At 42.3% G+C, this 125,603-nt stretch overlaps 2 protein-coding genes and 3 long non-coding RNA genes across 16 annotated transcripts; 3 read left to right on the top strand and 2 right to left on the bottom strand.

Annotated features, from left to right (window-relative positions):
• The first annotated feature begins 3,158 nt into the window (after positions 1-3,158).
• Positions 3,159-83,735, top strand: YAP1 (Yes1 associated transcriptional regulator). 8 transcript variants are annotated; one of them, XM_081002185.1, is made up of 9 exons: positions 3,164-3,999; positions 10,981-11,225; positions 43,705-43,820; positions 48,121-48,234; positions 61,033-61,226; positions 63,426-63,473; positions 75,810-75,940; positions 79,085-79,197; positions 80,161-83,735. In XM_081002185.1, exons 1-9 carry the CDS (start codon positions 3,670-3,672, stop codon positions 80,397-80,399), a joined length of 1,530 nt encoding a protein of 509 aa, XP_080858311.1. In that variant the 5' UTR covers positions 3,164-3,669; the 3' UTR covers positions 80,400-83,735. The 8 variants fall into 8 exon arrangements, with proteins under 8 accessions (XP_080858317.1, XP_080858315.1, XP_080858318.1 ...); XM_081002186.1 differs by having other exon boundaries at positions 3,172-3,999; positions 61,033-61,214; XM_081002189.1 differs by lacking the exon at positions 48,121-48,234 and having other exon boundaries at positions 3,160-3,999.
• Positions 13,192-16,686, top strand: LOC308476589. The gene is made up of 2 exons (XR_013985985.1): positions 13,192-14,797; positions 14,885-16,686. It is a non-coding gene; the product is annotated as an uncharacterized lncRNA (long non-coding RNA).
• Positions 42,847-48,905, bottom strand: LOC308475428. Its single transcript, XR_013985182.1, has 2 exons — positions 48,644-48,905; positions 42,847-43,817 (listed from the first exon to the last, which is right to left on the bottom strand). It is a non-coding gene; the product is annotated as an uncharacterized lncRNA (long non-coding RNA).
• Positions 83,736-104,610: 20,875 nt separating the features above from the next.
• Positions 104,611-109,917, bottom strand: LOC308475409. Of its 2 annotated transcripts, none has more exons than XR_013985158.1 (2): positions 109,784-109,917; positions 104,611-107,101 (listed from the first exon to the last, which is right to left on the bottom strand). It is a non-coding gene; the product is annotated as an uncharacterized lncRNA (long non-coding RNA). The 2 variants fall into 2 exon arrangements; XR_013985159.1 differs by lacking the exon at positions 109,784-109,917 and adding an exon at positions 109,277-109,775.
• A 74-nt stretch (positions 109,918-109,991) lies between these two features.
• BIRC2 (baculoviral IAP repeat containing 2) lies at positions 109,992-122,923 on the top strand. Of its 4 annotated transcripts, none has more exons than XM_081002122.1 (9): positions 109,992-110,260; positions 113,876-115,960; positions 116,083-116,182; positions 116,784-116,862; positions 117,707-117,752; positions 119,302-119,355; positions 120,808-121,059; positions 121,283-121,324; positions 122,158-122,923. In XM_081002122.1, the coding sequence occupies exons 2-9, from the start codon at positions 114,985-114,987 to the stop codon at positions 122,349-122,351; spliced, it is 1,743 nt and encodes a 580-aa protein (XP_080858248.1). In that variant the 5' UTR covers positions 109,992-110,260; positions 113,876-114,984; the 3' UTR covers positions 122,352-122,923. The 4 variants fall into 4 exon arrangements, with proteins under 4 accessions (XP_080858248.1, XP_080858245.1, XP_080858246.1 ...); XM_081002119.1 differs by having other exon boundaries at positions 109,994-110,260; positions 119,113-119,355; XM_081002120.1 differs by having other exon boundaries at positions 109,994-110,260; positions 115,005-115,960; positions 119,113-119,355.
• The last annotated feature ends 2,680 nt before the right edge of the window (positions 122,924-125,603 follow it).

Here is a 125,603-nt window from a genome sequence, read left to right on the forward strand (position 1 = left end):
GTGGAACTCCTTCCTTTGGAGCAGGCTTCCTCAAACCTGGCCCTCCAGATGTTTTGAGACTACAATTCCCATCATCCTTGACCACTGGTCCTACTAGCTAGGGATCATGGGAGTTGTAGGCCAAAAACATGTGGAGGGCCGAGTCTGAGGAAGCCTGCTTTGGAGACACAGAAGGCAACTCAGCCTCATCAGGGATGTAGCTAACTCAAGACATTTCTGTTTACCCCAGGCATATGGTGGGTTTGGTTAGCCCGCTCTGGATCAAAAGGCTGTGTTGTGCTTAGAGATGGGAAGGCCTGGGGAAAAAAACCTGGGGAAATTGGGGGGGGGGGACACCAGGTTTTTTCTGTTTTTCCCCCAAAGCCGGTTTTTTTAAATATTTTTTTTTAAACCCAGTTTGATATAGTTTGAATATTCCACACACTTTCGCCCCCATCCCCCCGCCCCGGGAAAAATGGCTTTGGGGGAAATGGGAAAAAAACTCCCCCCCCCATTTTTCCAGTCCCCCCCAGGCCTTCCCATCTCTAGTTGTGCTGTAGTACTGTGCCTATTTACTGAACTTTTGTGGGGGGCTTTTAACCACCATATTACTTTGATTGTATTGCTTTAAATTGCTTTTTGGCTGCTGTGTAAACTGCTTTGTGAGCATGTATGGTGTTAAAAGTGGCCTATAAATATTGGAAATAAAACCCTTATGCCCTTTAATCATTATAAATAATAACAATAATAATAACAATAGCAGTACGTAGCTTTTGTATAGCACTTTCAAGTGCTCAAAGTACTTCACAAGCATTTTCTAGTTGCAATCCTTACAACTCTGTAAGGTAGGTAACTTCACCAAAGAGAGTAGGATGAGATAGTTCAAGCTTAATTTTCTTAAAACTATTTAGTATTGCTTCTCTGTATGAAAATACCCCTCCCTTTAAGGACATTGAAGGCAGGACTGCCTGTAGTAACTCACAATGTTTATATGCTGAAGTAAGCGCCACTGATTTCAATGGTACTTATTTGATTACAACTTTATTTTGGTGCTTTAGTTTGTGACCTACTTCTCAGGCAGTTTCTCCTCCCACCCACACTTCTTAAAGAAACTTTTCACCATTTGCTTGTAAACAATGGGAATTTCCTTTGGGAAGATTTCTTGCACGGCTTTGCTGACACTATTGACATGGCTGGCATATTGATGGCCAAGAAAGAGTTCAGATGTGTTTCATAACCCCATTTTATAATTAATTGCAAATATGTTTTATTTGCAAGATATAATTGTCCAGGAGTGGGGTAAGTGGCTTGATGTCACCCAACTAGGAGGGACTCCCATCATCATCATCATCATCATCATTTTATTTGTATGCCGTCTTTCCATATTAAAACAATGCTCAAGGCGGCTTACAACATGACAAGATTTACATAATTACCAACATAACAAAAGTCATAAGCAATAAATAAAACACATCAAAAAGTACACAACCAAATGGAAAACAATTTCCACATAAATCATAAAATCTAAAACTAAGAATGCAGCATTAATTTCAATCGCAATTTAAAAACGGCATAGATAAAAAATCTTCTGATTGTAGCAGGCCTCTCTGATCAATAGCTCATCACTGTCCAGTTGCAATGTATTTGCATGTGATGACATGGCGGATTCCCCAAGTCTTCGGATGTGATCAGTTTAATATAGCTTGCAGATTATACAGCTTCTACAGCCTGTTGCTGCTTTGACTACCGAAAGCCTATGTTGTTGTCTAAAATGCTTCTCAAGTAGCCAGTCATTTTATGGATGCATTGTTTATTATTTATAAATAAAAAAGTCTCCAGCTGTATCCCCACCATCTCCGGCTGGGGCTGGAAATGCCCTATTTGAAACCCCAGAGAGTTACTGCCAATAGACAGTATTCTGAGCTAGAGGGTCTGAAGTATACCGCAGCTTCATATTCTAAATTTTGGACTACAGGCAGTAAATTAGACAAGAATGCAGCAGAGGTTCTCACACTCCTGCCCCCTGCAGACTACTTGAAAACTACAGGCGCATCAGTGGACCATTTAAAAAAATCACTTTGTATAAATCAAAGCTGATTCATAACGTCATATTTTTAATTGCCATCTTTGTAATGCGATGGATTTGTGTTTTGTGAGCAAATGCCTGTGAAGTCAAGTGTAGCCCAAGTATCTGTTAGCTTGAAGTACCACTTTTACTCAGAGTAGAAGTTAACAGACCCAACTTAAGTCACGCTCATTAATTTCAGGGGGTCTACTCTGAAAGAAAAGAAAAAAACTTAGTGGGATACTACTTTACCTTTTCTAACTTTTTTTTTTTTATAAAAAATCGGACTTCACCAGAACCCTATTTTTAACCAAACACAAACGCACAAGGGCCTAGGGCTCTTTCTTCGCCTCTGGTCATCTGCCTTTGGTCCGAAGGGCTTCAATCTTTGCTATCAGAAAAAGAAACAAACCAAAGCGAAAACAGATCCACCTGAAGTTTGGGAACGTCGCGGGAGACAAGAAGCTTGCAGTGCTGTCTGCGTGTGGGCTGAAACCTTTCCTTGCACTTGTTCCTCCCCTCCCCACGTCCCCACCACCAGTTCCCGTGTCAAGGAGGGTGTGTGTGTGTGTGTGTGCTTGTGACTCTGGTTCTGGTGGGGGCTAAAGGAAGAAGAGCTCTGGCCTTTTTCTGCAGCCCATTTTGGGGGACGGGGAGGCGTTGCAGCAGCTTGCACCGCTGTCAAAGGAAGAAGGGGCGCCCTGATTTCTCCCTCCCCCCCCCAAGTGTGGGGTTTGGAGCCTGTGCTGTGATTAGGGTCTCGTTTCCTTCCCTCATCCCCCCCTACCACCCGTTCTGGTGCGGGAGAGGGAGGGGGAAACCCAACCACCCCCAACTTCCCCTCCTCCCCGTCTCCGCGGGAGGGATGGAAAACCTCTTTCTTTTAAAGCGAAGTCCTGTAAAAACCCGCGGTTGCCGGACAACATTCGCGACGGGAAACAGCCGCGCGGGCGGGCGCGTGAAACCGAGAAAACTCACCGACCACGCCGGGGGTGCTGCGTGTTTGTGTGTGGTGGGGGGGGGCGGGGTGGGGGGAGACGTAGAATAAAAAGTAGAGTGAGGGCGGGGAAAAAGAGAAAAAACTGGAAGGGGCGGGGAGAGAAAGAATGTCCTCTCTCTAAAATCCAGCGCGGTCGGGCGCGAGAAGTCCAGCAGCGGGAGAAGGAGGAGGAGGATCCGCCCCCCCCACCCTCGCCGGCTGGGCTGCGTTAAAGTCCCGCCGGATTCGGCGCGGGCGGGCTCTCGCTGGGCGGAGCTGGCTCGGGCGGGCGCGTCTCAGAACTTTTGTTTGGCGGTGTTTGTGCGCGAGTTCGGCGGCGGCGGCGGCGCGCGGGACGAGATTCCTCCGAAATATATATAGAGATATATATAAAAGTCCTCCTTCTCCTTCTCCTCGCCGTGTTGGTTTGAGGGGCTGCGTCGCGCTGCTGCGTGTGGAGGAGGCGCAACTCGCAGGAACTTTTTAAAGGAGGAGGAGGAGGCGGCGGCGGCGGCGGGCGGGCAGCCAGAACCGGCGGCGGGGGATGCGGGACGGAGAGCGCGGAGCTGCGGCCGCTTGAGAGAGAGACCGAGCGAGCGAGCGAGAGAGGAGTCGGTGGGGACGGGAGCCCGCCGCCGCCGCCGCCATGGACGCCGCCGGGCAGCCCCCGCAGTCGGCCTCTCAGCAACCGGGGCAGCAGCAGCAGCCTCCTCCGCCCCCCAATTCTTCGGGGCAGCCCCCTCCTCAGGCGCCGCCGCCTCAGCAGCCCGGCGGCGGCGCCGCCGTCTCCGGCCCACCCCCGGCCGGCCACCAGATCGTGCACGTCCGCGGCGACTCGGAGACGGACCTGGAGGCTCTCTTCAACGCCGTCATGAACCCCAAGGGCGCCAACGTCCCCCACACGCTGCCCATGAGGCTCCGGAAGCTGCCCGACTCTTTCTTCAAGCCGCCCGAGCCCAAGGCCCACTCCCGCCAGGTGAGCTGGTTTTGGGAGGGAGAGAGAGAAACTTCCCTGTTGGGTGTGGGTGGATTTTTTGGGGGGTAATTATGGTATTATTAAAACTTGTTTTTATTTTTTAATAGTTTGGTTTGTTTGTGCCCCGCCTTTCCCTCCTCCCCCCCCCCCAAGGACTCAAGGCGGCTTACAAAAATCTGTCTTAAAAACAGCGGCGGGGAATGGGTGGGAATCATTTAAAAGCGAGCAAACATGGGTAGGATCAAAAGCTGTAATAGCTATATTTATTTGTAGAGAAAGGGCTGTCTTCTGCTCACACACCACTTCTTGAAACACCCCACCCCCCCAATCTCAATTTCCATAAACTTTTGTCGGCTGCCTTTGAATGGGCTGCATGGAAAAGGCTGTATTTTAAGAATAAAGTGGTTAAGAACAATAGTAGCAACATACTCTCTTTCTCCCTCCCCCGTTTCTTTCTCACCATGAACTCCAGATAGGGAATAGTTTTTTTGTTGCAGTGTAACACTGTTAGGGGTCTACTCAGAAGTAAATCTCACTTCGTTTCAATGGGTCAAGCTACCTGAAGGGAAGGGTAGAGCAGCCTTGCCTATGACCTGAGTTCTGTGTTTCATTGGGGTGTACGAAATCATGAATCAAAGTTAATGATATACTGTGTTTCAGAGTTCAGTGCAGATTGTCTTGCACCATACTGGTAGGAGTATGATTAAAAAATAAATAAATCATTGTCTCTCGCCGTCTTCATCATCTTCATCATCATCATCTAACATTTGCAAGTGATGTTTCGTTGGGTAAGATGGATGAAAAAAGGCAGGTCTTTGCCCCAAGGAGCTTGCAGTCTAAATGCTGACAGAGGATGACACAACAGGGTAAATAAAGGGAGGAAAGGAAAACCAGAGTTAAGGATGCCAGGAGAAGAATCATGGGCAGATGCAGTTACATACTGCTTTTCAGGTAAAAACAAGTGTAGCCTTGCCTCCTGATGACAGCCTTTACACACACTTTTCTTGTATTTCTTGTGGGGGGGGAGGGGTTATTCAGAATTGAACACTTGCCTGATGTTTACCTGGATTTTTGCCATGTGTACACATTAGGAAGCTGCCATATATTGCTAAATAGATGGGTGCAGGTATGTATTGATTTATTAGATTTGTATCTTGCTTTTTAAAAAAGAAACTCACTAGGCAACGTACAAGGTACATGGGTCCACCCAACAGATATAGAGCAAAAATAATAAATGAAAGTAGCAAGTAGACAAAAGTACATTAAACACAGTAAGTGGTCTTACAACTACAGTCATCGTCCCCAGTAAAACCTTAAAACTACAGTACAGCCACAGTAAACTAGCACCACATATTTCACAATCTCATTACCATAAAGCCACAGCAAACAAATAGGTTTTCAGGGCCTGCTTAAGAAGGTTTGAAGAGATGGAGCTTCTGTAGCAAAATGAACACTTGTATTCTTCCCATGTGCAACTGTATATACAGGTGTTTGCTTTTCCTACTTGAGTGTACAAAAATGCTGTGGGTGAGGCAGCCCTGAGCCTTGAGGAAAAGGGTTTCCAGGTCAGAGGGTGTGACTTCCAGGCAGCTTGATCCTGTGTATCTGACACTTAAAGACGTAAATACCCGCCTATGACTACTTTGCTTGTTGGGAAGTTGCGTACACGCACCCAGAGTGTGTATGTGTATTCTTTCAGAACAATAATAAAACTCAATTACTGATTTTTATTTTTATTTACATGAAAAGCACTTCATAGTTTTCTGTTTCCTTGCAGTTGTCTGAGGTATTCAACACCCGTTCCTAGTTTTTCAGGAAAGGGGAGAAGAATTTATCTCATAATTATTCTAGAAGCCTGTGGCTTCTTGTAGGGATTTACAGTGGTACCTCAAGTTACAAACACTTCAGATTACAGACTCCGCTAACCCAGAAGTAGTACCTCGGGTTAAGAACTTTGCTTCAGGATGAGAACAGAAATCACGCAGTGGCAGCGGGAGGCCCCATTAGCTAAAGTGGTACCTCAGGTTAAGAACGGTTTCAGGTTAAGAACGGACCTCCGGAACAAATTAAGTTCGTAACCAGAGGCACCACTGTATTACTTTGTTACACTCCAAGGAACTTAAGATGGCATACATGGTTTTTTACCCAACCACAATATTTTCCTTGCATCAACCTTGTGAAGTAGTTAGGCCGAAAGAGAGTGATTACAGTTTGCACATAATTGCGAAGGCACGGTTTGTTCAGCCAAATGTGAGTCCTCTTACAGATGAGCAAACAAACCATTGCTTGTCCTCCAAAGCTTGGTTTGTATTTGAGCTATTAAATTTATATCCTGCTCTTGCTCCCAAAGGAGCCCAGGAGGGCTTGTTTTCCAGCTACTGTTTCCACATGCCAGTGTAGCATCATGAGTGTCTGGTGTGGGCTGGCCAAACAAACCATGGTTGTTGGGTTCAGACATGGGTTAAAACAAGCCATGGTTGCTAAGCCAACCACAGCTTTGTTCGTTGGTAGAAATCCAATGATGGTTAACCTGCTGAACTTGCACATTCAAAGAACCCGAGTTTGTTTAAACCATGAAGTAATATTAGGCAAGGACCAAGCCAGTAACTTGACCAAGTTTGGGCAGTGAGAGTGTCATTTCCAAGTGGGGGTTTGAACCTGATTTCCCCAGTTTTAGTTTGACACTTTTATGAGGGGAGGAGGAAAGATAGGGTAGAGTCTTGCTTTCTCCCCTGCACTGCTACTTTCTTTTTGGGATCCTAAACTTCAGTCCCCTTCTTGGGCTTCTGCCGCACAAAATGCAATTTTCATCTTCTTCCTCTTGAATGTGTGCTTGGCCTTGGTGCTTATATAGGTGGATATTGTTCCCTTGCTTTTGGTTCTTGTTATAAAGTGATCACTTTTTTCATTTTCCTTTCCTCCACAGTTCTTCTGAGCTTGTGGTGGTGGAGTGCAGTTGTTAATGATCCTAAATTTTCAAGTAGACAGTGTCGGATTTAGGAAAATGATGTGTAGTGGTTTGGCAGTGCTTAAACTTCCTTCTCTCCGTCCCTTGCTTTAGGAGATGGAAGATAATTTCCTTTCTAGAAGAGCTCGGAAACCTATTTTTACCCTCTGAAGTACTTTTGGTGGTGGCCCCCTTCTCTCCACAGCACTTCCCAGCATATAATTATTCTCTTTATCCCACCTCCATTCCTCTTCCAGAGTTCTTCATTATGAGGAAATTTTCACTTTTGCCTATTATAGACCTGCTTCACACCCCTCCATTTTGTCTTTGCTTGTGAAGAAGTGTTGACCTACCTTCCGATTTTATACTCTCATAAATCCCTGGATGGAGCTGTTCAGGCCAGCTTCCCTCTTCTTTACCTCTAATCTGTTTTTTTTGTTTGCTTGTTTTCCTGGCCACTTGTTTGTGAATGGGGGAGGTGGGAGTGATGGCAGCAGTTCTCTCCTATCCCTTCCTTTGAGCTACCTTTAATCCTTATCCCAATAGGGAGGAACTATGCCATCCTTTAAGATAGGGGTGGGCAACCTAAGGCCCGTGGGCCGGATTTGGCCCAATCGCCTTCTCAATCCGGCCCACAGACGGTCTGGGAATCAGCGTGTTTTTACATGAGTAGAATGTGTCCTTTTATTTAAAATGCATCTCTGGGTTATTTCTGGGGCATAGGAATTTGTTCATCCCCCCCCCCAAAAAAAATATAGTCCAGCCCACCACATGGTCTGAGGGACGGTGGACTGGCCCACAGCTGAAAAAGTTGCTGACCCCTGCTCTAAGGCCTTCTAAGATGCTTGCGGCAACTCCGTTTTTTCCCTATTACTTAACTTAAGGGAATTTGTAGGGGAGGGGGCTTTAACTCCCCTGTCTTGCCCACTTGCATATTGCATTCCCTGCACTTTGTCTTTTTAATTATTTATATTTACTGTTACATTTATAGCACACGTTTTCTCCATGGAATTCAAGGTTGTGCAGATGGTTCTTTCCTCCTCATTTTCCCCCTTTCCCCTGTGAAGTAAGTTGGGTTAAGAGACGAGTAACTGGCCAAAGGTTACCCCGTGAACTTCATGGCTAAGGGAGGATTTGAACCCTGGTCTTCCGGGTCCTGATGGACTCCCCTAATCACCACACCACACTTATCCCCCATTCCCTCTTCCCAGGATTGTGGAAAGTCTGTCATTTCTCTCTGAGCTAGGAGGAGGAGTTGGAGCTATGGAAGCCTTGAATTTTGCGCTTTTTAGATAAGGCACCCCCCCCCCCATATCATTCCAAGGCCTGTTTTCGCCACACCAATATTTTTAGCTATCGCCTAAGCAGAGTTCTTGCCTTTGCTGCAAGAAGAAGGCTTAAAGCCTCTGAAATGATATTGGAACTTAATCACACAGAAAAGCAAATGGACATTGATCTCGTAATTGCTATTGACCGGTGTACTGAGAGGGGGAGTTGTGTGAGTGTCCAAAAACTTCTAAATGTAGAGCTGTGCCAGTTTTGTGCCTTAAGAGCATTAGATTGCAGCATATTCCTATGACATTAGCATGAACCTTCCTAATGTCAGGGCTTGGAGGTATTGCCATTGTACTGTTGACACTTTGATGTCTGTAATGTGGAGTGTTTGCTGTCTTGAAGCTTGAATCCAGGTGTTGAGGCCATAGTCTTGCAGACCATAAACACTTCCAGAGAAAAGTTTTCTGAAAAGATGTTGGGTTCTGAATAAGTTTAGCCTATGGATAATTATTTAAATATTAGAACAGACAAGATGGAAGTTAATAAGTTGGCAACTTACAGTAATGGGTTCTCTGTGTGGTTGTTTTTTTTTTGAGGGGGAGGGGAGTTGGAATTGGTTCTTTTTCTTAAAGATTTTTTATATGAGAAGTATATTTTGAGTCTTCATCATAAGCTATTGTCATCTATTCAGCCAGCAGAAGTGACTATTTTGCAACTGCTTCTGATATTTCTGTGACCAATTATGTCAGCTTTTCCATTATTAAACCTCTCTTAAAAAGGGGCTTGGCTTTGTGTGTGGCTTAAAAAAAAAAGTCTGCTTGAACCTTGGCATACAGCTCTTACCCAAACATTAATTCACTTGACAGATATTAAATGGAAAAAAGCCTAGACTTGAAGTTGTAGAGTTGCAAGTAGAGATGATTGCTTTGCTGCCTTTGAACTTTAACGTAGTACAGGCTTATCACATACTTTCCATGTAGGTCCAATATCTCAAACTCCCCTGACAATTGCAGAAGAAAAGTTATTAGCTATGTACCGAAACCATCTTTAACTTCAAGTACGAGAGTGGTTTTTATCATGGTTTACTTATTTGCAAACTGGCATTAATCTGCGTTTGAGCTGCCTCCCATATGGAGATAGCTGTATAGTGTAATCCATGTGTGCTGCTTGAATACAAAAGGCTAAAATACTTGCCTAAACAGTTTCACATTGAACTGCGTACTTAATTCCATGCCTTGGGCCTTAAAGCTCTCCAGACATACATCTATATGCACCATAAAATGCATAAAAGCTATCTGTGTGTCTAGGTGTCTGTGGTTGTCAAAAGCTTCATGTCTGTGTGTTCAGATCTTGGTGGACAGTAATTCAGCATATTAACACAAACTGAGAATTACTTAGGCTGATGGTAAAGGACTTGGCAGTTGCTGGGTGTGGATTACAGTCTAAGGCTGGGCTGGGACCTAGGTTAATAAACTCTCGTGAGTTGTGCAAATTCAGGCTTCATAGCCTTCCTAAGGTGCAGAAGAGATTAGGGGATCTGCAACATCAGCCTCTGTGATTCAGTAGGAAAGCCTGGCCCAAACTAATCATCCATATTTTCTACCTGTTGTACTCCAGTCTCCAGTTTCCCAAGCTGCAGCCAATGTCCTAAATAATAGAATCAGAATTGTAGAGTTGAAAGGGACCGCAAGTGTCACCTTGTCCAGCCTGCCTGCAATGCAATGCAAAGTTCCTTGAGAACACGCAATGACCACTGAACACCATTCTGGGCAATATCCAGCTTAGTCATGCTCAGTGTCAACCGATTGGAATCGATAGTTAATGAAGTGTGTTGATTTCGGTGGGTACGACTTCATTGGCTCGCCCTCTGTTGTTGTTTTTTTGTGTGTGTATCTTGGCAGTTTAAGAGACACCACTCTGTTCAACTTACAGTAGAATCCCATCACATCACAGAAGGGATGTGAGGATTGTATCTCCAGCTGTATTCTAAAATGGCAGCATTGAGAAGTTCTGCCTCGGAGATACAGTAATAGGAGAAAAGTTAGCCTGGAGAAAAAGAGTGATTTGCCCTGCCCTGCTTTAAATCATGCTTTCTCTCTCCCCCCCCCCCCCCAATCTTTTGTCATCTGGAACACATTTTAGCAAAACCAGACATGTATTACTGTTTGCAATGTGGACCTCATTTGTCCCATTTTGTAAGACCATTTAAACAGCTTTCACAGCTGTCTCTGAAGCCCTTGATAAAGATGTGGGACAGCAATGGGGGCGGGGGGGGGGGCAGAGGACAGAACATTGATATTAGAAAGAGATGAGGGATATCTGTAAATTCTAAAAGATGTACATGTAAACAAAACCATTCAGTAGAAACGTTCTTATAAAGCAGGGATGAGAAGCCTGTGACTCTTCAGCTGATGGACTTTTGGGGGCTGATGGGAGTTATAGTACTCCAGTTGTTGCTGGACACCAAGTTCCTCACCTGGTTATAAAGCTTTCTCCTCCACAAAAGATAGTGGTCCAATTCCAATACTGCATCTGCAGTCATGGACTTAAAAAAAAACCTGTGTATGAAATAATAAAATTTCGTTTTTGTCTTATGCCCATTTCGACATTAGCTTTGGTTATTACTCTACGTGTTGGAAGTCACATTGCCCTGTGCGTTCACCTGTCCTTGGGGCAGATTAACTGTTTCTAGATGAAACAGTTGACAATAATGGGTACCTGGCTACATCACAGACTTAAGGAATTGTTTAATTCTGCAGGCCAGTACAGATGCAGGGACAGCAGGAGCTCTGACACCTCAGCATGTCCGTGCCCACTCCTCTCCAGCATCGTTGCAGTTGGGAACCGTTTCTCCAGGGGGACTTACCCCTTCCGGCATAGTTCCTGGAGCGGCACCTTCTTCTCAACATCTCCGCCAGTCATCCTTTGAAATCCCTGATGATGTGCCCCTACCACCGGGTTGGGAGATGGCAAAGACACCTTCTGGCCAGAGATATTTTTTGAAGTAAGTACAATTACCGGGAAAGGGGAGGTGGCGGCAGCGGCAAATCTTTGTGCTTAAGAAACAACAACTGGTAGAATTAATACCTTGTGCTTCATCTGAAGGCCATATCCTTGTTTGACAGTGTGGGGTCATGCTGAAAATTGTATTGTCAGTTTTAAAATAATTGTGTACTTTTAACTTTATGCAATTAAGCAATTTGCATATCACTAATAAACACATAGTATTGCAAGACTTTTGATAGTATATGGGAATGGTTGCAACTCTGTTATACGTGTTTCACAATGGAAAGGTTCCAGAGTCTCTGTTAGAAAGGACCTTGGGGTTGCAGAGGTGAGAGATCTTGAAGAGTCACTGCAAGTCAATAGAGACAGTAACAGTGGGCTGATAAGGTAGTTTCATACTTTCATATAGAACTAGGAACAGCAAAAGTGTGAGTTGGGGGTCAGGGTCATCCCCTCGTTAAAACTCAGTATTTTTGCCACCACGACTTCTCTGGAATAATGAAGAGCACTTCTTTTTTTTTTTTTTGAAAGCTATGATTTTGTAGATATGTTTAACTAATTTATGGGCCATAGGTCTGCCCATCCCTACTTTTTAAGTTCATATGCTCACTTGATTGTAGGCTGACTCTGCATACTTTCTATACCTCTAGAATGTAGGACAGGATGGGACCTCATGGATGCCTGGTTCTGAAAGTTCCATTAAAGCAGGTCTTGTCATGCACAACTAATCCGTCCTGATCAGACCCTATCATTTGACATTACTGCTCCCATAAACATATTTATTTATATAGAAATTTCTATCCCACCCATCTAATGCAGTTCATTCTTTTCACGATAAACCATGGTTTATTGTGATAGCCATACCACTTTTAAAATGTCATGGTGGTTAAGAAAGTGAACTGTGAAGCAAAGGAACCGGGCTAAAAATCTTTCCTTAGCCTGTACTTGTCTGGTGACCTTCAGCAAGCCTTGGCTCATAATAGGGAAATGAAACTGACTTGCTTTGCAGGGTTCTTGTGAGGCTTGCTGAGATAATGAATGTGAAGCTGTTGTGCAGTAAGCAATATAAAAACACCAGGTAGTTATTGGGGAAAATGACAGTGTTCAAGGGAGTAAAGAGTAAGTCAGTGCATGGATCTAGTGCGCGTTAATAACAGCCCTGTGTTTTAAGACCGTGTGGGCATTTTACAGCATCATCTCATCAGATTTTCCATTGCCTTTCCTTAAGAAAAATTAAGGATTGTAGTCGTTAATTCTTCCTGTTGGCCTCCTTAGACATCTGCCGTAAGGAAGAAAGGTGGCATGTAGATTTTGAAGTATTTAAAATAAGATCGCATTGTTGGATCCATGGGGCAAGGCTGTAGCAGAAAAAGTTCCAGCTTGAATCTTTGGAATCTCCAGTTAGGTCTGAGAGACAGTATTGCATAAAAACCCCGAGTAGCTGCTGCAGATTAGGGAAGATCATACTGAGTTAGATGGAGCAATGGTCTGATTTGGCTGGCTGGCTTGATCTATCTATCTATCATCTATCTATCTATCTATCTATCATCTATCCTATCATCTATCAATCTATATCACTACCTATAGCAAATTGTCTAAGGGTGGGGTACACAAAAACATACTAAGTATAAGGTACCCTCTCAATTCATATTATTTTAGCAGTAATTATTTTCAACTCAAGTGTATTTTGGGAGCAATCCTATACACAAGATGATTGTGTACAGCAACAGATGGGTAGCCGTGTTGGTCTGCCATAGTCGAAATAAAAAAATTCCTTCCTGTAGCACCTTAAAGACCAACTAAGTTAGTTCTTGGTATAAGCTTTCGTGTGCAAGCACACTTCTTCAGATACACTGAAAACTTTTCAGTGTATCTGAAGAAGTGTGCTTGCACACGAAAGCTTATACCAAGAACTAACTTAGTTGGTCTTTAAGGTGCTACAGGAAGGAATTTTTTTATGTGTACAGCAAGGCAGTGAAAAGTACCAAATTCAATTCAGGAGTGGGGCTTCTGCTAAGCCTGGCAGAAGGTAAACAAGCCTTTAAAACGGTGTTTCAGTTACACCCCACTTTTTTGTGGGTTGCCAGGTCACGTGACCAAACTGAATGTGCTTAGGATTTGCTCTGAGTTTCCCCTCTCTGGTCCTGCCCCAACCATGGCCCCTTTCCAGGTCTTACCATGCTGCCCGCATGTGGGGAGACAAACCAATGTATCCCCCAGCTGAACTGAGGTTGGGGAAGTTACAGTGGTGTAGCCTGGCTGCCTCCCAGTTCAGCCAGAAATCCACTGGATCCTAACCCCAAGCATCTAGCAGATCTTCCTATGGATTTTCTTCCTTAGGGTTGCAGTCTATGGGTTCTTTTCAGCCAAGTCCTATTCAGAGCAGACCCTTTTAAATTAACCAAACTAAGTTAGTCATATCTAACTTCAGTCAGTTTACCCTGAGTAGAAGTAGTGTTGATTTCCACCCCGTTTATCTAATTCAGTTCAAGAATATAGGACTTGGAAACCGCATAGTAGACAGTTCAGTAAAAGTCCTTTTTTAAAAATGAGCTGCCTCTAAAAAGAGGAGAAAAACGAACTTAAGCCTTTGTGTAACTGGTTTTCCAACCTATGCAGATTTAGGTGAAAGCGGAGGAACAGTTTGATCATGGCCATTTTTTTTGACAGTTTTATTATTGCTACAGAAAAGTCTTCCTGCTCCTATGAGTGATCTCCTCCCTCTCTCACTGGTCTTTTCTTGGTATCTGTTTCAAAGGGTCAGGTTTCCATAAGGACAATAAAGAGCCTGAGACTGGAAAGTACACACAAGTCTGGCAAACTCATCTGCATGAGCAAGATCATTTGTTCTCAAGCAGACATCCAAAGTAAATGATTGAAAGAGCTGCTAGCTGTGAAGGATGTGTCTTGAAGGGGGGAAAGAGTAGAAACAAACCAGGTTGTTAGGAAGAAAAATAAAGACTGTGCTTTTTTTTGAACCTCTCCCTGCTGGGTCACATGCTGATCTGGGGAGATTTTAAACAGCTTAATAAATTGTTTTTCTTTCTGCTTTTCCTTGGGTGCTGCTGTGGTTTGGGAGAATCTGAGGACAGTTCTGAAAGTTCTGCTTAGGCCCGAAGAACAACAACATGGACACTCCTATATAGATTTTGTGTGTTGTGGAGATGTACCAGACCCACTGTTCTGTGTAAAACGATTTCTTACTACTTTGTAACCTAGGTTACCTAAGTTTAAAGAATAACTTGTTTTGAAAGTTCTGTTTTTAGCAGAAATAAATGCATGAAGTCATCTTAAAGCTGTAGTATTTTTTTTTAAACCACAGCTGATAGAAATGCAACTGATAATATTCTCATTGTCTGCAACACAGAATATATATATATAGAGAGAGAGAGGGAGAATGTGCGCATGTGAGCACTTTAAAATTAATATTCGCTCACATTAAATTACAGCAAGTCTTTTTAATCTTGACAATCAGCCTCTCAATCACGTGAGTTAGAGGCTTTGCCTTTCTTTCTCCTCGTTCCTTCATACTTCCACCTCTTCCAAATTCTGACCATGATATTGTCGCTGGTGCCAAATCAATTAGGATTGGTAGTGGAAGTCTGCACAAATTGGTGTTTAGCACAGGGTAGTCCTTAATGTTAGAGAAAGTGACAGAGCTGTGTGTACAGTTTTTGCAGTTCTGTTCAGAAGCAGCACTATGGTACCTACATGTTTGGCTCTCCCACGCCGGGTTGTATGCCCTCTTTACTGGAGAAAATGGCTCCTCTGACAAAGCAAGCAGACAAATAATACGTTATATGGAGGCTCTTTTTATTTTCTGATACTCCACTTGAAACCTCATTGTGGGCGCTCTTCACTGACACTTGGCTTCCTGTTCTGACTTCAGGATTCACATTTGACCAAGAGCAGTTTAATATTGCATTACTGCTGGAAGATCCAGCAATAGTTCATTGCTGCTCCCTGTGGACTGCTTGAAAAAAGCGTGCACAGTTCAGGAAGAAGTGTGTAGCTTTCCTACTGGAAAGAAGTGGTTGGGTAGAGGTGTGCTTTGAAAAAGCAGTATTGCCTAATGTTAAGTCAGTGCGGGATAGAAAAAATACTGTTTAGAAAAAGTACTGTTTCTTCTCAAGATTGGGAACACCTGCAGTGCATGGCTCTAGCCTTGGTTTTTGGTGAATGTTAATCGGTACAGGTTCAGCATTAGTAGCTTTTTAAAAAGACCGTCAGAATTAATGAGACCTGATTGCTGGCTGGACAGACGAAAGTTAAAATGGAAAATGGAAAGCAACTGTTTAGAACTAATCTCCAGTTTTTGGTACAATTTGGCCTAGCTGCTACTGCACCATATTAATCTACCTAACAGCCTGTTTCATTTGTTCTGGCAGAACAGAAATCAATGCAGTTTGTGTGTTTGTAAATGCTGTTAAGTTATAAGTAAATGAACAGTTAGCATGGAGTATTGATTGTCTGCCAATGCAGTGTCATAACTGGTGATGATCATCTGTACTAGAGACAGGTAACACATGGTATCCAGTTTTTAATTGCTGATAGATGGTGGTTTTGGTCCTAGGGCATGATTTTGAAGATGTACAAGACTTGCTGAAGATAAGCAAGTCTGAGACTGGTTATTAGCTGGATAAGGGTATCCTGTCTTTGGTTCCATCTTGGAAGAAAAATGGGCCATAGATATTGTCACTTTGCATCTGAAATGAAATCCAGAAATAGTGGTGTAATTAACTATTTGTTTGCTTGTTTGTTTGCTCATGACAAACAGTGATGGCACATGAACGAACAGGCAGGTGACAGTACTTAATCATGTACAAAGTTAATTCTCTTGTTAGAAATAGCACCACAGTTATCTTTCTAGCTGAAGCATCTTACGGTAAATCACACAAGTAACTTTTTGTTAAGAGATGGCATGCAAATGTTCTATACAGAAATATTTCCAGACAAGTTGCGAGAAAATGTTTGCAATCGCAGTAATGTTTAAAATGTGTTTAATGAAAGCAGACCTACTGATCCCAAAATATGGGTTAAAACATGTTTAATATAAACAAACCTATTAATAATGTGAAAAGTCTTAAAATTTTAATGCCTGGCTCCCAATTAAACATGCTGTAACTTGCGGTTGTTCAGAGTAGACCCATTGTGGACTTTACTAATGTAGTCATTGATTTCAATGGGTCCAACCTGTGTCTGATGTGTTACTTATGTGTAAAACAACATGTTATTGTCTTACTACTGAAAAAAGAATATTGTATCAGGTTCAGTGGGATTCTTTAAACTTTTTCAAAATACTTCTTATGTGACAATCTCTGTTAATACTACTATATTCAGCCAGCTATCATGATGTTGATAGTGCTTTAAATGACTCTTGGAAATTGTTGTCAAAAGAATCAGAACCTTACAGCGTGAATTGTAAGATCTGGGGGAATAAAACTCTTTGAATTAATGAACACTGATTTAAAGCAATTATTTGATTTGAGACCACTAGATTCTCAGGGCTAATAACATCTCAATATGCATAGGATGCTACACATTCAATATAGTTTTCTTTTTTTATAAGAGCTTAGCACTACCGATTGGAAAGTTCCTTTTTGTACACTCCCATTGGAATGCCATGTTTGGCTTATTTATTTTAATGGGGAGTGTGCAGGAGAGCTTTGCAGTAGATTGCGCCTCAAATTTAGACTAACCTGATAGATAACACTGGTCAACAACAAATTTGTTGTCTGCGTTTTTTCAGCTGATTTAGGACGAATCTGATGCGCTGAATCCAAAAATCACATTGGTTTGGCTCAATCAGGTCAAGTTTTTGAGGTATGACCACATGTCATTTTTTAACGTTTTTGTTCACATGTACGCTTGTGTGGAGCATTTTAGAAGAAGTTGGTGGGGGTAAAATGCCATGTCGAATAATTGTTTTGATTGGAAATGATTATTTTAATGACAAGAAGTATTCAGGTCTGATGGTTCTGGGTGATTATGTCGAAAAGGGATCAGTTTGAAGTCATAAAACCTCGAAATCTTCCTTAAATCGGTGCAGCAAAGCATAAAGTTGGGGGATCAAAACTAAGTTAATGGGGCAGCTGCCCCATGAAGTGTGAAGCTTGGGCGCCACACATGGTGTGCAAGGCATGCACCGAGACTCTACGTGGGTGGACCAATGGCAAGAGGAGTCTGAACTTTGGAATTCCCATGGTTTGGAGGGAGCCGACAAACCATGTCACTGACTGTTACTTCTGCGCTGTTGATGTGACTGGGATCAACAGAAAGAACCGGAGCAGCCTCAAGTATACTGATCTTCAATCAGCACGTCGTCCTGTAGCTCATTGTGATGAAATTCCAGTGCCTATCTTCGGAGAACTTCCTGACGTTAGTGACGAAGATGCCTCCAGTGTTGAAGGACATGAAGAAGTGGTTCTTGAAGATGATGCTCCACATCCATTTTCCCAAAAGGAGCTGAATGATCTAGTTCGCGACCTCAGCTTGTCAAAGGACTCTGCTGAACTGTTGGCATCCAGATTGAAGGAAAAAAACCTCCTCTCTGACAGTGCTCGCATCAGCTTCTTCCGCAACAGGCATCAAGAGTACCTCCGTTTTTTCTCGGAAGAGAAGCACTTGGTGTACTGTGCAGATATTGCACAGCTTCTGCTCAAGCTTGGAGTGCCACAGTACGAACCCAAAGATTGGAGACTGTTCATTGACAGCAGCAAGCGATCACTGAAATGTGTTCTGCTATACAACGGCAACCAGTTTGCCTCTATACCCCTGGCTCACTCGAGTACACTGAAGGAGAACTATGAAGCAGTGAAGTATGTGCTGGAGAAAATTGGTTATGATCAGCATAAGTGGTTTATTTGTGTTGACCTGAAGATGGTGAACTTTTTGTTGGGACAACAGACTGGCTTCACCAAGTACCCATGTTTTCTGTGCATGTGGGATAGTAGGGACCGTGCTCAGCATTACATGAAGAAGGACTGGCCTGTGCAGGAGGAATTGGTGCCTTGCAAAGAAAGGAACGTCATCAACGACCCTCTGGTGGACAGAGACAGAATACTCTTCCCACCGCTGCACATCAAGCTCAGCTTAATCAAGCAGTTCACCAAGGCTCTGGACAAGGATGGTTACTGCTTCACTTACTTGTGCCAGGCTTTTCCAGGATTGACCATGGAGAAGTTGAAAGCTGGCATCTTTGACGGTCCTCAGATCCGTCAGCTCATCAGAGATCCAGAGTTTGGAAACTCAATGAACGAAGTGGAACTGGAAGCGTGGAAGGCATTTGTTCTGGTAGTGAAGAACTTTCTTGGCAACAATAAGGCCAGAAACTACGCAGAACTTGTCAACAACATGCTGACTGCTTTCAGAAACCTGGGCTGCAACATGAGCGTCAAGATGCACTACCTATTTTCACATATGGACCAGTTTCCTGAGAACCTGGGTTCAATGAGTGACGAGCAGGGGGAGAGATTCCATCAGGACATGAAAGAGATGGAGACCAGGTATCAGGGTCGCTGGGACGCAGTCATGATGGCTGACTACTGTTGGACTCTGAAGAGAGACCTCCCTGCCGCTGAGCATTCCAGGAGTTCCAAGAAACGGAAGTTGAAGCCCTGAAGTTTGAAAAATGGTGAAGCAACATGCAATTTACGTGTACTTACCTTTATCAATGCCCACCATTCAGTTTACAGTAAACCTGACCTGATGGAGAGAAACGGATGCCATTTCCTGATTCAGCACTTCAAAAATACCCTAAATCAGTTTTAGAAATCTAGACAACATTCAAAAAGTAAAAAATTGTTGCCCAGTGTAATAGGTTTATCTCACTTAGTTAGATAATTAGGATAATTAAAAAATGTTTCCATAGAAGAATGCTTTAGTTGAGATGACTCTCAGGGTCCCTTCCGACTCTACAATTCTATTCTGTGATTCTATTTTTTTGTTCAGTTAATTCTTAACTTGTATAACTCAAAACATCCATCAACTCAGTATCATTCGTTATGAATTCTAAATATGAATTCCTTAATGTCATTCAGTTAATCCCACATTAGTCGAATACATTTATTAAATGATGAGAGAGAGAGAGTGAATCTTGCCATGACACTACTGAAGAGAAACAAAATACCTCCTGGCCATCGTTTTCAAATAGTGCCTGGATGCTTTGCTCTCAGCAGAGTAGCTGCGCAGTATCTTTCCCCCTGTGGGTAGAAAAGTAGTTCAGAGGGATAAATTGCATTGTGTGAAAATGCCTAAAGAGTTTAGGGTAGCCCCTCTTTCAGCTGTTTCTCTGCTCAAATTTCCATGCTCCCCAAGGCATCTTTTGGTTTATTGTTTGCTATTTTTGCCTCCAGCATGCAGATGTGGCTTTTGTATTAGAGTTCTGCAAAGTTAAGGTAGGGCCAGAGAGCTGCTAGAAGAGAGTCAGATGTGTTTGTGTGCCTTGACTGCACCAGGAAACAGTGCAAAATGGAAGGCTGCATATTTTAGCCATTGTGTTGGCTGGCCCTAGTGGGGGAGTGCCACGTAGCAAACTTCTCCACTTCCCTTAAGGGCCAGACTTTTGGGGGGGTATATCACCTGTCTGTGAAATTTCACCAGCTTCACCTTTACTTTTTTTGACATATTTGTTGATGAGCAAATGCTGCAAGGTGTTAGTGTTTATTTCTGAGAGCTACTACTGGGTGTTGCAGTTACAACAGGAAGCTTCCTGTTCCTCCACGGTACCGCCTCACGTATTGTATCTTTTTCATCTTTCCAGTATGCTGATGTAGGTCAGTGTGTACACCCCATGGATGCCGAAGTTTTGAAAGTTTTAATTCAGACAGGATGGAGTTGTGGTCGAACAGGAAGAGCAAGGCGCTTGGCTGCTTTCTGTTGACTCCACAAACCCTTGCCTGCCTGAGGCAGCTCTTAGGCTTAAGGAGCCTTGGACAGTTTTGGCTTAGACTTTGTAGCGAACCTTCTTGAGAACTGCTTTTGTGGTCGCGACTACAGTTGAATTAAAAGCGAGAACGGCTAACCAAGGCTCACTATTTGGTAGTTAAGAGTGCAACCCATGAAATGTTGTCCTGCTGAGCTCACATTCGTTTTGGTGGGGTTTGTACCTCTAGTGTCTGGGTGTTGGCAGAAGAGTGTTTGGAATGGGCCCGTGTACCATGCAAATGGCAAGCAGAACAGACATCTGTGTTGCTTTTGAAATGCTTCCTGTTGGCCAGCTGTAAGTTGACATTGCAGTGAACTATGAAGTGGGGGTTTGGCTTCATCTTTTAAGACAAAAAAGCAAGCTCTAATTAGCAGCAGATGATGATTTGCAGACCCATATCTTGAAGAGGTTGTTTTTTCCCCAGGTGTGCTTTTGCTGGTGTCTTCTAAGTAGAAGCAAGTTGGATGGTTTGACGTCATAGACTCCTGCATCTAATCCCTGTACAGACTCTTGCAACACTCATTAATCATGCCGCATGCTGAGGAAACTGTTACTGATCACCCCAGCTGTCTTCTGTAGTTAACTTTCTCTGCAGGAAACTGCTCTTCCAAGGAGTTTGTCAACAACTTCCTATTTTCTCTTTCAGCTGTTGTATAGCTTCCTGAATGAACTGGCCACAAGTTTTCAATTTGTATCTGTGGGTGCTGTTGGGGATGTTGACACAACCCGAGTGTTAAAACTTAACCCGGATGAGGTTGCTAGGTGTGTTATGCCTTCAGTGTATGAACTGGGCAAGCCAAAGGCAAAATGTGTGATAATTGCCCCTTTAAGAAAACAGAATGGCTTGTTTCACAAGAACTTCATAAAATCAAAACGCAAAAATTGTAAGTTTGTATCTGAAAAGGACAGAAGACTGTCACTAGGGGCAGTTTATGCTGTGTACACAAATTGGAAATTTGTATTAGCGTAACTCGGGTAATGGTATCCTCCTATGAAAAGGATTAGGTGGTTCGAAGGTCCATGGAGAACAACTGTCAGGTTGAATAAACATTTCTGGACTAGAGGAACAAATGGGAAGATGCCTTGGACCAATGAGACATTGTTGATTCTCTTACCTGAGCAAACTAATGATTTATTCATTTTTCAGACTTTACTATTTCACACAGTTCTGCTTCTGCTAATTCAGTAGGGAGTCAGGTACTACACTGACCATGCATTTTCATTTAATTCTTAAATTTATATCCTGCCCTTCCTTCCAAAGCAACCAATGTTGTCCACTAGTTATTGCCCACGTGCCTTACTTCAACAACCATACAAGTAAAAAATTTAAATTGCGCTGACCATACTGTAGAATCATGATAAGTACAAATATACAGACTTGACTGTATTAAAAGTGACCAGAGGGAAACTTTATTTGGCAACTCGGTTTAAAAACTGAGCTCACTTGAGTTGGTATGGTGTTCATAGATCAATCTGGTCCTGAATGTTCTTTTTCTGGTGCAAATCCCATTCTTTCTGAAGGCATGTGTGCCAACTTCTGAAGATATAGACAGATGAATTGCACTTTTAGCATTGCTCCTGTTTTTGTTATGGGTGTATTGACCACATAGATTCATGTAGTTCTCAAAATGGACAGACTTTCTCATATATTCAGTACTAATGTGTTGCTAATTGGTCTTGTGCCAACTGTTGCCATTTCATCGTGTGTGTGTGTGTGTGTGTGTGTGTGTGTGTTATGGGCAATTATTGGGCAGCTTGCACATCTACCCTGCTTTTTGCCTTTCCTTTTATTTCTTGGACACTTGGTTGAAATTCTCTAGTGTGACTTCTCTGTTGTACCTTACTTGTACATAGTACTGGATTGTGTGAAAACAGAAGATGAATACTGGTATAGACTGTATGCAAAGTGCATTGAGCTCTGACTGTGCCACCAAACCTAGTGTCTTGGTGAGATTGGTAAATTCTCATGTGGCTTCTAAACATCACCTCTCTGTGGGGAACATAAATCATGTCATATTGCTCATATGATCACACTCCTATTCACATATGCACTTGTGCAGTGCTTTTATTTATTTTTTGCTGGTACCCACCATGAAGTTGTTTGAGTAAGTGCCACACTTTTTAACAACGAAAAAGAGGTGCCAGTACTACATACCCTTGAGTACCCTCTGAAAAGAAAGCACTGCATCTGTGTTTGCCACCTTTCTTCCAAGGTGCTCAGGCAGGCAAATAAGGAGCTGTGTTTCAGTTGCGTAATGTTTCTGTGAGGTTGGCTGGTCTGAGACAATAATTTGTCAAAGGCCTGGATAGGATATTATTTGGGAATTCCTATGTTCACTGCCTTGAGATTCCTGGAGTGAGATACAAAATTGGAGATCAAGGGGTCCCAGTTGCCACAGAGTTGGTATACTACTTGGAAATCCTTGGAAATCCAGAGTAATATTTGTGGCATAGTCCTGCTACCAAGGATCTATTTGACACAATGAGACTTTGGTAGGTTCAGTTCTGATGGCAAGAATACAGTCGTACCTTGGTTTTTGAACAGCTTAGTTCTCGGACGTTTTGGCTTCCAAATGCCGCAAACCCAGATGTGACTGGTCCAGTTTGTGAACTATTTTTGTAAGCCGAAAGTCCAATGGGCCTTCTGCGGCTTCCAATTGGCTGCAGGAGCTTCCTGCAGCCAACCAGAAGCTGTGCTTTGGTTTCCAAACATTTTAGAAGTCGAACAGACTTCCGGAACAGATTCCATTCCACTTCCAAGGTACGACTGTATAGCAGTTGCCAAATAATCGCAAACATTTTTAAATCAGCAGACACTAGGCAAATGTTTGTGTTGTAAAGTTCTTGTTGGATACAAATAGAGCAAAAGATATCTGTAATCCGAAAACTTAAATTTTGCTGAGAGAAATCGGTGTTGAAATGCTGGTGTGGAAAATGCAGCTTTGCAAAATAACTGTCCTGTCTAGGGAGCTTGGGGGAGTGTCTGGCTATTTGCCTTAGTCTTCTTGAGGCAAAGCTATGAGAGAAAGGGAGCGCTGGCAGCTTGGTGGGTGGGCATTGAAGGCAAGAGTGACATGCTAAATACCGCACTGCAGCTTAAAAAACAAAACACTGATAACATCCTTGGAGTGAGTGCTCTGCTACGTGCAGAGCTGCTGGAAAAAGAAGATTGGAAAGGAGGGATTTTAAGCAGATATACTTATGAGCATATAGGTCACATGGTGAAACACAAAAGCATAATATGTCATAGTTCAAAGTTGGGCAGTCCTAGGAAACAAGTGTTGATTTTTCTGTCAATGGCAGCGTGTGGTGGTGTACTTCTGTTCATTTAAAATAAACCCTACCTTCCTGTTTGATAACAGGCCTCCAAGGTGGCTGATAAGTGAAAATAAATACATGCTAAAGAGTTGTTTCATTAAGGTAGTGGTGACGATGATTTTAGTTATTTATTTAGGAGTATTTATACCCCACCTACTAATTAAAAGTTCTCAAGGCAGTTTGCATTGTATTTAAAACACAAGCAAACTGATATAAAACAAACTGATAAAATAGTCACCGCAGCAGGCCAAAGATGTACCATATTTTTCCGTGTACAGTGGTACCTCGGGTTACAGACACTTCAGGTTACAGACTCCACTAACCCAGAAATAGTACTTCGGGTTAAGAACTTTGCTTCAGGATGAGAACAGAAATCGTGCTCCGGCAGCGTGGCGGCAGTGATTAGCTAAAGTGGTGCTTCAGGTTAAGAACAGATTCAGGTTAAGAATGGACCTCCAGAACGAATTAAGTACTTAACCCGAGGTACCACTGTATAAGACAGTGCTTTTTTTGCTTTAAAAAAATGTCAAAAGTTGGGGGTTGTCTTATACATGGATGGTGAATGCACAGGGTTTGGGCTCTAGCTCTGGTGCGAGCAGTCCAGGCTTTGGTTCAGGTTCTGGCACTGGTGGTCTGGGTTCGGGGTTGGGCTTTGGTGCGGGTGGCCCAGGTTCGGGCTCTGGCTCTGGCCCCACTTCTTAATTTAGGGTTAAAAAAAATAGGGGTTGTCTTATACATTGGGGTGTCTTGTACAGTCATACCTCGGGTTAAATATGCTTCAGGTTGAGCGTTTTCGGGTTACACTCTGTGGCGACCCGGAAGTAACGGAATGCGTTACATTGGGGTTTCGCCGCTCGCGCATGCGCAGACGCTCAAAATGACGTCATGCGCAGAAGCAGCGAAATGCGACACGCGCAGTCGCGTGTTACATTCTACTTAGGATGCGAACAGGGCTCCGGAACGGATCCCGTTCGCATCCAGAGGTACCACTGTACATGGAAAAATGCTTGCTGGAGCTGATGGTTGTAGTTCAGCAGCATTTGTAGGGCCATAGTTTCCTTACATTTGCTCTAAGGCCAGACTAAAAGCAATTGCTGCAAATGTGTTTACTTAAACCCAGGCCTGCCCCAAAACAAAAGGAGTTAATGTTTGATGGGATGCTAAAACCACTACCATTAGGTTTCCCCCCTCAAACCAGCTGATATTCAATTGGAGAGATTTAAATTGTAGGTGCAGGAGGGGGGCTCACCCCCCCTTCCCTGCAGATTTCCCTTTTGCTATAAAATTGATATCCCACCCCAGTCTGTCGCTGACTCGTGTACTTTGGCCCTAAGGTTGGTTTCGTTGTACAGGAAAATCAAAACTTCCAACTGTGAAACAGGATGTTGTTCCTTTAAAGAACGGAAATTGTTTGTTCATGTCTCTGGCTGCCCAAATACTATAGCAGAGGGCTTTCTAGCAACTTTATACGGCTGCCATGGAAGCACCTTTATTTGCTCAGGTCTTGACCTCCCCAAGAGGCAAACAAGAGTTGGTTATAAATCATGGCACTTGCTCCTCTAACCCTTCACCCTGCTGTCTCATTATTTTCTTCTCCAACCCCTCCCCCAACGTAGCTAGAGAGCAAGAGTAGTTAAACCGGTTAGTTTTCATCTGGTTTATGGTTTTATGAGCAATGTGATGTCTCACGGTACATCTTAAATTACCAAAGGAAAATATTTAAATAAATGTCCTTTTGAAATTCATGCTATGCAAACTTATTTTGCAAGTTCTTGAACTTGCACTGTGCTTCGCTGTGTGAAGCTGGAAACAAAACAGTATGCTCCAATATGTTGGGAGTAATCCCCATTGAATGAAGTGAGTCTTGCCTCTAAGTAAACATACGTAGAATTGTGCAGAAGGGAAGGGACTCCAGGGACCACAAATTTTGACTTGACTATGAAGACCGGGCAAAATTTGGGGGTCCCTGGTGTAAGGAACTGTCATTTGCAGAACTAAATAGAACCTTTATATAAATTTGGAACATTATGTCTTTGTAAAGTTGAGACAAGCCTTCTTGGTTCCTTGTATAGCAGCAAATCAAGGTCACTTACTTGAAGACTTAATTTTCCAAAAGCAAAGGATCTGAATTTGGCAAAATATTTTTCAACTAGATGGAAAATAGAGGTTTCAGCTGTTTGGTGAAACCCCAAAGAGGTGAGTTCTCAGGAGTGCCACAACCAATTTATTTAAAAGCCCAGTGCATTTTGAATAAGTTCCCTTGTCAAGGGCATCTTAGAAAGAGATGGATATAGCACAGAAATGGAGCTAATTTATTGTCTCGTTGGTCCTTTAATTTATTGAAGCTGACATGCCTGCTGTTTTATATAGTGATAATGATAATTTCGCCCTCTATTTTCACACAGGAAACCTTAATACAGTAAGCTCACAACTTACACATATTTAGCTTTACACAATTGGCAAAACTTGTTTAGCAACATTGAAAAGGGGGCTAGCATCGGGGGGGTGAGGCGGGAAGACTTTGGCAATGCCAACTGCCATTGCACCCAGTGTGTTCTGATTATACATTGATTTTGGCTTTAGAGAGGGCCCCCAGAATTTACCCCCACGTAAATTGAGGACTTGCTATACCCTAAATAGAAATTGACTGCTTCAGCGATACTGACCAATGCTTAACAGTACAAGTCTTGTTTAAAACATTTCCTGCCCTGCATTGATTTCACAATTGGCAACCATTTAATGTAATTGCAAGTGGCTGAATAAATGAAGACTCATTTAAAACATTTTGTTAAAGGAAACGTCTTTCATCTTTCAGGAATAACAGGAATTTGTTTTCTGAAGAACAGGAATTCATGCAGGTGTGCGCACAGAACCAGATTTTCCAAAGAGAGGCAGGGCTCCCTTGGTGTGTTTTGGCAGAGCTGGGTTTTCCTACCTGACAGCCACATATGACTCCTCTTCCTGCTCTTCTCCAAACAACCATTGAAATGCAAGCAGCCAAAAGGGAGGAGCTGTTATGCTTCTGTTCCTTCATCGCTTCTTCCTTTCTTGAGGAACAGAGACCTCCAAGTGCAATGCCTCTGTCCTAGTCATGGTATAGAACTAGGCACTGCTATAGTCTAGGGCTCTCCCTTGGCCTACTTATGAGCCCATCCATTTATCTGAAATAAGCACCTAAAACATTTATGCTTTGGCTGTACTGAAAAATATAGTTCAGGCATGTCCAGGACTTGGTTTGCCCCAAGGCAAGACAGCATTTCATTCACCTGTGCTGTAAAAGTTCTTTTAAATGTAATTGCACTGTCCAGTTTTCAGTACTTCGGAAGGAGTAAATGTACTGTATTAAATTACTAACCTGTATCTTTAGTGTTTTCAGGGCAGTTCATTATATAAATACAATAATAACGCTCAGCCATAAAATTCAGTAACAATAGATACACAGAAGCCTTTCAAATTGAGGGAAACCGCTTACCAAATAATTAGAATGCTGTTTTTCAAAGGTTGTCCCAGTGGATATGGTGAGAATTTTGGATCTTGGAGACAAATACTGGAATTTATGTCTTTGTATTGCCTTGGGAATGACCTAGTCAGAAGCTAGCTTTTATTGGAAAGCTACTTTGAGATGGGCAAAAGCATTGACAAATCAAGTCCTCATCTCATTGCTACGTCTCAGTCCATCCTTCCCCACTATAAACTGGATGAGAACGTCAATAAAAGGCTAACTGGATCCAAATCTGAACTTCTGTGGTCCAACCCTCTAACCACCATACAGTATTGGGTTTCATTTTAAGCTGTCTGGCACCTCCTACAAAACCAAATTGTTCACTGAACTTTGCAGTTCAATACATTTAAGAGACCTTAGGAAAGTTGCTGGCTCTTCAGATTGGTATTCATACCACTTGCCTTTGGCAAATAAACTTGAATTTAATTGTGGTCTTTCGGAAAAGCATAGCCATTAAAATTCTTAAGAGGATTGGACAAGCTAATAGTATGACAACGGCAAGGTTATTAAGTTGAGATATAACTAAAGTTGATAAAATCTTGAGATCTTCTATTGGATAAAGTTGTGCATGTTTGGTGGGGAAGAAGGCATGCAGACCATTAATATTGCATCAGCTGCAAACTTGTTTGGTATAGTTTGAATATGAGTGTCGGGTAAGAGGAGACAGTGGGAAAGAACGCACAAAAATTCAATCTGATAAGGTAAAGGTAGATTACTACATTTGAAAATAAAAGCATTTGTAAATCACAGAAAACACTGCTGATAACCCCATGCCCATCCCTGGACGTAAGATGCCTGCCAGAATAAACATTGCCTCTAGAAAACATTCCCGCTTGAGCTTTGGCAAACACCTGGGAGGAAGAGCATTGGAGAACAGCCAATACAACTCTTGTGCCACCGCCATTCATGACTTTCTTGGTGTGACTAGCACTGTTGAACACACAGCAGGCCATGAGGATTGTTGAGGAAGGGTGATCTTATCCAGTGGCACTCTTCTTATTAGGTCAAAGCTCCACCTACTTCAGCATCCTGCTTTGTACAGTGGTCAACCAGGTGCCTCTGGGAGCCACAAGCAACAGCTCCACCCTTTTTGCCTGGAAACTTTGATTTGATGATATACACCCTTTGAAATGGAGGCTCCATAGTCATGACCAATAGACTTATTCTTGAACTTATCTAATCTCCCTTTCATGACATCTAAATATATGGCCATCATCACATCCTGTAGCATAGGATTCCAAAACCTATACATTGTGTGAAGGTCACAAACAGGAATCTTGCAGGGATTGGTACCCAAGCTACTGAAGGCTACACACTGAAAATAAAATGATGAAAATGGCAAATAGTACCCCCCCTCAAACTATCAAATATAAAAAAGCTTGACAGTGCTACTCTGGGATGTCGTTGACCCTATGCAAGTTGCAAGGTCTTTATAGTACTCTGTTTGAACATCATTTACCTTAATAGATTTGATACCTGAGGTGGAAAATCCAAATTGCAGCATCTTGATATTCCCCATTAACTTTAGCAGAACCGTCTCTTGATTTATGTTCTCATACAGATTCTGTTCATTTTGGAGGAGTGCTTTCTGCTGGATTTTGCTTCTTGGGGTCAGGTCTATCTTACGACACTCAAACTCTGCTGCCTGAGGTGCGTCAACTAATGGCAAGGCCTTTCAACTTTTGATGGGAGAGGGGTAAAAACTGGAAGCTAGCTGTTTTGGCTCATGATCAGAGCTGACTAAAATGTTTTAAACATGCAAGTATCTCCCATCTGTAGGAATCCATGCTGAAATTAATTTTCAAAAACAGCGTTGACAGTTCTTTAGCTTTTACTGTTAACAGTCAATTAGTACCTTAAAGGTTTTTTCTTCTACATTTCTTTCCTCGGGGCTGCAACCTGAATCCTGTTTATGCAGAGCTGCTGAGCAAGGTGGAGATTGACTTGCAATCTTAATTGATCCCTCCACCCTTTAGTTCTGCTGAAGGAAGAGTTCAAAACTTTTGCTTTGTAAACTTTGCTCTCTTAAAATGGCTTCCGGTTCTTTGCTTTCCCAGCAAAAAGTAGGGAGGAATAGGTTAATAACTTTCAAAGCAAGTTAACTTAGCTGAAATAATAACTACAGAGGTCACGTGGGCAGAGTTGAGGAAAGAGCAATTCTGTCTCTTTAAGCATTCCCCACCCCAGCTTTTAAGTTTGCATCAGGTAAGGGACGTTCTAGGAAACCCAAATAGAAAATCATACATCATGTTGTACAAAGCGCTTCAGAGGATTGCTTTTTTATTCATTTTGAGCCACAGCTTAGTGTTTTTCCCCAGCAAATATTTCAATTGATCTGTTATGGCTGACCTCAGAAATACTTCCCCCCCACCCCGCCTTTGTTCTAGTAACCTGAGGGAGTATGAAATTTAATACCCAGCAGCCATATTGGCCTAGATTTGAACTCCTATAAAATTCTATTCATCTTGAGATTCATTTGGAATATTTTGTGTGTGCGTGTTGGGAGTTAGGGTCTGAGTTAATGCATGGTGTCTTTGCCAGAGGCCACAGAATTTAGAGTATTAAGTTGCTTAAGAAGAAGGGAGAGATTCCAACATAAAGACAAACCGGTTAGAGCAGTTTTTAGGTGGGTGTTCCTTCACTAATACATCATTGTTACTTTAATTTTTTAACATGTTGCTTATGAAGCATGCCCCTACTATTGCGTTCAAACATCTTGCTTGGAGAATTCTAGTACATACAGAATATAATTGATTGTGACTCAGATCATGAGAAGTACCCTACTGCAAATGCAAATAGACATAAATTCCTGCTAGCTATATCCAACTACTAAGTTGTACTCGGATTAGGCTTAATGGATCCAAGTGAGTCACATTCATCAGTTGCAGTCGGTCTACTCTTGGGAATGGCCAGTGTTGGATACAGTTCTCCGTCTCTGCTGTTCCTACGAACTTTGAGAATTGAATTTTCATAAGGGGATGGGAAACTGCAATGCTCTGGCATCTTACTAGAACTCTTCCTATTGGAGGAGCAACCGTATCAGTTACATCAAGTTAAAAATATTTACAGTATTTACATGTAGGCTAATAACAAAGTTTTCATGTTGTTTTACAATAATATAAATGCATCCTAATTATCATGTTGCTTTCTTTCCACTCTGCAAGTTACTATATATATATATATATATATATATGCGCTCCCCAAAAAGGTTAGGCTGAATTAATGGTGCTCTTGTTCTAGAAAGACTAAACAAAACACAAAGTTTACATTCCATTTTTACTATATGAAAAGCAAACTAAATATTTAAATTCAGTAAACCTTGCAGTTTGTAGCTTTTTGCAGTGTGTGTGTGCGTGCATACAGCTTCATGGTGTTGCTTATTAACTTCTGTAGAGTAGGCACATAAACTATAAACTGTTTACGTTGAATCTGAGGCAGTGGAAGTGGTCTTGTCTCCCTGCGCTTTGCTGTGACATGTAAACATATCTACACCTACATACCCAACTTCTGCAATATTTACCACCAATTCTGAGGTTAAAGAACAGAACATTAAGGGGCATGTGCATGTTGAAGTGTGTATGTGTAGGCAAGATTTAGCTGTTTTGGCAAACACATAGACTACACACAATCTTTTACATGGGCATTGCATATAGCTGTGTGTGTCTGAATATACCTTCTGAAACAAATATGCAACACAATCCAGGCTTACTGAGCTGAAGGGTGTTGGATTTTGTCTTCTGTACAGCAGTATTCATGACTGGTCATACTTGTCAGTTGACCCAGTGATCTTAATAAGTCAAATGTTACTGTTGGGCTTGTCCAAATAAGGATGTGCATGACCACTTTCTCTAGTTAACCTTGCTTATTTAATTGCTGAACTTTGAAAAGCTAAAGTAAATTTTGGTGTGGTAATTTGTGACTATGTGGTTGCAAAGCAGGAGATGTTTATTCTCTGAGTAGAGTGTAATGGGTTTCCCATCATGCTGTTGCTACTACTTTCAGGAAGTTTGGCAGGGATAAGCATGCATGAACAGTTTCTCTCTTCAAGGCATCCACTTGCCACACATGCCACACATTTGTTCTGGCATTACAGAAATGAGCAGATATAAGCATCAGACTAATGTGCCTTTTTTCCTGTGTCCTCATCACTTTTTGTTACGTAAGCTTCTTTTGGGTGGGAGCCTATCTTCACTTAACATTATAAAGCAAGGAACATAGCTCAGTTGGTTAGAGCATGGTGCTGATAATGCCAAGGTTGCAGGTTCAATCCCCATATGGGACAGCTGCATATTCCTGCATTGCAGGGGGTTGAACGAGATAATCCTCAGGGGTCCCTTCCAGCTCTACGCTTCTGTGATTCTGTGTGTGGTTTGGCACTATATATAAATACTAATACAAATAGTATAGTCTGCCAGGATCAGTTGAAGTGGTTGGCCATGGTTTGCAATAAATTGCCACCTAAAGTTTGGCTCATGAAGGAAGGGGGAGTACAAGGACCTTGGGCCTGCATCTCCTTTTTTATGATGCCAAACCATGTTTTGGTGTGGCATTTGGTTCTGCATACTTTCAAGATTCAAACACACATCTTCGTAGCCGAGTAAGATTGCCTTCCATAAACACAGTTTTAACAATGAGTCTGTAAGTGACTGTGGAGGCCAATTCTGGATCCACACGTCCTTCCACAGTGGGGACATAGGTTTCCGGGCGGGAGTTAATCATGGTGTGGATTTGCCAAGCATGCCTTCCTCCTAGCATGTTTCTCCCTTGCTTCCTGAGTTCGAGTGTCTTCAAAGCCCGTGACACCTTTGGTAAAGGCTGTACTCCAACTGGAGCACTTGCAGGCCAGTCTTTCCCAGTTGTCAGTGTTTATACTACATTTTTTAAGATTTGCCTTGAAACAGTGTTTAAACCTCTTTTGCTGACCACCAGCATTACGCTTTCCATTTTTAAGTTCAGAATAGAGTAGTTGCTTTGGAAGACGATCATCAGGCATCCGCACAACATGACCAGTCCAACGAAGTTGATGTTGAGGAATCATTGCTTCAACACCGGTGATCTTTGCTTCTTCCAGTACACTGATATTAGTTTGCCTGTCTTCCCAAGTGATGTGCAACTTTTTCAGAGACACCATTGATGGAATCTTTCTAGGAGTTGTAACCCTATATTTTCCCTCATGCCCTTGATTTTATCAACTTAATTTTTGAAATATGAATGTTGGTCTTTGCAGCCGCATGGCCTAAAATAATACAGGAAAACTCACCTTGTCTTAGCCATTCATGTTTGAGGTGTGACAAAAAGCTAGCAAACTACCAGTATCATAGCAGTATGTATTGCCTGCTGATTAGTTTACAGTGAAGTAAACTAAGCATTTGGCTTATCTGCATCCATAAGACGTCAGCTAAAAATTAATACAACTAAGCAATACTTTAATAACATAATTATTTCAATTTCAAATTCTTACTACAGTCGTACCTTGTTTTGCAGCCGGGATCCATTCCGGAGCCCTGGCCGCTAGCTGAAAAGGACGCAGGGCAAAGCACTGCGTCTGTGCATGCATACGTTCAGAGCAGTTTGTGCTTCTGCACATGCACAAAGCGCGATTTAGCGCTTCTGCACATGCGCGCAGGGCAAACCTGGAAGTAACCCGTTCTGGTACTTCCGGGTTTGCTGCGGACGTTCGCCGGAATGGACACTAGACAAGGCGGACGTTCGCGGAGGATCAGCTACAGAATGTACATTTAATGCAGCAACGTAAACAGAAAAAAAATCTTAAACATTTCAAAAGAAAACACTAGTAAAGGAAGTCAAATATAAAAACAACATAACAAGAGATCAAAATATTGTAAGTACAGTAGACCCTCGAGTTATGTACCACTCTGGATACGTAACTTTCGGGTTGCATGCACAGAAGTGCTCTATTGCAATGTGCGTGTGCACAGAAGTGGCGCCTCCAGTTATGGACTTTTCGAGTTAAGTACAGACCCCTGGAACAAATTTAATTCGTATCTGGAGGGTCCACTGTACAGACATCTGCTACTGTTGCTGCTAGTCCTGCCCAATGGTGGTTTATGGTGGGTGGCAGCTGTGGAATCTCAGTCTCAATGACCTGGGTCTGCGCTAAGAGACAGCCAAAATGGTCTCTGGCCTCTTCAGCAGCCTCAGCTTTTGTAGCTGGAGTCAATCAGGGTTTTGCCCTCCCAAGGAAGGTAGAAAAAGGCATGGAGGCATGAAGCAGGTCTTCCTAGACTCACAGCCAATATAGCTTTAGGCATTTGTTAAACTGCATGAGTAGTTCTGTCCTTTTTTTGGATATTGTCAGGCTGGAGCTTGCTCACTGCTGGCTTCAGTAGGAAGCCCACAGTAAATACACTATTGAAGTGGATAGCTCGGTTGGTTAGAGCCTGAGGCGGATAACAACACCAAGGTTGCAGGTTTGATCCCCATAAGGCTTTATTTTTATTTTGAAAATTTATACCTCACCCCACCCTCACAATGCATTTGCATAGCTCATGGTGGTTTATAACAACAACTGTCCCTTTTTTTTTAAACAGAGCTTAAAAACAAAAATTCTCAAATATAAACCTACCACGTAAAAATAAACGGTCCAGTAAGACCAATGCTACAAGGGACGCGGGTGGCGCTGTGGGTAAAACCTCAGCGCCTAGGGCTTGCCGATCGCATGGTCGGCGGTTCGAATCCCCGCGGCGGGGTGAGCTCCTGTCTTTCGGTCCCAGCTCCTGCCCACCTAGCAGTTCGAAAGCACCCTTAAGTGCAAGTAGATAAATAGGTACCGCTTTATAGCGGGAAGGTAAACGGCGTTCCGTGTGTGGCGCTGGTGCCGGTTTGCTGGAGCAGCTTCGTCACGCTGGCCATGTGACCCGGAAGTGTCTGCAGACAGCGCTGGCTCCCGGCCTATAGAGTGAGATGAGCGCACAACCCTAGAGTCTGTCAAGACTGGCCCGTACGGGCAGGGGTACCTTTACCTTTACTTTAAGACAAATGCTTGCCAACTTTTTAAACTGTTGGTAAAAACCAATTTGAGGGAAATCAAATGGATCTTCCAGGATCAGATATTCCAGACTCTGGGAACAGTCTCTGAGACTCAAAGTATTTCCCAGCCCCAGTCAGTACAGTGGTACCTCGGGTTAAGAACTTAATTCGTTCTGGAGGTCCATTCTTAACCTGAAACTGTTCTTAACCTGAGGTACCACTTTAGCTAATGGGGCCTCCCACTGCCACTGCGCTGCTGCCACATGATTTCCTCTTTTCATCCTGAAGCAAAGTTCTTAACCCGAGGTACTATTTCTGGGTTAGCAGAGTCTGCAACCTGAAGCATCTGTAACCCAAGGTACCAATGTACATGGTGGTGGGCCTCTTCTATACATAGGAAGTGGACAGGAGGATAGTTTTCTTGGTTCTAAGCCATCTAGCTCTTTATAGGTAATAAGATTTTAATTGTATGGTCCTGGCAAACAGAATGGCATCCGGCACATCCGCTGCAGAACAGGTATATTATTATCCCATCAGTGAGCATCCACTAATGTTCTTGACTAGTTGGAAGTTTCTGAAGACTCTTCTAGTAAAATTCACTGCAATCTGAATTTAAATAAGGCATGTTTAATGTGGCCAGGTTTGATTTTTCTCAGGAACAGGCACAATCTAAGCTGTGCAAAGGTGCCCATGAACAATGTTTGAAACTCCCATTGTTCTAGGCATGTTTTGTGACAGGAATTTCATTAATGTGAGCAGTTTCTGAGCTCTGGACGCATTACTGCGCATAAGATTTCAGATTAAAACTGTGACTGCTGGAAAGAAAAGAAGACCTTTTTTCTGCCTCCCCACTTCCAGCCACTCTCTGAAGACTGGAGAAGGGACTCTCCTAAGAATATTAGGGGGGCAGGCAGGTAAAGTATGGTTTTATTTTTTTGCAGTCTTCAGATAAGGAATAGACCATGTGAAAAATGTGAAGTTTTTAGCTGCAGTTCATTTTTTTCAGCTTTGTATTCTTGTTATTAAAAAATGCGCCTACATACTCTGTTGCGGTGCCCATAACCTAGGTTTAAAGTGCCATTTAGCTCCTAGCTTTCATATCTCAGTTTCCATGAACATAGCATAAAGATGCAAAGTTAGATTCAGGAGTACCCAAAAACTGCAAGCCCAATTCCTTTATTTTCCAAGGGGAGTGCTGCCCCATCCAAAACAGGCTGAATCCCTATTCCAGAGTCTTGCATTTGTCTTCAAATGGAGCACCTTTTCTGGATTAAACTTCACCCCACTTTGAGTCTGTCCCCACCTCCAGACTGCCTTTGGCAGGTCCCCTGATATCTGATGGAGAAAAAGAGGTGCGTGTCGTAGAATTGTATACAGTTGGAAGGGGCCGTAAGGGTCATTCAGTCCGAACCCTTGCAGTGCAGGAATCTTTTGCCCAATGTGGGGCTTGAACGCACGGCCCTGAGATTAAGAGTCTCATGCTCTACTGACTGAACTATCCTAGGAGCAGGGCTTTTTTTCTAGAAAAAGAGGTGCCAAAGTTGTTGAGCTCACTCCTAAAAAAGCTTCTCTTCTTTGCCTGCTTGTGCCACCTTAGCAATGCCACAATGATCGCCATGCAGCCCGCAGCATCCGCCGCACAACACAAAGCGCTGTGATGACCGCAGCCTCCATTGTTCAACTCGGAGCACTGCGCTGCCCGCCTCTTCTGGCATACAGCCCCCAGTGACAGGGTGCCAGAACACACCAAAGAGGTACCGGAACTCCGTTCCGGTGAGTTCTGGATGAAAAAAAGCCCTGCCCAGGAGTTATTCGCACATTGACAACACAACCCAGATCCCTGTACAATTCCTGTCCACTGGGAATGTTAAGAAGCATGAGGAACAGAACTGGTCCTTGTGGGGTGCCAGTGGCACCAAACGGGACCCCTCCAGCAGCATCCCCTGGAAAAGACCTGCAAGGAAGTACTAGAACTGAATAATGTTGTGCCTGAAGCTTATCCTAGCCAGAGTGATTCAGAAGGTAACCGTGGTCAATTGTATTGAACTCTACTGAGGAGTCCAGCAGACCCAACAGGGATGTGCTTCCCTTATTTGGCCCTTGGTGTGGATCTGCAATTAGTGAGAGACGTTTTCCCCCACCCTTCTTTCTCTTGCATGAAAGAGCAAAATTGTCTGACAGTTCATGGCTTCATCTATGTGCAGGGTTAATGGGTATGCATGTAACCTGACTTTCAGTGAATATTTTTAAATTGAAGAGCCTTAATGGTAACTGTGGTGTAAGGTTGTTTTTTTTAAAAAAAAAATCATTTAAAGCAGTTTCCCCTGTCCCATTTCCAGAACTAATTAATCACGTTGCATGCATCCAGCATTCTATGCCTGCTGGAGTTGGGAGATCCTGTGCGGCATCAATACCTTCCTCTTTTGGAGCAGTGATACCCTGAAGAAGGAAGTATATGGAGACACTAGGATTCCCTAATGCAGGTTATGCCTTGGAAATCCATCACGTGTCACCATGTCCCAGAAATCTCAGTCCCTTCCCTGAGTCCAGACTTGACTAGGGAAATGGGAGGATCAACTGCTTGCTAGGAAGTCTTATTAACTGGGCAATCCTGAAGGTGGCAAAGAGAATGTCCGTTCATTGTTCTGCAAGCTGACTCAGGGAAAACTGGGTGACGTTGCGCCCTAGTACTTATTGCAATACACTAATCGAAGTGGTTGTGGCATTCCTTTCTATTCTTATGAAACTTGTGGACCAGTAAGACAAGTACTTAAGTTTGATTCAAGGAGTCATCATCTCCTTGCTATTGCTACCTGTTGTTCTGGCCTCTGATGTAGGATCCTCCTTTTAAGCTCACTTCTGATTTCTCCTTGTTGTGCTGCATCTAAAGCACACCTTCTGCCAGTCCAGTTATTTCTCTTACATTTGTGTTCGTTCCTGCAGCCCAGTCACTATTCCTCTTTGCTCTCATTTCTCCCCTTCTCATCTCTCTTTTCCTGGCTTGACCCCCAGTTGGCTGCAAACTGCTATGACTTCGCTATTGTAGACTACCTTGTTCCTGTTCTCTGCCAAGTGTATCAACGCTGCCCGTGATCCTGCAAATACGGTTTATCTATCCCTAGCTGTGTGTGCTGCAGGTATCGACATTCACTGAACTCTTGGTAAAGAAAGGCAGAATTACATTTAAGGTCCCAAGGCCATCCCAGGAGCTGTGAATGTTCAGGGGATTCAGTCTTTCTGAGTTATTGAGATGCCCCCACCCAGTGACAACAACAGTTTAAATTCTTGGTATTTCCCATTATTATTATTTTTACAAAAATGGCATGTTTATTCTAATGTAGTTTGAAAAAAAATGAACTTTTTTTTAAAAAAAAAATAACAACAATGAAGTAATAAATATGCAACTTGTTAATCATTAGTTCTTGGAGAGGGAAAAGAGCCCATTAATGCTTAACTTTAGTTGGAATTGTGCCATAGATAAGTTTCTTCATTTTGCCCTAGGTTTACTACCCTGGTTATAAATAGGCTAATGATTTCCAAGCTATTTTAAAGGCGATGCCTTTCCTGTTCTAGGCATAGTAAATATTTAAAGTGTAATTGTTTAATCTTTGCTTCCAGATATTCACAACTCTCGATAGAGGGGTGTGCTTATCAATATGTCAATGAACTTTCGGTTGAGAATTCCTCAATGTCTATTTTGCTACATTTGGTAGTGTGATAAAAACTGACTTCCTGCCTATTGGCTGTGGCATTAATAATTGTAGTCTTTCATTCATATATTTTCACTGTAATGAGTTGCAACTTTGTGTTGACAATTCTGAAAATAGACAAGAGTGAACATGCAAACAGCGTAACCCAAACAAGAGATCATACATTTTTGTGTGAGGAACTGTGGAAAGATTAGCTGACAATAAAGCATTGTCCGGAGAGTCAATTAAGCGTGTAGGTTTAGCAAGCTTGGGAACAAGCCCTAGCATGTGACTTTATAAATAACAATTTCACAACAAACATAGGCTTGGTAAGTGGGCCATAAATCTGAGCAGTCAGCCTGCTGAGCATTTTAAATGCCAGCCTTGCCATTGCATTATTTTGAATTGACTGCTGGTGAGAAAATTAAGGAGAGCTGGAGTTGAGCTAAAAAACTATTCTGTTGTCAAAGCCATCTTTTGCATCGTTCTGCTTCATGGATTCAGCCTATACTGCTTGCTTGTTTCCATAAAGGGAAATGGGGTCATTGGGTTAAAAACAAAAACCCACAATACAAAGGATTCATATACAGGAAAAAGAACTGCAGGGCTGTGGAATGCAACAGGTGGCATATCTCCCCTGACACAGCAATGCAACTTTGATTGTAGAAGTGGTTGTGTGCTCTAATCTTCCCCAGAATTTTCTGCTCCAAGCAAGAAGAGGAATACAGTGGGGTAAGCACACTTTATGAAGAAATCGATCTGGATATGAAAAGAAATGATACTCTGTCACACATACAGGTCGGCAGAGGGAGACTCGGAGAAAGGCTTCCTACAATCATGGAATCATAGAAATGTAGAGTTGGAAGGGACCCCAAGGGTCATCCAGTCCAGCCCCCTGCAATGCAGGAATCTCAGCTAGAGCATCCATGATAGATGGCCACCCAACCTCTGCTTTAAAACCTCCAAGGAAGAAGAGTCAGCATCCTCTGGTTTTCTCCGGTGTTGTGGTCGGGAGAAAGTGCGGAGGCGCCATTCTTCTGGCCAAGAATGGCTGGTCAGCTTGGGCAAGTGGGCACAGCCACCCCTGAAATCCCAGAACCCCAAGGACAGAAGAGCTCAGTCCCTCCTGCCTCTCGCCCACCCTTGTTAATTTTTTTCACTCTCAGAGTAAATGAATCTTTACATCAAACGAGGCTGGCTAGTCTGCCAGCCAGAAGCAACACTCTTGCTGATTCCTCCGCTACCTCACAGGTTCATTGATAAAATCAGCTCTGTATCTCTGGGACCAGTTTTTAGTTTCTGGCCAATAAGCATTCAAAGAGCAATCAGTGTGTGTTGCTAAGTCCTACCTCTGGCAGAGGCGGGGGGGGGGGGGGGAGAGGCGTGGCAGGACAACCAGGGAAACATAGTCAACTTGCTTGGAGCTACACTCCTCTGCTAATCCTTTCTCTCCTGCCTCCACCAATTGTTAACTTTCAGAAGGTCACAAAAGTTTAGCAAAGAGATAATCGGTGCTCCCAACCAATTCAAGTTGCAGCGTTTTCCAATCCTCTGCACATTTTTTAAGAAAGTGAGTGAGAGTCAGGCTGCAGCTTGCTTTTACACTTGCATAATTTTGTTACGGCCTTGCCTAAACAATATGTGTGTGTGAGAGAGAGAGAGGACTAGGAGGAGCTGGAATAGGAGATGAAAAATCATCTCAGTGAGTTAGTCTCTTTATTTAAATTTTTTGTTAATGACAAGCCAGAGGTGAACACAGAGCGCAGAGGTGGGGAGTGGGTGCTTATCACCAGCATGCGCCCCAAGCTTTTCTCCTCCTCCTCCCCTTAATATCCCTTTGTTTGCTGGCTGTAGCAGCAAAAAGAAAACAAAAAACAAAAATTAAAAGTAGCAAGAGGCCAAAAGAAACACTGCCATTTTTATGTAGTCTGGTGTGACTATTGATTATACAAATAACAAGGGATATGGTAAAACAGTACCCTCCCCATTCCTATAAATTTTCATTGTTATTGATACAAAATAACTTTTACTTATGGTCACCAAGCTAAGCAATACACATTACAACACATCATTTCATATACAGTGGCACCTCTGGTTACGAACTTAATTCGTTCCGGAGGTCCGTTCTTAACCTGAAACCGTTCTTAACCTGAGATACCACTGTAGCTAATGGGGCCTCCTGCTGCCGCCGCTGCGCAATTTTGTTCTCATCCTGGGGCAAAGTTCTTAACCCGAAGTGTTTGTAACCCAAGGTACCACTGTATGTAATGACTAATAATTTTGGTTATCTACACTTTTGACACAACTTTGTTGATATATTCAGAAATGTTTTTCTGACTGTTCTTGCTTCATTTTTTGTTTGTAATTCTATGTAATTGTTGCATGCCAAACGCTCGTTCGTGTGTGTGTGTGTGTGTGTGTGTGCATTCAACCGTGTTGATAGTTTAAAGATGAAAATGAATAAAAACTATGTCACCAAAAAAATAATAATAGTAATATGGTTGAAATAAAGGTCAGTTGAGAATGGACCTTTAGATAAGGTAAGGGTAAAGGACCCCTGACAGTTAAGTCCAGTTGCGAACGACTCTGGGGTTGCGGCGCTCATCTCGCTTTACTGGCCGAGGGAGCCGGAGTTTGTCCGCAGACAGTTTTTCCGGGTCATGTGGCCAGCATGACTAAGCCGCTTCTGGTGAAACCAGAGCAGCGCATGGAAACGCCATTTACCTTCCTGCTGGAGCGGTACTTGCACTTTGATGTGCTTTCGAACTGCTAGGTTGGCACGAGCTGAGACCGAGCAACAGGAGCTCACCCTGTTGCGGAAGTTCGAACCGCCGGCCTTTCGATCAGCAAGCCCAAGAGGCTCAGTGGTTTAGACCACAGCGCCACCCACGCCCTGCGTTTAGATAAGAGCTGGTTACTATTCAGGAGCTAGAGAGCCCAGTTAATCTGGTCAATATTTTGAGCATAGCTATTTGTATTGTTTCCTAGTTGACCTCCATGCTGTTTCCTGAACCCTGATTTGTCCAGCAAAGCATTGTAAAGGGGAGCAGCCTGTGCAGTTAGCTGCAGAGGTACCCAAATCCCCCTACAACTTAGCTGGGAGTCTCTTGTAGCAAAAACAATCAAAAAGTCTAATGGCACCCCTTAAAGACTAACCTATTTATTATAGCATAAGCTTTCATGGACTCAAGCCTGCATCTGATGAAGTGGGATTGAGTCCATGGAACCTTATGCCAAAAACAATTTGTTAGTCTTCAAGGTTCCACAAGACTCTTCAATTGTTAGAAATAGTGATAAACAATAGCCTGAGTATATTCCTGCTTTTCTCCCTATGCATTTCTAGTCTTCTCTTCCTAGTGTGTTTTAAGGCCCACTACCTAGCACTTATTTCTTGCTTGCTGAATAAATGTGTTGTTTCAAAAGTCATGAAACTTCTTAACCTCTCAATGCTCTGTTCTTTCCTCTCTAAAAGAAGTTGGTTATGGAAACTGTAACATGAGACATAAGCCGAGTAGGGAGCCAGAGATTTGCCTCTGAAGAACAGTCTTTACTAAAGGAGTGGGAGCCAAACTCTTTGTAAACAGCACAAAGCAGGCAGTCCAAAATATTTAATTTGGCTCTAGAGGGATCAGGGAGAAATTGCTGATACGTTTTGCCACAAATGTACATTAGCTCCATCAGTTGCTCTAACTTTTTAGTATTATTTTTTCAAAAGCTTTATTGTGATCTGAGCTTATTTTTCCACTGTGTGTGTGAGAGAGAAGGGAGGGCAGGGATTAGTTGTTATTTTAATGGATGTTTATTAAAAGAGGATTGGAAAAATAATCTAAAACTTTCGGCACTCCCTTTTCATGAAGACTTAAACATGAAATTATCTAAAGCTGAACTAAGAAAGATCATTGTGCACTCAGAAGTCTGCATGACCATGTTGAAATAGCTAAATAAATAAGTAAATCTGAAAGTTTTGGCCAGGATAGTTTTTTGGCTCTGAATAGCAGTGACTTGTCTGACAAATCTGTGTGTTGCCAGATGTGCACAAACATGCCCACTACCCTACCTAATTGTGCTTGCACTTTTTGTTTATCAGGGTGTTCAATACACGAACAACTTTTGAGTGGCCTTTCTGTGGCAGTAATAATATAAATCGGAGCTTTTCAACCTTTTTGAGTCTACAGCTCCCTTGACAATCTACATTCTTTCTGTGGCATCCCTGTGGGGCTCAGGAGCCCAGTTATGTCACCCCTTGCCTGCAGAGCTGGCAGCCCCTCACCCTTTTTCGAACACCCTCTTTTGTGGAGTGCTCCTTCAGCCTCCTCCCCTCTCCTTGGGAGTCCTTTGGGCAGCCGCAGCTGCCGCCCCTGGTCTCTGAGCTGCCCCCCTTACCCCAAAGAGAGGTGTCTCCTCACACTGCTCCACAGGGGCCTGGGAAGCACCCACTGGCCAGCCCCAGAGGCACCATTCGTCTGGAGAGCTTGTAGCCAGCGCTGCTGCAACAAACAGCCATGCAAGCCTTTGGGAGGCAGAGACTCAAGAGGGCATCAGAGGAGGGAGGGAAGGAAAGAAAGAGGGACAGAGGCCAGTGTTTATTGCGGCACCCCTGACCACCATTCAGGCACCCCAAGGTGCCATGGCATACTGCCTGAAAACCAATGATATAAATAAATGTGCTTGTCTGCAAACCACTACAAACTAAAATGGTTATCTAAAGCACAAAAAAGTTCAAGAAGAACCATGCTGTCTTGTTTCCACTCCTGTGGGGCTTACTTAAAATGTGTGCCCAAAATGGCTAAAAATCAGAAATGTACTAAATGGAACAGAGGACTGTGGGTTGCAGCAGCATTACTATTGGCCCAAAAGCATTTGGTGAAAGAAAGCTTATGCTGATTGGGCAAAAGAAAAAAAAAAGGTGTGTGTGTGTGTGTGTGTGTGTGTGTAGAGAATGGAGGCAAGGAAATGAAACTTAGTTTGTGTCTGTGTACACTGGTGTCATCTTTTCCTGGCCTTCTCCTCAGGCGCGTTGCCTGTGATGCAACAGGCACACACATGTTCCAAAGAATGACAACTGGCTCATTAGAGCAGTCTGATATCTAATCCCAAGTGCATTTCTCTGCTGTTTGTGTTCCTGGAATTCTGAGTAAGCAGATTTGAGGAAGTGGAAATGAAGCAGGTAGTAAAAACACACTTTAAAGGCGGGTTGGGAGAAAGCTACTTTTATGCATGAGTTAGCTTGTCTTGTTGGTAGCAGATTCATTGTAATTGGGCAGTTGCATAACAACAAAACATATTTAGGTGAAATGTGACTAGCCTCCCCCCGCCCCTGTGAAAATAGTTAGGTTTTTGTGCCATCTGAAATAATACTGTTCTTTTTGGACACATATCTATAAACAGTTACTTGCTCCCCCCCCCCCAAATCATGGTTAAATTTATATTTGGAAAAATCTTTTTATATAAGAATGCTAATTATACTTCCAGTTACCATTGGAAGCATGGAAACATGTCAAAGATGGTCAACCCTCAGCTGACTGCATTCAGAATTGATCCTGTCTCCTGTAGTCCCCGTCCTTGTGTAGCCCTCTAGTTTTAGCTGACTCCCCTGACAATTTTTGTCCTTATGCCAAAGCAGCTGGAACCTGTATTGTTTGACAGCAGACCAACATGATATGGCGGAGGGCCGAAGAGCCACTTTAGACATGCCCCTCTTGCAGACTTTCCGGTGAGGTTGTTTCTGGCCTTTAAACAGCAGACCCTCCCATGCCATACTACAAATTTGTATTACAAGATGCTCCTGTTTCAAAAACAGTTCATTATATGCCATGGGAACCTGCTGTTGGTGGAGCACTCAAGCCAAACGCCTGTTGGGTATGTTGAACTATGCAGTTTTTTTAGATGCTAGCCCATGCCTCCAATGATTGGAGCTATTCTTTGTGAAGAACAAATCATCTGATACTCCTTTTCTGTGGCCTCATGTTTTGGTGCTTGCTTTTCCAGTCACTTGTAACCTTGAGTATTGCAATAGCATGTTGTCTAAATTCCTCGTTCTGTTTTGTCTCAGTCACATTGATCAGACAACAACATGGCAGGATCCAAGGAAGGCCCTCCTTTCTCAGATGAATGTTACAGCTCCCACAAGTCCTCCGGTGCAACAGAGCATCATGAATTCAGCAACTGGTAAGGAGAAATCAACAAAAATCTATGCTTCAATTCCTAAATAGTTTATATCCCATATAATTGCTACATACTGGTGCTTCCACCGAGGAGGTAGAACACCCAATTAAAAATAATACAGATTTGTATAATTAACAAGGGACCCACTGTACTTCCAAGATAGAGAAGTGAGATTCGACTGTTTCTTTTGAAATATTCAAGTCTGCTTTTAAAAAGTATCAAAGTTCATATGCTGCTCTGGTTACTACATGTTAGTCAACATAACCCCTTCTCTTGTTTTTCTCTCTCGTCCTCTTAAATCTTTTCTGCCTTCATTTTTATTAAAATCGTGATGTATTTCTCTCCTATCTGGTGTGATTTCATGGTGTTTTTCCTAACATTTGGCTCATGCAAAACCTTTTGAAAAAGTCAACAATGCTTTGTTCGATCCCTTTTTGGGGAAGTGGCTCAGTATCTGCACAACCCATTCTTGCCTATGACAGCCGATCTCTCATTCAAAAAAAAGCCAATGGTCCTCCTCTACAGGCATTACTTTAAAAACATGGCACTAATTAAAATGCTAGGTCTGGCTCCCTCCTGTTGCAGTTTCTGTCACTTTCCAATTCATGGAGGTTGACTGAAGTGGGGAACCTGCTCTAACTCTTGAGACATGTGCCATGCAGCTACAGGCCCTTAACCTATGCTAGTCCTTCAGCTGTCTGAATGCCAGATGGGGAACAGTTGTGGTGATTATACATAGGTGCAGTGTTAAGATGAGTTCCCTGTGCATGCTGATTCTTTGCTGGAAAGACAGAGCAAAGCAACTTTCCTTGCCATTGCTTTTCTTATTGTATACCCACTTCTTGCTTTATCTAAACTAGGGGTGGGAAACCAATTGGCCTCTAGATGTTGTTGGACTCCAGTTCCCATCAGACCCACTGAGCAAACCAATAGACAGAAACAATGAGAGTTGTAGTCAACAATATTTGGAGGGCCTTAAGTTCTCCATCCTAATCTAAACAAGCTCTCAGCGGTACTGTAGCTCTGAATTTTGCACTAGCTATATTTTGTATAATATTGAGTTACACAACTGCATTTTTAAAACTTGAACACCTGGCTTCTCGGATGTGAAATTGCATGGCTTTATAAAGATTACAGATGGATCACATAACATTGGATGGTGACTTTTAAGAGCTCAGATTATGTAGGAATTGTCACTTTCTGCAGCTTTAATTTTTGTAGTTTACCAAAAGTAATGATGGTGGTTGCAACTTTTCATGTGATGATTGAAGTGGGAAGTTGGGCATGGATGAGAGAGAAACTGGAATTTTTTGAGGGAGGACTACTGCAATGACTCTATGGATCTGTTAGAAAAGAGGAGAGGTTCACATTTGGTACTGTGTTTGATTGTGTTGTGGGAGGGGAGGCACACTTGCAGCCACAACAAAAGATCAAATTGAGAATCAGTCAATTACTCTATCCACCAAAAGGTGGGGCGGGGCAAAGTTATGATTTTTCTTCCCTTTCAAAGCCGTCAGTTGGGAAGTGGTGATGCTTCTAAAAGGCTGCACGGTAGTCTTGATTCAGTGTGTGTGTGTGTGTGTACAGTAATGCATATTGCTAATCCCTTTGGTTAATAATGATAGCTACTAAGTGGTTTGCCTGGAGTGAGATACTTAGAAGTATCAAAGAATATGGAAGGAGCATGACACATGGGTATTGGGGTGAATGGGAGGGGACAGGAGTCGTAACAGTGTTAAACTACCCCAGATGTAGCTGCAACCACAACGTCAAAATGTAGCCCACTCATTTCGTGCAGTGTGATTTTGCGTCTCCACTTGCAACGAGCAGAATTTGTGGCAAAAATGGGCAATATTACAGCAGCCAGTGATACCTCCTGCACTTGCAAACTCCTGTTGGTAGAGACCCACCATTGGGTCGTGGTCTAGTAAAAGCTGGCACAAATATAGCTTGTTTTCAAATCTCGGGGCATACTTTCTGCTTTGCCTACGGCCCTACGCTATTTATGCAAGGGATTTATGCTGCTTGAAAGTGGAACAGGAGCAAACTATGTTTCTGCTACGTTTCTGTTTTCCTGTGCTGCCTTTTATTACACACCTATGCATTTTTTGAAGAAGGTGGGAGTTTTTACAATGTATGCACTGTGGAAATCCTGGTGGAGTGTCCAGGATAAAATACTGGATATGTTCGAATTCATCCTTAGCAATGCAACTTATTAAGTAATCTTGGGCTGGCCATTATCTTTTAAAAATAAAAATAACGAGAAATCCTGATTGCTAAAATACTTCCTGTCTGTGTACATAGTGCTTTGCAGCATGAGCTAAAATAGGTCCTGGCCCTGGTGGCTTTCAGTCCAAGAGTTGACAGCTGAAAGAGAACAGGGGGATATAAGAAGAGCCAGCTGAATTAAACCAAGAGCTAATTTAGTTCTGAATTCTGTTCTCACAGTGTCTAACCAGATGCCCATGGAAAGCCAACAAGAAGTATATGAGTGTGATAACCTGCTGCATTTCATGATCCGCAGAGGCTGGTGTTCAGAGGCAACCAACCAGAAGCGTATGGGAAGCCCAGAAGCAGGACATGACTGCAACAGCACTTTACTCACTTGCAATTCCTAGCAGTTGGCTTTCAGAGGCATACTGCTTCCAATGATGGAAGTAGTAGTACAAAGCCATAGCATCCTCATCAAACTTGGTTACCTCATTACAAACTCCTAATTCTGAATCCTTTTTAAAGCAAGTTAGAAAGCACTGGTCCCAGTGGAGTTCCTTGCAGAACCCCATTTCCTACAGCCTTCCAATTTGAGATGCCTGCTGGATCCTCTCATCCAGATGTTTGTTGACAGTGTAGAACATGGGGGGGCAGGTACTTAGATTTTGTTGAAATTGAGTGAATGGAGGGTCAAGAACAGCTTCATGGACAATGTAGATTTTGAAGGGAAGTAGATGACACTAGAAAATCTGGGAAGGATTTCAGGGCATAAAAGGTAGCAATGGATAATAAGAGGAAAGAGAGAAGGAAACCTTCAGGCTGCTGAGGGAGGATAAGAACTGGAGGTGCAAAGATGGTGGGCATGGCTGTATCTGAGTTATTGTGAAATACAATTTTTACCCCCTTCCTTTTGAGTGTTGTGGAAAGGCAGTGTAATGTATTACTAATAAACTTTCCTCTTTAACGTACTCTTCAAATCTCTCCATATGTGCTATCTTGGGTGGTCCTTCCTAACTTAAGACTTCATTCTCTCTGCTCAGTGGATGAGCAACACTAAAAGCCTATTAGTTAACCCTCTTCACTTTCTACTTCATATGCATACATTTACATAATTAATGGGCGTATTTGGAATTTGCATTGGAGATAAGTGGAGCATGTTGTGCTTCTGTGATGTTTTGATGCTGAACATTAGCTCACTGCTCATTAAGATGGGACACTGAAGAAAAATAGAACATTGCTGTTTCCCGCCAATAAACAAATGCTTCTATGATTAACAGTCTACATAGTTATTTTAGTGTACAAAATGCATTACGGTTTCTAGTTCATCTATGCTCTTGTCAGTCCTGAAAGAAGTGGGTGATCACTGTTTCTATTCTATAGATAGTAACGGAGAAAGTATCTGGCAGGGCATCTTATCTAGTGAGTCTATGACTGTGGTCTCCTCAGCCCAAGTCCATCTTAGTATGGCCCATACTGGCCCTCACTGAGTCCAGGAGAAAATACAGGAGCCGCTAATTGCCTGCCTGCTACAGTGTCGTAACACTTTTTGCAACCTTCCTAATGACTCCGCAAATTGCCAGCCAACTCACATTCTTTAAAAATGAAGTGCAACATATGGGGAATCATTTAGAAAAACTAAACAAGGACACAAAGGAAGCCAAAAGTAGATCCTAAACGCTTCTGAAATATTAAATGCTCCTAAAAGGCGATAAAGGAGAAACAAAGACAGAAATAGTTGCTTTATACATACAGACTATAAGGACTTTGGGTCCAGAGACTGGTCTCCTGCATGTGCATTTACTACCACCCACCATCTTGGGAATAGGGCAAATTTTGAGCAAATAAAAAATAGGGTGAACTCTGGGGTAGGGTGAGATTTTTCACTCCAGATGCACGAAACGAATGTGTTACTATAACACAGCATCTTTCTCTGTCCCCCACACCTCCAGAGCTACTAGAGACTGAAACTATTAGTTTCATGTGTGCTGTGTGCTGTGTAAATCATTTTTGGGGGTTCTTAATAAAAATTGGCTAACTTTTTCAGTAGGGGCAAAGCAGAGCCTACTATGAATTGCTTCCTTCTGTGTTACAGGCCCGCTCCCTGATGGATGGGAACAAGCCATGACCCAGGATGGAGAAATTTACTACATAAACCATAAGAACAAGACCACATCTTGGCTAGATCCAAGGCTTGACCCACGCTTTGGTAAAAGTTCCTCTCACTTAAGACTCTTTTTTTTTTTTGTTTCCCCTCCCTTAAGACACCTTTGTACTTAGGTAAATATAACATATATTTTTTCCTTTTTACTGGCTACCTGTAGCCAAAGACTTGGCTAAGTATTTCAGATTAATTTCTAAAATTCACCCCCACCTATCTCCGTACCTCATGTCTCTTTAACTGTCTTGTGCCTCTGCCCACTTCTGTTAACACATAACACTCCCATCTCTAGGCAGTGGGATAGATTTCCCCCCAGTGTCCTCTTCTAATTGACACCGCCAGCCCACCATATTTGAGTTTTCTGCTGCCTCCTTCCCACCCCTTCCTCAGATTCTTGTATTGTAGGCTCCTTGAATAATATGTTGCATCTTTACAATGTTTGACATGCTTTACTTACGCTGACAATTGTTATAACGATTCCGTAAGGTTAGCCTAATGATGCCCATAGAGGGCTTAGGCTGCTTAGTTCAGGGAAACAATTTGACCCAGAATTATTCTAGTTCATGGCTTGGTCTTCAAGCTTCTATCTACACTAGCTTTATACACTAAAGGGATTAGAGACAGCTGATCTGCCTCATGAGTCCTCTTTCCACTCAGCTTTTCAGCCTTTACTTTTCCTTGAAGTAAATCCCCCTCAATTTCTCAGGACTTGATCTTCCAAGCACCTCTGATTCAGTCCCTTATGCTAATCAATGCATGCCTTTGCTTTTCCATGGCTGGTTTTCCACTCCTTACACAGCAACAACATTGCAAGCACATGACTGTCCCTTCTTCTCAGCAAGAAGGACTGTTGTGAACACTCTGTGATGTCACAATGCCTCAGCCAATGGTTGGCATACAAGGTTAGATTACAGGTGACAACCGCTTTAATGCCAAGGTTCAGGATTTTATAGGATCTCTGTCTTAAGAAACTCTGTCATGGGTTTACTTGGCAGTAGAAGTACTTGCCATATAATTGTCCACATTAATATGAAATCATCATTATTTTTTCTTTGCTATGCCAGCGAGACTTGTTTTATAACTTGCATTGTTATAAACCTTGCACTCTAGTTTGCTGTAATGATCTATGGGAAAACCCCTCAGCAGATACATAATGCATAAAGCTTTGGAAACTTGTTTATAGCAAAGAACTGGGTTCACTGTAGTGTTTGTTCCAAATCTAGCAGCACACGAGTGTTGTCTCTTCTTATCTGTTGGCATGGTTGAGAGATCCAGGCATGCCCTTTTACAATGCATGATGGCTGAACAGCTGTGAAGGATGCTGAAATACTTAGTGAATAAGGGATTATTCGCCAGGGGCTGGGGAGTGGAAGGGAGTGGGTGGGTAACAGGATTGCAAACCGTGTTTGCGACCATGCTTTTTGGCGATCAATTTTATATAGGCCATTTATAGAGCTGCCATATTTGAAAAAGTAAAAGCCAGGACACCCCAAAAGTTGTTGGTCTTTTTCTTACAAAAACAGGATTTTTCGATTGACCTGCCTAAGATCCAGGGCAAAGCGCCACCTTTCAGATATCCCTCCTCCCCCACATCAATTCCTTTAGAATTAGTCTGTGATCCTTTTGGTTTCATTTTCTATCTTCCTGTAGCTTATTGGAAAATCAAAACTTGGAACCAGCTTCCTGAAGGAGCGGTTTCTAATGACTTGAAAGTAAACTTTTTAGTTTCACACACAGAAAAATCTTGTGTGTGTTTACTCAGGAGAAAGCACTACTGTGTCCAGTGGGGTTTACTCACTAGTAAGTATTTAGGATTGCAGTTTTGAAATTGGCTGGAATTCACATAGACAATATTCCCCCCCACAAAAAAAAATATGCTAAAAATGGGCATGTTGTGTTTAAAAACAATTGTTTTGGCCTTAATGGAAACTTCTCCACAAAATGTTATATAGGCTTTACCGCGGCTTATTTGGGTACCTGTTTATTAATTTCTTTTGTTTAGTAAGGATATAATAATATTGGATAAGAGAAAATAATGTTAAATATGCATGCACAAGGCCACTAATATGTGATAGACAGTTAGGGCCAGGGAATGCTCTGAAGGCTTGTAGTGATGCCACACTGCTAAAGCTGAGCATGTCTCTGCCTCATTGGTACTTAGAAGGGATATTGGAATCTTAGGGAAGCTGTTGGGTATTTCTGTAAAGAAAAGCAGGATATGTGAAGTTAAGATACTCTTTAAAAATGCAGTAACTCGGTTGGTTGGTTCTTTATTTTAGGATGTTATACCTGTACATATGTCCTTATAAAGAACCACACAACAGACGTGATACTGGCAAGAAAGCAGATACTTGTGGCTTCTGAAGTTTTGTCTTGGCCTTAGCGCAGTGAAACGAAAATAATGTGCAGATCACTGAGTAGGTCAGGCTGAAGGTGTACAAAAGGCTTTGAAGCTTCACAGGGCTTTTGACCTATCAACAGCTGTGGGCCTCTTCAGGGAGGTACATTAACTTCACAAGTGCACACTGCTGGAAGACTCAACAGCTCTTGTTTTTCCCGTATTAGATCTCACTACTCGTATTTGTGTGTTAATGTTTTACAGCAAAACCCTAACCATGCCTGCGCAGTAACAAGTCCCATTGAATTCAGTGGGGCTTGCTCCCAGGTAAGTAGGGTTAGAATTGCACCTTTCAATGCTAAATAAGCCTTCTGACTCTTCACGATACAGTTAACTAAGGCAAAAAGTTTAACAGCCCTATTTTGTTTGTGGAGAGGAAGAAGGCTGAGGATTGCAAAAGATCAGGGAGCTCAAGAGTTAGTGCCCTGCCCTGTTTGTTTGTTTGTTTGTTTGTTTGTTTGTTTGTTAGTTTCCTGTACTTCATCTTTAGATCTTGGGTCAGTTCAGTATGAGAGGCATTCTGACACCAGACTGCCAAAACACCTAGTAAATTTGAGGTGCTATGCAACTTAAGAAAAAGTGATGAACCACAAGGAAATAGTGCAATGTGTTCTAAGGAGTTCTCTTGTTCAGAGCTCCGGCTAGGATAAAGCAGCAACATTGCAGTGATGCCTAAGAACTTAGGGGAAGAGGACCATTCAGCAGCAGGGAAGGAAGAAGAGATGTCTTTCTCCTTTCCCACGCACCCAAAGCCTTCCTGCCCTGTTCTAGATAGTTCAGCGCTACTGGAGGTCAAGTGCAGGATTGCCTGGCAGCCTCAGCCTGACCGCTTTATTGCCAGATAGAAGAAATGGGGAGAACAAGGAAGGGAAAAGGGTACTAACGCCCCCTCCACTCCTGAAATGACATTGTACAGTATGCGGAAAGAGTTTCAAAAACATCATGGTATGCATTTTTCTGTCCACCACCCCCGCTGGAAATCTTAAACCATTGAAGGCTCATGTCACATGACCTTCATTTCTCTCTTTAAATAAGCTGATACCTTTGAGAAATCACATATCCAAGCATCAAACTCTCCAGAAATGCTATGATTTCACAGGGTGGCTGTATAGGAGGAACTGTAATCTGATTGGTATAACTGTACCTGTGGTTGTTTGGTGATGGTTTGTTAAGGTGTTTATGGAGGTGGAATGAAGATAGTGGTCAGAAAACCATTTTTTGCTCCACAACTGCCATTGGCTTGTGTCACTTGGAAGGTCTTTATAGGCCAGTTGAATAATTGCAGTTACAGTTAAACTGGCTGTATGTCTTGAAGAGTGAATGTCAGCTAGGAATTAAAACTAACTTGTCAAGTTTTAGGCAGCTTTGTATGTTGCAAAAGCTTTCAGAGCTATGCAATTTCAAAAGCAGGGTGCTTGCTCACATATGCAGTAAAGCTTTCTTTGTACTGTAACAGATTTGTTCCCCTTTTATTATATTCACGAATGACAACATTTGTGCTTCAGGGTACTACACCAGGCATAGGCAAACTCGGCCCTCCAGATGTTTTGAGACTACAACTCCCATCATCCCTAGCTAACGGGACCAGTGGTCAGGGATGATGGGAGTTGTAGTTCCAAAACATCTGGAGGGCCAAGTTTGCCTATGCCGGTATTACACTCTGCAACACCCCAGATCACTTCCCTGCAGAAAATAAGCCTTACTAGATACACTGAGTTAAAAGCCTGATTTTTTTTTTTATTCAAAAGATGAACCTGAGGCAAAAATAAAAAAAAAAATGTCCTAAGGTCAAGCACTAAAATAGCTAGCTCCAAAATGGAATAATTTATTGTGTGAACTGAAAATGTAGACTAGCATGGACACTTTCCATACCATGAAAATATTACCAGCCATTACTTCTGGGAAGTTTGGAGCACTTAACCGTAAATGATCTTGTTTAGTGCCTGGATGTGTATATAAAGCCAAACGGAAACTCGTAATTTCACAATTACTCCTCTTAATGGATTTATATCTCTAGTGGGCTTCGTAACAGAACAACTGTTAACAGTGCGCCTATGTAGTAAAATGTCCTGTTTAGTGGCAAGCAGATAGGCTTTAACTGTATTAGTAACCAGTTAAAATTCATAGTTGTTCAAGAAATAGATGAATCAAAAGATGGGGAACTTGATATGAATTGGCCCCTTTCCCTGTGATTTGATTTAAATAGCCTTGTAATTTTAAATTGGTCCACCCTTTGTGGCACAGCAGTGACCTGAAATGCAGTAGAAGAGGAATCAACTGTTAGGTTGCAAAACTTTCCTTGTCTGGTTACCTGGAAGAAATCATGACCAAGCAGGTTGCTGTTTAGGCACACTGAATGGCTACTTGCCCATCACTACACTGAGTGCCGGCAGCTCAAATATTTTTTGGTGATCATACCAAAATGATTTTAGAGCTGCAGCTCTTAGAACTGTGTTACTGTGAGAACCAAACCATGTTTGGTAGGGTCGAGGCAACCTCTGCTTCTCCCAGGAAAGAGTGATCTGCAAAGTGTCATGTCTGGGCCATGTGTTGATGATCTGAGAAGGAAAGGGTTGGGCGTTTTTTGTTTCCTTTTTTGCTCCTTTCCCCCATACATTGATCTCTTTCTCTCCCCCCCCCCCCCACCTCTTACTTGCAAGAGTTGTTAAAGGCTATCTGGAATAAGGAGCTAGAGCAAAGGTCACAAGCTGGGAACATCTCTCTCTGGAAAAACACAGTCTGCTGTGAATAGTGGTGTCTCCTCACTCCGAGCAATGCAACTACTTGTCTTAAGCATTCCATCCTTTCCTAAGATGTGAAGTGCTGCATCAGTTAAACTCAAAAGCTTCAATATCCAAAAAAGAGAGGCATACAGCTGTTTTATTTTTTCACTGCATAGTTTCCCTTTTTGGGCCCAGTGTGTATGCATAGTGCAGACAGAGTTGAGTACACGCCAGAAGATTTAAAAAAAAAAAAAAAAAATTATTCTGTGGTTGAACTTTTAATCTGTTCCAGGCCTTTTCAGTTAAAGAGCTCGGCTGAAGGGGGAAGGGGAAAGAGAAGCACAAGCATGTGGACTTCTTTGATTGAGGGCGATGGCAAATGGGAGACAGCCTGCTTTTGAACAGAGAAAGGAGGCTTCCTTGAAACGTTCTAAGTTCTACGTGGTAGTGATGGCTGTGTTTCAGTTTTCAAATGTCTGTGCCAAGGGAATTTGTTCTGCTCGCACCCTTCTCTCGCCTGACCTTTTCCCCTTCTGGCTCACAGTGCGTATGAAAATCCAAAATTAGTGGTTTGAATCTTAACTTTCCTTCCCACAAATCAAACAGAATTAATTTTCACAGATCAGGATCTCCCCATGATAATTCCACCCACCCATACAAAAATAATAATAATCTCCTGCTGGTGATTGGGAGACGCTTGGATGATGTGAGCTATGGTATGGAGTTCTGCAGATGTAAACATAGAATAGATGTCCAGTACAAAACCCGCTGAAATGAACAACTTTGTGTTGGTTCATCTATTGTTCTTTCCAGTTCAGAGCATGCAGATGAATTGCTTCGTAAACTGAGCACCATGTTTAAATTGAGGGGAATGTGGGTTTTCCATCTGAGGTACCAAAATGCCCTGTTTCACACTCCTTCTCCCTTTTAAGAAATGTGTACAGTGGTACCTCGGGTTACAGACGCTTCAGGTTACAGATGCTTCAGGTTACAGACTCCGCTAACCCAGAAATAGTACCTCGGGTTAAGAACTTTGCTTCAGGATGAGAACAGAAATCACACAGCAGCGGCATGGCGGCAGCAGGAGGCCCCATTAGCTAAAGTGGTGCTTCAGGTTAAGAACAGTTTCAGGTTAAGAACGGACCTCTGGAACGAATTAAGTTCTTAACCTGAGGTACCACTGTATTTAGCAACTCTAGGTTAATAGTAGATTAAAAAAAAAAAACCTCAGTGATTTAGGAGACTTCAAAATGCTTTGTTCACAAGAATAGATTGACTCTCATTGCAGTCTGCTTTCCATTGTGAACACTGAAAACAAAGCACCAAGGAGGAGAAATAAATGTAATTTCTGAGCAAAACTCAGAAATTAACCCTCCTCCACAGGAAGCCTCTATTACTACATAAGATGTAGAACTAAATAAATAAATAAATAAATAAAGCAACCAAGTAGCATGTGCCCAATTGTTCAGGCATTTTGGAACAAAAGAAATCAAACACACTGAGACTCGGCCACCAAGGAATTTCCCTTCCTTGCCAACTTGTGGGATCACGAAGTGGTCCTCATTTCCCTGTATTGTTCTCACTGGAATACAAGCACTGGTAATTAAATGAAGCATCTTGTTTACACATTCCAGCTTCTTTTTGATTCAGCTGTTCACCCTTTGAACTGTTTAGGTGGGTAGTCTTACATAAACCGTTCAAATTTAGTGACCTTCTTTATAAATTATTGACACATTGGCTGGAGAAAGATGCAACCTGTCTGGGTACTTCCTCTCCATTTTACAGTATATGTGGTTTGTACAGGAATACTCTCCAAGTAAAGTAGCAGCAGACGTGAGCCTCTTGAAGTATAACTAGGTAGGGTGAATGAGAGGTAACACTTGCTCAATGCTCAATTGCTCTCATGACAATTTGAGGGCCCAGAAGGTGAGTGGAGCAAGGCCAGGCCTCTCATTACCAGAAAAGCACAACTGCCAGTTCCTTTTGTCTTGGATCCCATCCTGCTCCTATAATGCTTGAAGGAAGGAATCATGCTTATGGTACGTGCACAACATCAGTGACTAGGATACATGGGCATGAGTTGTACCTGCATGATCAGCCTTTTGCTATCTCAAGACATCATTGGAGTAGAATCTAACCATAGGGAAGTGGCAGGCATGCGTGTTTGGCAGCATGTGACTTGGGCCACGGACTCAACAGGAAAACACCCCTCGTCTTTCAACAGGAGCACTTCACATTTGGAGAACTGTACCTCTGAAGTACAGTTGTACCTTGGTTGTCAAACGCCTTCAAACCCGTCCGTTTTGGCTCCTGAACGCCGCAAACCCGGAAGTGAGTGTTTCGGTTTGCGAACGTTCTTTGGAAGCTAATCGTCCGACACTGCTTCTCCCGCTTTCCGATTGAGTGCAGGAAGCTCCTGCAGCCAATTTAAAGCCGTGCCCTGGTTTTTGGAAGTCGAACAGACTTCCGGAATGGATTCCATTTGACAACCAAGGTACGACTGTACTGCTGGTGGTTCAAAGGATGCAAGAGGGAGTTGACAATTAGAAAATTGGTGCTTTCAAGTTCCCAAAAGTAAGCAGTAGCTCTGGGTCACACGGTATTAATCGTAATCCCAGCTGGGCAGCAGTGTATGTGTGTGTGTGTGTGTGTGTGTGTGTGTGTGTCAGTGTCAGAATGGTGTAGCCTCCGCTGCATCTTGGTCCTGCCACTCACATCAGCTGGTGTGAAAAGTGAGTGAAGCAAAACCCTACTCGGCTGCACCAAAGCTAGTGGCAATCAGGTATGGATTGGACTCAGTCTTGTCAAATTATGCCAGTGCAGCTGACTCTGGATCCAGGGCCAGATCAGCCCCTCCCTGCCTCCCAAATGCCTTGTTCAGGAGCTTTTGGCTTGCAATGGAAATCATTGCTTCTTCCACCATCTTGCACCTGGAGTAGAGATGCTAGCATTACTCTATGGACAAAGGTTTGGGGCTGGACAGAGGGTGACTTCCACCCATCCAAGCTGCTTCCTACCACAGTGCAAAGGATTGAACGGTTGCATTGGGTCAGGCTTGCCCTCAAAAGCAAAAATGTTGTTTAAGGTATTGTTTAAACATAATGAATGCACAAAGGCACTTGCAAACTTCAGCCCCAGAAATACTATACAAAAGAGTTCCCCTCCATTTTAATTGCTCTTGGTGCCATGCACAGTTCATATGTGAAGATGAAAACAAAGTTAATGGAAAGTTATAATATACTTGTAACACAAAATATAAATTGCAGATTTGCCAGTTGAAGTTGGTGTACTATGCTGACACTTCAAAGTTAAACAGCTTAGTCATAACTTCTATTATTCTTCCTTTGTGGAGAATACAAGGGGACCAGTTCTTACTTGATTTATACAAACAGTGAGAGCCTTATGTAAAAGAAGCAAAAATGCCAGGGTCCTGCCTACGTTTGCTCCATATTTTTGAAAGGAGCAAATGCAGCCTGCATTAAATGCAAGATATTGCTGAATTTTGCATTGCAGAGAATATTAATAGCCTTAAATATGGTGATCTTCTGACAAAGGGCGGTATAGGAATTGAATAAATAAAATAAAAGTTTGCATTCCCTTTGTCCCACTCTCTGTAAAGATAACCAATCAATACGACCAAGAACGACACAGTCCTTGCTTTTGAGATAGAAAGGGGTGGAGTATTCCTAGTATCTTGATTCTTACTGATTATAGAATATTCTTAAAACTTCATCCAAGTTGCAGATGTAGAGTAGAAAAACTGAAGAGACTGTATTCTGTCCTAAAATGTTAACTTACTAAAGTGTGATCGTTAAGAAAAACAATGTAGCTAAATGGTATGTGTTATAAAATACTGTTCCCCTCATTCCTTGCTCCAAATCCCTCTTTCCTCCTAAATCCCTCTCTTTCCTCTTTGAAATAAAGACATTTTTGTTCCTCGTCTGCCTGTGAGGTCTTTGTTACTTGCCCCATTTGTGGGTGTTGAGCCTCATAGTTAAATGCTTCCTTGATACCCATGAAAGTAAGGAACAGGAAGCTGGTTAAATCCTAGCTCTAGCAGATAAAGGAAGTCATTTTGCCTACCCCCCTACTCCCCTTCTCCATCTGGGCAGACTTTAAAAATGAGCTAAATATTTAAAGATCATTAGATGTCTTTCTTGAACCTCCAAAGTGGAGTTGAAGGTACGTAAAAATATTGGCGCTCCATATGAAGGTTGCAGTGGGACGCAGGTGGCGCTGTGGGTTAAACCACAGAGCCTAGGGCTTGCCAATCAGAAGGTCGGTGGTTCGAATCCCCGCGACGGGGTGAGCTCCCATTATTCGGTCCCTGCTCCTGCCAGCCTTGCAGTTCGAAAGCATGCAGTGCAAGTAGCTAAATAGGTACCACTCTGGAGGAAAAGTAAATGGCGTTTCTGTGCGCTGCTCTGGTTCTTCAGAAGTGGCTTAGTCATGCTGGCCACATGACCCGGAAGCTGTATGCCGGCTCCCTTGACCAGTAAAGCGAGATGAGCGCCACAACCCCAGAGTCGTCCGCGACTGGACCTAACGGTGAGGGGTCCCTTTACCTTTGTGAAGGTTGCACAGCTAAGCTTTTATTTGTATGGGCTTTGCTGTGCAACATCTCTTTCTTTGATTGGTCATAGATTATCCCCCTGCCCCAATAAGAAGTTTTGCTTGCCAAGTTTAGGATGTTTAATAGCACAAACAAATGTGTTTTCCAAAACTGGACCCATGATTAGCTATTTAATAGCCCTGGCTACCTGTATAATAGCCCATAACACAATGAAGACATTCTTAATTTTTCTTGATGTGCTCCATTTGCAGACTGAACCCTGGTAGATTTCAGATAAGCCTGGATATATTCGTTCAGGATGTTTTGTTTTCTTTTTTTAAGCAACGTGTTTCTTCTGCACCGCAAAGATGTTGGGGGCATTGCCTTTTTTCATAAAATCATGGCAGCCCCCTCCTTCTATTTTATGAATTACAGTGGCAGGGCCAAGAAGTATCCGTGTGCCTCCAGCCCCCCACTCTCACCCTGTTGCTTTTTATTTTGCCTCTTGTAGGAGATGTTCCTGGAGGAATTGCGCTCTTAAATGCTAATCATTTGAGCGTCTTGGAACTGGCTGAGAATATGTTCAAGGAATTGAAAGTGTTTGGTTATTTTTTGCCACATGCCTATAAATAGCCTGGGTTTGATCTACAGCCCAGTGGAGCTGGCCGATGGCTGTCTATTTACAACCGAAATGGAAACTGGCACAATTTCTACATGAGCCTATATTTATCGTCAAATGTATTTTGTTTCTATGACCTAGGAGCAGCCCAGTTGGCTAAAACGTGTAATCGGAATAGCAGCCTTGCTGCCCAAGTGCTTGGTTAGTTTAAACTGACTTTGAGAGCTCTTGATGTAAACCAAATTGTGAAGTGAGCCTCCCTAGGGAGGAACTGTCAACTTGGCGTCCTGCTTTCTGTCTTCCAGGCCGTCGCTGTTCTGAATTCAGTTTGTTCTCCCCTTTTATTAGACTGTTCTGGTTGAAAATATATGGGAAGATGGTTGTTCTCAGCAATAGGGAGAGATTTGGATCACTAAATACTTAAAAGACATCAAAATAAAACTGTCTTATGACCATGATTTGAACAACTGCTTTTGATGCACACAAGGAAAGTTGGACATGCATATTGAGGGTTTTATTTATTTATTATTTTTAAAGAGCCCACTCTTTGTATAGTATGAGCAACTAGTTTTTAACTTCCCCCTCGTTTCAGAATTGGCTTTTCAAGCAGTGCAGGGCCTCCTGTTGTGGAATTCACTGTGAAGTTTGCTGGATTATCTAAATCCATGGTCTCTATCAGCTAAGAGAAGACTTCAGTTCTGTGATCCCTGGTTGGTAAAAGTTCTGGGTATGGGTGCATCCCAAAACACAACCCAAGACACAGTTGTTTTAGGATTTGTCCTTTTCTTCAGCATTCTGACATTCAAAAAGCAGTTCTTTTCCTTTCTCTCTCTCTCTCTTTTAAAAAAACACACATATTTGTATTTTCAAACAGGAATTTATTTTGTGCTGTTGTTTCCTAAGTTTTACATTTCGTCCTTTTCCATTTCCACTTCTGCTTGTGATTATAGCACACAGCAATTGTATACGATTTGCCCATGATTTAACGCAAAAAAGAAAAGGAAAAGGTACGCAAGCATTCTAGTTACAATGTCTGTGTTCAGAACAGAGGCTCTCTGAGTTAATGCAAGCGAGAGGCTGCTTTAAATTCAGATTATTTCATCTCAGAATCATCTTATGTTTACCATTTGCCACCCATAATTGCAAATCTTCCTTTTAAACTTCTGACATTAAATGTGATGAGAAAATGTACTACAATGCTCCATTCTGTTGAACACCTTCCTTGCAGTTTGGATTTAGAGCAACCATAAGGCTGATATTTTTGGGATGATGCCGTGAATGGTGCTTCAGTGTTTACTATACATATTTGAGATGTGAAAGTTAATCTAGAGTCTTAAGTGGCCTGCCAGTTCATTCAGAGAATTGTCAGCATAAATAAAATAGAAAACAGCCAACAACACTTCTTCTGTAGTAGAATAAAATGTTTTAGTTTTTTAAACCATGTTTAGCATTTTATGTATGCTGCCCAGTGGTTATGGGGAGGCATAGGAATATAATAAATATATACTGGGTACTTGAAAAATCTCAGTGTATATAAAAACCCCCACAATAAATGCGTACTGGAAAGTTATGGACCGAGATAGATCTCCTACAATATTTTTATCACCAAGAAAACCCTGGTTCTGCACTCTGAGTAAACTGCACATAAATTGCTTGTGCAGTTTATAACTGGTACTCTTCCGGCAACAGCTGTTTTCAGTAGCACTGGAATTTAGAAAAGGGTAGAAATGACTAGATGGGTAGAAAGCAAAAATGAATGAATAGGGGGACTGCAAATGTTGCTCTATCAGAGCTCACCACAGATGCTACATGAATGTATTCAACCACGGGCAGCAATGAGGGCTAGAGACTTTATAGAAGTAATGAAGCAAGCCTTGTCAAGCCTAATTGTCAGAATCTAGTTACAGGTAGGTAGCCGTGTTGGTCTGCTGTAGTCAAAACAAAATAAAATAAATCCTTCCAGTAGCGCCTTAGAGACCAACTAAGTTTGTTATTGGTATGAGCTTTTGTGGGCATGCACACTTCTTCAGAACCTAAGCAGCCTCAAGTAGAAATAAGCAACAAGCTTGAGTTGAGCCATATCTTTGTCTGTGGCTTCTGCCATTTTGAAATGAAACTCGCCACTACTTATTTTATACCTTTATGCCAAAATGATCCATGAAGCCTGTTACGCAATCACATTTTGGGCCATGATAATGTACAGTGGTATCTCGGTTTACGAACTTAATTCGTTCCAGAAGTCCGTTCTTAAACCAAAGCGTTCTTAGACTGAGGCATGCTTTCCCTACCGAGGCCTCCCGCCTCCGGTGCCCTTCCACCGTTCGGCTTCCATTCTTCTTCCGAGGCAAAGTTCGCTAACCGGAACACCTACTTCTGGTTTTGTGGAGTTTGTTTCCCGAATATTTCGTTAACAGGGCTGTTCGTAGACCCGAGGTACCACTGTACGACTTTGGATGTCTACTTAAATCCATTTGGAAACGCAAATGGATAGCTTTCTGAACTGCAGCTTTCAAGTTGCTTTTTAAAACGCCTGCCCTATTTCTTGCCTCCACAGCTATGAGCCAGAGAATCAGCCAAAGTGCTCCCGTGAAGCAGCCACCCCCAATAGCCCCCCAAAGTCCGCCTGGTGGAGTTCTGGGGGGCAGCAACTCCAATCAACAGCAGCAGATGAGGCTACAGCAACTGCAGATGGAAAAAGAGAGGTTGCGGCTGAAACACCAAGAACTGCTTCGGCAGGTGAGGCCGCAGGTTAGACAAGCGCTTCCACTCTAACATAAATGGCTGCTTATGCATGTGTGGGTGGCGCTGTGCTCATCCACTTGTAGTTCCAGCAAGCATCAATAGTTTGGAGGAAGGAAGAGGTACCTTGTTTTCGCGTGGAAGGTAAGCATTCAGACCTATGCACTCTAAGGAATGTTTCCTCCACTAAATTGCCCAAGCAAAGTGACATTGCTGCAAGCAGACAGGACCATCACAGCTGTGAATGTATCTCAGGTCAATTGCTTCTTCAGAATACGTCTGTTGCAAGGTGGGTTCCCCCCTTCCCACCTCTCTTGCAATGCTTCCTAGCATTGGCGCTCTTTTCAGCACTTAAAAGACTGCCACATGGACTGCAACCTGCTGGGATGCTTTGCAAAAGCTATTAATGCTCTGCATGGAAAAATTGTTCCTATCGAGTTCTCCAGCTTCACAGAGGACGGAGCCTGTAAAATGGAATAGGCCTTGTTGAGTTGAGGCCTCCCATCTCCTTTGTAGTTAAAATGCTCCCCACAGTGTCTGTAAAACCAAAGCGGTCCATAAGGACATATGAACTGCAGTTGGGCTGTAGGGCTATTTAGTCCACTGCTTTGTTTCCATCAGCAACCAACCAAGTTCTTCTGAAAGTTCGCAGGCAAGGCATGAAGATATTGGCCTTGTTAACAGTCCCTAGCATCCTTGTTTTTGGAGGTATAGTGCCTCTGTACATGGAGGTTTCCTTTAGCTCTCGTAGCTTATAGCCATTGATAGACACGTCTTCAGAGTTTGCCCCACCTTTTTGTAAAAAAAGAAGTCATCTATACCTGTTTCCATCATCACATCTTGTAGTGGTGAGTTAAATATGAGTTGCGATTTGACAAAATCAGAACTGTTAATGAGAACTCCAGGTTATGAACTCTGTTACTGGATTCATGATTTGGGCATCATGGATTTACTTCACAATACCCATCTAAGAGCAACCACTTTATCCCCCCCACCCCTAGTAAATGTGAAATTTGTCACTAGCATTTTGCTAAACCTTGGCATTGGATAAAGATTCTTGATGTGAGTGTGCTAATGGTACACACGCATCCTATTATGTACAGCTTCGCTGTGATTTACGAGACAGAAGGGTGGGCTGGGAGAATTCATCCACATTAGGCAACGTGTATGTTGCAAGCTATTCTCAAGAGCCTAGCTTTCTTAAAAGCAAACTGGATTAAGTGAGTGTTTTCACTTCAGTTTTAATTAGTTTTTAAAAGCTTTTAATGGTTTTTCCAATGTGGTTGTAGGCTGATTGCTGCTTTTGCTTTTCTTTTTTTTAAAATAACCCTGGAGGCATGAACCCCAAAGAGACAATTAAGCTTACCTTCTAGAACTGTCGCTCTCAATCAGCGCTTCCTGTCCTAGATCTTTTGCTAATTATTGATTAGCTCCTTGTCTCAAATGTCTGGCATCACCTTTTGTGAAGGTTATGGGGCATCACAGACATCCTAACCTCTTTAAACTTCTTTTCCCCTTTGGGTGATGGGTCCTGCATCATGAAATATTTTCATGCTCTTGGGAGATCACTTCCTCAGGCTTTTGACTTCATCGCCTCTTGCTTTAACTGCCCTTATTCTGGAGTCTAACTCTCGCACTACATTCTGTACCGAAGGAATATTTGCAGGCACAACTACTTTGTGTAAACTGGATTATTGCAGAATGTGTGTCACTTCCTTAAAAACAAAACTGATGATGACTTTTCTCTGGACAAGTTAAAAAGAAGGGTCTTTTCAGCTGAAATAGTCTAAGCTTTTCCTATAACTGCTTTGCTATTAATCCTCAAACAAATTCATATGCCGCCGTGCCAGCATGCTTTTAGATAAGGCTTCTAATTTTGGATTTCTTCTTCGGTAACTTCCTCTTGAGAAGTTGACTAACTTCAGGCCAGACCATGTTCTCTACCTTGATGTCCCCTATCTGTTAAATGACATGTGTTCGTGTGCTCTGTAAGCACCCCTAAGCGTCTTGTTCCATTATGCAGCAGCTTTTGTCAGCTCTTAACTCCCTTACCCTTTTGTCATCTTTGGCTGTCTCAGGAACTTGCCTCGTCAGAATGCTAAGAGAGTGATGTGTTTGTCAAATCAGCCTAGCTATCCCAACCACGCTCAGCAGAAAAGAAAAGAAAAAAAGAGTAATGCTTACCCATCTTATTTCTTTTACTCTTAGGCATTGCGGAATATCAATCCCAGCACAGCAAATTCTCCAAAACGTCAGGTAGGCTCCTAACAAATGTTTCAGCAAGATAAGAAACATTTTTTAACTTAGATCAGCTGTACAAGGTGCTTGGGCTATATGAAGCTGTTTGTATTTTATGAACCACAGCCTGCCAGTAACCTCAGCATGCCTGAAAAAGGAGCTCTAGTTGGCTTAATAAAATACACGTCTTGCTTGCTCTGTGTTTTTCTCAAACATGATGCTGTGATTCCCAGATAGCATTTCTCACTGCCAGGAATAATGCTGAAGACAAAGCTGTATTGCTGTAAAGTTCTCTCTTGGGTACTTGAGACCTCAACACTCCTAAAATGTTCCAGTAGGAAGAAGAGACAAGATTTCTGTTCCAACTTCAAGAGTCTATGTTGCGTCAGCACTATTCAATATGACTCCCAGTCAGTCTTGCAAATCTTCCTCCTCTAACAGTGTTCTAGCTCCTTTCACCTCAACATTGACACACAGCCATAAAACTTCAGTTATCGAGTAAACTGAACTAAATATCAAGATTGGTAGGTGCTTTTATATTAACAGCCTTTCCTCTCATTTTTTAGATTTGCTATACAAATCTGATATCTCTCAAAAATCCTTTCTGGCAGCTGAGATGCCTCATAATTTAGCTGTTCAGTGACAAGGGTATAACATCAGCTTGATGCAGGCCTGGATTCTTCTACCTTCTTGCGGTGGCCGCAGAGCCTTGAGTAAAACTTATTTTTTTATAGGCTACAGCAGGAGCGAGGCGACACAACATCATGCAAGCTGAACCTCTTGAAAACTTTGTTCTGTTCATCATAGAAGTGCCCTCATTCTAAGGAGCTCAGGATGACATAGATGTGGTTGTCCCTTAAACAAAAAATTCTCAGAAATATGGAGCTGAGAGTTAGTGGCTTCACCAACGTCATTTGCTTTGCTTCATAGTTGAGCTGGGTTTTAAACTCTGATCTCCTTGGCCCAGGCCAACATTCCATCTGCTACAGCACACTGGTTTTGTCTTCATGATCTTGTATGTGTCATCACATGGCATTCCAACTCAGTTTGGCTTGCTGCTTCAACCCAGTAGTTTGTTTTTATCTCATCAGTTTATGGGCTTTGCTCTGCCGTCAGGCAATGAAGTTTTGTTTTTCTGTGTGCAGAACAACATACTCAACCTCAGTGCTATGCTTTACTCAACCCATGCTGTTTTTAATAATCCGATTCTAGTAAATAGTAGAATCTGGCTCAATAAATTCATCTGGTAGCTCTGGAGAATCTACCAAGGCCTTTATTTCTTGGAAGTTGTTACCACCAGAGCTTGTACACTCAGAGCTGCCTTCTATCAGAAACTCATGACTGACTGTCATTCATTTGCTTTGTCAGGGCAAGCTGTTGGATTTGGCCAATTTAAACTTCCCATGGCAGGCTCTTGTAAAGCTTAGGAGCATCACTAAGCAAAGTGCACGGTATTTTCTTCCTTCTTTCACTGTGAGAATTGGAACACATTTCTGTTTCACATAAAAACATAGCAATGCTGATACCCTTTATCAGGTTTTTTGCTTTTATTAGAATCAGCCTGATATTTCTGTTAGTTTTAGAGCTATGTTTTGCTCAGCACTGCTTCTGTTTGTGACTCCAATTCTTAGTGGTGCTGACTCCAGTTTCTACATTTTAGTGAGATCCTGTTGATTTAGCATTTTGTGTTTTAAAAAGATTTTGGTCTAACATTTTCAGAGCCACTTGGAGATCTAAAATGCAGGTTCCACTCCTGTTGGAATTCACATATTAAGCTATTTAGCACAAGATCCACTATGCAATAATGGCCATGATAGAATAATAGAATTGATAGGTTATCTCTCTGTGTGCTGTAAGCAGGTAGCAGGAGATAGAGATATGTGTAGAATCCTGCTAAGTTCTTGATAAGATTGTGAACAAGGTGATATAGAAGAAAGGAAGATCACAACATCCAAAATTGTCTCATCTGAGAAGAAATACTTCCTAGCTCCGTAAAGTGATTGATTAAATCGTGATTGGAAAAGGAAATTTGATCCACGCGAGTTCTTTCTCCTGTAAAGTATTCCTTTTTAGCAGAACTCTTAATATCAAATATACCTTTCATATTGGCAGTTGTCTTTAAAGCTGCAAGACATGAAACATTGATCCCAGTAGGCTGTGTGTTCCATATATTGGTCCTAGCTAATGAAACTTTCAGCTTTTATATTTAAAGGTGTGCTTGAAATCGCTTGAGAGAACCTTTTGATAAACTCCTCTGTTTGGTGTAACAGACAAGTGACAGAAACCAAAGCACAACAACACTGTGTTGTCTGCTGTGTTCTGTCCTTGCCACCTCCATTTTCATTTCTGTACCTTTTAGTGGCTCTGTAATTTCTTCCATCTTCTCAAGTTTGGCTTCATGAGCAAATTGCTTGCCTTCGAATACATTTGTCAGGCCTTTCAACTCCTGCGGTTTGCACATTTTGGCATCCTTTTCAGAATGTGTGTGAGAATCAAAGCTGTTGGATCCAAGCTTTACCATAAACCCAAGATTTTTTTTTTTTTTAACTTAACAGCTTATATTATATTTTCCTTGGAAAGGTAGGAATTCTGCCGTGTGCTTTATTCAAACTGCCACAAAGTCAAGCCATCCTCTTCTACTATGTCAACACAACAAATCTAGTTCTCACGTCACAGGATAGCCTGCATCATCTGCCTATGGGAAAGGGAGGAAGCAGATTGCATGGGGGAAAAATAGGCCAGAGGTTCTGAAATCTCGAACCCTGGGCCACCAGTGATCCATGAGCTTCATTCAGGTGTCTGCGAATTTGAAGACAGGAAATGGCACATCCATATGATTTTGATAGCATTTTCACTGTTATTGTATTATATCTTGAAATCTCTGGAATACAATAAAATGCTATACATGTAGCAATAAAATTAAAAATCACAGCATCTACATTACAATTTCTACAGCAGGCAGAAAAATCATTAAGTGTTTAGCAGTTTGCAAGTGGTCCACGGAGGGGGGTGTGTGCACAAACCACTGACTTAGTTTATCTAAACCCCCCCATACATTACTGGTGCAATGTGGGAACAAGTCTCAGGAGATATTATTGGCTTATTGGCTGGGCATAAGTAATCTCTGACTTGAGACAAACAAGCACCCTAACTGCCCTCCTCTTATAACGCATTGTGCCATATATATGATCTATGGCTTAAGAAAGAACAGCTCAACTATGGGTAGCCAAGTGATACCTCAACGTGTTGTTTGATCATAAGTCCCATAAGGGATGATGGGAGTTGTAGTCCAGCAACATCGGGAAAGGGGGGCACCACAATGACTACCCCTCAAGTTAATCTTACACAAATGATTACCCATTTCAATGAGTTAGTCATGATTTTCCCTACCCAGCTTCATGTGTCGGGAGCCAAAGTGGTCCAATCCCTTCTCCCTCTTAGTGCTCATTGTATCTTCTTACCTGGATCAACAGGAAAGTAATACTGCCGTAAGTACTTGGTCCTTGTATGACCCATTCTGGCTAATCAAAGAAAGTTGTTTCAAAGAACGCAGAGGAAACCCACAAGCAGCATACAGAGGTTTCAGCAAGTTATGAGTTCAGCAAATATTTTCCCTAAAGAAGTCTTAAGGAAGCATGTTGACAGGGTTTGTTTGTTTAAAAAAACATTTTAAGGTTAGACAACTCTGTTAAAACAACTGTTCATCCATTCTACTGGTCATATGGGTCAAGAAGTAACTGTTTGAAACTGTAGGGGGATAGATTTTTTAAAGGTTCAAACAGAAACTGGGTGGGGGCAGCGACAGAATTAATTGCCCAGGTAAGTTGTAGGAAGCACCTTTCCTTGAAAGTTTTAAAGAAAAAACAGGCTGAGCTGGCAGGTGTCTGCTGAATGCTTAGGTAAGTAAGATATCCTACCTTAGGGCAAGCAGATGAGCAAAATAACCCAATGCTGATTCTTTAAAACGTTGAAACAGAGCACCGCCTCTCTCTTTTCCTTTAAGTTTCTGCAGCAGCCTGTTTTGATGGTGCCTGTCCTTGCCTAGTGTTATAAAATCGGTGATTCACTTCCCCTCCCACGTTAATGTATGCCATTAATTTGCAGAAATAAAATGTTTTCCGTTTTTAAGCTATTGGGCTCGTGCACATTGACCTCAAATGAATGGAAATGGGCTGGTGTAGGCTTGGCACACATTTACTCTGAGGGCTGCCACAGCTGGAAGAGTGAAGTCAAGTTTTGCACCCCAGTAAAAATACCCGCCTGGGATAGAATCTGGGTTGCAGCACACAGAATCAAATCTTAAAAGTGGAAGTCATCATGTAGAGTGGTGGTTGTTTTTACAGTGAAAGTAAACTCACTCCTTGCCACACTCTGTGAAGGAGGGGGGATTCCCCCCCCCAAGACATCAGTTTGGTTAGTGACCTGAAGATTTTGTGCTCTACTTGCAGTTGCTTGGCCTGCTTACCTTAGTAGCTCTTAAGTTATCTCCACTACAAGCCTCACCCCCCCCCCCTTTCTTTTTTACAGCCTACCGTATTAAAATGCTTGTAACATGCAATGGATTGAGAGGAATCCAAATGTATTAGCTGCGGACCATTATGCATTCTGCTAATCTATGCTAGTCTGTCCTGGATTGTACGTCATCAGTGGGATTGCATTTTAGTCCGTGTTTTGTCAGTCTATACAAGCAAGGTGATGCAGCGATCAGGATCTAAGCAGGGCTTACTATCATACTATTACATTTGCATGCTGCCTTGCTTGCAGCCTTTTGTGCTTGCTACTGAGCCTTGAAACAAAATGGCTAAAATGTGCCCTTAAGAGGACGGTCCTTTTGGGGAGAGGAATAATAATAATGTGTGTAAAACAGGCTCTTCCATAAGACTGAAAATAGCTATCAAGGAAAACAATGGAATACAGAAAGATTATATATCAGTTGTGTTAAATTCACACCGCTTTTAAGAAAGTGTATGGTCTAAAATATGTTTATTGCTGGAGATGCAGATCAGCAACAGACTATCTGATCCTTTTTTCGTATCTTGGTATGTACTCCCAAGAATAAACAAGTTGGCCAGTTTGGATGTAATGGGCAATTCAGCGGCAGCTCATTTAAAGCTGTAAAATACGATATCCTACCTGCAGTCTATAAAGTAGTACAATCCGGGAAGGACTCCACCACATTGATTTGCATAATATGTAGCTTAGCTCTTGGACTAAAGGACATTGACGCCATCGCCTGCCCTATAATAATGTGCTTCAAATGAAAGGTGACAGCCGTTCTGGGATGAATTCAAAGGCCCGTCTAGCTATGCATTCTGTTCCTACTGTGGCAATTTGGGTGCCTGTGGGAAGCCCACAAGAAGGACATAAGTGCAATAGTAGTATTTTGGTCACGTTCCCCACCAACTGCCTCTTATAGCAAAATCATCATAACACATTGCCACTCATAATCTAATGTGCTGTGTGAAAAAGTAATTCCCTTTTGCCTGTCCTGTTGCCAAGTAGCTGATGCTTTTAACCAAGGTTAGTTGAAATGAGGAATTTGCATTTGTAAAAAAAAGTATGGGTCGACATCTATCTTAAAAGTATTTGGACTTCTTTCTGACAACCTTTTTATTGAAATGCTGTTTGCTTGCCTGCGTCTGGCTGTGGGCCTGGCAAACTAGGCAAATTTTACTTGTTACTAAAACCATGGACCTGGAGCGAATGCGCCAAAGCCCAGACCTGAAGTCTATCCATATTCCACCCAATGTGTTTGCATATATTGCGTGTGGTGTTGTGAATAGTGAGGTTGTGTGTTCACTCAGGACTTCAGTTCAAAACTGAGCCCTTCTGTGTTCAGTTTCCCGGCGAAATAATAATAATAAAGCTTTAATAAGTGTGTGAGTGAGTGATTATGAGTCAGATGTCATGGTGTTCCATCTTCTCCCAATGTGGCTCAAAGCCTTTGCCAGACCTCAGAAGCACATACTATTCATTCCGGGTTGCTGAGCAGTTTTTAGGCTGTTCAGAACTGATGAAGGAGTTGCTTGATGCCATCTAACACTAAGAAGTTATTTTCTGGAGAGAGAGAGAGAGAGAAATGGCTACGTACAGGTAGTGCTTCAGAAAAATAAACAAGGCTCTCTTCTCTCTTTTTCCCCCAGGGAGAAAGTGAGTCCTATGTAGCTAGCTTCAAAGCAGGATGTTGACTGACACAAGCATGTATAGATTGTGAAATGGGCAGAAGTTAACTACGGCCTGTTTCATGTGAATGGTCCATTCATGTGAATAGTATAGCTACAGAAAGACTCCTGGTAGATTGTTATTCCTCCTCCTGTGACTGGAAAAACACACAGAGCAGATCACTTGTGTGAGCAATTATTTGCAGGCAATGTATTTTCTAACTGCTCAAGAGAAGCTGCACTGTTTCATGAATCCCCTCCTGCCATGTTAGTCCACTCACATAAGCAGCTATTTTCATGGGTAAGCAAGCTTCATATTGTTCTCATGTGCTGCCAAACCATAATTTGGTGGTATGTGTGCAATCTTTTGAGAAGCCTCACGCTTCCTTTGCTTGCGTGTGGTGACTCCGTGCTCCTGGCCTGGCTCGAGGCAAACCATAGGTTGGCATTTTTCTAAACGCTTGAATTATGTGTTTGTCAGGAGGGGGGGACGTGAAGGAGCACTCAGCTCCTCAAAGCATAAACATAGTTTGGTGCTATGACTAAATCGAGATTCTGCACCAGCTCCGGGTTTGGTTAGCTTTCACTGGAAAAGCAAATCCACCTTAATTGTTGTAGCTATTGTGGCTATTGCCGCTTTAATTTTTCACATATATGTGTTTTACATTGATTCTCATGTGATGGAAAACAGGAAACATGCCAGTAACAAATTACAATGGAACAATGGAACAGGTAAGGTGTGTGATAACAGAGTAAATTAAAACAGAGGAAACGTGTCTAGGGTTTTGAATACATGTGGTGTGATGAAATCAAGAGAGCTTAGCAACTGATACTGTTGTGGGATTCTTTATCTTTTGCCATGTTCTTTTATTTTTCTGTGCATAAGTTATGTTCAGTCCCTCGTGTTTAAATCTGAAACACTTGATTTATTAAAAATAATTTCAAAAGCCAGGAGCACTTTTTTTTGTTTGAATGAAAAATTGGGCTTCAAGGGAGCAGCTGTGTGTTTAAGTGGAAATTTAGCTTCAAGTATACTCCGCACCTGTGAAGTATTTGCACCGTGACACCGAAGTGGGTCGCCCTCTTTGTTTCAGGAGGAAGTCTTAAGACTTCGCAACAGATTGTAGTTTTGCAAGAAGTTGTTAGCATTCTGTCTGCATGGATGAAGATGCAGAGAAAGGCAACATTGGCAAAATGCCTGTGGCTGACGTGTGCTAAACTACCTGGCATGAGCAGTGTGTAAACATGGAAGCTGCAAACTGGCTTGTGAGGTCAGAGCTTCTTTCAAATGAAAAGTGCTTTTACTGGCCATGTGAGTAAACTATTGGTATGAGCAGTTTTTTTAGCACTAGCCAATCACTGGCTTGTTGTCTTAAGACTTGGGAACTAGCCCAGTGATGCTGGAAAAAGGATGTGGCTGAACATGATCCTGTAGAATCCAGGCCACATTTCTTGAACCTCAGTCCTTCTCTGAAATAATCTGCTAGTGTTCACATGCAGACAAACCCCGAAACTCTGTTCAGCTGTTTTCAGGGCAAATAGGCCACCAGTATGAGAGAGGGGCCACTGCTTAGAACAGGCACCCCAAAACTCGGCCCTCCAGATGTTTTGGGACTACAGTTCCCATCATCCCTGACCACTGGTCCTGTTAGCTAGGGATAATGGGAGTTGTAGTCCCAAAACATCTGGAGGGCCGAGTTTTGGGATGCCTGGCTTAGAAAAAAAAAGTATTAAAAAGATTTAGGGCCATTAGTGGGATGGATTTATTTTGGATCAAATTTAAATAATCCAATTCTATGGGAAATGAGAGTCTTCTGCAGTTCTGCTGAAAGTAATTTGGAAGATTCCATTCATTTTTGGCAACTGTATTCCTTGCGGCATTCAGACACATAAAAAGTAAAATAAAGTTTGATACATACCTACAGTTGGCTTATTTATAGAATTGGTTAGCGTTCTGTATGCCGTGATAGAGAAGACTCGACTCTCTGGAAAAGACCGAGGGCACAAGGAGAAGGGGACGACAGAGGACAAGATGGTTAGGCAGCGTTCTCGAAGCTACAAACATGAGTCTGACCAAACTGCGGAAGGCAGTGGAAGATAGGAGTGCCTGGCGTGCTCTGGTCCATGGGGTCACGAAGAGTCGGACACGACTAAACGACTAAACAACAACAACAACAACATGCCATGATAACCATAGCTGTAAAGCAATTCCATATGCAATTGCTTTATTCTGTTGTGTGATCTCATGATTCCTTTGACAAAATAGAGCATAAACTTCTCTAGAACACACATTTGGCCAGTCCTTCAACCAAGGTGGAATCTAGATGACTTCCTGTTGAGAATAGTTACAGATAGGTAGCCGTGTTGGTCTGCCATAGTCAAAATAAAAAAATCTTAAAGGTTGGTCTTAAAGGTGCTACTGGAAGGATTTTTTTATTTTTCCTGTTGAGAAGTAGGCTTTCAGCACTTTCCCCCCTCTGCAGAGGCTATTTCTTAGGGAGGAAAAGCTCCCTTCCTTGCACACCTGTTGGATAATTATTGAATAGGGCAGATTGAATCTGAATCTTGATAAGGAAGAGGTTGTTATGTTTTCCATGTTCTTGAGTCTGAAAGGTTGGGTAGACTGCTTGTTCTGGATAGGGCTGTGCTCCCCTTGAAGGAACAGGTTCCTACTAGCACGAAGGGACTTGTATCGTTTGAACATTGTCACTAGTTGGGAGTGCCTGTTTTCATCTACAGCTGGTTCACTAGCTAGGTCATCTTTGGACAGAGGTGACTCGGCCACAGTATTCCATGCAATGGCAACTTCCACATCGGATTGTTGCAGCACATTCCCTTTGAGGCTGCCCAGGACAATGACTCGGAAATTTCAACTGATCAAAAATTTGAGATTACGAGCTCGGACCCCATTTAGAACTTGCATAACTGTTTAGGGAAGTTTTTAATGTCCAATGTTTTATTGTATTTTTAATATTTTGTTGGAAGCCGCCCAGAGTGGCTGGGGAAACCCAGCCAGATGGGCAGGGTATGAATAATAAATATTTGTTATTATTATTATAACTTGTTTCAAAACATCTATAATAATTTGCCAGTTTGTTTCTGGGTCCAATTCAACGTCCTCAAATTAATTAGTGTTGCAAGCCTAAAGACATGGCCCCCAAATATTTGAAAGACCACCTCTTCCGCTGAGTTCCCTCAAAGTTGAGGGGTTGGTAGCCCAGGGAAGGGCATTCTCTGTAGAAGCCCACAAGGAGTGGAGATCTCTCCCCACAAAGGTATGTCTGGCACCTTCATTGTACAGCTTTTGTTGCATGATTCTAGGATGCACGACTTGATCCTGGTCTATGACAACAGAGATTTTAGGACCTCTCCTATTCTTCTGGTTGTAAATTGTTTTAACTGATTTTAAACTTGCATTTCTATGTTGTTTTTGTAACTCGCCCTGGGACCGTATGGTGAAGGATAAGCAAGGGAAATTGTTGTTGTTGATGTTTTTATTAAGTTTTGCGAAGACAGCTTATTGTTAAAGCCCATCTAATATCACCTGTTATTTGTCTTGATGGTGAGAATTTATATGTTGCTATATGCTGATAGAAAAATGTTTTGCATTTGGTTTTTGCATCCTTGTTCCTGCAGGGAATATGGCAATAGAACCATATAAGAGGTTCCTGCCAGCTTTTGAGATCACTTCCTGCAAAAATCACTATGGGTTGTGTCCAGTGTCCCATTGTGAAAAATTACTAGGAATGGAAATGTAAGGAGCCTGCTTAAGTCCTAGAAAGTATGTTGATGAATTTGCAAACATGAGCAGTAATTTTTAATATCCAGTGGTGCAAAGATTTAAGAATTGTGATTCCAGAGCATTTATGGGAATGATATAAATTATGTGTTCATTGCCATAAATACTTTGGATAGAATGTCTCATTCACTACGATAGAAGTAACCGGTAAATATAAAAGTGTTATATAGATGGTATCTGATGCCATCAAAACTTAATAGGCTACATCATACCACTGTTTTCTGATGCTGGAAATGTCAGGCTGCCCGATGTGATTTTTCCTCTCCACCTGTGGTGGAGCATGTAAAAAAGCACAACCAATATTGGAAAACTATTTTGGGAATGGTTAATCCTGGTTTTTGGCTGGGCTGTAAATGATTTGTCCGTTTATATACAACAGCACCATTAAAGAATCCAGAGTTACTGTAATAGAGAACCCTTTTAGCAAATATTCCAGCAGCCAAAATCTTTCAGACACATTATTTGGAAATTTGACTTTGCCTACCTTCTTTCTATGCAGAAGTGGCTATAGAAAAACCTTTGATTAAGTTGAGCTGGAAAAACTGAGTGAAATTAGACACCGACAAACTGAGGAAGATACAGTAGTTTAATGGGATCGCACATATTAATTACTAAGATAGGTACTTTAAAAAATAGCAGTTGTTATATATGCAATACATTCCACCCTTTAAAGCAAATATTAAGGGGGGAGGGTTTGAATTGGATTTGTCAGCTACCCCAAAAACAAACAGCAAGTCATATTTTGAAGGCTCACTTCTTCGCTGTTGGGGTACATTTTTTTCCAGAGTTCTAATTTGGTTCCTGGTGTTGCTCAGATAGGGTTTTAGCATTGCCCATGGTCCAAAACTTGCTTATTTAATGGCTGAGCTTGAGTGAAGCTTGGGGATTTGATCCTGTGAAGTATTTTACTTGTGACATTTGTGCAGATTTTTGAAGCATCCATTAATGAATGTACAAGAAGCCAGAACTGTGGAATGCCAGATAATGAAATTTTGAGTGAAGGAAATGTTTAGAAGGCGCTTGATTCCTCTCCTTTTTTAAAATCAAGCTAAGGATTTCACATTTAGGGACTAGCAATGAAGTTATGTAGACCTTCTGACTCTTGAGAGAGAGGAAAACAGACAGCTAAATGCCTTTAAGAGACCAACTGGATAGTTTTCAAAAAGCTAACCTCATTTTTAGAGTAGCTTCTCTAAGGGGTTGATGGATTGTTTTGGCTCATTTTTCAATATCCAAAATTAGAATTTTGTACTAACAATGAGTGTTAAGTCTCTTTCTTTCCCAAGGGCCGTTAGAAAAGTTTGACATAGGGGTTTTTTTAATAAAAAAAAAAGCAATGAAGAAATAAAAATAGTTTTCAGCCAGATTTTTTTTCAGATGTTACTTTTTATACATAGAATAGTATATATTTTTGAAACAAGGACAAAAATCTGAACGTACCATACATTTCCCAGCAGTTCAATCCTATATATGTCTACTCAGAAGTAAACCCCATTGAGTTCAGTTACTCCCAGAATAATGAGTACTGCTGCCTAAGATTCACCCCCTTCTCGAAAATATTAAAAACAGAGGATATTGTACACATTAGGAATTGGTGTTAGAAAATCACAGAGCAACATCTGAAGAGCATCACATTGGCTACTGCTGCTGCTCTTGAAATTTTCCACCTTTGTTTCAAGTGGGAATTATTAAACCAGAACTCCAGCAATTTTAACTTCCAGGCGCCTATAACATAGTAGTTCAATGAGTAGCTAGGGCAGAGGTTCTCAAACTTACATGGTGTATCAAATTTTTTTCAGAGAAAAAATTACTCAGAGCCCCCCTGGAAATATCTCCTCTTTAAGGGAAAGGGTTTTGCTAGTGCCACAGCCTGCCTGCCTGCCATTGGCTAAATAGGCAGACATGCACTTCCTAGAAGTGAATAAATCACAATGAATCTGTGCCTCCACTGCTAAACCGTATTTTGTGCCGTTAGAACCTGTTGACTCCACAGTTCCATCTCAGGATCACCTTCCTTGCCTTCCCTTGGCAATTTGTATCAGATATACTTGGAATATGTATGTGTAGCTCTGAACCATTTTGCAAATGCAGCTCTGAGATGAGATTCTAGACTAGAAGGAGGAATTGTATTTGTACTCTTACATAGGTATGCCCAGAGTGGCTGGGGCAACCCAGTCAGATGGGCGGCATATAATTAATAAAATAATAATTGTTATTGTTATTGCAGGATTTGCATTAAAATGTGTGCTGGGACAATGTGAAACAAAGGTGAAATGGGCACCCTTCTGGTTGTGCATAGTGTGGATGCGTGTTCTTGCCTGTTCTTTAGTGGTGCCGATGGATTTTGAACTTTGTACACAGAATATACTAACGCGGCTACAACTTGGTCGGCAGGAATTGGCTCTTCGCAGTCAGCTTCCCAGCATGGAACAGGATGGAGTTCCGCAAAATCCAGTGTCCTCTCCTGGAATGTCTCAAGAACTGAGAACAATGACCACAAATAGTTCGGATCCTTTTCTTAACAGGTTAGTAGCTGTAACTACAATTGGTGGTTTTGCTTTGCAAAAAAAAAGAGAGAGAGAGAAAAGATTCTGTTTGGTGCATGTAATCGTCTGTTTGGAACATCTGTCTTTTCCAAGAACCACAGCTGTAAATGAATCTTTCCTTAAATGGAAAGTCCAGATTTTGTTTTGTTTTGCTTTGTTTTTTAAGTTGAGGATTAAAAGCTGTCTCCTGCAGGAGGAAGTCAACTGTTCAGACTTGTAGGAAGGGTTCGTCTTCAAAGTCATAACATGTTTGCCCCGGCGCAAGTCAATTGATGAACAGCCATTTAGAATTACTGACTCAGAAAAGCTTTTCAAAAGTTTAGCAAGGAGATCTAACGTTGGGCTCACTTTAAGGAGTTTCTGCAGCAGCCCTGGTTCTATTTTTATCCTTTGTAGCATTTACAGAGGAAACAGTGATAAGGTTTTTACATATCAAGTTGCAGAGCTTACAGGCTAACAGGGTTTTTTGGGGGCATTCATTTGTGCAGCCTGTTCAGATAGATCCTTGTGAACTGTTTTGTGCATCTAATTTAAAGAAATGTTTCTAGCCCTCACTGTTGCAAAGATACGCTTGAAAACGGTAAATATAAAGATTTCAGGAGCTCAGAAAACTGGGGATATATGTATATAAGTTTTCTCCCGACGTCTTACACTGAGGACATGACATTCAGAGGCCTGATTTAAGTTTTCTCAGTCATAACCACATTTGCATATATTGCAGTAGAACTTCCTGGTGTCTCAACAGCCTAATCGATTTCATTGACTATAGGACGTTGGCAGTACCAGATGCCAGGATAGTGTAAATTGTTGCCTTAATCTTCCTTCCCACACACAGGATGTGCAGATTATATTCATTACGACTGAATATGCAGACTTTCTGTCGCTGGTGTATGTTACAATGTACTCCTGCTATGGTCAATAACTCCAGAGCATAAATGTGGATATTGTAGCTTATAGCATTTTATGTGTGTGTTGAAAGGTCTAAAAGCAATTTTTGCATTATTTAGTTCAGGGATAGCAGACCTTTTTTTCTACGAAGAGATGTTGAGTCTTCCCTTTTCTCTCTTTCTGCCACTTCCTTTCTCTTTCTTTCTTTCTTTCTCTCCCTCTCTCTTGTCAGGTGGCTCTAAGCAATGATTTGAGAGTTGGGGGATGTAGGAAAGAATGACATTCTTTTCTCTGACTGCTTCCTTCTCCCACTTAGCTTTTGGGCAGCTTTTCACATTCCATCCCTGTAGGTGGGGCTACACTGAGTTGCAGCAGCCTCACAATACGTTCTTTAGGGTCCTGTGGGAGGGGGTGATCCCAGCAGACTGGCTCATCCCCTCTACGCAGCAAAAGTAAGCACATTGCCCACTTCTCGGCTGGCATCCGACCAAATGCTTCCACCAGTGCAAGGACTTTTGGATGCGCAACAGAAGTTCCTGTCCATCTTCCCCGCGCACCTCCCCAAATCTGCACCAGAAAGCGGGAGTTAGCGGGAGGAACCCAGAACCGATTTAGGGGAAGAATGGGAAATGAGAGGGAAGGGGAGCTTAAAGTCCTTGCACTAGTAGAATCACTTTGTTAAATAACTCCCAAGCTACATTGACTTGGTCTCATTTTCCTTCTGCCACAGCATCCTGAAGCCTGAGCGTTCTGAGAGTCTGGAGCAAGCCTGTAGGGACCTGCCTTTTTGTTACTTGAAATCTGTGTCCCTCATGTCTCAAGTGTGTTACACACACATTTGGGATCCTTTTTTTTTTTAATTGGAGGGGGTGCTACTTAGGTCTGGAAGATGTGAAATATCAGTTATTTTTTTAGGGAAATACATAAAGTGCTGGCATATCCTAAGGATCCCAGGAAGAGACCTGTGTCCCCACACCAATTACCAGCCTCATTCTCAGGGAACCCCCCCTTCTACCCCCCACCTCTCTTTTTGGTTCACAATCTCTAACCAGTTATGAAATCCACATCCCAAACCTGCCTCTCCCCATCACCACAGGTACCATACCTTGACCAAACTGTATCTACAACAACAGCAAAAAAACTTGGGGCTGGATATTTCACTTGAACAGCCTGAACAAATTGTTCCAAAAAATGCCGGGTCCTTTTTAGTGTTAGCTTTAGGCATGGATGCATGTGATAGGTAGATAGATGATAGATAGATAGATAGATAGATAGATAGATAGATAGAACTTTATTCGCATTAGCCAAGGCCATAGCAACCGTAAAACATTACAGTATATGCAGAAAAGGAAATTTGATATAAGAGCACAATTTAAAGTCCTGAATCAGCAGTCAGTTAGTGGTCCTTATTCTGATTGCCCCTGCTATGAGCCTAGCAACCTTTGCTGTTATCTGCTCATTTTGATCTGATAGAAGAAAGGACATTGTGGCAGTGGTTGAGCGCCCTGGGATGGTTAGTACGAGTTGGGTGATGATCTTGTTCCTCAGGTTTTTGTAGAGAGTACAGGACAGGAGGATGTGTGCCGCTGTTTCGGTGCTACCTTCTCCACAGGGGCAAAGGCGTTTCTTAGGCAGGATCTTTTGGAATCGACCCTCAAGTACCGCAGATGGCAAAACAGTCAAAGCACGTCTGTATTTTGGAATAATAAGTTTGTGCAGATATGGGGCCAGAGAATCAAAATGGAGAGGTGGAAAACCAAGGGCAGAATTTCCTTATAGTGACCAGGTGGTTCTGATGCTTGATATCTTTTAGACGTTGACCAATTACACTGTTTGCTTTAGTAGGGCCTATAGTGAGTAGGTGTTGTGGGGATAGGCCACAAGAGTGAAGTTTTTGATGGACGGTTTTAAGCCAGGCACTTCTATGGGAGTCTTGAAGTAGTAGGGATAGTAAACCGGGGGGATTTGAGTTTAGGCGGAGCCAGAAGTTAAGAGTTCTTTGCCAAGTCTGTACTTCTATTGAAGAGAGACTTGCCTCATGGATGCCTGTGCTTTTGTTGTTGTTGCAGGATTGAATATTCCGTGGAGAATCGAGAAGCCAAAGAAACTTCTTTTTCGTTTTTTGTAATGTCTTTTTTTAAAAAATGTGAGAACAGAATTAAACTTGCCTTTATGTTTGGGGTAATGAGTGCTTCAGTGTTCTTGGTTAAAACTAAGATGATTTCCCCTTTACAGTGGAACTTACCACTCGAGAGATGAGAGCACAGACAGTGGCCTTAGCATGAGCAGTTACAGCGTCCCCAGAACTCCAGATGACTTCCTCAACAGTGTCGATGAAATGGATACAGGTTTGCATCCTTTCCTTCTAATAGAAATCTTGAGATTTTTTTCTTTTTTGGTAGCTTGCCTGACTAGTAACAGAGAGAGAGAGAGAGAGAGAGAGAGAGAGAGAGAGAGAGAACTTCACTTCTAGGTAATGTCAGAATTCTCTTATGCCCTGTTCCAGGGGACAAGATCCAGTGGGTTGAAGTTACAGGAGGGTGGGCTTCGGCTGAACATGCAAAGGTTTTTAATGATAAGAGCAGTTTAATAAGGGAAACAGTTGCCTAGGAGGGAGGTGGGTTGACCCTTTGCTGGAGGTTTACAGTAGGTAATCTTGCTTCTAGCTTTTGTTTGTTCACTTAAATATTTTTAAAATATTTTTTAAACAATGCATCATATATAATTTAATATTAAGGTTGATGCGACTCTTTGATTGAATTGTGAATATGAGTCCGTTACTCATAGAGTGGTTCCCACCATCCCTGTGGGAAATACCTGTCCTATGCATTTGCTGCCAGGTGTGCAGATGGCCTGCCCTATGGTGCTACAAGACAGCAGGGGTGTGTGGCGTTTGTGCACAGAGGCCCATGGCCTGGCTGCGGCGGACTCACACATACCGCTGTAGACTATTGGCAAAATCACAGTAAATTAGGGAAGGGTGGCACACACTTATGTACTGGATTTGCATGCTGTCTTGTATTTTAATCTTTTCTTACAAGCTGCTTTCCAGAAAGGTTGTCCATCACTACCTTTTCTCCTGGTCTGGCCACCGGAAGTTGTTTGTTTGTTTTCTTAAAACCTATGTTGCCCATATGTTGAGTGCAAAGGTTAATGAAGAGAACATGTCAGTCGAGAGTCTTTGGAGATGTGATGCAGCTCGCTGGCTTCCGTGTTGGGACCAAGTCCTCAAATTTCTCCAGCTTACATGACGTTAGATGATCTCTTTCCGTGAATGTGATGTTCCTGTTTTGCATTCCTTCTGCATCCAGGTGACACTATCAACCAAAGCAACATACCCTCCCACCAGAACCGCTTTCCAGATTACCTTGAAGCCATTCCGGGGACAAACGTGGACCTTGGGACGCTGGAAGGAGATGCAATGAATATAGAAGGAGAGGAACTGATGCCAAGCCTACAGGAGGCTTTGAGTTCCGACATCCTTAATGACATGGAATCCGTATTGGCAGCCACCAAGCTAGATAAAGAAAGTTTTCTTACCTGGTTATAGGGGCCTCAGGGAGATGGAGTTTGAAATCTTGGAAGGATCTAAGGAGATAAGACACGTACCTGATGTTGAAAACAAGCCTGTACGGCAACGGCTTCTTGGCTTATGATCAGAGAGGAAAACAAGTAAATGAACAAAATACTCCAGATTCTTTTTCATTCAGTGTTTTGTTCCTCCTTGTCCAAACGCTGCTGTTTTACTGCTGACCTCTTTCACAGTTGACTCTGAAGAATTAGATGTTTTGTTTTATCCTTTTATTTTTATTTTTTATTTTTGCTGTTGCAACTACTGTTCCACATGGTCGTAATGGAGAGAGGGAAGGATGGGGAAGTAGCGAGGGCCCTGTTTTGGATGATGACTGCCATTCCTTTTGTCCTGCTATCTGTTTTGTATGCCATCTTATCTAATAATGCAGATGTTTTATGAATTCAACTCTGCACATCCTTTCTTGTAGCTGGCTATGCTTTGCTTGGAGTTTTGCTCTTTTGCCTGTGGCAAGCTGCAAAAAAACCCCCATGACTTACTGGTCCAGTAAGCCAAAAATGATGTATCTGATAGAATAGAAGTCAATACGGATTTGGAGATAAGGATCAGAAGAAGGCCGAGATCTTACTATTGGGCACAGTCCATCAGACACTATGGCTGCTTGATCAACATTGAAAGGAATGAAATATGCACAGCAGTGATTTTTCTATTGGATTAAGCCCATCATTATCTACTTAAAAGTTCTCTTTATTAGCTTGTTCACATTTTATGGCACCATAATTGATTCATTTTACACACAAAAAATCATTAGAATCTTGATTGTTGCCTCTTATTTTAGATTTTTTTTCAAATTCTAGGCCTTCTTTTTAAAAATATATATATAGCAGTAGGTTAAGAAGTTAACTGTTTTCAGTTTTGTGGTTTTTTTGTTTCATATTTTTAAATAATGAAAACTAAATTTCCTGACTTCACCTAGTCTTATTTAAGTCTGAAATGGTTGACTTTTTTTTATACCTAACTAGTATAGCCAGATAGCCAGTGAATATCTATAGTTCTATGTTTTGCTTATAACTTTTTAAAAGATAGCTTTGAATGTATTATTAGATTAAAGGACCGGTGGCTTATCTTTTGTGCCTGTACCAGAATTCAAAGCAAATTTTAAAAGTTGGAACTCCTACTGAACACTATTCCTAAATACACTTATTCGTGCCAATAATTTCAGAGGAATTTACATCCATCAAAATGTTTTTAGGACTTCCGCTTAAAAGTGACCAACCTGTATGGCTTTTATTCATGAGTTTTAAACACAGCAAAAAAAAAAAAGTATACTATGGTTCTTCATCATGGGACAGCTCTTGCCATTTTTGAGAGAGCTTTTTAAAATGTTGATGAAATTGGTGGCTTGAGATTCTAAAGTCCCTGATGGATAAAAACTGAGATGCCTTCGTATAGTTAGTTTTATGATATCACCTGCACTGTCATCTTGAGTTTACAACACTAGCAACATGAACACTAAAAGTTAAGGTGCATTCAGAAGCATACTGATGAATAAGCCCTTGGTGCATATAGAAGATTGTAAAGATATGTGTTAGATTGTAACGTGAGCAAGTAGTAGTGTATTTTAGTAGTAGAGATTAGCACTGAAGTCGAGGAGCCGAGTACATCTTGAAACCATGAACTATTTTTACCAGAAATGATTGTCCTCGAAGTTGATTGTAGGAATTGTGACGTTTTCCAAAGAGTATTTTTAAGTGAACAAAATGAGCATGAATCAATGTTACAGTATAAGCTATGAAGTTTTGGTTTTTTCCGTAATGCGTTGGCACCAGCTAGTACCATCTGGAGCTTTCAACATTCCCATTCATTCATTGTCCTTATTTTCAAGGGTTTATAACCTGGCCATCAAAAGACCGTTCAGGCTGAAACTTTGCGTGTTAAGTTTTAATGTCAACAATATCTCCTAGGTTCATTTTACCCCACTCCCTAGCTGACGAGTGGGATGAAACCTAAAAGCAAAGCTTTGGCCAAGAGGCTCAATGGCTCCCTTCCGCAACATCATGTTAACTCCTAAGTCATTACTTGTGACATAGTCGTAAGAACACATCGCACTCCCATTAAGAGGATTCCTTTATTCCTAGTCTCCCCACATTTTTCCAAAGATCCTTTCAAAAGGCAAACTGACACAAAATACAATTGGACTTTAGCAGTTGTATAAATGAAGAGAAGTTGGACATTGAGCGTTCCTGCTTTTCGGTGAGCTCATTTATATCCAGATATTGGAGGACCACTTATATCTGTTTTGAGCCTCAAGTAGAAATTGCTGAATTCCTATCCTGGGTATTGCATAGAAGTGCACAGAAACAGTTTCTGTTTGCTTTTCTTGGTCACAGCTTTAAGGTTGGAACTTTTTAATTATTATTTTTTTCCTTGCTGTACATACACTACACAGCTTATACTGTATTCGAGTAGCACTGCTGGAGAGGTACCGACATAAAACTGGGAATTCTTGAATTTCTCTTAACACTAAACCGTTTATGTAGTACTTAACGCAAGTTACCTTATAAGCCTCTTCATTCGATGGGAAATGTGCCTTAGAAATTATTTGTACCGTTAACAGGAGAAGAAAAACAAGCCAGTCTAGATTTTTATTCAGATTGATCACTTGACAGAGTGGCTTAGCTTTTGTGTGTGTATTGAAATGCAGAAAGAAAGAAAGAAAGAAAGAGAAAGAAAGAGAAAGGAAGGAAGAAAAGTGTTATGAGTAGTATTTTGTATTGATTGGTGTATATATTTAAACAGATCACTGTCCTAACTTTATAGCTTCGAGATTTTTTTAAAGTACAGTTATGTTCAGATTGCAATGGAAGCTTATGAATTCTTGTGTATGTCTGACAGCATAACTTCTTTGGAATGTGTACTGTTTCTATAAATCATATGGATCAAAAATTGTACCAATCAGTGTTGGAGCTCAAGCAATGCAAAAGGTGAAAAGACAATTTTGGAGTGATTAACGGTAACTTAGTTTTTGCACATCTGGAGAATCCATATTAAAACGACTTCACTTGCAATCATAGTGGGATTTTTTTTATACAAGATGCAGGTGTGCGTGTGCGTGTGTGTGTCTAAAACGACACTTTAGGGTGAAAAACTTCCATATTTTAAAATGTTTTCTATTAGAGAACTCTGAAACTCAACTTTTGCAAATATATATAAAGTTATGAATGTTATATTTTCTTTATAGAGCATGCCTCTGTTAGGTACCGTAGTAAATTCTGTTACATTTTCTTTTATGTAATACGTTTTTTCCCCATTGCTTTTTTGTTTTACATGATACAAATATATACTTTGCGCTTACAGTGTCTTGTTTGGTTTTTCCACATTTAAACATACCGAAATGCAGAGGCACGAGGAATTTTGTACCAGGTCTTTACAGCTAATGCAGAATCCTTAGACGTTTAATACTTTTTTTTTATAAAAAAGCAATCAAATTTTACATATCCATGTTTGTCAAATTCTATAAACTGTTTGCTGGCAGTCACCATTTTTATATTGTACAATCAGCCAGCCCAGCCTCATTGGCTTGGGGGGGGGGCAGTACATGCACACATGCAAGTCTTTGGATAAGGTCTCTTTGACCAAGGACAAGTAAAACTCTGGCTGTTATGCCAATGTTTTCTCCACAGGTGGCAGAAATCAACTTTGCAACCAATAAAGGTATTTTATTGGGGGGAGAGGGAAAGAAAATTAAGATTTTTTTCCAGACACCATCCTCGTCTAGCAGCGCATATGTGCCGTGTTCAGAACTTTCCTCATATCGAGTGGTGTGAACAGCAGATACCAGCAAAGTCAGCAGAAGACCATATTTCAGCCCAAGGGTTACAATGTTCGTAACATTGTTTGGGGGGGGGCGTTAAAAAATGTTTAGTGCGTTTCCCACTTTTGCTTGTATTTTTGTATATCATACTTTATTCATTAGATTCCATGGCACCAAACAGCAAAAAGCTCTAAAACTGCACTTACTAAACTTAATACAGTGGTACCTTGGGTTACATACGCTTCAGGTTACATACGCTTCAGGTTACAGGCTCTGCTAACCCAGAAATATTACCTCAGGTTAAGAACTTTGCTTCAGGGTAAGAACAGAAATCATGCTCCGGCGGCGCAGCGGCAGCAGGAGGCCCCATTAGCTAAAGTGGTGCTTCAGGTTAAGAACAGTTTCAGGTTAAGAACGGGCCTCCGGACCGAATTAAGTACTTAACCCGAGGTATCACTGTATGGGGAAGCAGCTGGAAAGCAGGTCACCACCACTGAATAAGTCCTCTCTTTTATTGCATTACATAGTTCCAATAGGGAACGTTTTTGGAGGAAAACTTCGTATCTTCAAGCATGGGCAGTCTAGCGTTCCCTTTTTATTTACCAATTCTCAGTCTGTGTCAGTGTTCCTCAGAATGCTTAATACCTGGGATACATGTATTACAGTCATACCTCAGGTTGCAGGCGCTTCGGGTTGCGCAATTTCGGGTTGCGCACTGTGCCAAACCTGGAAGTGCCGGAACAGGTTACTTCCGGGTTTCGACGCTTGTGCAGAATCGCAACCCGTGCGTGCACAGACACGACGCTGCAAGTTGCGAACGTGCTTCCTGCACGGATCATGTTCGCAATCCGAGCGTCCACTGTATTTTCTCATATTGGTGGTTTACTCTGAATACCGGTTGCTGACGGACTCGCAAATCGGGAGAGGACAGTTACATTCACGTGTTGCTTTCTGGTTTCCCATTGGCATCTGGCTGACCACTGTAGGAATGTAGTCCTGGACTAGACTGCTTGATCCAGGAAGGCTCATAATTATTTTGAGTTCTTACCTGCCCTTCAACAGAAAGCCCCAGGGCAGGTTACAACAATTTAAGTGTGTGTGTGTGTGTGTAATTTAAGAGTGTGTGTGTGTAATACTTGTATATATATAATATATAATACTTGTAGTATTTAATCATTAAATTATTCCCCACTTCAATCTTGCAGTTCTTTTGAATATTATATATAATATGTTCATACAGTGGTGCCTCGCAAGACGAAATTAATTCGTTCCGCAAGTTTTTTCTTCTTGCGAGTTTTTCGTCTTGCGATGCACGGTTTCCCATAGGAATGCATTGAAAATCAATTAATGCGTTCCTAGGGAAACCGCCTTCAGACCAGGTCCGGGGACAGTCTGTCCCCCGACCTCTTCTGAAGGCTGGGGGGGGGGGAGAAGGGCTTTTCTTCCCACCCCCAGCCTTCAGAAGGCTGTTCTGAAGGCTGGGGGTGGGAAGAAAAGCCCTTCTCCCCACCTCCCGCCCCGCAAGCTCCGGGGACAGGAGGGCTTTGCTGCCGACCGCCAGCATTTTAAGATTGCCCGGGACAGCAGAGAAGTCTCCGCTGCCCCGGGAAGGCAGGCGGGGGGAGCAAAGACTTTTGCCCCCCGCCGGCCTTCAGAAGAGGTCCAGGACCTCTTCTGAAGGCGGGCGGGGGCGAAAGTCTTCCCCCCCCCGCCTGCCTTCAAAAGCCGTCGGGAACAGCGGAGAAAGGCGCTGCCTTTCTCCGCTCTCCCGGGAAGGCAGGCAGGGGGGAGCAAAGACTTTCGCCCCCCGCCGGCCTTCAGAAGAGGTCCAGGACCTCTTCTGAAGGCCGGCGGGGGGCGAAAGTCTTTGCTCCCCCCGCCTGCCTTCAAAAGCCGTCCGCGATAGCGGGAAGCTCTTCCCTGCTATGCCGGACTGCTTTTAAAATGCTGGTGGTGGGGAGCAAAGCCTTTCGGCCCCCGCCGGCCTTCCTGGACCTCTTCTGAAGGCCGGAGGGGGGGAAAGGCTTTGCTCCCCACCACAGCATTTAAAAGAGGTCCCTGGAGATTTCCCTATGGGCTTTCGTCTTGCGAAGCAAGCCCATAGGGAAATTCGTCTTGCGAAGCGCCTCCAAAACAGAAAACCCTTTCGTCTTGCGGGTTTTCCGTCTTGCGAGGCATTCGTCTTGCGGGGTACCACTGTATGCTTAGTGGTATATGACGGGATCCTTGAAGTGGTGTGCTACAGCCCATGTGAAGCCCTCAATGCTATATAGCTTCAAGTAACTTTGCAAATAAGAATGTAAGAAGAGGTTTGCAGGATCGGGCCAGCAGCCCATCTAGTCTAGCAGCCTGTTCGCACTGTGGTCAACTAGATGCCCATGGGAAACCCACGAGCAGGACCTGAGCACTAGACCCATCTCCCCACATCTTCAGTTTTCAGGAACTGGCACCTTGCCTTTGACCAAAACACAATCCACTTGGGTTACCTCTTTATTATCAGAAAAGAGTAGCCAGCGGCTCGGAAAGTTTCCTCTCATCCTTGCTGGGGGAAATCCTTACCTGCTGCAGGCAGCCAGGCAAATGGTTTGTGTGCAAGCCTGCAGCCCAATGCACTGTGGAGCTGGCTTTTTTTGTCTCCTTGGACCACAGACTGCAGAACAGACCACCACCTGCAGCTACAAACATTGACCATCTCCTGTGCAGCACCTGTTTTGGGCCTTTTCCAGTATGAGGATTCCCCCACTCCCACCCTGCCCAATTTTCCAGCATTGTGGGCGGTAACTTTTACAATAAAAAGGAATTAGACAGGGTCCCTTCCAACTCTTCAGTACTGCGAAGAACAACTTCTTGACAGTATGTGCTGCTTCAATAGTAGGACTGACTGCCACCGCCTTTAGAGATTTTTTTAAAGCAAAGGTTGGATGTCTGCCTTTCAGGGATGTTGTTGCAGGGATTTCCAGCTCTGGGAGACCGTTAGATTAGACAGTCTCGTAAGATCTCTCTAAGATTCTATTTTTTCTTTCCAGAATTCGTCATATTGAAACCTTACGTGGTTGACCATCACGTTTATGACATCAGCCTTGCTATTGGTGTGTCTTTTGAGGGGAGTAGGATGTTCAGCTGAGTTGCAGGAAGGCCCTAAATAATTTGAAACCTTATCAGGGCTAAATAAAACTGTCGACAATTGCATGACTAACACCCTAGATTATGGTGACATTTGTTTTCATTAACTTGGAATAAGAAGCAACATGAAAAAAGTGCCTCTCCCAAGTCCTTAGTCTGTTGACCACACCCCCGTTTGAAATCTCAAAGTACTGTATTTTTTGCTCTATAAGACTTACTTTTTCCCTCCTAAAAAGTAAGGGGAAATGTGTGTGCGTCTTATGGAGCAAATTCAGGCTGCGCAGCTATCCCAGAAGCCGGAACAGCAAGAGAGATTGCTGCTTTCACTGCACAGCAATCCCTCTTGCTGTTCTGGCTTCTGAGATTCAGAATATTTTTTTTCTTGTTTTCCTCCTCCAAAAAACTAGGTGCGTCTTGTGGTCTGGTGCGTCGTATAGCGCGAAAAATATGGTAAACGCATCTGCAGCAAAAGGAATACCTCTGCTCTTGCTCCTGTGGGCAATTTTAAAGATGCCCAGTTCAGAAGCATTACTTGCTCTACATAATCATATTACTTAGGATGTGCCCTATCTGAGTAGTGTCTGTCCTGTAAGGTTTCTGCAAGCATTTCTTGTTATGTTTTTATTTGTCGTATCTAGAGGTATTATACAACTGGCTTCATCAATTGTGGCCTATTTGTTTTATCTGGCTGTTAATTTCACATGCTGCTCCTGGCTTCATCCTGGTTTAACTTAAATTAGGGGAAGGGAGGCCATAGCTCACCCCCAGGTACAGTCGCTGGCATCTCCATATAGGACTAGGAGAGACCCTTGCCCAAAACCCTGCAGAGTCATTGCCTGTCAGTCTCAACCAGGATTTCCCAAACGCGGGTTTCCAGCCGGTGTAGAAAATCATGAAACAGGTGAACCAACAGTCTGAATCAGTATAAGACGGCTTCCTATCTTCCTACATTTTGGGGGCTTGGCTAAGTTCGTAATTGCATTTTCCAGTAGCCACCTTACATTTTAAACAGGCTATTTCACTTCAAATGTCCAGTGTCTGGCATTATATTGAATTAATCTAAATATAGCAATAACAACAATACACGGTATTTGGAATGCTTTTTTAAGCAGAGGTTGGGTGGCCACCTGTCATGGCTGTTTTAGCTGAGATTCGTTCCAACTCTGCAATTCTACGATTCTACGAAATGGTATGTTCGCTTTTATTATTGAAAACTGCCTTGGGAAGTTTCCAGCCTTGAAAAGCAATTGAGAAAGAAGTTAAAGAAATATTTCTGCATGGGATCCGTTTCCTCAAACCCCCCCCCCCCCCATTCTTCGCCAGTTCTTCAAATTATGAATAAGAACTTTATGATAACTACATGTATGCAAATGACATAGCACAATGAATTCTAGGCACAGAATTTGTAACTTTTAAAAGAAAAATGTGAGATGTTCTTTCTTCTGCATTCCTGACTTCCTTTGCTGCATTTGAATTGGGTTTTAGCATAACTATTAAGGGGGGGGAGAGATCTGACTGTGTTTGGAGATGCAGATGTTTTTCTAGGGAGACTTCCAGATGTTTGGTTTATCAAGTGATTCTGTTTTCAGAGGTGCCTGGCACCTGCAGGCCAGATGTCGACTAGGCTGATGCTCCACATGCTGGCACAGAGCAGCTCTTGTGGAAACCCAGTTACTCTGGACCTCTTTACTGGCACTTCCCATCCCCCCACTCCCCGCTTCCTATGAGGTCCTTCCTGCTTTGGAAGCGCCTATCCAGAGGCGCTTCGACCAAAGAAGCTCAAGGCTGAATTTGGGATGGGGCGGCCAGACAGCCTCTGCCAAGAATTCTGGTTCAGACAAAACAGAACACACTAGCAAGCTGACATCTATCTGGTTGCACAGCAACAGAGTTGTAAAACTTGCTGCTTCGCTGACAGGCCTGGCAAGAACTGTGGGGCTATTAAAAAATTTCAGCACAACAAGCGTGTGTGGCTTTTTCAAGTGGACGGCCGAGCCGTGTACCAAGAAGGCTTCCAGATTTATAGTGGGAGAGATTTTGTCAAAAAGCACACTGCCTTTTAGGGTGTGCTCTGCTTCGTTGTGTTCTGACTGGGAGGAGGTGAACCCATGGAAAATGCAGCTGAAGTATGACATACAAAACAAGAAGGAGCCTGTGGGATCAGGCCAGCGGTCCATCTTGTCCTGTTCTCCTAGGAACTCTGCAAATGGGACCTGAGCACAACAGGACTCTGCACACCTGCAGGTCCTGGTATTCAGGAGCATTCTGCCTCCAATGGTAGATGCAGGACAAAGCCATCAGGGTTGGTTGCCATTGATTATATGACTCCTTGATGGAGATAGAAGGTCCCACCAAGTGACCCAAGTAGCCACTTCAGCTAGGAAAGAGCTGCTTCTCACACGTCCTGCTAAGGCAGAGCTGGAGCCCTCCAGATGTTCACAGAATCATAATATGAGTTGGAAGAGACCCCAAGGATCCTCTAATCCAACCCCCTGCAACGCAGGAATCTCAACCAAAGCATCCATGACAGATGGCCACCCAACCTCTGCTTGAAAACCTCCAAGGAAGGAGAGTCCACCACCTCTTGAGGGAGCCCATTCCACTGTTGAACTGCTCTTACTGTCAAAACATTCTTCCTTAGTCAGAATCTCCGTTCATGTGACTTGAAGCCCTTGGGTTCGGGTCCTACCCTCCAGAGCAGAAGAAGAATACAAGCCTGTTTCCTCTTCCATGTGACAGCGCTTGAGATATTTGAAGATGGCTATCATATCTCCTCTGAGTCTCCTCTTTTCCAGGTTAAACATACCCAATTCCCTAAACCGTTCCTCATAAGGCTTGGTTTCTTTGTTTTTAGGCTCCAGTTCCCATCAACAGGGGAGCTGGAGGGCCACTAGTTGACATCCCTGTAATACAAAGTTTCAGGAAGCTATATTGCAGTAAGTGCGTTTTCCTCTTGACCTGAAACACATTTGTTCTAGAAACCACAAATCCAGGAAAGGGCCGGGTTCTGTAGGTATTGTCACCATGTGAGAAAGCTTGGTCGTCTTCCAGTGGAACAGGTACAGCAGATTTATTTTTTCAGATGGGGCTGCAAAGGCAGGGATGCGCAACAGGAAGTTTTGCACCTAGCCAGAGACCGGGCAACAGCAGGTTGGATTCACAGAGCAGGAGAGCGATGACTGGGAATTTGATAAAGCCGTGGTCTGCAACATCCTCGTTCAGCTTGCAGGCACCTATTGCAATGAATTAGTGTGCAAAGCCATCTGGGAGGGCAGTTAGATGGTGGAAGGCCAAAAGGGCCACTAGGCTCTCAGCTTGTCCACATGGGTTTGTTGACACCTGCGTTTGTGCTTTAAAGACATGCTCAGCCTGTTTTTGATTTTGCCAGGCAGGCCTTTGCCCAAAGCGGTTTTAAGGCTCACTAACCCTCTGAGCTATGTTTCCATTTATTTGCTTTACCCTCTTGCACAGCTGACAAAGGAGATGGACAACAACATATTTCAGGAAGACGCCCTTCCCTTCCCTTCAGATGTACTTTTGTGAACCAAACGTTCCATGAACAAACAGCCAAAGGTGAAACTTCAGGTCTGGGCACGTTGGCCTAACCAGGCCTAGCTGTTAGTGCTACTGCTTTCTTCAGACAGGCTGCCACTTTAAACAAACTGTCCTTCTTTCCCACTGAACTGATTAGGTTTTATCTGTGTCAGTGTCTCCCAAACCTATACAGTGGTACCTCTGGTTAAGAACTTAATTTGTTCTAGAGGTCCATTCTTAACCTGAAACTGTTCTTAACCTGAGGTACCACTTTAGCTAATGGGGCCTCCCGCTGCTGCCATGCGATTTCTGTTCTCATCCTGAAGCAAAGTTCTTAACCCGAGGTACTATTTCTGGGATAGCAGAGTCTGTAACCTGAAGCGTATGTAACCTGAAGCATCTGTAACCCGAGGTACCACTGTAATAACCAAGCTCCTAAGACGTACTGCACCCCTTAAGTCTGCCTTCAGAAGATGCAGGGTTTCCCACAGGGATCTGGTTGGTCACTGTGAGAACGGGATGCTGGACTAGATGGGCCCTGGGCCTGATCCAGGAGCTTCTCCTTAGGTTCTTACGTAAAAAGATAAGAAAAGCCCTATTGGCTCGTTCCAAAGGCCTATCTAGGGCAGCTTCCTGTCCCCGCAGTGGCCCAGCAGGAAAGCCCACAAAAAGAACTTGAGGGTATCTGCTTGACATGCAAAAGCTCCCTGTTTTGACCCCAGTAGGGCTAGGAATGTCCCCTGTCAAACCATGAAGAGCTGTTGCCAGTCCAGGTAGATAACACTGAGCTAGGTGAACCAAAGGTCTGACTCAGAAAAGGGGAGCCATTTTGTGCTACGCCACCCCAGGGCAGCCATTTTATGCCTGGCACCCACAGCGCTTTCTCAAAAATCCCAAATGTGCCCTCTGGTCCAAAAAGTTTGGCAAACCCTGTCCTAGGCATGGATTCGTATTTCATATCCTTGTTTCTTCCACCTTAGCTATCCCTTGACCTTGTAAGCTGATGAAACGACACCTTGAAAATGGGCCAAGTGCACACACCAAAAGTGTGACTGACTGATTGTCCGCCCACTGCCCCCGCCACCCCATAAACTAGACTATTCTGTGTACCAGTGCAAACACAACACACACAGCAGGTGCATACGTGTGTACATTTCACACAGAGGAGCAACTAAGGCTTCTAGGCCTGGCTGGCACATTGCAAACCATGCCTGGTAATTGCCTTTTTTGTTGCGTGGGGATATAGCGTAACTCACATGAAAAGTTTTTGCCAATACAAGAAATAATATACAAATTGTGGTGGAGTGGTAATGGCAGACCCTCCAAGTGCCCCTATTTTCCAGGGACGTCCCTGATTTAGAGAAGCCATACCAGTTTCTGATTTGATCCCTGAATGTCCGGTTTTTCCTATTTTCCCTATTTTCATTGGATAAATGTTGGTGGGTATGGAGTTATTCGACCCCTGAGCCGTCTGAAGGCAATCCTGTATAGGGAAGGTTTTTGGTGTGTTTTTTTAAAGTTTAATGTTTTATTATGTTTTCATATGTTGGAAGCTGTCCAGAGTGGCTGGGGCAACCCAGTAAGATGTGTGGGGTATAAGGTAAAGGTAAAGGTAAAGGGACCCCTGACCATTAGGTCCAGTCACGAACGACTCTGGGGTTGCAGCGCTCATCTCGCTTTATTGGCCGAGGGAGCCGGCATACAGCTTCCGGGTCATGAGGCCAACATGACTAAGCCGCTTCTGGCGAACCAGAGCAGCACACAGAAACACTGTTTACCTTCCCGCCGGAGCGGTACCTATTTATCTACTTGCACTTTGACGCACTTTCGAACTGCTAGGTGGGCAGGAGCAGGGACTGAGCAACGGAAGCTCACCCCGTTGCAGGGATTCGAACCGCTGACCTTCTGATCGGCAAGTGCTAGGCTCTGTGGTTTAACCCACAGCACCACCCGTGTCCCTTTATACCCCCGTGGGGTATAAATAGTAAAATTATCATTATGGAATGGGATGTCCCTATTTTCATAGGAGAAATGTTGGTGAGTATGTCATGTTACTTGTTTCCCAGAGATTAAATTTGTGCTTTAATTTGGGAGGGTGATTAGAGACTTTTAACAGGTGTCTGAAAGAGCATAGTAATGCCTAATGTCAGGGAAGTTCTGCAGACTGAAATGATCAAACAGCCGTGTAGAATCATAGAATCATAGAGTTGGAATAGACCACAAGGGCCATCGAGTCCAACCCCCTGCCAAGCAGGAAACACCATCAGAGCACTCCTGACATATGGTTGTCAAGCCTCTGCTTAAAGACCTCCAAAGAAGGAGACTCCACCACACTCCTTGGCAGCAAATTCCACTGTCGAACAGCTCTTACTGTCAGGAAGTTCTTCCTAATGTTTAGGTGGAATCTTCTTTCTTGTAGTTTGGATCCATTGCTCCGTGTCCGCTTCTCTGGAGCAGCAGAAAACAACCTTTCTCCCTCCTCTATATGACATCCTTTTATATATTTGAACATGGCTATCATATCACCCCTTAACCTCCTCTTCTCCAGGCTAAACATGCCCAGCTCCCTTAGCCGTTCCTCATAAGGCATCGTTTCCAGGCCTTTGACCATTTTGGTTGCCCTCCTCTGGACACGTTCCAGTTTGTCAGTGTCCTTCTTGAACTGTTGTGCCCAGAACTGGACACAGTACTCCAGGTGAGGTCTGACCAGAGCAGAATACAGTGGCACTATTACTTCCCTTGATCTAGATGCTATATGGGGTAAGGCGATCCATGAATTGCTAGCAAACCAATAGTAACATCTTAAACTTGACCTGGTAGAGAATCGGCAGCCATTATAGAACTTTGCTGACAGACCCACTCGTGTCAGCAATCCAGCTGCATTTTCCACAAGGGAAGATTCACCTAGGGTGTATTCCAGCAATCCAGTTTTGAAACTACCAAGGGTTGTAAAAAAACACTATCCTTGAGGTGCTTTTCTCCTCAACTGAGCTGATCCTGGAATTGAACTCAGCTGGAATGAGAAAACGTCAGGTATCTCCTGCTCTGCCACCATCTATCCAACACTGAACTAGTGTGTTATCTAATGCTGCTACTGACAGCACTGGCTATTAGTCATGATGTCTAGTATCCCATTCTGTGGCACCTGTGTGATGATCTTGATAGGCGCATAGCATTGCTGCTTATGATATTTCCACCTGCACAGTGGCTGTTCAAGCACCCTTCTGAATTCTTGCTTGCTGGTGTAGCCAGTCATGTTCTGGCCTTTAATCTCTCAAAGATCATTATAGAGAATATTAAGGAAACTTGCAACCATTTATATCCTGAGAAGCCACTGCTACAGTTGGGCAAGTTTTAACAATGGCAATACTGTGCTCAGTCCTCTCCTACATTGTCTTTCTCGTTCCTGGGAGACAGCTGGGCAGGAACACAATCAGTCACTCTTCTCTTTAATCAGCTGGTTCCCAAGGGAGGATTGGGTGCTCGAAGGTCACACAGGCTTGTGAAATTGCTGAATGAATCAGAGCAGCGGCAGGCTGTTTGCATGGAAAGCCATTGCATAGGGAGCGGAGGTAAGTAAGAATGAGGAGAGGGCAAATGCAGAAAGTAGGCCTTTAAAGTGTTTTATTGTTATTTCTTCATCTGAAGATCTCAGAGCGGTTCACAAGGTACATTATCTGCTTTTCCTATGTGTAGTACTTGGAAAAGTGGTCCACGCAAGAAGGAAGTCACATTGTTAATCTTTTGATCCTGGGTACTGATGACAGCATAAATACTTGTTGTTTAGTTGTTTAGTTGTGTCTGACTCTTCGTGACCCCATGGACCAGAGCACGCCAGGCACTCCTGTATTCCACTGCCTCCCGCAGTTTGGTCAAACTCATGTTCGTAGCTTCGAGAACACTGTCCAACCATCTCGTCCTCTGTCGTCCCCTTCTCCTTGTGCCCTCCATCTCTCCCAACATCAGGGTCTTTTCCAGGGAATCTTCTCTTCTCATGAGGTGGCCAAAGTATTGGAGCCTCAGCTTCAGGATCTGTCCTTCCAGTGAGCACTCAGGGCTGATTTCCTTAAGAATGGATAGGTTTGATCTTCCTGCAGTCCATGGGACTCTCAAGAGTCTCCTCCAGCACCATAATTCAAAAGCATCAATTCTTCGGCGATCAGCCTTCTTTATGGTCCAGCTCTAAATACTAAATACTACCACCTTTTAAACATTTTTTTTTAAATGTGGAGACTCACTACCAGTTTAACAGTGCAATCCCAGCTGTATCTACTCTGAAGTCCCATTATATTAAATATTGCACCCTGACCATACTAACTGGGGATCAAGCTGCACTGAACGCTCATTTCTGAGCAAGCATGCAGAGGATGGCACTGTAAGCCCTTTCTTTCTCTTGTCAATGTGCCCTGATCATAGCTGTCAACTTTCAGATTTGAAAATAAGGGATTGGCAGCCTCGAAAATAAGGGATCAGCAGCCTCACCTGTCCCGGGGACAGTCTACGGGATATCTAACAATCCAGAATAGCAGCGGGAAGCAGCGGGAAATGGCGCTGGAATAAGGGAATTTCCCACAAAAAAAATGGGAAGGTTGACAGCTATGGCCCTGATTATGAGAAAGACGTCGAGGGAATACATTTGCCCAACTCTTCTTCACCTTCAAAACAGAAACTGAAAGCAGAATCCTAAATGGTTAAGCTGCTGGATCAGATTAAGTGCTTATTTAGTTCAATATTGTTTGCCACAGTGGTCAACTAGTCCAGAAGCTGCACATGAAGGAATGATGCTGTTCAGTAACTAGTATTCAGAGGCATGCCGTTTCTGATCCTGAAGGCAGCATGATTTGTTGGGTGGTGGAATTTATTTAGCTTCCTCAGATGCTTGAGGAAGACCTGCATTTGAGAGAGGAGATTCTCCGAGTAGCATCCAGGAACAATTGTCTGCGGCTGTTATGAGTGTGTACCTGGACTCACCTGTGCACAGCCAACCCCTGTTTATGTTCATATAAACACTGCTGAGAGGTTTAGGATCTTTTGCTGGCGTTATGACAGGTGCTTGTTATGGATGTATGTTAACCCTTAATTTTATGCCCACGAGAAGCTCTCACACAAATAAAGAAAGCTTGGTTTATTATAGAAAATGGGACAGAATATATAAAAATGCTGCTTTAGAAAGCAAAGTTACAGTCTAAGCAGGTAACAAATTACCATACATACACACCTTGATTAAAGAGTAAAAGATTCCCTAACTATTCTAAAGGCCTGCGGAAGCATAGGCATAACCCTCACTAGGAGAAGGGGGAAGAAAGTGTACCTGTCCCTAAAGTAAAGTGAAAGTGTGCAGTGTCCCAATGAGCTAGGAGAGCTAATTGGCCGTTGAACCTAGTTTTTTAAATATCTTTTTGCCAAGTCATGCCAGTGTATATGGGAGGGGGCTGTGAAATGAGTGATTCCTACAATTTCTATAATCCAGTTTTTCCTATCTAATTCTTACCTTGCCTATCTTTGGTCATCCTGTTCCTGTTTGCTTAACAAAAGGGTGAAACACTTGTGATAGTAAGCTACTATCTGCACCTGACAATCTCTTTTGATCTGTCTTCAAATCACCTTACCATTGTGGGGATGGATCTCATTGAGGAGTTCAGTAACCTATACTCAGCAAAATTAGACTGGTCATGTTGTTTGGATGCCTGATTATCATCTTCCAAAACAACTACTCTATTCCCAACTTAAGAATGGAAAATTGAAATACCAATGGACAACAAAAGAGGTTTAAAGACACTCTCAAGGCAAATCTTAAAAAATGTGGTATAAGCACTGATAACAGGGAATCACTGGCCTGTGAGTGCTCCAATAGGAGAACAACCTTTACCAAAGGTGTCATGGACTTTGAAGACACTCAAACTCAGGGTGAAAGGGAGCAATGAGCTAAGAGAAAGGCACGTTTGGCAAACCCTCACCATGATCTACTCCCACCCAAAAACCTAGGTCCCCACTGTGGAAGGACGTGTGGATCCAGAATTAGCCTCCACAGTCACTTACGGACTCACTGTTAAGACCATGTTCATGGAAGACAATCTTACTTGGCTACGAATGATCGTCAAAGAAGAAGGAGAACCTGTTTTTCTTCTTATGACACAGTGACTCTTGGTTTCAAGTTTCATGTTCTAAATGGTAAAGTCATCTTAGCCAGCAATTTCCTTTTCCTTTTCCTTTTATTCTTTCACACCACACGGTGGTGCTAAAACAAAGCAGTATAGTGCAGACCCTTCCTGGCGCCACAAAATGCACATCCACACCCTGTTTTAAAGTTGAGAATGACCTTTCAAGGATCAGTTTAGCCACACAGAAAAAAGACAAGAGAGTCTTTGGTCTCATGATGATGGGTTATTTTTGACCAATTGAGAAACACACACACACACACACACACACACACACACACACCCTTGATTAACTAATGAGTGAAAGATTGGAACAGATTGAAAGATTGCAGCCCTCTTCAAGAAAAGCAGAGCAAAATCTGGAGGGTGATTGGAGACTATCCTCCCTGGCATAAGGACTAGAAACTCTGAGGGACCAATTAGACAAGAGCTGGGTCAGTAAGCTCCATCCCTATCAACTACCAATAAAGGTAAATGGACCCCTGACCATTAGGTCCGGTCGTGGACGACTCTGGGGTTGTGGCGCTCATCTCGCTTTATTGGCCAAGGGAGCCGGCGTACAGCTTCCGGGTCATGTGGCCAGCTTGACTAAGCCGCTTCTGGCAAACCAGAGCAGCACACGGAAACACCGTTTACCTTCCCGCCCGAGCGGTACCTATTTATCTACTTGCACTTTGATGTGCTTTCAAACTGCTAGGTGGGCAGGAGCTGGGACCAAGCAACGGGAGATCACCCCATCACGGGGATTCGAACCGCTGACCTTCTGATCAGCAAGTCCTAGGCTCTGTGGTTTAGACCACAGCGCCACCCACGTCCTATCAACTACCAGTACCAGGCTCCAAATGCAAGTACTCCCTGCTCCTTTCTCTCCTTTGCCAGAGTTTTTGACACAACATGTTTTGCTGCCTGAGGCAAAGGATGTTACATCCTGCCCCCTAAACAGATACAGAAACTGACCTGCCTAGTAGTTAAACCTTACTTCAGCACCAGCAACGGGGCAGCATCCTGCACCACACCTCAGCATCCTGCACCACACCTCAGGGCAAAAAGTCAGTCATGCCACATGGCCTCAGGAGGAACAAGGTGAAAATGCTTCCACTATCCCCACTTCCTTCTGGTGCCTGAGGCAGCTGCCTTGCTTTGGTTAATGGTTTGGGGTTGCTCTGTTCCCCTTCCCCTTTAACGGCAGACACTCCTAATTCTGTTAATACTACTATCGGGGAATACCCCGAGTAGCCAGGATGTACTTCTTGGTATCAACTTCCTCAGTTTTCTTATCTGGAATGCTAGGCAGAAAATAACCCCAAAATCCCATTAACTCAATGACTTCTGCCTGTTTGCCCTCCCTGCTCCCAACTCTGCATTCCTGAGGAATCTCCCTACACATTCTGTGCCCCAAACCTCCAGAGCAGAGTTGGGGGCAGGGAGGAAGGGGAGTTCTGTCAAACAGGCAGAAGTCATTGAATTCTTTCCAGGTTTGCTTCCATTCTTATCACCAGGAGTTTGTACAGGGATGGCCATCTTTCTAAGATGTTTATCAGCGTTACGACACATATGAACTTCCAACGAGACTCTCCTCTGCCCTCGTGAACTTTGTCAATATTGTGTAAAAGAAATACCCAAAGTCCCCCCCACCCCCAAAGCCCATGGCAGCAAGGAACATTCTGTCCTTGGGATTTAGTACATATTTCTCTTCAAATATATATCATTTTCCTTAATTGTGTAAACTTGCTGTTCTGTTTTGTAACTAGAAGCCTTTTCCATCTAAGTTTTCAAAACACACCCCTACTATATTTTAGACTTTGTGCAGTACTTGCCTTTGAATGATCATAGCCCAGTGGCCTGTTAATAAAAATACTGCATTTTACAAAAATTATGGGGTGTTGCTTCAGTCTCCACTTTTTTTTAGCGCTAGCTGAGTTCTCTTCTACTAGGACTTTCTAAGCCCTACGGATTTGTGTGGGTGTGCATATCTACACATGGAGAATTATGTCATCATGTTTGGAAAAAATGTCTACGAGATTCATGTTTCTGCCACTCACCAAATAAAAAGAGCTATCTCAGAAAACAGTTGCTCTGAAAATGTAATGTTACTACAACATTGGTTGGGTACAAGAAATAACTTATGAGTTGTGCTGGAAATGCATTACATAGAAAAACCTTAACAAAGTGCCAACAAAGAGTTTTCTGGAACCAGTCCAGTCCAAGAAGGACTGGACATTTCCTTAGCATTGCTATAAACAAAGAAGGGAGTTTTTACCCTCAAAAACAAAGAAGGGAGTTTTTACCCTCACAACTACCTTTGTGTTACCAGACAAATGGAGAATCTATCAACATACAGCAGGCAGCCAGGAGATTGCGGTCCAGGGTTTATTTACCATACGAGCTTAAACTTGTTTTAAATGTCTTGTCTAAACTTGTTGAGAGGGAACCTTGACAATGGTAGTTCTCTCAGATGACTAGGGGTCTCTAACAAAGAATTTGAAGCAGCCCCACCAATGGGTTCTTGGTGGGAATCCCTAATAATTAAATTGGCATAAAGTGGCTTTGAGTAGAGAGGAGCAAGCTCTCCAAATCTCTCTTTGGATTAACTTGGAAATGATACGGATCTTCCAAAGAAACTCCCATTGTTTCCTCAAGTCAATCTGGGGATTTCAGAAAATGCTGTCACCCATCCACTCCAGCTCTTGACAACCTCAAAATTCCTCCCTGCTAATCCTTTCTCACATGGACACACACACACACACACACACACACACACACAGATTCTCTGTCTCTCCCCTGCCCTGTTAAGTAGTGGTGGGAATGGCAAGCACACAGAGAGAGGCTGCACAGGAGATACTAGGAAGTTATCGCTGTGATGAGCTGCTAGAGGAAGGCCTGCCCCTCACCAGTGGAGCCAACTTGAACAAAAACATAGGGGTCAGTGGCAGTGTGGGCATTGGCAGCATGGCTAGGGGACTCATTCAGCCTCCCTCCCTTGGTCAGCTGCCTCCCTCCAGCTGGGTGCCCACCTCTTCTATGGCAGCTGCCCAGGCCATGTGGCATCCAATTATGAGGCAGCAGACTGAGGGGGGGAGGTTGGGAGGCAGGAAGGTGTGTGGGTTGGGGAGAAAATATTAAGGGTGTTGAGTCACCAGAAAAAAAAGATTAAGGGTGGCAAGTGACTCTGCCCCCCTAGATTTGGCACCTATGCCCCCCACCTCTCTCTCCCACACACACTGGCACACTGGGTAGCAGCATGCTTGACAGGGAACAGCAGTTTGGGGAGTTGGGGACGGTGAGTGCTGGTAGGGATGAGTAGAATCCTTCTCTGGCTTGGATTTTTATCTGAAGCAAAGATTTCAGGGGATTTAGAAGCTTGTCTCTCCTTTGAGGTAGGGTTTTATGAGCCAGTGCTGTTTGTATCCAAGCCTGGCTCAAGAGACTTTCAACAGCTTATCAAGTTTTCCATTTGCATTTTCTAAAGTGAGATGCAAAAACCTTGAGAGCAATGAGGTCAGCAACATACAAAGGTTGACGTTTTTCTTCCACATGGACAAGTATGCATGTACATTTCTATGCTGAGAGCAACTTCCCAGCCATAGTTATCATGGATAAGGCTGTGGCTATCTTTGGTGACTTAGCATTAAGGTATCTGACATTTGTCTTACTATACAGGAACAAACTACCTGAAAGTCTCCCAACTGAACCCTGTTTATTTTATTACTGATGTAACAAGGGGAAGCTATAGAGCATTTTCTCTGTGTGTGTCATTTAAGTATAATCACAAAGAAATATTATACACTTTGTGCAGAAATATGTACTCATCTTGTTACTTGGATCTACTAATGAAGGTTTAGTCAAAAAGCTCTGGGGCATTTCACCACAAAGAATCTAATTATCCCTACATCAACTGAATGGTAGCCCTTTTGTAAGCAGCTGTTTTAGAATGACTTAAACCAAAGAGAAAGGGGAAAGAATTGCCTTGATTCAACACCAGCATTTCTTTTCTGTGTCCTGAACTTGATTACATAATGTTAGTTTCATTTTCTCCTCAGGCTGAAGTCATTATTTGTGAAACGAAACTAATGGATGGCATTTGGTTCACTTATTTCCTTGGGTAGATTATTAAATCAGTACTATTGTAGACATGCAGAATGTGCAGAGGAATCATTACGGTGGATTTTCACTGCCATATCTATGTGTATGCTAGATCTGCAAAGCTGATTACCAGATTAATCAATTAACATTTTACCAATGCATCCTTTTTGCCCACATGGACTTTTTGTCTCATTTGCTGAACGTGGAAGTGTCATGCTGTCCTTTTATGAAACACAATTTCCTGAATGATGTGGATGGGTCTGTATAGGTGTGGCTTGAAATATGCAGGATGCAATTGTGTATTCAATTCCTTTTCCCAACCCAGTTCCGCAGTGACATCACCACCTAATTATATTGTTAAATGTCATGGAAGGAAGGCGTCTGGAAAATGTATAAATCTGCCTTATGTTTGTCATACATTTCCTGCATGATAAAAATAAAAATTGACAGGAAAATTATAATTTTTTTCAATTAAGGAAACCTATTGACTGTTGAACAAAAACCACCTACAAATGTGTTTAAGCTGCAGGGACAGTTTGTATTGCTCATAAAATGTAAGGAAACTGTTAAAATGGAGAAGGCTGCAATTGATATGCTTCACAACAGTTCACTAAAAATATACTCATCAGCTTTGACTAACTTTGATGAGGGAGGAGACAGTAGACCAAATAATTTCCATTTAGTCAAAATTATTTTTTGGCCAAGTCAGAGTTTGCTCATCAAAAAGTCCAGAGAAAGCTTTAGCACCCATTATCACCTTCATTTGTCATCATGAAAGCTACAGTATGCCAAGTGTGGATTACAAAAGACCCAAGCTCAGGCTCACAGCATAGACCAAAGTAGACCCCACAGCTTACGTTTCCTCACAAGAGTGTTGTGAGGTTAAACCCAGGTAAGGATGTATTTGCCCAACTCCCTATGAGTAAACCTAAATAAATATCCCTCTTTGTCTGAAGGTGTTAATTTTCCCCATGGCATATACTGTAGTTGTTTTTAAAAAAGACTGGTCCTATACATCTTCTTTTAAAAAAGAGAGCAGAACCACATTAAGACCAACAACAAGATGTTCATTAAATATGCTAGTAGCAGGAGACCTTCCCCTCCACTGTCTTGTGGGATATCTTCACAAGAAAAGGCTAAGAAGTAAACCCTACACAAATCCAGAGTGGAGTCCTTAAAGACAGTTGGATGGCACCTTGCAAACCTCCTTCCTGCAACTCCTGCAACCAAGCTAGTACGAAATGTATTGCTCTGTTTTCTTTTGGACCCCAGGGACGTCAGTTTGGGGCTGTTAATGCAGTGGTCTGACTTCACTTCTAGAAGTGCACTCCATTGTCTCTCTCGAGACAGACAGATGCAAACAAACAAACAAACAAACAAACAGGAGGAGACAGTCTAGGGAGGTAGTTGGACCTTTGGATGATAAGGGAGTCAAACCTGTGCTAAAGGAGATTGCAGAGCTTAACAAATTCTTTGCATCTGTCTTCACAACTGAATTAATTTTTGCAGGAGGGGAATCTGAGGAACTCAGGCAGCATAGTCATAAGAGATGAAGCTCTAGGCCTAATAGACAAAATAAAAACTGAGGAATTGCCAGGTCTAGATGGCATCACCCCCCAAATTATCAAAGAACTTTTAACAAAAATATGTAACTCCTCTCCCAGATCAGCCTCCATACTAGAGAACTGGAAAGTAGCCAAAGCAATATCAATTTTCAAAAAGGGTAACAAAGGTAAGATGAAGGACCACTGGACAGTTAAGTCCTGTCAAAGGCAACTATGGGGTGCAGAGCTCATCTCACTTTTCAGGCTGAGGGAGCTGGCATTTGTCCACAGACAGCTTTCTGGGTCATGTGGCCAAAACAACTAAACTGCTACTGGTGCCATGATGAGTGCCAGAGCACACAGAAATGCAGTTTACCTTCCCGCTGCAGCGGTACCTATTCATCTACTTGCACTGGTATGCTTTTGAACTGCTAGGTTGGCAGAAGCTGGGACAGAGCAAGGAGAGGTCCCCTGCCACATGGATTCGAACTGTGAACCTTCCAATCAGCAAGCCCAAGAGGCTCAGTGGTTTAGACCACTGCGCCACTTGCATTCCCTTTTTATAAGGGATCTATTTGGAGATCCTGGAAATTACAGGTTAGCTTAATGTCCGTCTAGGGAAAATGGGTGGAACATGTATTTAAAGATAAAATAACTAAACACGTAAAAAAAGAAATATTGTTGAAGCAGAACAGGCATGGCTTCTGCAAAAGCAAGCCCTATCTCCCAAACCTATTACAAGTTCTTTGAAAGTGTCAACAAGCATATAAACAGACATTATTCAGCTGACCCAGTGTACTTGGTCCTTATCAAGGGCTCCTAAGTAAGCTTAGCAGTTAAGGGATATGAAGAGAGATCATCTTGTGGATCAGGAATTTGTTAAGTAGCAGGAAACAGAGAGAAGGAATAAATGGACATTTAGTCTAGAAGGACCATCACTTTGGTAAAAAATCTTAGTGCATTATTATTTTATATTTCTGAATTATTTTAAATTTGAGGGGTCATTTCTTAACATAAGCATGAATGTTTAGTCATCTTAGGAAACTCAAAACACACATTATTCATTTCCAGTTTCTTTATTATTACTTAATATTTGTCCACAAGAATTCCCCCACTACCAGTTGGAGAAGCAGAAAACAATGTAAAAATTGTGCCTGGGGTTCATTTGTGTGGGAGGATTTGACCTGCACTGCAAGACATGTAATGGAAAAATTCCTAAATCTGCATCTAATGACCTTTTGGGTGGGCAGCAAATACTTGTGAGACTATGTGGACCTGACTAATCATTATGGTATCCCTGCCTCCCCTTCTGCAACCAGTGAGAATGGCTAATGCACAACCATGGAGTCTTTATGCAAATTTGTATGATGCTTTCCTATTTGTCATGTGCCTTAATGCTACTGTATTAGGAAGCAGGTCCTTGGCTACAGCCTAAATCACTTATTATTGCTTTACATTTTCTAGAACTACACCCCACGAATAAACAGTTCTATCTCTAATCTTTTGTTTGCTGTGGCACAAATTACACCCTGAAAAGAAATTCAAAAAGTGAAAAGGCAAAATAACTGACTTCCTAGAATTCCTACCCAGAGGTCTTTTCTTAGAAACATTAAAAGCATGCTTTAAAATTGTCCTCTGCAACAGTATGGACTAGAATCACGTGTGTGTGTGTGTGTGTGTGTGTGTGTGTGTGTGTATATATAGCCTACTCTGCACAGGTACAGAGACCACAGATAAGGATAGGCATTTGTTACACAGGTAACATGAAAGCAACACTGGATTTTGGGAGGCTGGATGAAACATACCTGAGATGTGGCTATTCTAGGCATATGGACTGGCATGTTTGCTTTTTTATTGTATTTGTTACGTCTTTATTACACTCATTGTTTTATTTAAATGAAATTTAAAAACAAAAAAACCATATGCACAAACATGACACCGAATCCAGTAAAACACAGACCATAACTGGCACAGAGAGTAAATATAGATTATTTATTTATTTAAAAGCATTTCCAAACTGCTTAATATTAAAAAAACTCTATATGGTAAACAAAAAAATGCAACATTTTTAAAAAGATACACCATAAAGATCAGTAATGAAGATGAAATCAGTAACAACAGGGCCAAATCTTACGAGTCAGGTAGTCTGGGCAAAAATCAGTAAGTCTTTACAAGACATCTGAAGCAATCAATGGCTAATCAAAGAGAATGAAAACATCATTTTAAGGCAGGGGTTGCCATCCTGGCACCCATGAAGACTTACATTAGTGACCCAGGGCAGGTGCCCCGGACTCTGAGCTTTCATTCTTTTAAAAGAAGTGTCTAACTTTCCTAGAAAGAAAGAAATGGGGGCAAATGTTGTAGGCACCTTCTTAGTGATTTTGTGAAATGAGTGAGGTCTCGGGCTGCTCCTGCAGCCAGGGTTGCTGTCTGTCAACACATAACATCAGCACTAAACTTCACCAACTGCCACTATGTTACTGAGCCAAATGTAAGGTCTTACTGCTAGTGTATAAAGCCCTACATAACTTGGGACCAGGATGTGAGAGATTGCTTTACCCCTTCTATACCTGCCTGTTTACCGTGGTCATCTAAGGAGGTCTTCCTTGTGGTGCCGTGCCAGAGGTTCAATCCATGGTGGTTGCTCCTTCAGTTCAGTGGCACCTACCTTGTGAAACACAGAGCATTTTGAAAGTAGACAATCTCCAACACAGTAGACCTTCCACTGGATGCTAAAAGTTCTATTTCTGCAAGCTTTCTCAAAAGGATGAATGAGTGTGCAGATAGTATCAAATTCCTCCTTGGAAATAGTTTGTTTTGCCTTATATTTTCTTGTTGTTGTACACTGCTATATGTTGAGTTTATAAATATTTCAAATAAATAAAATGACAAAGTTGCTTCCTAGCAAGAAATGTAGAGTGTACGGTTTTTTGCTAGTCATTTAACTGGAACTCACAGCAATGACGTTAAAAGTTCCATTTCCTTTTCCTTTGTTTCTTCCTTTTCTGTACAGTACCATGTGTGACCCTGTTACTCTTGCTTGCTCCCTTAGCAGCTTTTGATACCACTGACCATGGGCTAATACTGGACTGACTCCATGAGTTGGTAGCTGGAGGAATGAACTGTTATACACTTGTTCCACTCCTACCCACTGGGTCAGTTCCAGAGTGGCGTTGGGTGAGTCTATGTCAGGCCCCTGGCAGTTACACTATAGGGTATCACAAAATGTCATTTTGTCCCCAATGGTGTTTAACATCTATATGAAACTGCTAGGAGGGACCATTACGGGAATTAGAACACAGTGCCATTGATATACTGATGACACTCAGCTCTATTTCTCTCTTCCATCTGAGTGAGGTGAGGTTGTACAAGTTCTGGACCGGAGCCTGGATGCAATGGAAGACTAAATCCCCAAAAGATGGAGGTCCTGTGGGTTGTGGTTCTCTTTCCAGGAATTAGGTAATTCCTTCAGAAATGGGGCTGCAATTCTCTCTAAAGGAGCAAGTACATAGTGTGGGGGTGCTCCTGGACCCATCATTGCCACTGGACGTTAAGGTGGCCTCAGTGGCAAGGAGCATTTTCTACCATACTTGGCTGGTTTGATACACAACTATAATCATCCCTGGACAGAAATGCACTGGTCACCTCCGGACTAGATTACCCTGTGGGGCTGTCCTAGAAGCTGCAGCTGGTGCAGAATGCAACAGCTATTCTACTGACTGAGGCACCTAACTGTGACCATGTTACACCACTCTTGAAAGAGCTGCACTAGGTACCAGGTTGGTTAGCTGTACTTAGGCTTAGGTACAGTTACAACAGTGTACTACGAAGTAAATTATTTACAGAAATCGTTATTAGGCAATACTGAAGAAGCTCATCAAATTTTTGAAAGGTCACTTATTCTAAACCTTTGAATCTACAAATAGTGTATTGGCTAGACACTTGAAATCTGCTACTTCATTATCTATGAAAGAGTGTTTAAGTCATGTCTTAGGTACATCTGAGTTGGGCAAACCTACTGTCTGTATTTTAAAGAGATATGGGATTTGGCCTCAAGTATCAGTGTCAGATTAATAGTCACATATTTATACAGAAAATTACATTGTGATTTTAATTATCTATACAGAATCATTGACTTTTAAAAATGTCCCTTATTTAATGATTTAAAAAATACACAATTATTATCATTTACCTGTATTGAGCTCGGTCATGGAATTTCCCCCAAATCTTACATGCAGAAAGAAATTTTGTCTAAAATATCTACTCACAAGATTGCTTTTTCTATTTTACTGGATTTCTCATTTTGATATTTTACAGTGATCCTATTAAAAGGTTTATTGTTGATCAAAATTTCCCTTATGGGTTGGGGGGGGGGCAATAAGGACTGATACTGTGCCAGAAGGATTAAAGTTCACTACATGGCAGCTGAGAAATGAGTGATTTGCCTCAAACCACATCCTTGTCCTACAGATGCATTAAAATTTAAAGGATAGTAAAAAAAGTAAATAACAACAACAACAGCAGCAATTAAAATATTGCATTTTTAAATTACCCACTCTTGGGCCCTATAAAGGGGAAGTATGAAATGGAATAACAATAATTCACAACTAGCATGAGTGATCTGAAATATACTTTTCACTGTTGCATATAAAACCCCATGAAGTCAGATACTGAAGGAAGAAAAATGATTGTGAAACCAAAGGGATAAGGGAAAACTGGGGAGAGTCCAGAATTTTATTAAAAAGAAACTTTTAGTAGTCAGACAATCTTTTTATATGTCATTTCAAACAAATCTCCAGCATTGTAAAAGAAAAAAACCCAAATCTGGCTGTCTGCCAGAATGGCATGACACACAGGAAATAATTCAGGGAGTGGAATTCCCCCTTTCGTAAAAGGTCATGTGAAGTGAAAATATAGTTCAGCTGGGTTTCCCCTAGACAAAAAGTACCTAATGTCCTGGACAAATACTGCCAAGCTGGTACAAGATTAATTTGCATTGATTTAAAAGAAATAATGGTGTTTACTTTCTATGATCAATTGAATTTCCCCCATTCTTTGTTATTACTATGTAGCAGTGACAGATTTTCACTGTATTCACCCGAACTCTTCTCAGTTTCTTTTCCCATACTGGAAATTTTCTGAAAGGAAAATTTCACATGAACTCACTGGGCAGCCGTATGTAAGCCACTCGTTCATTGTAAGCCCCATCCCATCTACAACATGCAGACAGTAACACTGGCCTACATTACAAGGTTGTTAGGGTTATGGATAATGAAATGTCTTTGAGCACAGAATAAATATGTTATAGGGACATAAAAAATATTGTAATGACTATCTTGTTATTACAGTGATTTACAACTACAGATTTTTGAACTGCACCAAGAAATACATAGGTTGCACCTATCAAGGTTGAGCTATCCCGTCCATGTACATAATCACTGTTGCCTAGGAGAATTACATCCATAGAGTCCTCCCCCTGCCTCTCTTTCCTCCAGTTATGTCACAGATACACAAAATTAACTACTGCACATGTCTTCATATGTAAACTTCATGCGTTTGGGCATATGCAGAATTCAGGCAACGAAAAATTGACTGTTTTTTCAGGTATGCTGCAACTTGGCAAAGAGTTTTGCAACCCACACAGAGTAATGACCTTGCTTCAAGGCTGCTGACAGAATAGCAGGAAGGCTGACGTGCGCAGGGGATTCTAGGTTCCAGGAAGACCCTTGCACCATTAGCAGGATGACACTACATGACTAGGCTAACTGCTTCCTTATCTCCTAAAAGTAGCAGATCACCTCCCACTTCAACCCTGCAAGTGCCCACTCTTGGGTCTTGTCCTTCAGTTTGAGAATCTGACAGCCCAATCCTATGCATGCTTACTCAGTAGGGGTTTACACTCACCAAGGTTGAGCGCAGTTAGCCTTAATTGATAAAATATACTTTGAATCTCCGAAGAAAAGGGGTAGGGAAAAGTGGACAGGAGTAAGAATTAGAGCAAGAGTGTGTTAGACTGTATTTGTTTTTCTTGTCACTCATAACAACCTGTGGTCCTCCCCTGTGCATTGCCAACCTTAATTTAGCACACATACACCTCCTTTCCCCTAAAAAGAATTACAGCGCAATCATGTATATCTCTATTCAGAAATAAACCACCCTGATTTCAATGGGACCAGATGTACTGAGGAATTTGTGTCCCAACAGATGTTGCTGGACTCCCATCATTCCTGACCACTAGCCATGCAGCCTGAGGGTAATGCTCCCAATCCAAAGACTCTGGAGGGACACAGATTCCTCATCCTGATAATACTGGAATTCAGCCTCAAACCATACACACACAAAATAGGAAAGCCATCACCAAAAGAAAGGGGGAAAGACTTGCACACTATACATTTCGGAAAGGCCACAGCTCAGGGGCAGAGCATCTGCTTTGCATGCAGAAACTCCAAAGCAGGGCTGGGAATGTCCCCCTGCCTGAAACCCCAAGGGGAAAGCAGCTGCCAGTAATGCAGAACAACCCTGAGTTCGATGTCCCAACAGGTCTGACTCCGTATAAGGCAGCTTCCTGTGTTCCTCTATGTCTAGACACAAATGTAGAAACAGCAACTGCAATCCAGAGAGAAGCAGGATATATCTCACCACGGAGGGGGAAGTGTGTGGCCTGCATGTGGCTGCGGAGTCTGCCGTCCAGCTGCTCACTCATGATGGGCAACATCAACGCCCTTCCTGCTTCCCCCTTCCTTATTATGGCTTCTATCTTTAAACGTGACTGGGCATCAGGGCCGGCCCACCCACGAGACAAGGTGAGGCGACCGCCTCAGGCGGCAGGGTCCGCAGGGTCCCGAGGTCGACCTCCGCTCCCCGCTTCTTCCCTGGCGGCGGGGCGGGAGAGGCGCCATTTTTGTGGCCCGCCTCAGGCGGCAAAAAGTCTTGGGCCGGCTCTGCGGAGGGCCATTCGACCCCGACAGCACTTCTTCATAAACAGCTTCCGATAAATAAAAGACTCCCCTCAGAAACGGAACGCCTCCTGGCCTAAACCGCGTTCCCGTTACAAACGCAGCAGCAGCAGCACTCAGGAACTAGCAAGCAAAGCAAAACATAACGTGAAGGCAAAATAAAATAAAAATAAAATAAAACCCCACACACCACCGTCAAGCGTCGTGTGGAAAGGCCTGGCGTCCACCTGAGGGGACGCTGCTTCAGCTCCTGTCATGACCCAGGACGCCGCCGCTAATGCCGCCGTTGCTCCTCCCTCGGATCCAGCCAAGCCGCCGCCTGAGGTAAATATAAAAACAGGCCGTCCTCGCGCAGGGCGCTTAACCGCGCATGCGCCGCAACGGCCGCAGAGCCTGGCTTGTTCTGCTGCTAGGGGCTTTTTCCGTTTGTGGAAGAAACCCGCGGCCTGTGGAGGAGGAGGAGACCGCGGTTGCTGACAGGAATTTCCGTCCTCGAGTTATTTCCCCTCCCTCCTTTGGGGCGGGCCCCGCTCGGCTTTCTCGCCTCGCTCCTTGGTTCTTTCCGACGCTCTTGTTTCGTGAGCTTCCCTTTCCCACCCTTCCCCAGTATATAGGGGCCGGGAGGCGGCCGGCGGAGACTTCCAAATCCGCCTGGGAGGGCCTGGAGGTAAGGGGGGCCGAGGGGTCGGGGTCGGGGTGGGGTCTTATTGTGCCGCCGCTGCTGGAGGGCGTTTGTGGGGGGGTTGTTCTTTTTACACTTTTGTTACTGCTGCTGCTACCATTATTATTATTATTACTTTTATACGTTATTTCTATATAACAATACGCTCATATTATTGCATAACAATATACTAGTAATATTACTTCATAACAATATACTAGTAATATTACTGCATAACAATATACTAGTAATATTACTGTATAATAGTATACTACTGCTGTTCTTCTTTTTATTATAATACTGTTATAACTATACATTTCTACTACTATCATCACCATCATTATATGTAGCTTGGCCTTTGTTCACACGACGGTCCCGGGGCTTTAAAAATGCGAAAAATTCGGTTTAAGTGCAGAACAGTGCAATGTATCTCCTGTGCCGCTTCAGCTTTAAACGGAGGAACCTCAAAGCGTTTTGCAAAAAGAATTAGGGCGAAGAACTCGGCAGTTAGGAGCAGTTTTGTTTTTTAACACACACACGCAGCTGCTTAAGCGAATATTTTTTTTAAAATCGGGCCACTGCCAACTATCGCGATTTAAACCGGGCGGGGAGCTGAAACTTTAGGCTCGTAGGAGGAGGACACGTAAGTGCCCGATCAAAACAGGCGTGGTGTGCATTTATATTTTTTTTGCGGGGGGTGGGGTACGAAATTAAAGCCGCACGGCTTAGCCGCAAAGTTGACATATCGGCAGCGCACGGCAGTTGATGGAGAGAGAAAGGGGTGGGTGGGGGTGGGATTGCAGTCTTCAAGCTACCCCGTGAGCAAAGCCCCATAGAGCACAGTGGGGCTTAGGTGAGTAAACATTATGTAAGGGCTGAGCTTACTATTTTGTTGAGTCACCTCAAAGTAAGCTTACAAAGTTAACTTGAACATTTATTTATTTACTTTAATATAATTTATATGCTGCTTGATTGTTTTAAAAGCCCCCCCCCCAGCAGATTACAAACAGAATGTGATTATTATCAACTGGGCAGTCATTTGAAGACTGGGGTCTTAAGACATAGCCTCTCTTCCTGCAGTTGTTGTACATTGCAGGAAAATGCTAGTTAGAGGTGGTCAGGTTTCTTTTCTGAGCAGTTGGTCTGTAGTTAATGATAAGCTTCCTAGAACAGTTTGAAAGTGGTTTCATGTTACCGTGATGACTAGGGAGAATTGCTAGGAACGGGACATGAAAGTGGAAGACATAAATTGGAGGCTACTACGTATTGATGCGACAGCTGGATTCAGAGATGAAAAGAAATTGATGTGCTAATGCTAAATAGAGTGGCATGCAGTCTCTGTGGCTACCTAGATCAGAGCCACATGTTCACATTATCAGCTGATGGGAGCAACTGATAAAATCAAGGGATGACCAAGCACTTCAGACCTGGGTCTTTCAAAGTCCGGCATTCTGTTTATGACAGCAGCCAGACGGATACTCTTCCAGTGGTCAGAGCAGGACATGAAGATAGCAGTAGATGATGGGCACCTTATCACTTCATTCCTATCCTGCTTTAACAACTGCTACTAAACTTTGCTGGTACTTTGATTCCACTGTTCCCTTTAGTTATTACTTTTGGAATGTAACTATTGTTTCTCCTCATTGTCATCTAGCACCGTCTGTTGACATTTTATTCATTCCTCCTTTAATGGCCTCACACTTGTAGTTTTCCATTTGCTCACATCAGACCTTTAATGCTTTTGTTTGATGTTCCTTTGACCTATGTGGACTGCACTGTTATTTTGCAATCCTGCAGTGCAAGTCTAATAAATAGGTGCTCTTTTATATCTTAGACTGCTGTTCCATTTTAGTTCAGCTGAGTATACTTAAACTTCTTAAAATAATAATAATATTTATTTATTTATTTATTTATTTATTTAATTTATATACTGCCCTATACCCGGAGGCTTCAGGGCGGTTCACATAGTAGGAACACAGTATAGGCAAATAGGTATATACTTGTAGCACAGCCAGGGTTACTTGATAGACTTGCCATATCTGTTATTGTGGGTATTAATGTGTGCTGTTCATCTTTTACTGTCAGCCCATCACTAGTTTAGACATTTTGGATCTTTTATTGTTTGTGCCTAAATCTCATTTTGTGTTCTGTAAATCATCCCTTGTAACTTTTCTCCTTTCGACCTCACTTTGTTTTATTTTTATAATACCTCTTTCTCTTCACACACTATGTGCTTTATATACCTATCCTCTGAAGTTGACCCTTCAAACATCTGATAGATGTATGAAAGGTTATGCTGCAGTACATGTGCTAGCCTTATGGCGTCAAATAATGGAATAGGCTAATAAGGGTCTGTAATTTAATTTATTTGAGAATGGGATTTTATCACAGATAGATTCATAGGAAATAAAAAATAACTTGATTTGAAGATGCTAAAAATCCAAAGTGCCATTTGTTTTTGAAAGTATGACATAACCTTAGAGTTGTCTGTCATAGGAAAAAATTGATCCCTGCTGACAGCCAATGGTGTATTGCTATGTTAAAATGATTTGCTAATTACTCAGAAAGTGTAGATGTGCAAGACTTGAGTATTATGGATGCCTTCCTACATCAGGCACTTAAAATATGCCTTAGCTCCTCCAAAGAGGCAGTAGCTGAGATGCACTTAATTTACGGCTGCTAGCTCATTTAGATACTACTTAACAGATTGTTTAGTTTTCTAATTAACTCATTAATTTTCTTTGTTCCCATACTTCAGAAATGCTATTTTTTGAGTTCTGAAGAACTGCGAACCTAATATCTCTTTCTGCCCCGGATATAAATATGCATATGTTCACTCCATGATGGTGTGTGATACATCATGCAGCACAGGCACTTTCCTAGATGGAAAGTCTGTGTATAAAAAGTCACATGTTAAGCATAATGGAATTCTGAAAAGTATTGATTGTTTGTGACCAAAGCACTGTGAACCAAAATAATTTTGGTATAATAATACCTCTAGCAATGTGCAGTCAATTCCAGAACAACTTTTGAAATAGTTAAATACACTGCGCAATTGGAAGCATTGACCTCAATGTCAGTAAGCTTTCAGAGGAAGCATTGACCTCAATGTCAGTAAGCTTTCAGAGGAAGCATTGACCTCAATGTCAGAGCTTTCAGAGGATGCCTTGTTTTCCACATAAAAATACCTACATAGAAAGCTTACACATTGGCAGATATGAGTGCTTCCTATGTGCAGGTGAATATCAACTTATGGGAGCCTTCATATATGGCCTTCTCTTGTGTACAGTTAGCAGGGAATCTTGATCCCTACTCCCCGCCACCATTCTGAGAGATTTGCAGCTAACCTGAACTTCTCAACTCTACATCAGTGGTGTTAACACTGATTCCTTTATTGTCTTTCAGTATAGGCACAAAGGATGCTTTGTGGGCTAAATTGGCTTCAGTTCAACACCAGTCCATTCTAACAGTTGGCATAGACAAGTTATTAGACTCTGGCTAAAAATATAACTGAAGTGAAGTTTATTGCCATTGAATATTTGTAGTGCTTTACAACTGTGTACACACACAGTATACTATAACTTTTTAAAGAAGCTCATATATCTTTTTCTCTTCATGCAGGTCTTGGTAACCTTGTGTTTATCACACATTACATTTACTGTTTCTCCTTGTGGACCCAATATTGCAATATGGCTGCCTAAGCCCCTTAAAAGGGACTTGAGTCTGAAGTCTGGGAGATAGTTTTGTGCATAAATACTAAAATTATTTTTGCTTTTATTAAGGAGAGACATGACTTGCCTAAATATTTTAGCTAATGAGTATTATTATTTATTAAATTTCTATACAGCCCTACCGATGTTCCATTTTTCCTCTCCCAAGCAATATAATTATGTTAAACACAATAAACTTCTAATAATAGTAAGGCAACCTGGTTAAAATTATGCTATAAAACTTCAGCAACAACATAAGGAAAGAAAATGTTCCAGGGCTGATTAAAGCTTGTTGGTGTCCAGGGCAAGAGCAATAGTGGTTTGCAGAGATCACCCTTAGCTTAATAGTTCCAAAACTTCATTGATGTATTTGAGGGGAAATCCTTGAGTATTTTCTTGGCAAGAATTAAACTAATCTTAAGAGGGAGCTGATGTATTTATGTACCATAGTTTCAAAACACAGGGTGGTATCCTATATTTGTCATATTCAGAGTAGCACCACTGAAATCAATGGAGATTTGCATCCACTACTTTCAGTGGGTCTCCTTTAAGTAAAACCTAGTTGGGGACAACCCATACATTCCTGGTTTAATTTGACTTTAAAGGGGAAAAGGCTTCTCAGTATATGTAGCCAACTACAAGCAAGTCATACATATGCCTACAGATTCCACTTTTCCTTAATACCCTACATTTCTGCACTTTTATTTTCTACATAGTAACAGGATTTGGAAACTAATGCTGCAGCCTGATACTAACTTAATTTATTTGGACTTCCTTAGATTTGGGTGGGACTCATGTCCAAGTTTACAGGCTATGGGCTAAATATTTAGTTTTTTTCTTCACATTTTATTTTTAAGGCTTCCTCCCTTCTGCCATAATGAGAAGGGGAACATTAGCACTTATAAGGAAGAAGGAACTACAGTGTTTTAAGGAAGCGTGCATTTTGAAAAAGAGAACAAATTATGTTTAGCCAGAAAGATGAAAGTACTGAATGAAAGAGATACTTTATAAAGAAATTGCATGCAATGTTTTGCTTTCAGGTTTTTATTTTATTATGGCCTGGAAGTTAATCAGATTTGCACAAAACTATCTCCCAGGCTTCAGACTCGTCCCATTCTCCTATCTTATTTCATCGTCATGAACATATATGATTCATTACCGTCCAAACTGAGGAATAGCAGTGATGTAAGTGAACTGACGTACGATCTGTCATGTGAACTCTACAGGATGTCTACCTTTTCGACTTTCCCTCAGAATGTACCTGTATCTGAAAGGAGTCTCGCCCGTGCTGGTTTCTATTACACTGGTGTGAAAGACAAAGTAAAATGTTTTAGTTGTGGCTTGATGTTGGATAACTGGAAAAAAGGTGACAAGGCTCTGGACAAGCATAAGCAACTCTACCCCAGCTGCAACTTTGTAAAGAGTTTGACTCCATTGAACAATCTCGGTTCATCATTTAATTCTGCCTTTTCACCTCCAACTACCTTTGGCCTTTCTTCTTCACATTCCCCAACACCAGCAGCAAATATGGATCAAGTTGGCTATTTCAGTGGAAGCTTTTCAAGCTTTCCTCATGATCCAGTCACATCCAGGGCAGTTGAAGACTTGTCCCATTTGAGACCTAAAACAGTCAATTATGCAATGAGTGCAGAGGAAGACAGACTGCGCACTTTTGAGTCATGGCCACTGACATTTCTGTCACCATCTTCTTTGGCAAAAGCTGGATTTTATTACATTGGGCCTGCGGACAAGGTGGCTTGTTTTGCCTGTGGTGGTCAACTGAGTAACTGGGAGCCTAAGGATAATGCCATGTCGGAACATCGGAGGCACTTTCCAAACTGCCCTTTTGTGGAACAAATGTGTGACCAGACCAGTTTCACAGTCTCCAATATGAGCATGCAGACCTACGTAATGCGCCTCAACACTTTCAAAAGCTGGCCAGCTGCAGTTCCAGTTCAGCCACCGCGGCTTGCAGATGCTGGCTTCTATTATGTGGGTAAGTGAGCTGCCTATTTTTGGTCACTTGGACTCTATTTTTTTTTTAAACTGTTTAATCAGTGACTGCTGAACGTATCTTTAAAAATATTATATAAACTGTTTTTCCCCTCCCCTCTTCAGGTCGCAATGATGATGTTAAATGTTTCTGCTGTGATGGTGGACTCAGGTGTTGGGAGTCTGGGGATGATCCATGGGTAGAACATGCTAAATGGTTTCCAAGGTACATCTAAACTTCTTTGAAATAGTAGCAATTATGGTCCTAATCTTAATATATTTGGAACTGAAAGGCAAAACTAGTATCCCAAAGAGATCTATTTTAAGAGGAGTATTGTTTTTTTCCTGCTGAGAGTTGTACTCCCCTTGGGGCAATCTGTTGGGGGCAGATGCTAGCAGTAAGCAGACTATATTCTGTTCTCTTTTTCCCCCTGCCAAGTGGGCTGCCAGGGAGTGACTAAATAGTTTTTGCAGGGGACTGAACTGATCATTCTCAGAAGGCTTTCTCTGCACCCTTCTCATTTCTCCCTCCATATTTCCCCTGCTTATTCCATCCAGACTTTCCCCTACCCACATGAAATTAGATTGAGGGCTGCATGTGACCTTTCGGTCATAGATTGACCGACCGTGGTTTAAACGGAGCAGATTCTCTGTTAATATGTTATGTATCTGGAGGAGTTGTCATGTCAGATTACAAACTCCACTTCAAAAGTGAACATTTAGAACTGGGCATGCATATGGCTTATCTGAGGCACTTCGGTCTGCATGTATCTGGAACAATGTACAATCTGTATATTAGAATTGAAACACTGCATTTTATCTTCTAGATGTGAGTACCTGCGGCATATGAAAGGACAAGAGTTTGTCCATCAGATTCAAGTAAGATTCCCCCATCTTCTTGAACAGGTATTCAAACAACTACTTTGCTCTGATTTCAGCAGTATTCTTGTGTATTACAGTGGTACCTCGGGTTAAGAACTTAATTCGTTCTGGAGGTCCTTTCTTAACCTGAAACTGTTCTTAACCTGAAGCACCACTTTAGCTAATGGGGCCTCCCACTGCCACCGCCGCGCAATTTCTGTTCTCATCCTGAAGCAAAGTTCTTAACCCGAGGTACTATTTCTGGGTTAGCGGAGTCTGTAACCTGAAGCGTCTGTAACCTGAAGCATCTGTAACCCGAGGTACCACTGTACCTCATAGATTTTTAAATTGGACACTTTCAAACTAAGCTCTCTAGAAGAGCCTTTAATTTTAATCTCTTCCCCCTAATCACATAAAAGCCGACCATGTGTTAGGCATGCTGAAAGTGGCTACAAATAAAGGTGTGAACTTGATTAAAGGTCAAAGGATGTGGTCTTTTAGAGAGCATCTGAGTTTTCTGTGATTCAGTAGAAACTTGTCAATTTCACATGGCAACTGTGATGGTTTCCTAAGAGTGACTAAGTGGCTAGTTGAGCAAACTGCTTGACATGTGATCTGTTACTGTGCTCACTGCAGCTAACAATCAAAGTTGCATATAGGAGCTACAAGCTTCCCCTTTCTTCTGGCAGTTGACAATGTATTGTGACAGCAACAGTCGGCCCTCAAAGTGTCTGACAAGAACATTGCTGTGGTGGTCAGGACAGAGTGCATGCAGATGTTTAGGGTGACTGTTTAAGTGGTTTAAATTTTGGCAAACTTCTTGTGTTCACTTCTGTTTTGATACACAAAAATTACATTCATTTTAAAACACTCTTTCTGTGTTTTGTAGCTGTTATCCACCTCAGATACACCTGTGGATGAAAATATTGATCCAAGTAAGTATTTTTTACAAGATATTTAAGTTGGTATGGACACTTGGAATATGAAAGCACTGTTTGTTAAATAGGGAATACCAAAATCACTTAGCACTATCAGGTTTTAATCATTTATCTAGAAGTATTGTGTCTTACAAAGCAACTTAAATATGGATTCTCAGAAATAACTGTTGTCTCTTGGTATTGTACTCTCAAAATGAGGAGACTTCTGTTTGTCTTATTCTCATTTGCATTGCCTTGCTTACTAAGTGGAATGTTAATGCAGTTCATATCTTGCCACAACTTGGCAAGAACATAATGAATAACTTTTCCTGCTCTTCCACCAGTAATTGGACCTTCAGAGTAGCTTACAGCAAGTATAATAAATAACAAAAACTGCAAAAAAATGAGAATTCAGCAACCATGGCAAACACTTCAAAAAAATCCAAACTCAATGCGCAGTTCCTGAAAAAGCACACTCAGATAAAACTGTCGTTTTCTTCTTAAGGTCTTCATTGAGATTGCTAGCAAAACCTCTCTCAGCATTTTCATAGGGGCCCCCTGGTGGTGCAAAAAAATATTGTGGATAGCTTTGAAATTACTGTGGGTGGTCCAAATAAGTTATATTCAGGGTAACCCCAATGAAATCAATGGACTTGAATATGATCAACATTAGGTATCATCCTGTGAATTGATCTGACCTAAGTTGGAGAAAGCCAATATCACTTATGGAGACTGTATAATAGAGGCTCAAAATATTTGTTTGATAGCTTGCTCTGGACTTTAAAAAGCTGCTTTTCCAAATACAGCTAGTGAATTAATTAGTGTTGCTGTCAAGCATAGTTCCTATGTCAGCTGCTGTAACTTACAAACATCCTATCTAGTAAGTTGATTAGTGATTCTACTTATGGAGTAGAAGCTGGTTGGTTCTTGCCTATTGCAGAAAGATATAGGGTCTACGTTTCTGAAGGGGAGGTCTCACTGCTTTGTAGGTGAGCACATTTTTTGTGTGCCTACAGTTCCAGATTCAGTCCCTGGTATGTTTAGACAAAAAGGTCCCTGATAGTACAATTCAGAAAAGCCTTTGCTGAGATTTTGGATTTCTGTTCTGGGTCACTGCTAATCTAAATGGATCCGTGGTTTGACTTAGTATAAGACAGTTTAATATGTTCACATCCGTAAGCTTCTTGTGTGAAAAAGCCTTTAGTATAGCCTAATATAAAAGCTAATTTGCATAAGAGTAAAGCAAAGGTTTTTTTCAATGTTGGACATGGAACCTGATGTAAACATGATCTTATTCTGTTTTAATTTAAATTTAAAACATATTCTTCAAAATCCATATGGATCTAATGAGCAATGCCATGAATTTTTCTCTGAGCAGTTATTCATTTTGGACCTGGTGAGAATGCTTCAGAAGATGCAATCATGATGAAAACCCCAGTGGTTGAAGCTGCCTTGGAGATGGGATTCAGCAAAAGACTAGTCAAGCAGACTGTTCAGAGTAAAATCTTAACAACCGGAGAGAATTATAAATCTGTAAATGATCTTGTGTCCGACCTCATTGCTGCAGGAGATGAGAAGAATGAAGAAGAGAAGGTGGTGCAAGCAGAGGAAGTGACATCAGGTATGTAAAAAGCTCTAGTGATAGAATCTGTTATGTTGCGTCATTCTCTTCATAATCATCCTTGAAAAATGGCTTCCCAGCTTCTACTTGGAAGATTCCCAGAAGGGAAGAGCCCACAGCCCTCAAGGATTCCATTATCAAATTGCTTTCATTAGATCTAGTCCTGCCATCTAGGGTCGCTGGATGATAATCCATCAGGTATTTGAATTGTGTTACTGTCTCTATCAACCTCTGGGCTAAATACCGTACTTTCCCATCTATAAGACGCCCCCTTGTATAAGGACACCCCCCCCCCATTTGGGGGGACTAAATTTTAAGAAAGTGAGGGGAGATGGCCCAAAGTTGTTGAGCCTCTCCCCCCATGCAGCTTCAGGCAGGAAACACTCCCTAGAATGTTTCCCATGCACAGCGGCATCAGGTGAATTTGCACTCCCTCCAGCCATCCAGTTTGCAGGAGTGCAACCTCCCCCGACGCCTCCGTGCATGGGAAATGATCCAGGGAGTGCTTCCCGTGCGCAGCGGCATCGGGTGAATTTGCGCTCCCATCAAAGAGCTGGTCGGCGGTGCGCAGCTTCTCTCCCCCCCCCCAATGCAGCTGTGGGCAGGAAACACCCCCCAGATCGCTCGCCGCGGCATCGGAAGCCATGCTCCTGCCAACCAAATGGCTGGTGCTGCACCACTCCCCCCCCCCCCCGTGTGTCAAGTGAATGCAAAATAAAGTTGTGACTTTTACTTCCTGTAACTTGGAAACTATTATTCTACCTGTGAGCCTAAATGAAATTCAGTTCAGGCAAGTTGGAGGTACTGTTGTTTGGTGGCTGGTTTACCCAATTAGGTAGTGACCAGTCTTCTCTGGATGGCTTTGTACTAATCCTAAAGAAGCAGACTCATAACTTGAAGTGCTCTTGGTGTGCCTTTTGTCATCTTTCACTGATTTTCCAGTGTCAGCCCTATTTGGACAGAACCTTGCTACAGTTATCCATGCTCTGGTAACCTCATAGTTGGATTACTGCAATTTATTAAATGTGGGGCTGCCTTTTAAAATGGCCTGGAAACTTCATTTGGTCCAGAATAGGCTAGCTACGTAAATATGATACAGTGCAAATGCTTTGTCCGCATTCACTCCCAATCCATTTTATCAGTACACCAGACAGTATACTCTTTTTATATGCTAAGTTAACACATAAGGAAATTGTTCTTAAAGCATAATTCAACTTTCTTCCAACCTTTTGGGACATTCATTTTTCAGGTGAGGGAAGGCTGGGGAGGAAGACCTGCAGGCTTTGTGAATGTTGAAATGTATTTTCTTTATCATACCTAAACTTGTTTCAGAAGCATAAATTATTTTCAATTCCATTCTCCCCCACCCTCTTGTGATTTCAAAATTTCTCCTTAAATCTTCCAATGCTAAACAAATTGAACTATAATCATTTTTCATTATTTATATTTTAGATCTGTCCTTAATCAGGAAGAACCGAAATGCATTGTTTCAGTGCTTGACATGTGTGCTTCCTATCCTTGAAAGTTTATTAACATCCAAAGTAATAACTGACATTGAATACCATGTTATTAAACAAAAAACCCAGACACCACTGCAAGCGAGAGAACTGATTGATACCATCTTGGTGAAAGGAAACACAGCTGCAAACATATTCAGAAACTGTTTACAAGAGTGCGATTTTGTATTATACAAAGACTTGTTCGGTGAGTTTGAGAAAAGAATGTGCTGGTTAACATCTAATTGCCACTGCTCTGAGAGTTGACAGACTTAGCATGTTATAATTCAGAGCAGTAATAGAGGTCATTGGCCTTGCTTTAGGGATTGTATGCCGGAAACCATAGAACCCTGTCGATTAGTATGGCAGCTTATTGCTTGCAGGAAGTCTTACGTTTATTGAACAGAACTATTTTTTATTTATTTTTTTAGAGGAGAAGAAAATGCCTTATATTCCGACAGAAGATGTTTCAGGTAAAAACTGAATTCACTAAAATAACACTGGGCACCATTTGAAATAATATGGATTGCTTATAAAAATAAATTTTAAAACTCGCATTTTAAATAGTTTCAGATACTTGGTATAGAGAAGCACCATATACAGTGGTTTCTCGGTTTTCGAATGTAATCTATTCCAGAAGACAGTTCAACTTCCTAAATGTTTGAAAACCAAAGCATGCATTTACATCTGGAAAACTCAATATGGAAGCCACATGGCACATTTGGCTTCTGAAAAGTGTTCACAAATTGAAGCAGTTACTTCTGGGTTTTCGGCGTTCAAAAGCCAAAACATTTGACTTCCGAGACGTTCGAAAACCGAGGTCCCACTGTATAAAAGTTTTCCTGCTTCTGCAGTTTGAAATCACAGTTTAAGAAGTCTAGGCTGGTGCCATGATTTTGAGTAAATTCCAGTCCTTTCTTCTTGTAACAAGAATGAAATGGAAACTTGCCTTCTGCACATCCCTGGTAGTTTGTTATCTGGAGCCTCCACGTCTTTCCCCTATAGGAAATGCTGCCTTCACATTTGTTGCAAGAATAGCATCATGAAGCACACCTTCACATTTGCTTTTTGAATCATTTTTGTGAGCAGTTTCTGAATGGCTACACCTTCAGGAAAACTATAAAGCTCTGATTTTGAAGGCTCTTCGTCAGTTAGAATAACTCCAACATGTATTGGTGGATGCAGAAAAAGAAAACAAAGGGAGTTTTTGGGATGGAGGGGGAGAGACTTGGAAACAGTGGTATTTCTTTGTGTTGTAAAATACAGCAATTTGGAACATATATAACATATGTTTTCTCCTTTGCAGGCTTGCCCATGGAAGAACAGCTGAGACGATTGCAAGAAGAGAGAACATGCAAAGTTTGCATGGACAAGGAAGTGTCCATTGTCTTCATCCCATGTGGCCACTTAGTTGTGTGTAAAGAATGTGCCCCTTCCCTTAGAAAATGCCCTATATGCAGAGGGACAATCAAGGGTACAGTGCGGACATTTCTTTCATGAAGGGCATAAAATGAGTTTGATCAGCAAGATCCTCACACTGCAGCCCAATGGGCACCTTTTTGGGTCAGTTATTGTTTCTCAAATGACTGGATTGCTAATCCAGTCTAGCTTTGTAGTGCCTTGGAACCAAATGTTACTAAAGATGGGAGTGAGCAACCTTGCAGGGTGTGTTACAGTTTGTGGTTCACAAAAGTAGCTGTTGATTATTTGTTAACCTATTGGGAAGCTTTCTGATATGTATAACTGGTTAATCTAAAATATATTTTATATAGACCACATTTGAGGAACCTGTAGCTTTACCATATGTTGTTTTAGTGTAGCTCCCATTAACTTTAGCTATAGGCCCTGCTGACTGTGAGTGACGGGGGAGCTGGAGTCCCATCCCTGATAACTGACTGAATTATGAGCAGAAGTTTGATAATTGAAGCATCTATGCAGGTATTGCTTGAGTTGGTCATAGGACAAACTATATACCACCAAGGTTCAATGCAAAAGACTTGTGCTACGTTGCTTTATACATGATCTGATAATGTTAAAAAATTATTTGTAAAATAAACTTAATATTAAAAGTTGTTCAAGGAACATTGTTGGAATTTATTTTCAGCCTCATTTTCAGACTTGCTCCATTACCATCACTAAAGGGAAGGAAAAACTGTTTTAGACACTGTCCGTATTATAGATCTATACATGCGTTTTTAAAATCTTAAGTAGGATGCAGCTCCCAAATACTTGTGTTTAAACAATAGCTAGTCACTACAGTGCCCTCACCCATGTGTTCTCCTGATTTCAGATATTTGCCTTCTAGTGGCCATATAGACTTTCCAATATTGTTGGAATTGTGCTCCTTGATCATAAAGTTCACTTAACAATAGCTTTTCTAGCATCACAAGCCCGGGGTGGGGTGGGGGGCAATTGATAGCCAATGTAGTAGATAATGCATTTGGCTTGCCCAATTTGAATCCCCATCTAGTTATAACATTGTTACGCTGAGACAGCAAGTGCCCCTTTCAGGCCTCTAAGTGAAGATAATCTCGATGTAATAACCATAATATACGCTAGCCTGTGGTTTTGCAGCTGATGGACTCAAAACTCCCATCAGCCCCAGCCAACATTGTGAAGTATAATAATAGTAATAATTATTTATATCCAGCCCCTCTGGGTAGCTTTCAACTTAAAAACAGCCAAACATGAGACATTAAAAACCTTGTCAATAAGGGGCTGCCTTCAGAAAGTTGTGCAGTTGTCTTATCTTTTTGACACCTGGTGGGTGGGTGCCACTACCGAGAAGGCAGTAATGATGGAAATTGCAGTCAAACAGCATCTGGAAGGACAAATGTTAGCCACCCTTGATGCATGCTGTCAGATCATTTGGGAAAGCAGGATTCAAATGTAAGCAGTCATGACCACGTACTGCATCAATTAAACCCTCTTCCGTCTCCTGGGAAGATGTGAGAGATTTGTGTGTGAGATATATGAGAGATCTATTTTAAGTCTTGCTAGGTCAGAGTAAATGATCAGCTACTCCAATAATTGTGCTCTTGACAGTGGGCAGCGAGATGCCCATGGGAAGCCCACAAACAGGACATGAGTCCAATAGCACTCCATGTGCAATGTGAGTGAAAAATTGGAACGGATCCAAAGGAATTTAAGTATAATGTCATGTATGCTACATTGGGCTCTTGCTCATACGTATAAACACTGGCATCGTTGTGTGTGATAGTTGCTGAGGCTTCTGGTGCAGGCTGGTCAAAACCTAAAGGACACGCGCCAAGTAGCTAGCAGTGCATAAGGACAACTTTGAAGGCAACAAATGTTTCTAACTGAACTTTTTGCTGAACTTCTTAAAATGTTTCTTAAGCACCTAACATTGCTAGATCCTGTGGAAAATTTAAAAAAATTAAGTGAGGTGCCTCATCAGGGTGTCAGAAACTAAATAATTCTGTGTTTGTTCTACTGCTACTGCTGCAGCTGCTTCCCCTTATCACACCCTATGCGGTTCCAGTTTAGCGCATGCTCCATGTGACAAATTGGTGTGTGGGGTGTGTGTGTTTGGAAACAGTAATTTAAAGTGTTTGGACACTCCTAGACTTGTTTTGGGAGCACCAGATGCATCTATATTGTCATCTTTTAGCTGCCTGCCATTATACTTGGTTGCAGCAGAGGGAGTTTGTTCTGTTACTATGAGACCAAATCTATTTGGTGGCTCCTCTCCCTTCACTATTTCCAGTCAAAAGAGGTTATTATAACAACTTTTTAACTTTAACAGGTGTTGTGTGTATGTGTGTGTGTGTCCCTCTATGGTCTCCTCAATTTTAAGCCTCAGAAAAAAACTTGTTGCCTTCGTCGTTCTTATTGGCTGTGTCAAAACGTAAGCAAACATACTTTTCTGCATACGTGGCAATAATATTTGCATCCCTATTAGCTGTGATTGCATTAGAGCCACAGAGAAACTAAGAGGAATATATGCACCTACAGCCCATGTTGCATATTAACAGGGTGTGTGTTCTTGTTAAACTGGTTCATCGCCTAGCAGAATCTACCCTAATGGAAGATGTATCTTTTTGCAAAGTCTTCATATTATACGAGGATTTTGTGATGCTAGAAGCTTATATTAAAAGGAAAAACTATTTTGATGTTTCTAAATACAACTTAAGTTTTGAGCTGCTTTTCATCCCAGGGTCTGCATTAGCTCATGGGAAGCATTTCAAATGCTTCATGCCACTGGTGGAAGAGATGGAAGTGGGTGAAGCAATGGATGTCACTTTTACCTATACTCCAACCTTGCAAATGTCAGTGGTTTCTCAACCTCCACCTTGCTCTGTGTAGACAGGTGAGATGCATCACATTCTAGCCAGACAAAAACATGTAAAAGGTGCAAAAGAGGGCAAAACATTTGCCCCTGCCCCTGCCCTGTGGTTCCACTTCCCTGATATATGCTGGCACTATAAACACACACACACAGCCTTTTAACTGAGATCATCAACAATTAAATGAATCACATTAGTTCAGTTTATTCAGCCATTCAGCTCCAAATCTTGAAGGCTTCTGTGTAACTCAGAGAGAGCAAGTGACAATCCGAGTAATAACATCACTATCTTGGAAAACTGCCCTAGATGAACTTGGTTTTCAGGTACTGCCTGTGCATTTGGTGATTATTCGTTCCTGGTTAATTTCTATCTAATATTCCATGTCTGATCTCAATGGAATATAATCTGCGTTTGTGTTTTCTTTGTGCAGTCTGCATTGGCTTTT

The sequence above is a fragment of the Podarcis pityusensis genome, assembly GCF_964106645.2.
Source record: "Podarcis pityusensis genome assembly, chromosome: 4".
NCBI lineage: Eukaryota > Metazoa > Chordata > Lepidosauria > Squamata > Lacertidae > Podarcis > Podarcis pityusensis.

Excerpts from the sequence above, each read along its gene's own strand:
- BIRC2 (XM_081002119.1), top strand. The coding sequence starts at position 114,985 with ATGCAATGTTTTGCTTTCAGGTTTTTATTTTATTATGGCCTGGAAGTT. Across the intron at positions 117,753-119,112 it reads GGATGAAAATATTGATCCAA|TTATTCATTTTGGACCTGGT; the intron begins GTAAGTATTTTT and ends TTCTCTGAGCAG. Across the intron at positions 119,356-120,807 it reads AGCAGAGGAAGTGACATCAG|ATCTGTCCTTAATCAGGAAG; the intron begins GTATGTAAAAAG and ends TTTATATTTTAG.
- YAP1 (XM_081002185.1), top strand. The coding sequence starts at position 3,670 with ATGGACGCCGCCGGGCAGCCCCCGCAGTCGGCCTCTCAGCAACCGGGG. Across the intron at positions 43,821-48,120 it reads CATCATGAATTCAGCAACTG|GCCCGCTCCCTGATGGATGG; the intron begins GTAAGGAGAAAT and ends TCTGTGTTACAG. Across the intron at positions 48,235-61,032 it reads AAGGCTTGACCCACGCTTTG|CTATGAGCCAGAGAATCAGC; the intron begins GTAAAAGTTCCT and ends TTGCCTCCACAG.